At 33.6% G+C, this 144,179-nt stretch overlaps 6 protein-coding genes across 9 annotated transcripts; 3 read left to right on the top strand and 3 right to left on the bottom strand.

Annotated features, from left to right (window-relative positions):
• Nucleotides 1-20,610: 20,610 nt before the first annotated feature.
• On the bottom strand, nt 20,611-21,833 carry LOC135840928 (large ribosomal subunit protein eL39). Its single transcript, XM_065357688.1, has 3 exons — nt 21,672-21,833; nt 21,056-21,159; nt 20,611-20,765 (listed from the first exon to the last, which is right to left on the bottom strand). Exons 1-3 carry the CDS (start codon nt 21,672-21,674, stop codon nt 20,717-20,719), a joined length of 156 nt encoding a protein of 51 aa, XP_065213760.1. The 5' UTR covers nt 21,675-21,833; the 3' UTR covers nt 20,611-20,716.
• A 1,161-nt stretch (nt 21,834-22,994) lies between these two features.
• nac (GDP-fucose transporter nac) lies at nt 22,995-24,836 on the bottom strand. Its single transcript, XM_065357686.1, has one exon. The coding sequence runs from the start codon at nt 24,624-24,626 to the stop codon at nt 23,661-23,663; it is 966 nt and encodes a 321-aa protein (XP_065213758.1). The 5' UTR covers nt 24,627-24,836; the 3' UTR covers nt 22,995-23,660.
• Nucleotides 24,837-25,026: 190 nt separating this feature from the next.
• Nucleotides 25,027-28,498, top strand: LOC135840926 (optineurin-like). Its single transcript, XM_065357685.1, has 15 exons — nt 25,027-25,276; nt 25,350-25,535; nt 25,606-25,699; nt 25,777-25,907; nt 25,986-26,063; nt 26,140-26,232; nt 26,325-26,417; nt 26,511-26,696; nt 26,774-26,889; nt 26,975-27,106; nt 27,202-27,295; nt 27,381-27,554; nt 27,623-27,786; nt 28,011-28,038; nt 28,107-28,498. Exons 2-15 carry the CDS (start codon nt 25,392-25,394, stop codon nt 28,215-28,217), a joined length of 1,638 nt encoding a protein of 545 aa, XP_065213757.1. The 5' UTR covers nt 25,027-25,276; nt 25,350-25,391; the 3' UTR covers nt 28,218-28,498.
• Nucleotides 28,499-29,062: 564 nt separating this feature from the next.
• IntS4 (integrator complex subunit 4) lies at nt 29,063-33,304 on the top strand. Its single transcript, XM_065357684.1, has 17 exons — nt 29,063-29,248; nt 29,323-29,475; nt 29,557-29,685; nt 29,759-29,914; nt 29,982-30,155; nt 30,231-30,370; nt 30,455-30,647; nt 30,719-30,893; nt 30,960-31,165; nt 31,230-31,352; nt 31,426-31,561; nt 31,651-31,784; nt 31,850-32,175; nt 32,237-32,401; nt 32,482-32,641; nt 32,710-32,926; nt 32,999-33,304. The coding sequence occupies exons 1-17, from the start codon at nt 29,198-29,200 to the stop codon at nt 33,217-33,219; spliced, it is 2,859 nt and encodes a 952-aa protein (XP_065213756.1). The 5' UTR covers nt 29,063-29,197; the 3' UTR covers nt 33,220-33,304.
• A 600-nt stretch (nt 33,305-33,904) lies between these two features.
• Nucleotides 33,905-37,581, bottom strand: IKKepsilon (I-kappaB kinase epsilon). Its single transcript, XM_065357683.1, has 3 exons — nt 35,677-37,581; nt 35,326-35,601; nt 33,905-35,252 (listed from the first exon to the last, which is right to left on the bottom strand). Exons 1-3 carry the CDS (start codon nt 37,192-37,194, stop codon nt 34,818-34,820), a joined length of 2,229 nt encoding a protein of 742 aa, XP_065213755.1. The 5' UTR covers nt 37,195-37,581; the 3' UTR covers nt 33,905-34,817.
• A 3,724-nt stretch (nt 37,582-41,305) lies between these two features.
• mim (missing-in-metastasis) lies at nt 41,306-143,666 on the top strand. Of its 4 annotated transcripts, none has more exons than XM_065357681.1 (15): nt 41,306-42,044; nt 49,463-49,524; nt 54,279-54,352; nt 76,924-77,008; nt 93,406-93,497; nt 119,708-119,934; nt 120,041-120,148; nt 120,486-120,674; nt 128,798-128,917; nt 132,746-132,908; nt 137,238-137,411; nt 137,499-137,635; nt 137,716-137,842; nt 139,231-139,326; nt 141,862-143,666. In XM_065357681.1, exons 1-15 carry the CDS (start codon nt 41,973-41,975, stop codon nt 142,713-142,715), a joined length of 2,580 nt encoding a protein of 859 aa, XP_065213753.1. In that variant the 5' UTR covers nt 41,306-41,972; the 3' UTR covers nt 142,716-143,666. The 4 variants fall into 4 exon arrangements, with proteins under 4 accessions (XP_065213753.1, XP_065213750.1, XP_065213752.1 ...); XM_065357678.1 differs by having other exon boundaries at nt 137,079-137,411; XM_065357680.1 differs by lacking the exon at nt 128,798-128,917 and having other exon boundaries at nt 137,079-137,411.
• Nucleotides 143,667-144,179: the final 513 nt, after the last annotated feature.

Below are 144,179 nucleotides of genomic sequence, written 5' to 3'. Positions count from 1 at the left end.
GTTACATACAATTTTCTACAATAACTCGGTAAAAATCTATAATCTTCGTGATGTTAAGATACTTCGCCTTGAATTAAAATACCCACGCTGTACCCAGTTTTATTTTCTTCGTGCACTAAAAAAGTAGCTCGTTGAACGAAAAATTTAATCCAGCAAGTAAGAATATTTTTTCACCTTATAATTTGAATATTTAGCGAGCAAAGTTGTGTAATTTATTTAGGCCCGTTTACGACAACACGACGTATTTTAAATTTTTTAAACGACCCTCTGGAGAACAATTATACGCGCTATTGTATTTTGCAAAGTTGAATAAAATACAACCACGCCGAGAGAAAACAACTGGTCGTTAAATTTGGGCAGAATTATATTCTACTCGAACGCAATGAGGTATTAATTTAAAAGCAGAGAAAGATTTTCTCGCTCCGCAATAAAGGTAAGGGGTGGAGGGGGTTTGAATACTTGAAATGATTTCGATACGATATGGGATGACGAATAAGTAATGCGTTATTAACACAAAATTAGAAAATCAAAAACGTATTGGAAACACATTTTGGCTAACTAAAAAATACTGAAGATTTATGTGAATACATCATGCACGATAAATTTATTAAAAATATCAACACTGCCCTCCATTTCATGAAATTTTTTCATCGTTCTCGGTCAAAATGATGAAAATTATTTCAACTGATCAGAAAATGTACATTTTTCACACCTAACAAGATATTTTTGAAAAATTCAAAATTTGACCCACCCCCTCAGCTAGGGATTTCTTCTGAGTTACGGGCCAAACGGATACCAAACATGAATTCAACATCTTTAAAACCCCCAATACACTCCTGTTTTCAGAATTTCGTCGCACTAAAAATATCGATGGACCACTAAGGGTTCATTATCATTGACTTGTAAACTAGGCAAATAAAAAACCTCATAAAAATATTAGTCTGATAATACTGCGTTTAAAAAAATTACACAAATTAACATAAAAAGCTACAGCAGCATCGTCGTAACACCAATTGGCAATCACCAACATATTAAACGCCTCGTCTACATTCGCAAATTCAAAAACCTCTCCGCGTATCAACTTATATTACGACTAAGGATTTGACAAAAGAAAAATGATACAGCATAGCCGAGAGATAAAAGGCAAAAGAAATAAAAGAGGCGCAGGATGAAAACGAATTAATCATATTACAAATTGACAAAACGATCGAGCATTGTAAGTATATTTCGCGTATTTACCATCGAGCTGCCTCTCTGGCGCGAAAAAAACACGTCACATTGCGACACAATATCCCATTATTAAAGGGCATATCACGTAATTGAATTGTAGCCGGCTTATAGACTCTTCCGGCCGCGTCGTGTCCTAGTATAGCACAGCAGATTCTGTACTCTTTCCACAAACCCCATAAAATGATGACGACGATGATGATGATGAAGGGGAAGAAAATTATATCCATTATTGTTATTTACTAACGATGAGCTTAAGAGGAACGTGATATTATCCTGAATAACGGCCCGTACACCGCGACAATGAAAAACGCAGTCGAGGAAAATCCGAATAAAAATCGAAAAAAAATGCGGAGTCATGCAAATGAAACAAGTGTTGCAACGAAGAATAGGCGCGGCGGCGCGGCGAAGTGGTGGGGAAAACTCGACTAGAGGTGAGTAGTTCGGTTTCACCGCACAGCTGCGAGATTTAGATACTGCCGAGTGGTTGATAGTCAAACCCACTGAAAAATGTGGCGAACAAGTTGCCTATTGAAAAGAAATCGAAGGGGCAAATGGCTGTTGAAAAAAAAACACAATTATTCCCTGAAAATTGATAACCAAGAGTTCGAGAACTGTGTAAAATGAAACCCTTCTATTAAATAATTTTTGTCATTCTAACTGCGCCAATATTTCATTCTAGGCTCTTGGAAAAAAAAAATAAAAATTTGTTAACTTCGATATTCAATTTCAACCGTTTAAAGAGTACCTAATTTTTCAACACATCGCTCGTCATCATTCGAACAGTGATATTTTCGCCTCACTAGATGGGTGGTACTGGTAGTTTACACGACAGGCTTTTTCATAAAAGCCTTTCCGAATGTCGCGAATAATTTAATTTTCGCCAATCTATAATCGATACAATAGCGAAATAGACGACTGAAAGGGAGGCAGAGAGAGAGAGACAGAAAGGCAAAGTGCTCTTTTTTTAAACTGTTCATTTCGACACTTATGCATAAATATAATGTAATCAAATAGCTAAAGAGGTTAAACTACATTGCAGTAGAAAAAAAAAGGGAGGAGGAAGTATCGCGATGGGGTAGGTCACTTTTATTCAAACGACCCTAATCTTAAATTTTACGCGTTTTATCGTCACCCTTTCATTTTATTTTTCCTATAATGTTTCGCCAGTATGATTTCTTTCTGTGTGTAAGCGCGAGTGATCTTTTTTTTCTTTTTATATGCGTAAAGTTTTGACAGAATTGGTGAAAAACGAAACTACCATGATTTGATTAGGGTGACTAGAAAAAAAAAAAAGTTTGCTATGTATTATGACAACATTAACGTTTCACTTTGACATTTTTATAAAAGAATCTGTTTCTTCTTTTTCACTTTTTTCTCCCTCCTGCGTTGTAAAATGAAACAATTAGTTGGTTTCAGTATATAAAGTAAGCATGTGTAGTACATTTAGGGTGATGTTGTAAAACAAAAGCTAATACACGACGGGTTTTTCGCATCTTCGTACGAAATTACCAAGTAGACGACGACGACCTAATACTACATAACCGAGCTAAGAAAAACTCGTAGGGTAAATCATCTTGGGAATTGGGTTGATTAGTTACCAATGCGCGATGCTGTGATAAAGTGTTGTAAAAAGCCGAAAAACATAAGCATTGGTTAATTCTGCCAGGAAACTAAAGACGGCGTAACCTTTTCTGAAAATTGGATAATTAATTTAACGGTTGAATAGAGCGACTGCCGAGTACCGAGGGTAAAATATGTCTCATTAGGCGTGATTAAGGGTAGAAAAAAAGAGCAAAGAGGGGGGAGGAGTCGTACGATGATATTTTAAAACATTGATCAGGTACAAACGATACCAAAGGGAGCCAGCTTGCCTCTGTCCATCTTATCTAGAGACTTCAAAAAATAAGGCTATTGACGTAAAGCGGGTTGCATATCGGTTTGCCTGAACATTATCAATTTGGTGGGCATTCTTATCAGCGAGTATCAAAATTTCATATTTCGAGCAATTTTCACACAAGGTGTTTTCGAGATTTACTTATAGCTTTTATTCAGTTTTTTCTTCAATTGTAAACACAGTTAAACCCTGTGATGAAAAAAGATCCGCTCTTTGTCGAGGTTCAAAGACGTTTTGTTAATTTCTTTAAACCTCGACGAAGAGAGGATCTTTTTCCATTACAGGGTTTCACTCTGTTTACAATTGAAGAAACGACTGAATAAAAGCTATAAATTTAAAAAACATCTTGTGAAAATTGTTCAAAATACATATGACATTTCGATACTCACTGATAAGAATGCTCACTAAATTGATTAAAGTTCAGGCAAACTGATATGCAACCCGCTTTACGTCAATAGCCTTATAGAAAATAAAAATCAACTTGATGAAATGACAATAAATCATCGAATTGATTTCGATTTAGCATCATTCAAAGAATGAATAAACACTGAAGCAATTTCTTCGGCGCCTCGATTTGAATCTGTTTCCGACCTCATATAAAATTTCGGCTCTTTCATTTTGTACGTGTATTGCGTATTCCTCATTCGAGAGGTAGTTTGGTTGTATTTGTAATTATTCTTTTATTATGTTTAATTGTGTACAATACATTCGTCTACACATGTGTTCGCGTATCATTGATTCCGTATATGTGATATATTGGTCCTGAGCCGGGGTAAGTGTATTATCGTCTGGTAATTAGCTTATGCAAGTACTATTAAAGAGTACGTTCTCCTATATATTAACATTGGCGCTCAACGTCAATACTTTTTGTTTTTTAACTGCTTATTGTCCATAGACAAAAGAACCGCGGAGCTCGCACGCTTGCTATTTTTTCTTTTTAGGTGGAATTATCCACACGTAAAAGTTAAAAAAGTGGCTTTTTATTTGTATTAGCAATAAGTAGGCGCTTTATTTTGCATTTTCGCGTAGGTAAAATTTACTACGTGAAAAATTAATTTTTATAAAATGTTGATGAACAAAAATCGAACTTCGTTATACCCTTTTCGAACAAACGAAGAAAACTCCTACTTCGTCCTAAAGTATTCAAAGCGATTGACTCGATTTAATATTCCACTCGTAGAAAACTCACGCGATTCTGCACCTACAGCTTCTGAACAACTTTAGATAGGAAGAGATAGAGGCAGAAAAAGCGCAAGAGGAAAAATACAACTATTGCGACGACGACGACGGTCGTAAATTATAACGATGTTAGTACGTGAACGATAAATAAGGCATTGAAAGGTTTTAAAAGCCAACGCTTAGGCGCTGAAAAAGCGGCAATTTGTTCCGCAACAAGGTCGTAACTGAAACGTAACGTATGCATCGTCGAATCAGCAACATACTACAGTTCCCTTCGCTACCTGCCACCCCTATCCGGTAGCAACTTTTATTTACGACTTAATTCCCGGACGTACGCGTTTAAAATATGTAGAGATAGAAATACGCGAAAAACGAAAAAACACAGGGGACGAAGAGTGGGGGGCACGCATTGAGTGCGTAATCCATACATACACTTTACTATAGATGTACAACTTTTAACATGGTTGCCGTTGGGGAAACTGTACCAAAAAATACGATCAAGAGTAGGTAGCAGGAGTGTAACTAGCATAACTACAGAGGAACGAGCTTTTAAAAAAGCCCTTGTCTCTGCATGTAGGTCTAGGTATATCTGTCGTAAAAAATGCATCCGTTCATAACATGACTTGATTTAATTTAATTCACGAAACATCATTGATATAAGATATCAAAAAACCTTCCTCCCTCGCCTTACTTACAAGGAAGGCTCTTCGAGTGCGGGGTGGCTGAAAAATATTTATTTGATTTATTAAGAAAATCTATATTATTTTATTATCATTTTTTTTTCGACTGATATTCATTTTTTCTTTATTATTTGAAAATAATTTTTGCATAACGTTTATTAACTCAATGTATTAGTTTGGAATTATTGAGCTCTTCAATTAGAATTCAATTTTTATTGCACCTATACTTAATTGACTTTTTCCGATTTAACAGAACTCTTCAAACCGAAGATCAAATTTGGTAACAATTCTATAGTAAGTACATACTTCGACAATTTATACATTTTCATTTTTTTTATAATTAGGAAATTCGTCACGTTTATTCGTCTCTCATTTCTGATAGGTTTCTTCCCTCCCACTCTTGAGTCACTATTCAAAATTCTCCCGAAGGTCCAATTTTTTGCCGCTGTAGCGATTCGCATGTATCGTCAAAGAATCAGCGCTTCTCTCGCAAATGGCAACTTGGAGAAACTGTTTCCCATAAGCTACAAATGACCCAAATGATTCATCTTTTCGGAGAAAGAATTGTGTTCGGACATTTGGAGCGTGTATACCTCCAAATACAAGCCATGAACAGCAATCTTTGGACAAGACGTTTATGGCTGTGATCAAACACAACTACGTTACTGCTACGTATGTATTAGACTACAGAGAAAAAAAAAAGTAACGTGTGGTTTAAATGTGCATATTGTAAGTACATACTAATTTTTTTCGCAATTTTATGCTGATCACGATGATGTATTCGTTTTTCAATTTATGTGATCACTGATCAGGTTCGCAAAGTATACGAGTATTATATTGTAGTATAGATTTCCGAGAAACAGAAATGCACCTAGGTGTGCTGAGAAGTCGGACAGCTCTTTTCTATAGTTCATTATGGAATACGTTTTGCTCTTTTTTATTCGAAAACATAGGAAAAAAGATTAAAATATTGGGCGCGGAAACCAGTAGAAATCACCAGGAAGAAAATCTGAGACGAGCAGCGAGAAAAGTGAAAGAAAACCACTGAAAGTACTCTCATACACCTACTACCACTAAAATTCAATCAATTTTTGGAAACTCATGTTATTTAGTATGATAACTTCACAGTTTTTGTCAACATTATATGACTTTTTTCACGATTTCATTCTATTTCGATATTTCATCTATTTTTCGTTATTTTGCACAGTTGTTTCCGTAACTGAGCATTTTTGCGATATTTTGCTAAATTCCTTACAGTGTTTCATCAATTTTCAGACAATTTGAACAATTTTTGTGCGATTTTAACAAATTTGCAAATATGTACCTAATTTTTGAAAAATTTTGCATCAATTTTCAGACAATTTGAACAATTTTTGTGCGATTTTAACAAATTTGCAAATATGTACCTAATTTTTGAAAAATTTTGCTCGATGATGCTACTTTCATCATCAACTTACGATATAATTTTCAGTAACTGGGAGGTCAATTTCGCGATGATTATTTAACCCGTAATTTCCATATTTTTGACAAATCATAATTCAATTTTGAGAATTCATCATCAACTTGCGATATAATTTTCAGTAACTGGGAGGTCAATTTCACGATGATAATTCAACCCGTAATTTCCATATTTTTGACAAATCATAATTCAATTTTGAGAATATTTGATCTCGTACATCAACTGCACGATAAAGCAATCAATAGGTCCGCTACGAAGTTTCAAGTTCCTCAACGTCGAATTAAATCTCAAAAATCCCGCAAAAAATTATCGTTACACAATCAAAACAAGCACCAGGAAATGACCGCGAAAATGACGAAAAAATTCAACACTTTACCCCCTTCTCCCCTCCACTAACCAACCCCTCGTATTACTCGACAGAAAACGCATTACATCGTGGACCACATACACTGGAATAATAATATCGTCTCTTCCATCATCGTACCCCCCCCCCCCACCAAAAGGAAACTAACAAACGAGCCAAGCCAGATGGGAAATACATTGTCTATACGAGAAAACAAATCGTTAAATCTGTAATCGAGTAATTTAGAGTAAAAGCCCGATTTCGTTCAAACGAATTCCGCAAGTGGAAATAGAGCACCGACAGGAAAAAAGAAATCTAGACTCGTTATTAGGGTGCAATAGATGGAACCATTTTCTACTCTTTATTTTCGCGTACGTTACTGCAGCGAAATGAAAAGGAAATATTTTTATAAAACTAGTTTAATTTATCAATATCGAGCTCATTTCACTTTCAGTACGAAATACATACACAGAGCACATGCATCATCACGTCAGTCACCGATGATCTTCCCAAAGATCAAGTCATCAAGTGATCCAAGGTGATTCATACGAGAGAGAGAGGGAAGAGAGCTGACGACGATTTTTCTCTTCAAATGATCGTTTATTTCTCACGAACGAAAAGCTATCCAGAATACTTCATTTATTTCACTAATCAATTCGCTGAAAGATTATTTCCAAAACTCGAAAAAGAAACATTCAAAGCGTATGAATGATTATTACGTCGAGTGGTAAATTTAAAAGGCAAGTTCATTACGAATTACATTACGATACACAAAGTACGTCAAAGTTGATGTCACACCGCTGTGCATGAATTTCGAGAATAATATACAAACGCCGAACATGTATAGTCAAAATCGTTTGTATAGTTTATCACGCTCGGTTGATAATACTTCGGTGGCGGGAACCGAAAACTTATTCAAATACGACGAGTACGTGTAATATATTGTGTACGTAAATGTATTATAATACACTCGCGTCTTGCCAAACGCCGACATGTAAGGAAAAGAGCAGACGAGAGAGAAAAAAAAGGCTGAAAGTGAAATGTTCCGGTTGCAGTTTGACTTCGATACGCCTCATTTATAACGCGCTATAGGTTTATGCATATTAGAAACGACTTAAAATTTTTACGTACGTATTAAATTGACGCGCCAAACATGTTACATAGTTACATATCGTACGTACTACAATTCCCCGATTTATTTTTAAATCGTTTTAAAAACCTACGAATATTAAGTGAAAACGTCGAGTCGAACGCGTTACCCTTTTGCATCTTTTCTATTTTCTGTCGCGATTTACTTTACCCCCGTCTCGACGTATTCGAAATAATTGCAAATCATTGGGGAAAAATTACACGATGTTTATTTTTATTGAATTTTTTTCGCCCGTATGCTCGATGTGTGGAATCGGCAATATTGCCATACACATGTCGACTGCTCTGCGGAAGAAGGGCCAAACTGCTTTTTTACACCCGTTTCTAAAACGGTAATCGCCATACACAGATTTTATAGTATTATAAATTAGGTTTTAAATTTTTCTCGCCTTCATTCACCATTCAGGTACAACATTACATGGAAAAATCACAGTTTGATTTAAAAATTTATTAACAAGGAATGTATTTGTAGTGAATGATGAAGATTGGCCCTTTGAGCTATATTATTTTTCAATTTTTACACAAATCAAAAGGGCCAATCTGTCAGTTTTATCGACATAAAGGCACGATTTCACCATTCTTGGGCAAGGAATATTTTCGAGAAAAGAGTCTTCTACTATTCCCAGCAACAGTTTTTTTTCTCTTGTCGTTTCTGATAATATGCCGCAATACGAACTCCTTCTTTTGTATTTCAACTTTCAAGAAGAGCCCAGTAATTTGAAAAAAGTTCATCGTGTTCTGGATCAGAAAATGAAGTTGCGCATTTCTTCGAACACTTTTCGTTGTAACCAGGTTTAATATTTCTTGCTGGAATAGTTATTCCCTTTTGAGTTTTCATAGGATTGACCCGAAGTTTTTTTCAATTTTCATGATACTCGTTTCACTTTTTTGCAGTCTTTTCTTCGGCCAGCAACACAATCGATTACCTTTATCCCCTCTTATGGGAGATTGCCCAATTTCTTAGTTTTTCTCGAATATCTAACTTTTGAATGGTTGATGCTACAGATTTGAATTAGAAACCAGCTTGTAGAGGAGAAAAAGTTGATCATTTTTCATTCTTCAAACACCCATGTGCCCAATCAAAATTTTGAGATATTTTAATTCAAATGTAAAAAAATTGTAACTTTGAAACTTTGAACTTTGATAACTCGAAAATTTGATCAAGCACATAGGTTTTTGAAACATGAAAAAAGATCTACTCTTTCTCCTCTACAACCTCGGTTTTTCCCCAAAGCTCTAGCGCTTTTCAATCAAAAGATGTGAAAGCTCTAAAGCTCAAATTGATTCATAATCATAACATTCTCTTCCGGTGGTGTGAGAGTATCATTACGATTAAATTCAACCGAAAAAAGAAAAACATGAAGCAGCAGTCTTATTATTCTAATAGATACAGTGTAATAATTTTATCCAAAACAGCAATAGCAACGTACCATCTGTATTATTAACAAGGGCATCTTGCGAATTACGAGGAGTTTTTAATTTCAATCTTTTGGAGAGCATTCCGCCTCTCACTCGTGGCATTTTAAATAATGATTTTCACACACAACAGGCAATTTTTTTCAACATTTTCAACATGAATCTCAACTGGGAAAGTTGAAAACTTTGTCTTCGACGATAATTACTGTAAAACAACAGCGGCAATGTATACCTACTTTTCAGAGAATCGTCTATAAAAGGTGTTGTTAAGACTTCAAAAATTGGTAACAGCGGTTGTGTTGACACTAAGGATGGCACAGAAAATCAAAAAACACGAAGCAAAGATAATTATTCTCGATTTGCCCTAGGAAACTACGTTATTCTGTTGGAAAAGCAATACAGTTTGGCTCTTTTTCTGCTCATAAAATCAGATTGGCCCTAAAAAACTTCACAGTTTGGCCCTTTTGACTTTCGTGAAATTTGCAAAATCAGTTTGGCCCTTGGGTGTAAAAAAGCAGTTTGGCCCTTCTTCCGCAGAGCAGTCGATGTAATGGGGAGAGAAAACGCGTTTTTGAATAAGAAATAAAGAGTTCCGATTATGTAGTGTACGTCGAGAGTTACATGACGAAATACGTAATATGTGGTGAAGTATAGCGGAGGTTTATTCATGTTTCATGTACCATTCTTTCATATAACTGCGTAAAAGCATAGCGGAGCAATATTTTTGAAAAAAATGCTTCGAAGGGGCGCAGTCTACCATTGAAATTGGAAGTTTACATAAATTAAGCCAACTAATTGCTGAATTTTAGGAGGGGTCAACGGACATGCAATTGAGGAAGTCATACGATACATATAAAACACCCTCTGAATAACTCGCAGCATGAAACCAGCAGAGTAGTGTGGATTCCAAAGGTTCAATCGAAGCAACCTGAGGAAAGCCAATTTATACCTACTGTGTACCTATTTTCACACCACCTATCTAAATCAGGGAATCAGTTATTAGGTGATCATAAATCTAGACCTATGTGACGTAATCACCAATGTACAAATACATGAAACTATTAAACTGTATAATAAATAAATAACAGATTGGTAAAATAAATGAAAAAGACTCACCCGACAGCAGCGATGTCACCTTGAAGATTCATCCGTCAGCACTTTGAAATAATTCATCGGCACACGCGATTGCGATTCACAACTTTGCAAACAAAATCGCGACGATTATTACATACGAGTACTTGGATGAAAAAAATTACCACGCGTGATTCACAGACGAAATTCGATTTCCACGCGGATTACGACCACAGTATTCACACTTGAATGCGCAAGATGAGCGAACGAAGACGCGAAGGTTGAAGATTCATCCGTCACTTTGAAATTCAATCATCGACACACGCGATTGCGATTCACAACTTTGCAGACAAAATCGCGACGATTATTTTATACTTGAGTGAAAAAAATTACCGCGCGTGATCCACAGACGAGATCGATAGTATAGGTGTTAGTGCAGAATTCATTTTTCTTTGGCAAAAATATCGTATAAGACTGTGTGATCAGAGGATTGGTGGTACAAACTTCAGATTTGGAACGAGTAAAAAAATGTAAAGATGAACAAGTTGCCAATTTTGTAGATTGAAGGGGCAAAATAAATTTTCAAAATCATCTACTTTGACTTTTTGGCCAAGTTAAAAATTGAAGGGGCTACAAATGATTTTCACTTTCAAAAAATCTTGATGAAAAAAATGAATGCGGAAATGAATACTAAGTACATACATGAAAAAATTGACAAATTTTGTTGTGATCATTTTTTTTACTCCAAAATTTAAAAAGTTTTCGAAGCTCAACAATTTTTGATTTGCTAAAATTTTTATCAAATTTAAAATTTTTGAGCTTTAAAAGCTTTTCAAAATTTTGAGTAAGAAAAAAAATTATCATTACAAAATTCAATCATTTTTTGACGTGTATGTATTCAGATCCCGCATTCATTTTTTTCATTGCAATTTTTCGAAATGGAAAATCATTTGTTGCCCCTTCATCAATTTGAAATTCAGGCATAAAGTCAAAATAGGTAATTTTGTTCATTTTTCAAAGTACTACCGACTCTCATGGTCAAAAATTGGATTTGGGCTTTTAAATTTTGAAAACGTATTTTGCCCCCTCAATTTTGAAGATAGACCAACACCTTCACATAATCTTTTTCCTCAAGTTGTACTCGTACCTGGCGGTATCCAAATCTGAAGTTTGCACCACCACTCTCCGGACACCCAGTATTATTACCCCTGAAGCGTTTTTCGAAATTTCGAGGCCAAGTTGAAAAAAAGTAGTGGAGTATTCCGAAAATACACTTCTTTTACTATTTTCAAAAAAATACAAAACTAATTGACAAGAAACGATTACATCTTGATCTAACAGTGAATCGTAACGATGCAATTACAATCCCCTTATAATGTATGTATGTGCATTCTTATCTGTTACGTTCAAATAGATGCCAAATTATCAGAAAGGCGAGAAGATCGAATCTTGGGACTGGACCAAGTATTAATTTTGCCACAGCCTAAAGGTTCTAACCCTCTCAAAATTTTTGAGAATACAGAGAATTGAATATGCGAATTAAGAACTTACATTGCATTGGACTTAGCGCATGGAATTTACAATTTTCCGAATTTAAGAGATCTTTGGAGCAAAGATACAGGTGTGGATATCTTCATAAATAATATGACACGAAGACGGTTTTTAGCAATTCGTAATGCGCTACATTTTACATCAAAGAAGAAATGTAAAGAAAGTAGCAATCGATGTCAACATGGTAGATGAAATTGACGAAACCGAGTGGAATTCCATCAAAGGAATGGAGGAGGTCAAGGAGACGGCGGAAGTCAAAAGAGTCGGAGACTATGATAATGCGATTGCGATCAAACTTTCGAATGATATTAAGGAGAGTCCAAATGTCGTACATGTGCTGAAACCCCCTTCAAGGGAATTAAATATTTGTCTTCGATTAATTTAAATTATAATTTAAGCGAAATACTTTTACGTGATATTTATAATACATTATGATAATTTTACGATCGGTTTTGTGTAAACGCTCACGTTAATATTCGGAAATTTTTCCTCAAAATTTCAGATTTGAAATTCAATAATTTGCGATGAAGAAGAACGACAAAATCATGATTCTGAATCGAAGCAAAGTGCCGATGACGATGACGGCGCGGCGATCCGCCAGTTAAAATCCAAAAAGCCAATGTAAAAAGTTCAGACTAGAGCCCAGATTAACCTTAAACGGAAACGAGCTCTAAGAACTGACAAAGCAGCAAACAATTAGGTGTGCACAATGAACACGAAAATTCATCACAAAATGAATGTCTAAAAACTAAGTACCCTAGTTACCTATACCTTTACCTACCTAACTACCTACATCAATACTGAAAAAAAAGCACTCACCAATATAGTAGAAGTCATCACCGGCACCGAAGTATCTTTTGTCTACATGCACGTGCGTAAAATTCCACACGAAATTCACATCTAATTGCTCGAGAATTCGCAAGACATTTTAAGCAATGATTTTTCCCAAAAATAACTTGACCAACTCGCGACAATGATCGAATAAAATGGAAAAAATTTCAGGAGAAAAATACCAGAGAAACCGATTAAAACATATCGTGCAATTCTCGACACGATCGCTTCTTGCAAACAACGGCGTATCAAGTTAGATAATGAATTGCAATATTGAAGCAAATGTCGAACGAAAAACCTACACAGTCCTCTAGGATCGTTCCTATCTTATCGCTTTGATCGACGATAAGAATTAAGGCACCAACACGATTCGCAGAAAACAAGTAATTGTGAAACTTGTTGAAAGTGGAACTAAACAAAAATGTCTGCCTCAAAAATACGACATACATAATTAGATACCTAGGTACACGAGATTTTTACATTTTTAGCTCAATCTTGAACATTTTCAGGTAAAATCAAAAAATGGTACGAACATTGGCATGAAAAGAAAAGATTTTCAGTTTGAGGGGGGAGGGGGGGTGTCTGTCGCCGCAAAATCCAAAAAGCCAAATTCGTACTTTTTTGTACTTCCAAAATGAAATTTCGTATAAAAAATCATGCCTTCAAGGTGAACTCAAGATTTTAAAATATGTACCTCAAATTTCCATTAGTATTGAAAATGGTTCAACTGGTACTCATTTTACCGCATTCGTCCGCAGCATGCGAACGCATGTTCAGTTTTCAGAACAATGTAAAAACTAAGAAACGCAGCCGCATGAACATAAAAACGCTCAGTGGAGTCCTTGGCAGTAAGTCGCTTTTGCACCGCACTGGCAAATCTTGTTACAATTTTCCGATTAACAATGATATGATAGCTTTTCATAACGAAAATATGTACGACCATATTGTTAAAAAAAAGGCCCTGAAGGTCCAAAAGGAAAAAAAATGATGGACTGTTCCGGTTTTCTATTGTGAATGTTGAATGAATTTTTGAATTTATTTCGGTTACACGTTACAACCTCTTTTTGTTTTTTAATCATAGGTATGTGTGTCGTTACGACTGTTACCAGACAAACCTTGTTTTAGTCTGTTTTGTTTTGTTTTCAAAATTTCAGAAACACCTATCTCAATTTATTTTTAAGTGTTAGCTTATTGGTAGTAGGTACAGGAGTGGGCATGGGCAAAAGTCGAAATTTTCAAGTTTTAAAAATGTTTATTTTTCATCAATAAATTGAAAACTAAGCAGAAAAAAATGAGTGACAATACGTCGATGGGAAATTTAATTCTCTACGATGTCCCTCGACGTAATTTTTTCGTAGAGTGCTTCCTTCCGCGTCCAGGAATGATTTTTGAGGATGCTAGCTGACTTTTACCCACCCTTGTACATTCCAATTAGAAACTTTTATATTTAGTTTCAGTCAATTTCTCAATTGTGATCTGTCACGAGAAAACCAACCTAGTGTCCAAAACGTAAATTTTACAGGAAGGGCATTTGAAGTTTTGAATCTATGTATCAGGCGATCTAAAATTTGTAGGTCCTTGAAACTTGCACCACTTTTGGCCCCCATCAGTGCCAACATAACCCGATATTTTTTTTTTCAGAATCATCACATTCAAGGTTGCCAAGTCCAATAATCGAAATTTCCCAAAATCGATTTTTTTGAATTTTTTGCCAAAAATGTTGCAAAAACCACTCGAGTATGAATTATTAATGAAGAATAAGTTATTATTATTAAATTTATCACGTTTCTTACCAAATTTGTTCAAGGTGAAAAGAGTTGATTTTTCCAGAGTGAACCTCATTCAAATTTCAAAAAAACGGCCTAAATCCTACAAATGTGAGCCGATATCCACAAAAATTTGTATGTTGACTCCCCCGGACATACATTTCAAGAAAATCAAAAAAAAAAATTTTTTTCATTTTTTTTGTAGTTGCTCAATTTTTTTGACCTTAAATTTAGGGTCAAAAGAATCGTTCGCGAACGTTTTTAGCACCGCAGGCAGATTCAGCACTCTGAGTACTACTAATATCCACCATAAAAAAAATATCGATTTTTTGGACACTAAGTTGGTTTTCTCGTGACAGATCACAATTGTTTTATTTTGATTTGTAATTTTAACTACTGCATTGCATGTTTTTTTTTCTCAAATTACAAATTTATTACATATTTGGTATCCTCTACCGGATTATTTGCTTTGGCTAGTTTTCTTTACAGCTTCACTAATTCACTTTTTAATTAATTACAAGAATTCGTGAATGTAATGTGCACGAATTTGAATGTATTGTATAGCATATGCATAAAAGCTTCTTTAAAAAAAATCTCGAGAGGTAATACTTTATATTATAATCCATTCGCTTTCAATTTTTCAAGCTTTAGAACTTGCAAAATAAATAAAATGAAGTATTCTTGAAATTTCTGTTTCAGTTCCTCATCGCCACCTAAGGGCCAAAGCAGAACTTGAAGAACAGGAGAAGACACAATTTCACAAAATATAAAAATCATACGTGTATCTAATAATAAAGACAACATCAATGATCAAACTAATGAAACATTGTTTTTTTTTCTTTCAATTGAGTTGCAGGGAAGGCGAAGGGACCTTAGGGTAAAATTTTTATTTTTTGTTTTTCCAGGTTTTCTGGTAGAAAATTTAATGCGGAACAACATTGCTTGATCAGTATTCAGTTTCGTTTTCGCCAAATATGGCTAAAAAAATTCGTCACGTGCCACTGCCTGAGAAGTTGAAATACATCCACGCTAAAAAATGCTCTGAAATGAAAAATGTTTCACTTATTTCAAAGAAAATTTTTCGAAGAATTCAAATTTGCCATCAGTTTTACGATAAAATTTGATGCGAGTGTATGAAAATGACTTCAAAGAAATTGAAAATAATTTTATTGCCAAAAATACGAAAGTAGAGCGTAAAGTGTATCCTGTGTTGAATTATGCAATAAAAAAAAAATTTGACATTTTTTCGTTTTTTGGTTGCACTGTAAAAAAATTTTCGCTCAAAGCAATATTTTTGCATTCTTTCAGTAAATTAATCATTCCTCATGGAGGGTTTTCGGGAAATTACCTAAAATTTCGATGTTTTATGCCCAAAAATCTGGTTTTGCCCCCCCCCCACCGGCCCCTTCCATAATAAATGGGCGTAGTGATAAAAGTGATTTTTTTTTCGAGAGAAAGTAGCGATATTTGTTTAGCAGCGCTTGGCAGCCCTGAATGCGATTCAAAAATCTAAATAAGAGTTAGATAATACGTGGTGAATATCAATGAAAATTGAAATTTTCATCTTGAAATCGTGTTTTTTCATTTACGTGTTTTGTTAAATTGCTCTCATACACTTTTTTTCAGCGGATAGACCACCCGGGATGGCCGGAACTAGAGTTCCAATAAGAATCGATAGCCTATCGATAGTCAAGTAAAAACGATAGAGCATCGATAGTTCAAAAATATCGATTTTCCATATCACTCATCACTATCCAGAAAACTTGAAAAAAAAAAAAATCAAGAAGCTACTCGTTTCTACCGCAAAGCTTTCGAAAGACAAATTCTACCGATTTTCATTCAATCTTTAAAAAGGGATCGAAAATTACCTTCGTACTTCAGAGATTCTGTATTTCTCAAAATGATAGAAAAATCCATTCAAAATCATAGCATTATTTCGAAACATGAATCTTTCAATAATGAAAAATTCTCGTGGAAAACACAAAATTCTTTCCAGAATGAAAAAATCAAACCTCCCAAATTGGGCAGAAATCCTCCCCGTCCCGAAAAGATCACAGAAAATCTCACTCAAGAGGAAGAAGTCGTAAAAAATCATACTACTTATAATATATATAAAATCTATCAAGCATTCAAAACTAAAAAAATGTCCCGAGCATACTCAAAAAATTCGTTGAAAACCCTATTCGGATCTTAAGAACAAAATCTGCTCAAAAAAAAAAATAAAAAAATCGACAAAAAATTGTACGAAGAGTTCTGATCAAAGATCTCAAAATGTAGAATAATTTCTCCTCCAACAAATTCATTGATAACGTGAAACCAATCACACATCTGCGTGACAGGTTGCCTAAACCACGTCTGAAGGCCCAGTTAACCAGCGTTTACTACTAGCAGTAGTTCCAAGAGTAAGTCGCCGAAAACAATGTCCAAGCCCTCCACCAAGTACCAACATTAACCCAGACTTGACTTACATATTACGTGAAGTATCTAATCGTATTACTAATAATATTTAATTTAATGTAAATAAACAACTCACCCGAGTGCAGCGATGTCAAGTTGATAATTTTCCCGATTGCGTAGTGGTTTGAAATCTTCCAACACACACGATTACCGATAGCACACTGAATACAAAATCGAGACGAAAACTATACTGAAAAAATTTACAACGCCGTTTTAAATCGCGACGAAAAAGACTGAAAGATACATTTACGACGCTACTTTAACAAACAAAAACACGAGATCGAATGTTGATACGCGACAATACTTTGAAAAAAAAAATTCGACACGATCGAAAACCGAAAAAGTGGACTAATTACTCGATGTTAACGATACAATGATCTACATTACTCGCACATGTATTATTTTGATGGGATTTGTCAAAATAATTTATCGATCATGATGAACATAATATGTAGTTGCATACTGCATTCCGAATGTGAATTGGCAAAAAAATTCGATTCAAGGTTTTTCCTATTTTCTTGTAGTTATTATTCAACTTCAGAATAATATTATGCTTTGATTTTGATTATTTTGATTTGATACACTATTTTGAACGGATTTTGAATGCATTATAAAAAATTTTTTTGGCGGTTTTTCAGTCTGGGAGATTTCTGTGCAATTTTTTCGGCATTTTCCAGTCAGGAATAGGTCATGAAAGCACCATTTGGGAAGGATTTTCGATAAACGTAAGTCGAATACTCAGAGTCAGTAGATAAATTGATTTTTCCACTTTTTTTTTACAACTCAGAAAGGATTTTTTATCGTAATGGGATTTTTCTTTCGATTTTTGGAATTTTTTACTATTGGCAGATGAGCCTTTTCTTTCCCATCATTGCTGGCTGGGTTATTTTCGATTCACATGTCGTAGAATATTGTTACATATGTTCAGACCATACTGAATCATTTTCGTAACGCCGGTCATCAACTTGAAGTTACATTAATTTTGCTATTAACCCTAAATGAACTTAGATGATTTATAAGGCAAAAAACCACCGTAATAATTGGACCACCTGAAGTTCGTATTCAATGAAACTGAAACCATTCGAAGGTAACTCAATGGCTAATGGAGTGAGCTCACCGGCGACGGAGTAGATACGAATACCTTCCCTTTTTCGTGTGTATATTTCATTGAATAACAGTATCGCGTACGATACCGGGGCCTCTTAGCATCATTAATTATAATTTCTCATTAAAACTGACGCCCACCTGACCGGGTTTGCGACGAACTTATACCTATGTCGCCACGATATAAAAACAGGTGTCCGTTATTTAGGTCCATTTATAAAAAATTAACTTCGTATTTAGGGGGTTACAAGCGTAATTTATTGTTTACTTCCGTACCCGATGCGAAAGAAACTATTCACCAGGTTTCCAGTAGTAGATAACGTAATGTATCGTATGTTTTTGACTGGAAATTATGTTTGGAAAACACTGTTTTCCTCTTTCAAGTATTTTCAAAGCAAGGATTGAAGTTGAAATGAAAAGAAAACTGAAGGGGTTGATCAGCATAATGTAAAAATTTCAGTGATACAGTCAAAATGCAATTTAAATTGATAAGAGTAGTATCCTCTAGAAATCTGTACTTATCATATTAACATCGCATTTTTTTTCCAATGATTGCTCACCTTGCGAGTCAATTTTCATCATTGATAATTTTATTCAAAAATGTGGACGTTAACATTTATTGAGACACTGACATAAAATTGACTAATAAATCAAGTCTGACATCCTCTCAAACGAGAATAAACTAAGATGAATACTCAAGAGTTTGCTTTAAAAAAAAAAAAAAAAATAGATTAGATTGATAGTAGGATAATTCCATATGCAAAGCAACTTTTACTTCTGTGTCTTCTGAATTTAATTACTCTGTTCATTCTGATAATGTGACTTTTTTCACTGCATGATTCATTTTTAAACCTCAAAATTAGTTACGATTTCTAAAGAAGCTCGGGTGGGGGGCTTCAGTTTATCACAATTTTACAAAAGACACACGTTTTTCAGATAAATTTTTCAAGATTAACTGAATTTGGGTTATTTTAGCGAATACTGAAGACTTGTTGTTTGCAATTAAGTATTACTACGGACACAATACATTCCCGAATAATTCTGTATTCTGTATCGATAGTTTGTTGTTATTCTCGATAATTCGACATCTTGTACCGTTTTTCACTACAAACTAGAATTATATTGTCATTTGGTTACGATATTTTTAGTAGTCGAATACTCGAAAAAAAATCGTCATTCGAATAGTCGAATAACAAATTATTCGGTAATGCGTTGCTAAAATCGATAAGGAAAAATCAAATTCATCAAGGTGTTAGTATAAAACTCCCCCACATGCACTACATACTTGACCCATCACCAGTTTATTAATCACAAAAGGTTTTCCATAAATAACTCAATTCGTGTACTGTTTGTTGATTCTTTCAAGTGCACCACAAAATATTTCAACATTGGTTGAGCAGTAGATTTTGGCCAATTTGATCCACGTGAGATTGTTGACCGAGTAGTTGAGCACATTTCCACGTTGTGTTGAATATGTAGTCTTCACAAAACGAACATTTTCCTATGATGACGCTGATGGAATTCTTCTCAGTTCAGAAACAGGAGGAATGACGTAGACGTAAAAGGATATCATTACCAAACGTAACTTCATCAAAACGAAGAAGCGTTGATATAAAATTCCATTAGATAAAAATTAGAACATATCGAGTCGTAAACTTGACCGACAAGTGTCGATTTATAAAGTTACCTAAAAAGCTACCCAATCTGGTATAAAATATTAATCCCAGTAGGATACACGTTATCAACTTGACGAAGTGTTCAGTTGATGGCTTTTCAATACGAGGGGAAAAGTTATTTGAAAAACTCATTCGAGTGGATGAGTATGGCGAACGATTTTGAATTTTTGATACACCTACGATTTCAAGATAAATTTAGTTGGGTATTTCATTATTCATGAGAACTAACTCGATTAAAAGATACATCGTTAACAAACTAGAGAAAACTGTTTCCAGAAAGTCGAAAATGAAAACATTGATTACATAGGAATTTTAGAGCTAACATTTTAGAATATCTCACGATAATGAATCTAGAGATACTTTCAAAACGGGAAACTCTTCAAAGGAATTGAATATAAATCAACGTAACACAGGTAAAGAAAATCTCAAAAAATAGTATAAAATTCAGAAATTCTCCGGAAGTTGTTCAGAAACTTACTCGAGATAATCGCGGTTGAATTGATCAAAATGGAATATTTGTGGAAAAATCGAACGAAAATATCTTCAAGACCGGAAAAATGTCAACGTATATTCAAATTTTATAAATATCAAAATCGTAAATAAAACCACGCTAACATAGAAAATCTCTAACGAATTGTACGAAACTTTCATCGAAATTTTAAAAAGAAACGAAATCAGTACTCGTACTGCAGATAAAGGGGCCGAAGAAAAATCTAAAGAAACTCAAAACGGAAAATTCATTAAACTAGAAATAATTCCCTCTCGAAGGAACCGAAATTCCTTCGTAGGATACAATTCGAAGAATATTTTCGAAATTTTATTAATAAATCTGACAACACGTCATTAACGTAATCTATAAAATAGGCTTACAAAAGTAGAAATATAACAAAACGATCAGTTCCAATTGCGATTACAATTTCAGTTTGGTTCTCCTCCAATGACGTCTTTTGGCATTATACCTGTCACAAAGATTCTCAATTTTAGCGAGCGGCTATACTTTTTCAATATTAATATAACGGTGTCAGTGGTTAAGCCCTCCTTTTACCAGTACGTGAGAAGCGAAATGTATGATGCAATGCAATATGCATGCTAATGAAATGAGTAATGAGCGGTTGCAAGACGAATTCAACAATCGTACGTAGCTTACGTATACGTAGTCGATTAGTTACATATGTTAAGATTGAGTTTAAAATTATAACAATAGAGCCACCACCGATACACAACACAAAACACAATGAAACATCTTTACCTTATGGTATTACCGGTACGCATTCTGATCCATTGTGGAATAGGTCGATTCTGTTTCAGCTTTTTGGCGAGTTTTTGCTTAATCTTGAAAGATTTATGCGATGACTGAAATAACACAAATGAATTAATTCGCCATCTTTACTGTTATTTTCAATTTATTACGACGTAATACCTTAGCAGCAGGCACAGACGTGCCGATATGACCGTATACTACAACGGTCATCGTTAAATCGTATTTGAGCTCTCAGAGCTTTAATTAGCGTTTTTCGTTATTGAAACGAGTCCCTGGGTCAACGAAGTTTCCATAATGTGGGAATTTATCACAAATACGTGGATTTCGAACTAATAATGTACTGTACCGTACCGAGCATATACCGACGCTACTGATCGAAATGTCAGAAACTGAGCGTAAAGTATTGCAAAATTGTATGCATACACTGCATAATACTATTTTACAGTGCATTTTCGATAATATTATTCGAAAACTGTAAAACACCGAACTCAACGAAAAGTACAGTGGGAATCGACGCCGGTGACAGTGAAAATATTCACTTATTCAGAGAACTATCATCTGAATCGTTTATGATGTAATTATAAGATAAATGGATAAAACTTACCATTGCGAGTGAATAGTGAAACTTAAATAATTAAATAACTATTATTTTTATAAAATAAACGAAATAATTCCAGAAAGAAAAGAGAACATTCATATTCAACAAACACACGAGAAAAAGAACAGAGGCGGACCGCGGTGCGGTAGAAGATGAGCACATGAATTGAAAATATTCATCGATGATTTGATTTCTTCGATGACTGGAAAATCGACGAATGCGCCATCTATATTACTGAAAATTCATGTAAAAAATCAGTAATAACCGTAAATTACCAGTTATTACGCGGTTTTTCTTTTTTTTGAACCGCGAAATTTTTTTAATTTTTTTTAATTTTTAAGACAGTGAAAAAAAAGACCGCGTTTTTTGGAAAGAGCATCCCTAATAGGCTAATTCCCTACAGTCCAGGGTTGCGGAACGATACCGATACCGAAAAACCAATACCGGCAAAACCGCCTAATTTTTGAAAAAAATTGAAAAAACCGAAAACCGATACCAATAAGTTGACAAATGAAAAACCGATTTAGAAAATACCAATATAATTTCAAAATCGGTACAAAATACCGAAAACCAATACCAAAATTATTTTAAAATCTGTATTTTGGTACTCATTTTTGCATATTTCTGCAAATGAAACAATTCCAACATCAAACAAAATGAGTTTATTCATTTCAATGATCGCTTTTCTTTGTTGATTTTCCTCTCATTTCATTCTCATTTCAACTTTTATACTACTACTCTCTCAATTTCTGAATTTCAAGCCAAAGTGTTCTGTAATTAGCTTGATTTTTGGGTGATAAAATACCAATACCAAAACCGAAAACCGAAATAAAATTCACAAAAATTGGAAAAACCGATACCGAAAACCGAAATTTTGAAGTAGAAATTGATGAAAACCGAAAAACCAATACTGTTTTAGCCACCACATTTGAAATACCAATACCACATACCGATACCATTTTGTTTTATTGTTCTGCAACCCTGCTACAGTCTACAACTAAAATTTTTGAGGTAAGTATTCATCTTTATTACTTACGTAAAAAACCAGTAACAAACAACATCCAAACTCCGTTTTTACTTTTTAAGCAGAATCTGCCAAAAAATCTACTGATCAGAATTATTGAACAAAGCCCTTGCTGAACATCATTATGCGCTTTCAAAAATTTTTTCGCCATTCCATTCTATTTCTAATTTTCTAATTTCTATGATTCTACGCTTTCTATTTCCTCCTCATTTTCAATTTATATATTTTTGTCTCTTCTTGTCCGATGTCGGCGGTGTCCATATGATATGATAATTTCTTTTTTTTAATTTTAGACATGAGTCAAATAATTCAACCAACTATATATTTTCGATAGAAGTTCTTTTATTCAAGTAAAAATTAAACACGATGAGTATGTAATTCTGAATGAACGAAATAAGGAAAAAACAAGTAAGTATTTAATCAATGTAGAAGACAGAAGTACACTTTCAATAATTCAAAATTCTCAACATGATGAAATTCTTTGAAAAGAAAACAGAACATTGAGTGGATCAACTAAGCAAAAAGAAAAACGTTAAAGTAAGAATCACAGTAGGCAAGTAAAATTGTTCAACATAACTCAAGGTAACGCAGAAATGCGTAAGTTACAATAAATTACTAATAAAAAAAAAAAAACATGTTCAACATATTTCAACTCTAAATTGAAATTTGAGGGGAAAAAAATAAAGATACAACAAACAAAGCAAATATTTTTTAAAAAACTTGAAAAAATAATAATGAATGCATTTATGCGTTCCATTATCCTGCGTGAAATTACAAATTACATCATAAGTAGAATAGAATGGTGGAAGGTAATTGCACAACTAGGAAAATTTTTCTTCGATTTCTGAAGACAAGACACTTCAAAAAAATTGTTCACGTAGGTACTCCAACATGAAGAAATGACACACAACCCATAATTTACTCATTTGTGCAATATTATCTTCTACAAATTCGTATTATAAGTATTCGTATTATTTAAATTGTTGAAACGAAGCTTTTCTATCCAATTCTTTTTGTTTTACTCTAGTATAACAAGCACTTCCCAGCAATACGATCCAATTAGATAACCACCACAGCCATGGTTTAGTTTCGGTATAATAATACGAAGCTATGATTGTTTGAACGCATGCTTTGGCAGTACCAGAAATGTTGTGGGTTAGAGGTGAAGTGACTTTGATTTGTAAAGTTGTAGCGTAACCTATACATAAACCGCAAAGCCCACTACTGAACATTAATGTCCAGAAGTAAAAACTAGTTATCTGCCTGTAATTATAAATGACTGGGATTTCATTACAAAATATAATCAAAGGTAAAAAAAGAAAGCAAGAATAAATATTATTATAGTAAGATAATAACCAAATCGTAGAATCAATACGTGGTAAAACTTCCTTAACTTTAATAGCATAATAAGCTACAGAAAGAGATCCTAGAATTCCATATATTGTCCCAAGAAGAGAGAATGTTCCTATAAAATGCTCTTGATCAACTCCTAACCAAAATCCGAAAACGATTAATAAACAACAGAAACAAGTTTTCATCGAAGTTGTTTCACCTAAGACTAAGTACGTCAACATTACATTGAAGACTGTAGTTAGAGATCTACCAATGTAATAAAATGATACGTCGACGTGTTTTAAGCATAAATTATTAAAGATGATCATACTAGCGAAGATTATTGATAGAGGGAAAACTGCTTTGATAATCTTGATGTCGAATGCCGATGACTCTAGTTTCTCTCTTCGGATAAGATTATAAGCGCCATAGTATAGAACTGAAACTAGACACTGGAACCATGTAATGAATAAAGGAGCATCGAACTGAACCATGTTGCTGCTGAGGAGTACTTTGTTCACGAACACTGTGGTGATTGAAACCACCCAGTAGAATGTGACAGCTCCGGCGATTTTCCATACTTGGCCAGAGAATTTCAGCTTCATCTTTTCAAAAGGAAACGTACCGGTGAAGTTTTTAGCAATGAATGTATATGAAACTACATTCTACGGCGCACGTTCAACATGACACGTAAGTTATTTCATAATTATTACTATTAATTAATTATTAATTGATTGAAAATAATCGCAAATTATGATCTGAAAACTCGGATAAGTCGGATTTCTTATCAACGTTTGAATTTTCTCCAGCAAAAAAAATAAATAAATAAACTCAAAAATTTTCAGAGAAATTTCGAAAAATGAATTACGACTTCAACACTTTATTGCGCACGTTTCATTCACCTTAAAGATGTTTTTGCAAATTTCAAAATTTCCTTATCAGTAAAATTTCACAGAATTTTGAATGAGTCACAAATTCAAAGTTACGGTGTTTCAAAAATATTTTCTTTGTACTCTTATCAATATATATAAATTTTGTCTAAAACTTTCACGGAAAATTCTATAATTGAAGTATTAAATATTATTTCCCTTTATTAGAGATAGTTTTTACTAAGAAACAGGATATGTTTCATTGCCTTGCATTGAGTGTTAGTCCTGTCATTGAGCTTTCAATATTTGGTTAACTTTCATCCTACTTACTTTCATAAATTTCCAACTTATTAGCCTGTAGTATATGCGAATAATTATAATTAAAGGTAAGCAGATAAAGTAATACATCGTTAGATATTTAGCTACTCTTTCATTTTTAATCATATTTTCATTTCGTAGGTGTGTACATCTGAATGCTTCTTACCTGTTATCCAGTCTGAGATGGAACCAGATGATAAATCTCAATCGTTAGAGAATAGTCCTTCATTCGTGATTATTCAGAAGATGACTGCCGATAATCAAAAACAAATCGAACTGAATGATAGTTTGCTTAAAAATACTTCATTCACCGCTTTAATGGAGAAAGTAAGTTGATTCAGGGTTCATCGTTCGGTATTTCGATCCCACCTTGACATGACTTTCTTTTTGATTGAAGTTCAACGCTGATAATATTACTAAAAACCACCCTTTGGCTGAAGATATTGAAAATACAGTTCAAGAATTGTTAAAAGAAAATGTGAAATTGAAAGGTAAATGTAACGTCTCTTGACATTTAACATTTCTTGAAGAGTATCGGCCTAAATCACTGAGATTTTTTTTCAAACAGAAACTCTTCTTCAAAATAATGTTGCTATGAAAGAACAATTTTCTACGCTGGAAAAATGGCATAATGAAGTTTTCGATCTTCAACGAACTCACAAGAAAAAATTTGAAGAAACGAAAGAGTTGATTTATAACGTGAGTATACCCTTTCATTTTTGTAATCATTAACTCTTCAGCATTGAGCTATAATGATACCTTATTTTCTGTCAACAGTTGAGAGCTGAAAATAAAGAATTGAAGAAACCTATTCAGGAATATTTGAGAAATCATGAAAATAAAGAAGTTGTCGATGTAAATTTTCTGAATATCATGATTTTTAAATATTTTTGAAACTATTTATTCGATGATTAATTATTTTCCATTTCAGTTGAAAATGGAAAGAGAAAATTTACGTCAACAATTACAAGAAAGTGAACAACATTGCATATCGTTAAAAACTCAATTGACCAACGTAGCACGAGTACGTTTAATTTCTATTGTTATTGCATTACGATAACATTGTTAATTATGCACGTATGTAAACTACTTTACCCTGTAAATTACAATTTACAGTTGCCTGCTGAAAATCAAATATTAAAGGAGAAGTTACAAATAACACAACAGAAATTATTGAAATTGGAGCAGCATTACAGCATGAATGCTAGGGTAAATAATAACGTATATTATCGAACCTAGATTCGTCTAAAATTTAACGCAAAGCTCTGAATCGCTTGCTCACTAATTGAAATTTTCTTTCAGTCTGAGAAGGAACAAGAGCTCATTCAAGTTATCGGAGATCTCACCAGACAACTAGAAAATTCGGAACGCTCTCGACGGAAACTGGTTTCTGATTTGGATCGCTTAAGTGCTCAAGAACAAAAATTACAAAGAATATTGCCATCTGGAGAATCAAAAAATATTACCGATTATTGTTACTGGAATGCGGTACGATGAAATTGTTTAGCCTAATAGAGAATTGGAGTTGATCGATGATTTCATTCTTTGCTGTTGATTTTCTACAGATATTTCCCACGGCTGTTATTTCTGCTCCTTTTGAAGCTCAGTTAGTTGAAAATATGAAACGTTTTGAAGAATTATTGAATAAATATGAAAACCTTTCGACGGACCTTGTAGACAAGTAAATAAATTGTTATCTGAGAAATCGGCAGAGCTTTATAAAACGTCTTCATTCGTTAATGTTATTTTGTAATTTTTTTTTCTAGCAAGGAGACGAGTTCGAGTTGGGTAAATTTAAATAAAAATGAGCACGATGCAAGTATTGATTCGCTTAAATTAGAAGTAGCCGAGCTTCGTAAATTATTGATGCAAGAGCAGAGACTCAACATTAGTCGAAAGTAAATTTCATTGTTATTTATGCATATTTTATTCATGGTTCGTGTTGTAATGTGCAATTATTTATGCTTTGTCTTTTTGCTATAATCTTTTTCAGAGAAATATTGGAAAATGCTCAATTAAAATTTAAACAGTTATATAAACAATGTATGGCTATTCTGAAAGAACATGACACCAAAATGAAAGCAATGGTAAGCACTAAACCGTAATGAATCTAATAGGTAGCGTCTATCAATCTGCATTTATCGTTTTCATATTATTATCTGACGATTTCAGGAAATTGAAATTGTTAAAAGTAAAGAAAAATTGAAAGATTTTGAAGTCTTGAAATACGCAGTTAATGATAAAGACAATAAGATTACTCAATTAGAAAATGAATGTGCCTTCCTCAAGAAAAAAATCGAAGAAGCTGAAAGAAAAAATGAAGATTTATATATATTACAGAGTCAGGTATAAAAGAAAATTTGTAGTCATTTTTTGCATGTCGAAGGACAATTTCAAATTGATATTGTTTGCAGATGAAAGTATACGAAGAAGATTTCCTTACTGAGAGAGAAGCTCGTGAAGCGTTGGCTAATGAAAAAGACATGCTGCAGCATAATATCAGTCGTTTGCAGCAAAAAAATAAAGAACTTTTAAGAGAGCTGAAAATATCGCAAGATGGAAAGGGGCACAAATCCAGGTATCTACCGAAATTATTTTCTTGCTGAATGATGACAAAGTTTTTCGAATGAATATCTAGGCCTGTTTAAAGCTTTTAAAAATTGAGGTGTAATAACTTGCTTTCGATCTTTTGAAAGGAAAAAGCAAACGTTCAAAGTATTTCATTTATTTTAATCTGCTTTACAGTTGTTGTAATACGTGATTCAATTATGATACCATTTCTTTTCTCTTTATTTTTTTCAGAAATAATAAAGACTTATGTGAAGAAACGGTGAGTATCTGTGTAATAGAAATCCATTTGATGGAAAATGTGTTTATTAATTTGTTATTTCATTTCAGCACCAAACAAAAAAGAAATTCGCCTGCTTCAATGAAACTTGTAGTGAATCGTTTCTTTCTGAAGAAGAATTACAAGAACATGTTTACTCGTGTTTGAACTTAAAAGACTGAAAATAATACCACTTTTTCGATAGTTAGCTTTTTAAAATTATGTGTTTTAACGATTGAATGTTATGATTTTGTATCTTTAATTCATGAAGCAATTTACTACAATTACCAATGAAAAACTATTACTATTCTTGAATCCGCGTATTTTTATTTTTTATTTTATCCTAATTTAAACGATTGACTCAAATTAAAGTATTTTAGTTAAAGTCTTTAATTGTGTTATTATTTGTAATTTTAATTAAGCTTATTAGACACTCGTTGTTTTTAAAAGTTGACATGTTTTGTTACTTTTATGAAAAATATATTCTTTCAACTTTTATCTGACTGTACTAATTTATTGCAAGGTTCCTTAAATGAAGATTGTTTTTTGCAAGATTGCTCTTTCTGCCTTTGAAGATAGACCTTTTCAATTTGACTTCGTATTCAGGATTTTGAGGATTTGAAGGTGACATGATTCTCAATTTGATGAATTTGGAAATCTACTTTTTCCATTTTAGGATTTTTCAAAGTGATATTCAATTTCTTGCGTTATATCTGAAGATCTAACCCACTCTGCTGAGCTCATTCCCTTAGAGGTTGGACGAATCTTTAGCTCAGTACATACTTTTGCTTGAAGTTTGAACCATTACATTGCATTACTCCCTCTCTCACATTTATTATCCTGAGATTTTACTTCACAATATACGCTTTGCAGTTGAGTTTCAATTGAGTCTTGACACTCTTGACTCTCAAGTCTCATCTCAGTAATAATTCAAGCTCAACGTTCAAAAATTAATCTATCTCATTTTTCGCTTCTGAAATTGGCAACACTAACATGCAACACTGCGTGTTTTTTATTTTTTTATCAATTTTGAGCTTACGCCGAATTGCGGTGTTTGTTTTTCAATTTTGTGAGTTTTCTTTTTCAAATTCTTAGAAAATTTGCGATGAAATGATGCAATAATAATTATCAATTGAAATTGTAACTTTTTATTCGACTCATAATGGCAGCATTACTGAAGAAACGTGCTTTGGCCGAGTACACTCAAGTTATTGTAAGTATCAGAATCTCAATTTGTTCGTCCCTCAACTTATATATCCTTCAAACCATTCAATTTTTCTCTTACAGGAAGAGCCACAAGTGAAGAAATACAAATGTGTATTGAAGCCTTCAAGCAGTAGCAGTACAGCTTTTGCGTTCATTTCATTATTGGAAACGAAAAATACGAGCCATGACGTACTCCAAGTTCTACTTCGAATGTCCGAAGCTCCTAATTTCCACGTATGTTGAGTAATTGAAATTTGAATACACAGTTAGTTTCCATTCTCTGCGGTTTTAAATTCGAATTTTCTTTCAAAACAGGAAGAAGAGGTTCCTGAAGCTATTAGAAAATTGAGCGATCACTTTCGCGATGAAAAAGATTCGGCCGTTCGAGTTATTATACTATCAATTTTCGCTGATATGGGATTACTTCGCGATATCAGTTCACAAGTGAGGAATAATCGGTTCGAAATACGCTGAATAAAGACATTTTTACAACATATGTACCGTATTTCGGTTTCAGATTATACAAAATATCATCGAAGAAACTCTGATTTTATTGAAACACGAAACATCTCATCAAGTATTGAGCCAAGGATTGTCAACATTATTGCGTTTAGCGAAGAAGCAACCGTATAATCACACGTTACATCTGAAATTAATACAGCAGGCGAAAGATGTAAACTCACTTCGATTGATCATAAAAAAATAATCTTGGATTTTAAATAATTGTAAATTTTTTGCAGCTTTTGACTGATACCAGTCCTTCGGTGAAATGCAGATGTTTCGATATATTCGGCGAATTGTTGCCTATCAATGTCTTACAAGATACCACATTACAAAATCAAATTTTAAAATTATTGGGAGATTATATTCATAATGAAGATGCTAGAACCAGAAGCCGTTCGTTTCAGAATATGGTCAGTTGATTACTCGCTTGTCATTTGGTTCATTTTCGAATCAAATTAATGAGATATTGTTATAATTTGTTTCAGTTGACGCTTCATAATAGAGGTTTGAAGTTAGACCCATCTATTTATTCTGAAGTTTGCGTAGCTTTGAAGGATGATTACGAAAATGTTCGAGTTGTGGCATTAAAGTTGATATGGACCCTTGGAGTTACTTACCCTGAGAAGTTCGTTTCATCTTCAAACTTACAATTATAACCTAAAACTAGTTCTGGACATAGTGTATAAATAATTTTTCACTTATGTTTCAGTATCGTGAAGTCATCGAATAGCGACGAAGAAATTCGTCTAATCGACGACGCTTTCGGTAACATTTCCAACTGCATTACTGACCTTTCGATGCGCGTTCGTACTGAAGCTGCACAGTTGCTAGGAACAATGACGCAAGTTAGCTTACCTGTTTTACTTCAAACGTTGGATAAACGATTGATGGCGGATATGAGAGTAAGACAAATCATCGAACGATTGAGTTTAGGTATAATGAAAACAAAATTGTAATATGCGCTTTTTTACAGAAAAAGAAATCGGCTCATGAACGAGCTATTGAAAGTGTCACCGGAGGTACTTGGGTAAGAGGAAAAGGCTATACTCAAGATAAAGCTAAAGAACAATTGGACGAAGACGAAGTTAATATTATGAAATCTGGTGCATTTGGCGCTTTCGTACATGGCTTAGAAGATGAATTTCTTGGTAAAGTAAATGAAACACATTTCTTCTCTGATTGAAGTATTTTATCGATGATAATTTGTTGAGCAGAAGTTCGAAGTGCATCGATTGATTCGATATGCTCATTAGCGGTACATCAGCCTAATTATGCAGTCGTAGCTTTGGACTTTTTAGTGGACATGTTCAATGACGATATCCAAGAAGTACGATTGAAAGCTATTGACAGTTTATGCAAAATGTCGAATCATATTGAATTTCGAGAAGACCAACTGGAAATAATTTTGGGTTTATTAGAGGCAAGTGTTTCAGTTCTTAGAAAATATGTTGAGTTTCGTGTAATTTTCATGTGTTCTGTTTTAGGATTCATCAATGGATGTTCGCGAAGGATTACAGAGAATTTTAGCGTCGTGTCATTTTGTGACCAAAGATTGTTTACAGATGTGCGTTAGTACTTTATTGGACAGTTTGAAGAAATATCCTCAAGTATGACGTTTAAAATATTTCTGATAATTTGTACTGTTCGAGTTTTTTCATATTTAATTTGTTCCTATCATAGGACCGTAAATCTATTTGGAACTGTTTTCATAAAATGGGATCGTTGCATGCCACTTTGGCTTTACCTTTGGTACCAGAACTGCTCGCTATTCATCCGTTCTTCGATACTCCAGAGCCAAATGTTGACGATCCAGCATGTAAGGAATATCTAATCTTCTCTTAAATTGCTAATCGTTTTAGTAAAATGATTGAAAAATTTTTAAAAATTATATGGGAAATATTTTAGATGTCAGTATTTTGCTGTTAATTTTCAACGCTGCTCAACACTGCAGCACTATTATTCAGTTATTGGAAGAAAAAACGATCAAACATTATAGCTACATTCGAGACACAATGCCCCACTTGGTTCCTTACTTGCCAGTGAGTATTAATTCTTTTATTTTTTCCCATGTCTTTTCATCAATAACACCAATTTTGCTTAACAGCTCAGCAGTACTTTAACTTCAGTGGAATTGAAGACGGTCCCAACAGCTACAGCCAAATTTCTCGAAACAATGCTGAAAAGAATAGAACACGCTGAAAATTCTCGAGTGTTGATTAGCCTACTCGAAGTAGCGGAGAAAGATTTACTACGACTATCAAAAATTGACACCGAAGTCGCTGGTACTGCTAGATTCAATTCTTTATACGTCAGCAGTCAGTTACTCTTCTCTAGAATCATCAAGAATAAGCTGTGGTGCACTCCTGTTCCGCTGGAACAACAAAAACTTGGAAAAAAAGCAATCGGCAAATGTCTAAAAAACGCCATCAAGTTAGTTAATTCGATTAAATTTCTGTTTGAATAGAATTTTAGTTAATTTATGATTCCGTAGGATGCAGCATTTATTCGTGGGATTAACTAAAAGCGATTTGGCTGCGGTCAAGCAGTTTAAACTGAAAGCATTGGCATTATTATTGGTATACATCGTGAAAGCTACCAATCAGTCTGCGAGAGCCTTATGTCACCAGTTTCTCTCTCAAGTCGATGAAATAAACAAGTATTTATTCTCTTTTAACAAATTTCTACGATGTATTTTAACGAATATTCAATTATTTTGATACGTAACGTTTTGAACAGATATTTAATCGAAGAAGACGTTACTCCCGAACCTTTTACAAACGCTGTGGTGAAAGAATTATCAATGTTGGAAGAAGCTAAACCCGGTTCAGTATCCAAAGTTTTGGTACCATATTTAGAAAATTCAAAACCCACGTCACCTCCTAAACTTAACATGAATGTAAGCTTTCTCAGAAATCCAACTCTAAAATTTTGACTTGTTTAATAAACGTTTGATTTTTATCGCAGATCAAAATGTGCAACGCTGTAATAAATTCCCCTGCTGGAGGACCTGACACTACGTATAAATTCACCGCTGGATTAGTCATGTCGATACCATTGGACGCTGAAATATCGCATTTACACTCCACCAAACCTTTACGTTTAAGGTTAAAGTATCCAGATCAACAAACCCATCTTATTGTACCCAGAGTTGATCATCTTAGACCAAATCAGTTCTATTCTGGTAATATTTCTTAACGATTCGGGTATTGTTTTTAAATTTCTTCGATATTAATTTGGTTTTATTTTACTTCAGATAAGAATCACATGTATAGATTGGTTACAACTGCTTTGATATCGCATCAAGTGTGGTCAGAAGCGTGTTTTGTCGAACTTAGCCTGGTTTTAGATTTAACTGATACAGAAGGAGGAGCATTTAATCATTCATTGCATCCTGTGAATCATTTGTGCGTTATCAATTTATGTAAACCTGTGCAATTGCACGTTCTACCCAAATCTGTTAAACGTGGAATTTAATATGTATGTATACGTGTAATGGGTATGCATAAGATGTAATATATTCTCAATTGTAAAAATTTTAGTATAAAATTTGAGATCAGAATTGCTCTATTTTCATTTTTTAAACCAGAATCAGTTCCCAGTGAAGTCATTTTTGGCAGTAGGTATTGTAAGCGATTTGAATTTGCCGGAGATGAGCTAACATTCGCTGGAGGCTCCAGATTAGCCTGAAAATGGGAGCAATCGATTTGGGCGTTGACTTCAAGAGGTGGACGAAGTTTTGTAAAATTTGTTTCAAAATTAACAATTTTGGAATTTTTCAAAATTTGAGATTCTTCAACTCGTTATCTTGGATTTGCAATTCAAGTTTTTTACGTTTTCTCGAGCAATTTGAAATTGCTGGAGAAAGTCCAACTTTTGCTACAGACTCCAGATTGGTCAGAAAATTATGGCAATGCATTCGGGAAGTAGGCTTTAGTTTATCTATCAAGTTTCAGATTTTTATATATCATGTTTACTCATTTTTGTAAAACATTAATAAACTATTCAGTTCAGTTATAACTGACGTCTTCAGCTGAAAATATTTTGTTTCTGTGGTCTGGGTGACATGTTTTTCAAGTGAGCCAAATTTTAGCTCGATCGGAGCTCACGGGTTGTAAAAAGATTCCCGTGTAAATCAAATACAAAAAAGCGAATTACAAAATAATAGGAAATAATATAAAATGTAATTTCATAAGATAGGTACATTTATAGCATCCTTAATGGTATTTGGAAATATAAAAATATCACAATACTAATTCCCCTTATTCACATACATAGCTGTATGTAACTAGGGAGTATATTTTAACAAACACTAGTCGTAAAAACTTGGACAATAACGATATCATACAACTCAACAATTCATGGTAGTTGAATTTTCCATTAGCTCAGCCAAACAAACATAACATACGTAAGTACTCTATCAGTGGAAATTTGATACGAAATTCTGAGAAATTGGAATACGACGAACAATATACCACAACTATAAGATAAATTTGTTCATAATTTTAAGATGAAAAAAAAAGCAATGAGATTCTTCGAAACATGAACTAGACTTGAATTACTTGCGAGTTTAAGAATACATATCTGTAACCAGATTTGAAAATGTGCTCTTATCTTGAAAACGAATATTGTAAATAAATAAACATAAGGAAAATTCAACCACAAATAAGAGCAAAAACTAAACAAGTCATACGACATTCGAATACATGCAATAAAGATAATGAATATTTTTCATAATACATATACGTACACGCAAAATCATCACTGATAATAAAACAATTATTTGAATAGAATCGAGAAAAAATACATAAAACTGTTTTGATATTTCATCAATGAAATATTAAATCAAAAAAACTAAGATAAACATTAATATAGAAAACACAAATTGAGATCACAGTTTTCAGTTACGAAAAATACAAGGTGATATAGATAAAATAAACCGTAAAGGAAAGGCAAATTTCAAAATGGAATATTTCGGCGAAGGGATAGACAGAATAGGAACAAGCTGGAAAATACACAAATGGAGTCAATAAATGAATATTGAATAGGTTTGTCAACAAGACTCATAACATCGATTATTTTTCTTTAACGATATCTTTCTCATCGTTCAATCCGTTGGCAAGGTTTTGAAGTTGGCTGACGAGTTTGCTATTCTCTCGTAACACTGTTTCCATTTCTTCTCCAGTTATTTTAATATCATTTAGAATCGTACGATGCTTTTTAGTTTCTTGCGCCTTTACTCTACCGCCGTGTTTTGAATTGGCTGAACAAATTATTCTCGAAATATTACTCAAACCTTCGTGAAAACTGATATCGTTCTTGTTGAGTTTTAACACAAAATCATCCAGACGGATTTCGTAACTATCGATATCCCTGTCTAAAATTTGAGCTTGAAGATAAACCGTTTGCGCCATTTTGTACCAATCTGCTAAACATTCTGCTAATTGTATCACCATTGGTTGAACTTCGGTTTCAAGTAGAGTTTTCACACGTTGACCGGTTTCTTTGATCTGAAAATTGAAATTAAATTTTCAACAATGTGTTCGAAAATGAAAGGAAAGATTTACTGACACGTATATGTACCTTGATTCTTTCCAATACATGGAACTGCTCATCGTTGTAAGTTAAGCTACGTGTTGCTCGATCTCTTAACAAATGCTGCCACGATTCACGTAACCGTTCCACCAAAGTCTGGGCTCTAGCTGGAGCTCGAGCTTGATGAGGACATGTCACCGATTTTGTTCCAATCTCCCATTCGTCTCGTAAGAGTGTTTTTTCCGTTACATAGCGATGATATAAATGTTGCACAGCCAGAGATACATCTTTCGTGAAATCTTTTTGCAAAATATCCAAATCACCCTGTAAACAAAGACCAGTAATTTAGCATTTCAATACCATACATCAAAATAATAAATTTACAATTGAAAAGCTTACCTTAGAATCGTTACTGGATATTGTATTTTTAACACCGATGAGACTGTGAACACTCTTTTGACCTCTTAGAACACAGTCAACCAATTTATCAACGTATTTGATCAAGTCTTTGGTATGAGTACATCGAGTCGTCAATCTACTAAGCTCTTTAGTGATCACTTTAGTCAATATGTAAACGCTATCATGGGTCAATTTACTACTCCGTGATAATTTCTCGATTCTTCTCCTACAAACGTGGCCCACACTGCAAGCGGTTTTCGCCAAACTCGCGTCATTTTCAACCGATACTAAATTCGGAAACGAAGGAAATTTAGGTATATCGCCTTCGCTTTGCAGAGTAACGTTGTTATTCTCTTTACTGAATAAAAACACCGGGTTATTGATATCGGTAATGGGATAATTTGTAGAACACATGGCACTGTTGAGCTCATCGATTAGATGAGATTCTTTTAATAGTAATATTTGACTATCACTTGGCACGTCCGTTTGTTCGTTGATTAATTTCTGTAATAAGTCGTATTTCTCGCTAGGATGAATATATATTCTGATACTTTGAACTTTGTTTATATAGAATACGTGGACGACCTTACGCAATAAAGTACTAGTTACTTCGGTGAAGAATTTATCGAAAGACCATATCTGCTGAGAATCGACTTCTAAAATTCCAGCTAGAATAGGAGTGATGAGTTTCTTCAGACCGGCGCTAAGCTGGCACGTTTTTGGTAACTCGCGACACCATTCGATCGGACCATTTTCAGAAGACTGACTGCCAGATATCACACCGGATGCCTTCTTGGTTGTAATGTAGTACATAGTTTCTTTATTCTTTCTACCGCCGTAAGGTCGAAATGGTAGATTGCCAGTTGCAACGTGGTACAAGGTAACTCCTATAGACCACAAATCAACCGTTGCACCGAACGTTTTTCCCACAGGTTTTCTCAAAACGGCTCTTTCGTACATATCTGGATGTAAGTATTCTTCGGTACCGTATAGCGACATGAATTGTTGATCTTCTTCTAACTCTCGCGCAGCTCCGAAATCCGTCAGCTTGTAAATGGTACGCCCATCGTCGCAAATGAATTTCATGATATTACCTGGCTTCAAATCTCTGTGTACTAAATTGTTATCCCTCAAGTGTTTCATGCCAGCGCTCAAGTGTTCTAACACTAGCAGAAATTCTTCTTCTTGTAGACCGTATGTGTTTTCTGGATCGTCCAAGATATTGAATAAGCTACCACCAGTGCAAAGCTCCATAACGATCACTTTACCTCTGCCTTCTTGTTCTTCTTCGATAGCTAATAATTTAACGATATTCTCATGCTTGACTTTCTTGAGTACTTCGAATTCTCTCATTTGCACATCGTGAGGTCTCATATGACTTAATTGATTGAATGTTTTCACGGCCACGGGTTCGCCATTGTTTTTATTAACACCTTGGAAAACCGCTCCGGTGGCTCCTTTACCCAAAACACTAGTCGTACACCAAACATAATTCGCTGAGCCACGTAAAAACGACATTACTAATTGAAAATACTACAAATTGAAACGAAAAATATGTAAAAAAAATTGGCAACGTAGTGTTTTTGTGTTGTAGCCACTTTCTCTGGTTTCTACAATTATTTGTTGACGAACTGTAACGAATTAGTTATGCTCAGTCACAAGAGGATCACATACACATCAGTATTCGCGATGACATTTTCAATAAAAGTTCGTCATTTTGACAACTGATCGCGAAAGACAAAAACGGATACTATTAATAAACATTAATCTCGAGATATTTCTAATCAATTTCATAACATAAACGCTTGAACAATTACTATTATTACTGCATTTTCCTTTTTTCCATCGCGATTACGAGGACGTATCAAATCAAATCAACACAAAAATAAACGTAATGAAACCGATTCTTATCTTTCTTTCTCTATGACAGATTAGGTGATGCTAAATTCACAAGGAACTGCTACGTAGGGCATTATAACAGGGGAATGGTGGACCGCCATATTTCTTCAAAAGGTATTTTTTATGACGATTTTTTATAACTCGAAAACTATGACATTTAGAAAAATTTTATAAGAGTCCTTTGTTGTAGAAAATGAAAAAATTTGACCAATTTTACAGAAATCTTGAAATTTCAAGCAGTAGAACTTGAGATATTTATAAAATGAAAAAAATTATGAAAAATAAAATTTTATTTTTATTTTTTGTTTTTACATTTTTGATTTTTTAGAAATGAAATGTCAAGATTTTTGAAAAATTTGTCATACTTTTTCATTTTTTACAAAAGAGGACTCTTGTAAAATTTTGTAAATGTCATAAATGAAACCAGGAACTGGAAAGATCTCTTCTCTATCGATTACGATTAGCGAGCGGGAGATGTAGCGGGTCATGGTCATCTCCCTAGAATAGAAACGTAAATAAGTAACTTTTCCCGATCCCAAAACCACTATTACCATTACATTTCAGAGATTGAATCTCAAAAACTGATTTAAGCCCACAGTGGTTCCCAAATTTGTGAAGATTGTGCACCTCGGGAGTAGAGTAATTTGTTTTGGCCTATAAATCTTTACAGAAAGGCTGGGTAAGACTAAAGAGGTGATTATGATCTTAAATAACCCATGCCTATATAGGACCCTTTTTGAACTCTTATCCAGCGATCTTTCACAATTCAGGGGCTCTCAAAGTTAAATTTGTCTGTTTCAAATTTCAATGTTTTCACATTCGTCTTGTCATCTTGTGATAAAACAAATCGTTTTTTTTTTAAAAAAAAACTATTATCACCTATCTATGCATTTATATTTGAATATTTGCCTCCATAAAAGCATCCCTGATGAAAACCAAGCTGTGGATTAAAAGATAGTGACTTTTTTTTATTTAATTGATTGTGGCACAATTTTTCAATCATTTCTCAGTTCCCCCTTTTTTTCAAAATCAATTGTCGATGAAAGACACCTAAGAATTTTATAAAGTTGATCAAAAATTAATTTAAAGTGTAAGAAGTGTTAACATTTAAGTAATTAGGGCCATTTTAAAAAAATAAGAAGGAGAAGCTACGAATTCAAAAATCAGCTGGAGGCTCCACGGCGGCTCAAACCTGCCTCCAGTCGGCTCAGGAATTCGAAAATAATATGAAAATCAAATTTATTGAATATGCATATCATTTTCGACCTTCCACCTCGACTGCATCAGATTTTGACATTATTCATGGATCATGAACCAAATTGAAAATTAATGTTTAAAATTGGCCAAAAATTTAAAAAAATAAATTAGGCGAATTGCTAATTGTAAAAAACTGAGGCACCCACATGCTTTTTTCAGGAGGAGAAGCGAACGACAGCTTTCAATTTGCTCAGGGGCGCGAAAATGCTAAATCCACATCATCGGGACGCAGAAATTGGTTATGGCTGCAGGAAATTTGATTGGCAAAAATCCAATGTTCCAGTCAAATGCGACTTCTTGAGTAAGATTTCAAATTTCATGATACGAATCATGGATTCAGGTACAAGTCCTATGACTGGGGCAGCAAGAACAATAATTATTCCGTAACCTATAAAATATACACCGCCTAATCACTATTTTCTGTCAGTTTAGACTTTAGAGCCTCCAGCAATAATCATGTTGTTTCTATACATATTTTTTCATCATCATCAATTCTCCCTGGTGATAGTTTGAAAGTTTGATCAAAATACCTACAAGGGAGTTCCCTTCCACATGATAATCTCCGATTTAAATGAAACTTGGACTGCTGGAAAGAGGACCTCAAAAACCCCTATCCCCCAATTTTCAGCTGCTGAAGTTGATTTTTCGATTTTTGGCGAGCGTTTGAAGTTTTTGTGTATTTTTTATTATTCTTTCTCATTGTTATGTGAAAAAATTCGTTTTCTGAGGTAATTCCAGATTTGGCCGACGGTGGTACTTATCGATTAGGTATCAAGCATATAGACTGTTTAGCCAAAATTTCGGCTGCTGAAGTTGATGTGGTGGGAAGAAAAAGGCCATTTTTCGAATTCACACATAACACGAGAAAAAACAGTACCTACCTCGGCCGGTTCCGGCCAACGATGGTTTGAGTCGATTTGATACTCGGCACAGACTGTTTGACCAAAATTTGAGTCCCTGAAGTTCATTAGATGAGCTTGATTTACTGGTTTTTCAAGCTTTTCAATGGCATTCATAATAAACCACCAGATGTACAAAAAATTTGATTTCTGATGATACGCCGACGGTAGTATTAGTCGATTAGGTATCAAGCATAGACCTTTCGGCCAAAATTTCTGCTGCTGAAATTCATGTGGTGTGGAGAAACGGCCATTTTTCGAATTTACAGAACAACTTTAACTTTGCCAAACTTCAAACACTCGTCACAAATCGAAAAATCATCTTCAGCAGCTGAAAATTGGGGGATGGGGTTTATTTGAGGTCCTCTTCCCACCAATCCAAGTTTCATTCAAATCGGAGATTATCATGTGGGAGGGTTCCCTCGCTAGCTAAAATTTCTCTTTTTTAATGTACTCACCGTCACCTGGAAAATTCACCATTCCAGAAAATTGAAAATTCTGTTCGAATATCTTAAAAATGAAATCAAAATTGATATGTATTTAAAATTATTGTAAAATGAATGGACTTTTAAGCAGATGACTTTTAAGCAGATCAAAACACTTGGGCCAAGGTGGAAATCAAATTTTAGCTTCACGCACAGGCCCATTCTCAAATTTCTAAAGTAGTTTGAAAATATACCGACAGCAGAGAAAAAATTTAATCTTACTGGGAAAGTGGGAAACGGGCTCTACAAATATTTGCAATAGCTGAAAATGGCACAATATCTAAATTTGAGAGACTGATATTGTTATTAGGTTTGGAATTATTTCAACTTCAAGAACAAATTCAACAATTCAATTAAAAAATTACTCCAATTGTCTAGGGCCTATCTCTATTTCTCTAATTCTGTACCTATTCCATACCTATTTTAATTTCAATTTCATCTGAAGAGTGAAGTACCACAATTCCTGATTTTCATTTTTAAAAAGTGGCTGGCTGGCTGCGCATCTGTGTAAGATTAGTAAATATTTTTGATTGATGTGTTTGCATTTGCAATACACTTTTCTTGCGTTGCTTTCATTTCAACTTTCAAGAATGTTTTTTCAAGTTTTGGCAGGGAATGCAGGGTATACCAAATTTTCTGGATATACCTACTCAGCAAATTTCTGGTGCTACACATTGCACATTGCACATTCACATTACGCATTATATTATAATATTATAGGCAGTCGGCCTGTCGGCGTCGCAGTCGCAGACTCGCCGCAGTCCTGCTGCTATAAATTCCAGTTGGAAAGCGCCCAGTACGTTTATTGGAGTCCATAGAGACTCATGATGAACGCAAATTCAAGATTTTTGATTTTCAAGAAAAAATAAGAAGAAAAAATTTTTAAAAAATGTTGACGAATCAGACGAATCACGAATCAGAAAAACACTTTGCTTGCGTATTACAGAATAGTGAATCTAGCGAACACCACAACGCTCAGAAAAAAAAAGTTCGTAGAAGTAAATAAGTAGGTGTACTTGTGTACTTCAAACTATTCAACAAAGTGAACAAACTCTTCTACTTCGAAACGCAGCGTAAATTCGAACAAATACAATACGACCTGAGAGCAGTAAACTTTCAGATGTGCGTAGAGGTGCACGTTTTTAGTATTTATCAATTTCATGTCTTGAATTATTAAATTATTGCTCCTTCTCGTTAAAATATGCTTTATTTATCGTCAAAATAATGAATTCGTTATACATCGATAATAGTTCAATTCGCGATATTTTAAATCTCAATGGCGCGTATCGTAATCGAAGTGATTTAAATATTCGGTTAGAGCAACGAGAGGACCTCGACTCGCCGACATTTGATTAGATTGTGTTTGTTGGTTCGCGGAAAACTTCATTTTTACCTTCTTATTTATAATTATCGTTTCGTTTTGAAGTTGTGCTTGTGTGCTGACCGGTTAATTAGATTTTCAATCACTTGATAAAAAAAAAAAGTATAAAGATAATTCGTATCGTAAACTGCGGGATGTTAATTCGAGTTTTCGGTTGCATGTTATTCGCTGTACAAAAGTTGTGCTTATCGTGTTAATTATTCGTCTTAGTTAAAGTCTGCTAATTTTTGTGCATTCTTTCTTTTACGCGAATTCATTTTTGTTCAAGTTTTTTGTTCATTATTGTGACAACACTCGATTTTAAAATCAACTTGAGCGTATGTGTTTACAAAGTTATCTTTCTGCTTGCAACGGAATTTCAGTATTGTAAACATAATGGAATCAAATGTGGAACGAGAGTGTACCATTTTGGGTGGCATTTTTCAACAGATTATTAATGATATGAAGGTAAACATGCCCGTTTATTCGTGTTCTATTCTTATTACTTACGTATATTAATGTATTATTCAATCAATAGCCAGGTACTAAACTCAAGTTTTGAGTAAACCACTTGAGCGTAAATAAATCCACCATCAACGAGTTCAGTTCAGCAAATATCGTACTTATACAGCAACAGCATGTGAAGTAAAGAGTCATAAAAAGCGTCGCAAATCGAGTCAAAAATTCGTACAGTAATTTCCGCCTTCAGAAGCACTGTCACGTGCTGGCCAACTGGTTTCGTTGCTCGTGGATTTTTTTTTTTTAGTTCAATTGGTAGAGAAAAAACTGGTTGTCTGAACTGACCATCGTTTACCTCAACGAGTCTACGACCGCGAAGCCCTCGTGGGTAAACGTACTTCCATGTAAATAGAAAACTTCTATGAATCTTGATGCAATTCTGTACCTATTGTTGGATAAAATCAATCGTTAGTGTTCTTTACGTAACGAAAATAATACATTTATCGAGAAATCAATTTTCCAAGAACATTGAAGTTTTATTTCAATAAGGATATCGTTTACGCGAGTATTGTACTCTGGTGTTGGTACTTACAATGAAGCGATGCTTTTTAAGCTTGTTTGGGTTGCGAATTATTGATTTACTCGGGCGTAGTAGTAAAAGTTGTACCGTGCATTTTGCAGGGTGGGTATGGGTAAGTTTAGTTGGTGGGCAAAATGCGTGGCTGTCGTCGAATTGATATGCTATTGTACACGTGGGCATAGGCAGTTTATTCTATTTCCCTCATATGCTCTCGTACAGTACCTACGATACACCGAGGTGTGCGTGATGTTTTCATACCTTCTTATTAATTCTATGGTCCGGCGAATGAACTATAAATTACACCAAGTCTGACCTCTTAATGCTTTTCGTATTAATTTACACCGTACGAGCTTTATTAGTTAGGTAGTTTTGTACCTTTCGTTTTTGTCCACCGACACATCTCCTTGTGTACTTGGACCATATGTATGTATTGTGGTCATTTCGTTTCTCAGCCAGGTGCTATACATTTTACTCGTATAGGCTCCGTGAAAGCGTTGAACCTCTTTAACACTCGTCACAATGTTGATATAGTCGAGTCGAGGTTATTAGACTTCCTTCTTTTATATATTAGACATCTTATTATCTCACTTTTTTTCTACGTTTCGGTAATGGAATGTACCACAGACATACTAATGGACATTTAACGCACGTCAAAGTCACCCGAGTTGAATGTAAAAGTATGATATACAAAGTCTGTGCAGAAGTTGAACATTTGAACTGAAGTCCAATTGTGCAATTTAAATGCATCGTTCACAGAGATGGAATCGATTATAATCGATGCTACATCGATGATTTTCTTCAAAATAATCGGAAATAATCGATTAATCGACGGCGATTAATCGGTCGATTAAATCGACGGCCAAACACAGCAAAACATGACGTCATGCGGAACGATCGGTACCTTGGCCCATTGCAACTTAACCATTGACCAATGAAAAAGCCTGAAATATTAGTACAATATAGGTAGCGCCAAGATTCGATTAATCGGCCGATTAATCGATGCTGTCCGATTATTTTAATCGGCCGATTATAATCGGCTATAATCGATTATAATCGGTAATCGTTCCATCTCTGATCGTTCAATTATCATTAAATTGATAAATTTTGTAAAACGCTCCCTTCTTCCCCTCTTTTCGACTATCACCTGTTCAAATAATGATCAATAACTGGGAACTGTTATCATTTTGTTGCGATTCTAAATCAATACTTCGATTGATTTCTATTAGGATTGGGCTATTTGACTATACTTACTGTTGATTCTAACTGAAAAGCAGTCTGTTATTTTTAGGAATATGACGACTGTAAAGTCCTAAACTTATTTCGTCATAAGATGAAGAAAAAAGTTTTCTAGTTTTCCACTCGACGGACACTGGACTGGACTGGACATTTTCTCTGGGAGAAAATTCAATTTTAGAAGTTTGAAATTTGGAAAAAGAACTCTTGTTGTACTTCTCGTAGATTTATGAGACGTCGAATTCATTTGCTTCTGGTTGGAAAAAAGAATGATCAAAGTGTATAGGGTAATACGAGTACATCTCTTTGAACATATATTATGCTCAGTTTTATTTCAACTTATTTAGTTTGTGTTTGCATACTGCATCCCACCTCCGTTTTACTCTCAGTCTATTAAGTAATTGAAATTAATGTTAATGTGAATCTTTCTTAATTTTTTATGCACAAAATATGACCCTGTAAATGAACTTCTAGTCGCCTCATTAGTATGTATTCATTCAAAATAATTTTTGAGAAATTTTTTAAAAATGTCCGAAGTTTTTTTTGACATTTAATCGTTAAAAGCATAAGAAAATGCATTAAAATTTCCATCTCTATAATAATTATATTGTAGTCAGTATCTTATTCAACAAAAGAAAATAGGGAAAAAAGTCAAATAAATATTGTCTAGAGGCAAAATATTGAGGAAATCGAAGCCTTCTTACCAATTTTTCTAGGGTAACTCACCGCTCCCATCCCCCTATTTCCGAATTTTTTTTCAGGTTTTAATATTTTTTGAGAAAGAGATATGATTTTGACCAAATTCAGTGGAAACATTCACTTCGAGTGAAAAGACGCTGAGAAAAATTATGTATATTTCCGGCCCCTAAAATGCCTTTTGAAGGGAATTCAAAACATTAAGAAAAATTGCCAAAAACTGGCCACATTTTTTCAATATCTTGAAATTGGCAATAATGATCCAAAAATGGCACCACTGCATTCGAAAATATTTCTCCAATTTCGGAAATACTAGTAGGTATCTACCTTATTCAAAACACGAACTTACCCTGAAATTGAAAATTTTCGAATTTTCAATCGCTCAGTTGGGCCCTAAAGGTGATCTGGGATTTAACTAGAGAGCCTCAAATATCAACTATTGGAACTGGGCCATTTTTCCTTCCTAAAACAGGTTGAGTAGGGACAAAATCATAAATGCTGGGAAATGCCCCCCCCCCCCAGTGTTTCGCGAAAGTTGGGAAAAGTTGGGAAATTGTGAGCAATTCAAGATAGTTGGAAAAATACAAAAATTCCGACAATATTTTAGGTTCAGAGTTTTTAAAAATTAAAATTTTCGTCAATCATCAAAGTTTATTTATCTGGGCAATCACTACATACAAACAATTTTCCCAACTAAAATTCACAAATTTTTTTCGAAAACTTTTGCTCTCGCTTTGCTCGGGCCAAATTGTTGTGACTTTTCACATCAAAATTACATCTGTTTTGCTTCTTGAAATTACAAATTTTGAAAATCTTTTGCCCTCGCTTCGGTCGGGCCAATTTGTTTTTTTTTTTCACGCTTGAAAATTTCAAGAAGCTATTGATAGAATTTTTAAAAAGTTGAGATCAGAAAAACCGAATTTGTAACATTAAATTTGATGTTGTTCTACTTTTTGAATTACGAATTTTCCAAAGCTTTTTACCCTCGCTTCACTCGAGCCAATTTGTTTTTTTTTCACGCTTGAAAATTTCAAGAAGCTATTGATAGAATTTTTAAAAAGTTGAGATCAGAAAAACCGAATTTGTAACATTAAATTTGATGTTGTTCTACTTTTTGAATTACGAATTTTCCAAAGCTTTTTACCCTCGCTTCACTCGAGCCAATTTGTTTCTTTTTTCACACTAAAAATTTCACTGAACCATTGATAAAATAAAAAAAAAGTTGAGATCAGAAAAAACAAAATCTTTCATTGAAATTGATGTTGTTCTACTTTGCAAACTACAATATTTTCAAAGCTTTTGCCCTCGCTTCACTCGGGCCAACTTTTGGTTCTCTTTTACAGGGTTACTTACAATTTTAAAAAATCGATGATCGAATTTGAAAAATGTTGAGATCAGAAAAACTAAATTCTTTCATTAAAAATTATGTTATTCTACTTTTCAAATCATAAATTTTCCAAAACTTTTGCCCTCGCTTCGCTCGGGCCATTCAAAATTCTGTTTTAAAATATTTCAAGAATATGTAAACTGAACAGAAAAATTCCTGAAATATTCATTATTCAAAGCATATAAAAAATTAAAATTTTTCACTTCTGAAATGTCGTGATACAATCCCCTCACCACTTGTAACTTAAATACCCTATTTTTTCACCCAACGTGGGAATTTTCAGTCAAATTAGTTAGGAATCTTGGAATTTTTGCCCCCCCCCCCAAGCAAAACCACTTCGCTACGTCCCTGCCTCCAAGGGCACTCCTGGACCTAAAAACTTTCTGAGTGACTTTCAACTCGAAAAGGTCTTCGCGAAATTAGATCAAAATTTTTCCTATAATTATGTTTTCTAAAACGTGTGTATGATAGAGAATTTTTTTTAAAAAAGCTTGTACTTTACGATCAAACCTATGTTTGTGAGATTTTTTTTACGAGAAACGTGCAAAAATTCAAAATTGTGAAACTGAGCATTTTTGAGGTAGGAGTTCAATATTAGACACCTCGAATTTTTGCTACGTTTTTTCGAGGTCATTTTGCAAGATTTTTTGGCCAAAGAGGTGAAACGATCCATTCAGTATTCACTTTTTTAAAACCATGATTAACTAATATTGCTCTTCAAAAAATCAATGAATTCTTCTCAGCTTCAAACGTAATTCATTAGAATAACGAAACATGATGAGTGAGAGAAGAAGGAGAAGGGGATGGGAAAACTCTGAATCCATCACTTTTTTTGTGCACTTAAAAACAAATACATGTTCACTTTCACTGTTGAAAAGTTCAGATTTTTTCCAATTTTTTCAGTTTAGAAAGTTTGTTTTCAAGAAGAACCGAAAAGCTCTTTAAAAGTTCTGCTCAAATTGATTGTTTTTTGATTTTTCTATCACATGCGAGTAAAATTGATTGTTAGAAAAACTGAAGGCTGGCAAAACAATTTTCTTTGGAATTTTTCATTTGAGCCTTACTACCCTGCGTAGTTGCCTTCCAAAATTCGTGCACCTGAAAATAGTCCCCCTTCTCCCTTACTTTCACTTCAACTATGTCAAATTTTGAATAAAATTGAAAATCAGTTCATCATAAACCTTTGATTTTGAAAAAATCTATTTGTCAAAATGTCGAGAAAAGTCGCGAAATTTAGACCAAAAGGAAAGTCGAAAGATTGGACTGAATGGAAAATTCTTCCATTTTTTTCTTTTTTAAAGTTCGGACTAATAAGCAAAGAGCATGTTTTTTTTCGTTTTGATGAGAATGACTTTATGTTTGAAAAAAAAAATCATTTTGAAAATGAAAGAAAAAATAAATTTTGTACCCATCAAAAAAATGAAAAAAGTTACATTTTCTTGCATTTTAGACTATTTTAATTATTTTATTTTGCTAGATGGTGAAGGATAAAAGTTGGCTGCTGAATTGCCCTTCGCTTCCCTTTTCTCTTACCCATATGTACAAAGTACATTTTGCAAGTCTGCGTTCCCGGTTTATTTCGAAGTTTTCCATCTGCAGCCTGAATCAATTACAATTAATGGAATAAAATACGAAATACCGAATCCTAACTCAGTTAGACTGTCATTGCTGTTGAAGTTTGAAGATATTAGAAGTGCTTCTTATCCCTTGTACAATATTGAATTTACGTTATGAGGTGATAAAAAGTGAAATATAGAAGGGAAATCTTCCTAGCGAGCAATTCATTTTAAAGATGGCTAAAATTCCGTTTATCAAGAGGAATTTATGAAATATGTTTCCTTATCGTATTTTACTCGCGATAAAGAATTGAAATACAGTAGACTCCCGATTATCCGCCCTAATTGGGGCTGAAGGTCTGGCGGATAACGAAAATGGCGGATAATCCAAAATAACGTTTTCAGGGAAATTCGTTTTGTTTGGGTGAAATTTTTTAAAAAACTTTCCAGCTAAAAAACGAAAAAAACATGATTTTTTGGAAAAAATTTGAGAAAATGAGCAGAAATGAGAAAAATTTGCATTGAAACAAGTAAAAAGATTAAAATATGCTGAAATATGCACTAAAAACAGCCAAAATATGCAAATATGTGTACATCCGCCCTCAGTAGGTCGGATAACCCGGAGGAAAGGGCGGATGAAATTGGGTCGGATAAGCCGAAGGGCGGATAATCGAATGGCGGATAATCGGGAGTCTACTGTATGCAAAAGGGCTGCAAAAAATGGATCGTAAATTATTCACTTGAAAGAAGATTCGTTTTCGTATTTTTTTCTGAGCCTTTTCAGTAGTTTTAATAGCTGAATTTACTATAGGTACGTACGCTTTTGTCCGAGCTTCCAAGTCTATACTGAAATCAGAAGTATATTGGGTTCGGTCCAGACAAAATCTTTTTTAGTTGAATTTTGGTCAAGTATTGAAAACGAGTAAAAAAATACTGACAAGACGGACTATTTTTAAAATTAAAAAATTTACAGGCAATAAAATAAAACTATCGACATTTTTTGGCTCATTTGAAAATTTGAGCATACGCGTATGGCTCCTTTGTGCTATTTTGCTGTGAAAATTTTATGTTTTTTTATTTTTGAAAATTCTTGACCCTTGCTTTTTTAATTTCGTCATTAGGCACGCATAAAACCCAGAATATGAGATATTCGAAGTAGAAAACGTTTATTTTGGATTTGAATTTTCAAAATATTTCGTCATTTCGCACGTTTTTCGTTAAAATCTAAAAATACAACCGTATAATATAAATTGTAGAGCTTGAGGCTCTATACCGCGAGAAAAATGTATTTTACAAGTTATATAACACGTTAGAATAATATTAAAAGCAACAACGCCTTCGAAAAGTCTGCAATAAACTAAATTGCGTCCGGGTGTGGAAAACCGAAGCGAAAAAATTGAAATATTTCCATTCGTTGGCAAAATTACAACCGACGTGTCTTAGCTAAAATGATACCCTATGGTTTTGGCTGTCACTCGGTACAAATTTCATTCTAACAAAAAAATAAATTATAACTTTATAGTTGAAAAGAAGGCGGTATTGTAGAGTAAGAGAATAAAAAGGCCACAATGCGGAAAAGTTTTTTATAATATTTGGTGTTTTTTTTTGTATTATTGTTATAGAATAAATCGGCGCACAGTTTTAAAAAATAACAACGAAGCTACAGAGTCTATGTATAATTTGAAATGTAAATCGATTATATATATGTACTTCATCCTTGAACTTTATAAGCGCGCTGATTTGAAAAGCTCTAGTTTGCGAAGGCATGTAACCGAAAAAGCGTTGAATTTTTAATGAATAGGAAAATTTTCATTCATTTTGAAATTTCGACATAACGAGTAAAGTACGACTATGTAGTATAGGCTATACATTGGTGAAATATTTAATACGAAAGCTTATAAGAGGATTTTATTTGTATAATATTCCAATTTCCAGTGTAGGTATTTTAATGGTATTTCGTTATTTTCTGTTTCAGAATGGTACCCCGTTATGGGAAGATTTAATATCGAAAGCTACCAAATTGCAAGCATGTCTCAGGTACGTTAAGAGCGTATTTTTCTGCTCATTTTTTATATGTTTACTTAGTTCACGAGGTGTTGTAGTTAATTGCCTAGTTAATGAACGATTACGACTAGGAAAGTCGAGCATGCAGCGAGACATGCTGCTCGTAATGTATAATCCACTAGGTAATTATCAATGACACGAATCAAACTGCGCATAATGGGTACTTTGTTTTCGGATCATAAGATAAGAGAATGGTGGAGAGAAAGGTAATTTGGGGCGGAAATTTTTATTTGTTTGGAAAATGCAGTCACGACAAACATCATAATTTCAATAAATTCTTCGCCAATATTCGTTTCGCGTTTTATCGATAAATTTATCATCGAACAGCGATATTATAGAATTCGATTAAAATTCGATAAATCCTTTTCATACTGGTAAATTTTCAAGGTCGTTATATCGAATCGTTTCTCGCTTTATCGAACTTGCTCGTTAATATAACGAATGCAATTTGTACATGTGTATTAATTGGTATAATAATTATTACGTTGTGGCTGTTGTCCGGTTAATATGGTCGTGATTTTCCTTCGACACGAATACTCATCTAGTGTACATTTTTAAATATTAGTTTTACGTGAAAGCAGTCCACTCTCCTCTATAACTAGCGAATGGCATAAATTCTACAAATTACGAGTATCAAGTTTTCGAAAGATTATGACAATATAACAACTCTATTAAATGATACGCCAACTCGTACAGAGTTGAAGTTGTCGAGCTGCGGTTTAATTGGTGGAACATTTGCAGTTAATTTTCTCCTCTGAAGCGACCTTCGTCGCAATAAAAAGATAATAAAAAATGCTTCTGCGCGAAAATTACAGCCTTTATTTTGTAATTTTTGTTTAATTCGAGGTGAAAACTCGACGTATACTAAAAGGAAATTAAACTCGAGAAATATAGCTCGAGCTAAAAACGTAATCACGAAGAAAACTTTTGACTGTTGTTGACTCGCCGTCGTTCGGAAAGCCGAATTTTCCTGCTTTTATCGAGTGTATGAAAGTGGTTGAAATTTTAAATTATTCAAATTCTGGAAGTAGGTCATCAACGTATTTTTGATGAATGTGGTGAAATGTGACTGAAAGTATCACAAGGTACTTATTTTGAAAAGAAAGACGATTTTGCATTTTTTTATTCAAGTTGTCGTAATCGAAAGAATTGGTGAATCGAGCTATTGTGAAATTTGGCGTTTTTATAGTTATTTTTAGGGTGTGATGTAGAAAAATCAAATAAGTATCGTACAATTTTTGAAGAGGAATTGCCCTAATCTTTTTCTTTATGAGACTGTTTTCTGAAAATTTTCATGTCGTTTTGCCTTTTTCTCGCCTTTGTTGTCATTGGCTTCTGATCTTTGCTATTGCTGTGTTGCCGTCGCTTATCACCCATATTTAACAATTTTTGGCAAATTCAGCATTTAGTTGCTAAAGTTGCAAACAAAAAACGCGCAACTCATCCAAAATTGAGAATTTCCCTCTGGTTTTTTCAAATTTTTTGCCATAACAGTTCAAGAAAATACTGAAAACATTTTCCAAATCACAAGTTTACTTTTGCCATCGCCTCGCTTGGGTCACTTGTCACTTTTTTCAACTTTTTGAAAAATGATTGTTCAAAATTGAGGAAGGAAAGAAATGAAAATTTTACAGTTCATTGCGTCGATTTTTGTAAATCAAAAAAGTAAGTCAAAAATTACAAAAATGTCTCGACTCTTGATTTCAATGAACTGTACGAACCTTGTTAGAGGTTGCGTGAATTTTTGTTGAGAATTCTCTTGTTCTTTTGAATCAAATGATGAAATTGGCGGTGAGGGGTGGGGAGAAAAGGGTGAATCTTGAAATCGAATGTATCTTCACGGGAAAAAATATCTAAAAAAAAACTTCCTATCAGAATACTGTAAAAATCTGGAGACCATTCGAAAACTTGTTTTTTTTGGGTGGAGGGGCTATGAATAGATTTGACGACATTGACACCGTACGAAATTTAATTTTGAGAGTACGAAAAAGCACTTTAGCTTTTTGGGTTTTAGACACTAGGGTGGTCCTTATTTTCGAAGTTGGGATTTTCCTTCCTCCCAACCTCCGAAAAGGTGACCTCTGATGAGAAAATAATTCACTATTTTTCATTTTTTTTTCCAAAAAACTCGAGCTGCAGCGAGCCCCTCAATTTTCAAAAATTTTATAAAATACAAATTCACTGTAAAATTTTTAAATTTCAAAATTTCAAATTCGGTTATCTCAAAAAAGTCTCTTTTGAGCAAAATAAACTCTCATGACGATAGCTGAAATTTAATATAAAATACGAATTTCAGCTATTCCAAAGGGACCGACTTGGTTTTCTAGGGATGGGGTTTTAATATCCTCATAAGAGTCCATTTTACTCAAAAGAGACTTTTTAAAAGTGTTGCAAGTTGAAATTTTTGAATTTTAAAAATTTTGCTTTGAAGTTGAATTTTTTCAAATTTTTGAGGATTGAGAGGCCCACCGCAGCCAGAGTTTTCAAAAATGGTAAAAATAAAAAATAGGGAATTATTTTCTCACCAGAGGTCACCACTTTGAAGGGTGGGAGCAGAAGAAATCGCGATTTTTTTTGTCATGTAAGTATTTAAGGACCACCCTAATAGACACGTCTTTACTTACAGAGTTTTCAATTTTCCAATTTTCCAAAAATTGCATCAACACTTTTGAACACTTTTATCGATTAGGGTCTTTATTACGATCCTCTGAGGGAAAAATGCCATTTCCGTTTTCCGTAATTTTCAACTTTGACTCTTCCTCCGCCTCAAGGACCGGATCTAAGTAAATCCCATATGAACCTCATCCCCTAATTTTGACTTTTTGGCCCATTAAAATAGGCTTCAGGTTGTGAAAATTCAGCAATCATCGAAAGATGAGGATGGAAGATATCAAACTTACATAAAATGTAACATGCAGAAAATCTTCTGATTTTGAGTTCAAAATGTCCAGAAACATCATAATTTTTGACCCTCCCCTTTTTTCCAGCGACAGAACTACCACAATAGCCATCATTGTTTAACAAAAAGGTCAATATTCAATAAGCACGAAAACTCCTTAAATCTGCTGAATTTTCGAAAAAAAAGATGAAATTATTGTTGAAAGAACTGACCAACTTCATGAACATATGGTTCTTTTTCAATGAAAGATGGTTTGATCTCATTCAACCTGGATATCTCACCCTCCATATCTAAATTTGCCAAAAGTTGATCGTTGTTTCTCAATAGACTGCTCCCTTTTATGGCAAATCCGGCTAATAAACTCGACATGCATCGCAGCAGGCTTGGGTGTGTAAGATCAATACTGAAAAAGATGTTTTGTAAGTTGAACCATTTTAAAACGTTACAAGTGAGGTGACTTACGTTAGCCCTCTGTTGAACGTTTCTAAGTTAAGGTTAAGAGTTTAGTAGTTAGAACTTTATATACGTGTAAGTTAGCGTATTACTCACTTTACTGGTGGTGGTAATTAATGATTGTTAGAGAATTACCATATATACTGTATACCAAGAGGGAGGTCTCGAACAGTTGCTTTCATTCGGGTGAATTAGAAATTAGGGTGATAATTGAAGTTTGAATCGAGTTTCAAGGGCAAAGCTGCAATTGGTTTTTTGTCGCGTACCATTGTTTCATCTTTTTGCTATACACGGTGCTTCTCGATGAAAAAAAAAACACAAACTAGGTTAGTTAAAAGATCGAGTAAAAGTGACTAGAACATCATTTTTTCATATTTCATCACGATACACCGGACAGATTAATTATTAACGTTGTAATTACAGGTATGATTTATGAGGAAAAAAATGCATTAAGAAAGGAGAAAAAAAAGCAAAATATATTGTATAAAATATCTGCCGGCGTTGGTGTTATTTTGCTCGTTATTTATGTCTCGTCCTATATATTTTCGTATATCTTACTCGTATTTTACGAGTATGCGGATAAACGATGGCGAGACAACGACCCACCGACTGACGCTTCATCGCGACATCGCAGCATCCTTTTATATAAATATGCAGTCGCAAAAGTAAATACGCAGTCGGTCGAACTGGTTTAATTCTTCGAACTTGAGCGCTTAAATATATACAAGTTTAATCGGAATCGGGAAGTATCGCATTTTGTATAGATTAAATACTCTCGCCGTATACTCTAAATAGTATGACCTCTTGCGGGAGAAAAAAAAAGACCGGACGACGGTGAAATTATAAACGCGAGTACTCTGTGAGATGTATGTGCGTATATACAAAATCTCTCGCTCTGAACTCAGATCCAGCAGGCAATCGGCGCGTATACGAGTATAAAATACAATGATAAAATGGAAGCGTAGGTAGAGCAGTTGAAATGGGATCAACGAGCTATTTGTAGCAATTAAATTGTGAAAAATTACTCTCTATTGGCGAGAAGTACGCCATGATTTTGGTTTATCTACGTACGTGCGTATCTTCTCCGGATGATGATTTTGGTCATCCGGTCGCGTCCAAACGAACAGATTAATTAATCCGTGGTCAATGGTCTTTCTTTTCAAAGGGTATTGTTGAAAATTGACTGACCCGGCTTGGGTGACGACGACGATGGATGACCGATAATGCATTATACTCTTACGTCTATACGTACCATAGCTTATAGGTATATTATCGATATAGTTGCGTGTTGTGTCGTGGCGTGGGTAACCTATAAATATTCGTGAAAAATATACAAGTTCATTTACAAATAGTAATATTTAACCATTTGTTACAGGGCAACTATCCAGGCGATTGCCGCTTTCTTGGATGCGTTCCAGAAGATCGCGGATGCGGCCACCAATACCAGAGGTAAGTTTTTAAACGTCTAAGGCTATGTAATCTACAACGGATGGGAAAGTGGTGTAGGTGGAAGTGTGCTTTTTGAATTGGAGTAAATTTTGTGGGTATGAGTCGGCCTTGATGTACGTTATTTATTGTCCAGCCGTGTGGATTTAATCGAGATTAAATAAAGGAGGTGGATCTCGTTGACGTGAATGGTGAGAAAAGGAATATTTTTTGACCGAAAGGGAAAATGTTGCAAGTTTTCTGTTGTGAAACCGTTTTAGAATTATGAAGGGTTGGATTTTTGGAGGTTTTACTACCCCTTACCCTTAGATACAAAGGTTCAATCTCAAATTAAACCTCACACTGTCGTACTTGGACCACTCAATTCATATGTAGACGACACCAATTTTTTTTTTTTTTTTTTTTAAAAAAGGGTTTATTTTGAATATTATTTACATCTTATAATTACTTATCCCTGCGGTGAGGGGGCGGGGCCTAAGCCCCGCCCCTTCCGCAGAGATAATACCAGTACAATCTTAAGTTTAAGGGGAGGGTGATGTATATTCTAATACTAAATGACAAACTTAATACTAAAATTTAGCTATAAAAACTATGTACAACTTAAACTAAGCCAAGATTAGGAGTGTTTCAATTTTGCTTAAAACTAGGAGGGGGAGGGGACGGTTCGGCCACCCAGTGGTCCTGGAGCCGAAGTGAGTGGGGGGCCCCAGTTTTGGTTGGGACTGCTGACCCCCCCCCAGCACCAGGCCAAAGGCCCGGAGCTCCTAGGCAGTATCCCAGAATCGCTCCCACCACTTCCTATTGACAGAGTTTTGTCCTACCTTCAAAATGAGAGTTTAGGAAGAGGACCAAGATTACTTCTAACACTTCTTCGATGCATTCAAGGGTCCAAATCGTTTTGGGGTTCCTCATTCATATGAAGACGCCTTCAATATCGATAGTCAGACTTCAAAATGGGGGATATACAAAATTTTGAAATCTCCCTGTCCCCTCCCCAGTACACCAGTACACCACTGCTTCCCCGTGCCAAAACCACTCGAAGTACACGCCTCTTTTTGAAGGATACTGTGATTTTCAGAAAGAGCATGGTGTGAATCCCCCAAAAACCAACGTTTCAGCTGCCCAAAATGATGTTTAAACTTTTGGCAAATTTTCAAAAATCTAAATAAAAATTGATTATTTTGTGGTGATTTGTTTTTTTAAAACTGAATTCAACAATTTTGGAACATTTTGGAGCCTCCAGCGTGATTTTCATTTTCTCCAGAAGGCGCAGAAATTGATTTGGGTAGCTAAAAATCTAGTAGCGGCCCACCTCATCTACCTGTTCAACAAGCTTAATTGCATTTGGGCCAATTTTCTGGTGGACACCGCGAATGTATTTTACCAACATTTTTAATCACTGGTATTTTTCACCAAGTAGGGTATGTGGACAAGCAACACATTCGAGGTGTACACTGGAGCAATTGAAAATCGTGCTGGAGGCTCCAGGATGGCCAGAAATGGTGAAATTCTGTTCGATGGAGATGATAAATATCAGTTTCAAGATAAATTTTTATGATTCTTACTGAATGTGTATATTATTATTTAGCAAAAAATGGTCTATTTTGAATTTTCAAAAATCGATTTGGCAAGCTGAAATATTTGATATAGGTTTTAGACTATGCACTTTGAATAAATTGCGACACTATTTGAATTAAAAGCAGGAATGCTTCAAAATTGTAAAAATTGTGACTAAAATTTCAAAAATCGCCACACAATTCTTCAAAATTTCATCAAAATGGGTCCGACTAGATAAAGTAATGTTTTTGATCTTATAATTTATTTTTCCCATATTCGACAATTGTCAAGTTCCAGATGATTTTATTTTTTCCGAAATGCCCCCCCCCCCCCGGAAACACAAGGGCCAACGTGCCAACTGTTGAAAACTCCGGCATATGTTCTGAATTTGAAATACATTTACAATATCTCTGGGTTATTCAACTGATGACTGAGTGGTTTTTTTGCTAATCGAATTGAAATTACATTGTTATTTGCATCATGCGAGTTATTCAGTTCGTAAACGAGTCGACGAGATGGAGGTAAAATTCGATTTCTTGGTATGAAACTTCATACTTACTCTTTTCGTGGTACCAACTTTCATTAACGGTTTTCAGAATCATTGCTTTTACCCTTTAATCATATATCGATAAAAAAAACTATGTTATGGTGTACTCCGAGATATTTCATGTCATTAATCATTATAAATAGCGTGTTGCTAATTTTTAAAACCACCTTGCACACTTCAAACCTTTGTTATTTGATTTCAACGTGAATAAAATGATGGTTATGTCTGAAAACATCGCAATCCTTCTCTTTCTTTAGACCATTCGACCTTTGGACACTTCACCAAAATTCGCGAAACAATAAGAAATCCTTATCTTATTCATTCAACCTGTAGAATAACAACCCTCGAAAATAACCCTATGCGTAATATGACTCATCACGAAGAAGACCAGTTCAAAGTTGACTTTTGTTGTTCTGAAAAAATAACGTAAACAACAAGCTACCCCTGGTGCTCATTTTCAATAACAAAATCTCCATATATAAAGACTGAAGATTTTTAAAAGTTGAACAGTATTAGTTTTCATCGCTTGTCGAGTACCTACTTCTTAATTTTGTGGTGTGCTTTTTGCCATTTTTACTTCATATTCGCGATTTTTGTGTTTTCACAACGTGTAATTTTTCGTATAATATTCGTTTAAAATTTCTCGCAATGGATAACCATTTCAATTCCATGAGTCAAATATGTCTAGATGTGCAACGTCAGATGGACGAACTCAACAAAATGAATTTACAACTGCAAGAACAAATAAAAACCGAAAGGGCTGATCATGAAGCTGCCATGCTACGAGTATCCAAAGAACATGAAGATGAAATCCATGAACTGGCCGAAAATAATAGAAACCTAACGTCGGAATATTTCAAATTGAAAAAACTTACCGATGAACAAAAGGCCGAAATCGACGATCTGAAACGTCAAAATCAAGAACTCGAAAGTGAATTAGATCGTTGCACCAAACTGAAATCCAAATATTTGCTACGTCTCAACGAAACAACCGAGAAACTCGATGAAGAACGAAGTCTTCGAATAACTGAAAAAAATGAGATCTTGGACGCGATGAAAATTTTACGTAAAGTCAGTAAGTTTGATGATGATTTAATTTCTTCTTTTCCTTTACCGATGAAGATTGAAAAAACAGAAGAAGTTGACATTGATGACGATTTCGGGGATTGTCCAACTCCTCAACAAATTGACTTAGAAGTAGAAAATTTTTTTAATACCTTAAAGTATACAGTTAATACGAGTAAATAGGTGCATACGATATGCATAGAAGAAGAAATTTTTAAACCAGTTGATGCTCGTTTAGAGTAAAAAGTGATGTTCGTATTAGTTATTTCTCAGTTTATACATTTTTGTCTTTTTATTATTTTTATGCTTTACTTTTTATCTTGATAATTTTCTATTTTTTAAAAAATCATTTTCTGTTACTGATATGAAATTTCTTGAATTTCATTTTTTTCATTTCTCTCTCCCCAACCGAGAAATGTTTTATTTGCTGTAGAAAAGTACGAATGAGTAAATTTAAATTGTGTAGATTAACTAATCGATTAATTTTATAAATTGTAATTAACTTGTACATAATTCGTTTTTATTTTCCTAAATAAATAATTGTGTTACGTTTCAACTCGAGTATCCTTTCAAATTTAATTTTCCTATCTAGGGCTGAAAAGTACTACTTTTCCAACCTCGCGAGAATCGCTCGGATGTAAAAATAAGTACTTTCCACCCTCGTTCAGGAAAAATTACTTCACTAAACTCGGAGAAAAAGTGATTTTGAACTCGTGTGAGTTGTTCCCCTCACTTCGTTCGGGTCACAAACCTCACCCTCGTCAAAAATCACTTTTTCGGCCCTCGTTGTGTAATATACTATTAAGTAATGCTGTGCGAGAAATTGGAATGTTGTGAGTTACTTCAGCTGAAAAGCAATGATGAAATACTACAAATCTGTTTAATTCTGAATGGATGGTAAAATCCCACCAACTGGTAAGTACTTTTTGTTATAAAAAATGTAGGAAATATCGTCCTAAGTAACATAGTTTACCGTCTAACTGACAGAAAAAACCATCTCCAGCAATCAAATTTGACTGAAAAAAATTTTTGTTGGCTCGCTAGTCGAATTGTATACACTTGCGTCCTCCTTCAGTTTTGAATTGAAATGAACGGTAAAATTACCTTAAAAGAGGCTTTGCGATCTGTTCAACTTGATGAATGCTTTAAAATCAAAAAACAGCAGCTCGTTTCATATAAGAAATAAATTTTCGCTCACGCGTTTTATCTATACTGAAAAGACCATATTATAGCATTTCAGAATCCCTCTACATCGAATTTTCCAACTTCGCTGGTGCAGGAGTCTCGTTTATCCCCTATTTACGTCCCTAGCTTATGATTTATTGACATTTCTAAAAATGAATTAGGAAAGGAAAAACTGAAATGAGGGCAGTACTGTGATGCTTCTCAACACCCTTAATCTTTTTCCTAATCAATCGTATTAATAATTTATCGGTACATTTTGTAATCATTTTTACCTAAAAAAAATGTCTTCTGATCATCCTCCTCTTTCCTCTGCTTCCTTCATTTTTCCTACTGATTCGAATAATAATCATTATTATGAATTCCTGCAATTTTTGTGTATTAGTTTACTTTAGTCATAATGTTAGATGATGAAAAATGTAATTTTGGAAATCGAAATCATCGCAAGAAAGTTCAAATTAGTCAATACTTGAAAAAAGGCTGAATTCAGTTTACTCTAGTCTATAAAATGTACGCGGAAATGTTTGAAAGTAGGTGAAGCAATTGCATCGCATGCGAAAGTAAAATCAAAGAGACGAGACTAAAGTTGATTTTAAAAATACAACGTTTCGTCGTGACTCTTGAAAATAATCATCTGACAAAGTAACCACAAATGATGGTTTTAGATATTTGCGTACGTTATTATACTCGTACTTACGATAAGCTTCACGCAAAATTACCCGCAGAGAAAGCTTCTAAACAATTATCTACTTACCCAACATCCCACGTATCTGCTCCGAATTAGTCAATTTTCCAATTTTTTCGTACTGACATATCAATAAAAGTATTAATGCACGATTCACGAAAAGTTAACATTATTAGGTATGTAGAAGAGGAATCAGGCGAAATTGCCCAGAGGTGAACGTTATGTTTTCCAAATTTCTGACGAACTTTCCTTTATTGTGCTGTTTTTAATGCCTCTATACCGCGAATTTTTATCAAAAATAGTTTTAGTAGAACTATGGAGCTTGAGGCTGCTGAAAGATATCTTTGATCTTATGCCATCTCGCGCGGAAACTTTCTCAAAACTTGGCGTAATTCGCGTTGAATTCTCTATTATATTGATTATTTTTTCTGAACGAAGACTTCGAAGAAAATTTCCGATATGGGTTTGCTCTCGAAATCCGCATCATATTCTCATATTGCAATCAAAATCCGATGTACATTTGACAATCGAACGAAATCACGAACCTTGCTGAAATTAAATTAAACTCTGTAGGAAACTTTACTCCCTCGCATTTCGTGCGAACTTTTTGAGCCCCTAGATTGAAATTCAAAGCGTACTTCGGTCCGATTGCTGGAATCGTGTAAAAAAAAAAGAATGGAATACCCTACGTAGTAATGAAATCGAAGTTGAGAAAAGTAAACGAATCAAATCGCTTTAGTCGAGTTTATTATACTTAATTAACGACATGAAAAATAAAAGCGTACCTAAATGGAAACGCATCGTGGAACGGAACTATTACGCCTATTTCGTCTCCATTGCGATGACAATTGCTCCCATCGTGACCTGTCGAGTTTAATATTACTTTACGTTTACGTGTATAGAGATGCTCTATACGCAAACCCACACGATGCGAAAATGCGAATGAAAAAAATAAGGAAAAAAATTCCACGCTATGTACGACTATGCCTTTAATGATCGAAAACGGGCAAAAAAAACAATGTAACATGTTACATGGTGGTTCGGTCTTCGGTCGGCTAGACAAATGAAATTCAGGTCTCGCTGGATAGTGGGTACTGGGTGCATGCTGCTAAATTAACGACAAATAACGTTAACACCGAGTACTGGCACTCGTCCATACAAATAGCATTTTTTCCCTTCTTATCAACACAACACGCGACTCTGTTATTTCACGCTATTAACGGTTAATCAACCGAATAATGAAACTCGTAAATATGTTTAAATATGTTTCGATGAAGAAAAAAATTACCTTTTTGGACGAGAATGTGATACATATTTTGACGTTAGTATGTTCGACATGCTTACCATAAACCCATATGTATGCACTTATAAACCCGGAAAAAAAATCTATACAACTTTTTCGATAATGTAAGTATGTATTTCCTGTCGACACGCTGCGCTGCTACAACGTCCTATCTTAGTTTTAATGCATCTCGAAGAGAAAAAAATCATCTAAGTGATGAAATTCGCAGGTTCATTCTTCATAGTTTATGTATCTCGATATTGATGGTATCTATCAAGATAATGAAAACTGTTCAGGGTCAGTGACATTAACAAGCTATAAGTCAAATGTAAATTATATGTACCTTATAAAAATCCAAGGGAAGAGGATTTCATCAAAAATCGAGGGGAAATTCCAATAAGAGATAGTTAGCATTATTTAGTTTATCAATATTTTTTTTCAAATCTTCTGTTGAATTTTACCAGTTTATTCGTCAGGTATTAAATTTAGTGGAATGCCAGTCGTAGAAGGTAGGTATGTGAATTTTTCAAGTTTTGTTGAAATTGGTCAAGGTGTTTTCGAGGTAATTGAGTTTAAGTGATTTTTATACGGATTTCCTTTGAAACAGTGGTTGTGACTGACTGTAACTATTGTGAAGATATGCAGGATGAAATAATGCGATTAATAAGTTCACATTTTGAATTGTTGTCTGTGAAGATCCACATTATTTTATGGTATTTGGGTCGTATTATTTTACTAAAATCTTCAATTTAAAGAAAATATGAGTGCTCTTTCCCCTCTGAAGGAAATAAAATTGTACTTCGTGGAAAAAATTATCAAAATGAGGCTTGACATGTATAAATTTTGATTCTTTTTGATTCGATGAAGTCGCCGAGTTTGAATTTTCACTGATTTTTGTGATTTAATGCGGTAATTTTTCAAGTAACTTTGAATTCACTAAAAATAACTTGCAACTTTTTCAAAATTTTGAAAGGGCTCGATTTGCGCAAACCTTGACTCTGATTTTTGAAGTTCAAAAAATTCCATTTGGCCTCGTTTTTTTGCTAAAAGTTGTCAAAAAACCAGCTGTATTTTGCTAAAATTTTTAAAATCTGCTTTTTGCAAAAAATTTCCGAAAAATGTCGTTTTTTACCAAAAAGTTGCGAAAAAGCATCACTATTTTGCCAAAAGCTGTCAAAAAAATTGCTTTAAAAATTTTTCGGTTTTTTTGCTAAAAATTTCTGAAAAGCTCATATCTTTTGCAAAAAGTGTTGAAGTCCCACATTCTGCTGAAAATTGCAATAAGTCCGGCTTTTGTCAAAAATTGCTAAGAATTGTCGCATTTTTGCAAAAAAATTCCAAAAATTATTCAAGAGGCTCGCCTTTGGCAAAAAGTTGCGGAAAAATTGCCTATAATTAGCAAAAGTTTTTGCTTTTTTTGATTGTCAAGCAGTTTTTATTCAGTTTTACATTCACTTTTTTGCTTAAAAGCTCTGTTTTTGTAAAAATTTTCGAAATCTCAGTTTCTGTCAAAAATTGCGAAAAGTGAGACATTTTGTCAAAATTGCTAACAATTATCGTCAGCAAACATGGCTAAATATCATGAGTAATGATGTGTCCACTCCATTATGTTCAGAAGTATCAATTTGGAAATTGACCAATCAATACCTATGCTATAAATGCACAACTTGTGTGCAGGCACCTTCGTTTTTCAACATTTTCAGCAAATTTTCAGCTTTGCTGAAAATTGAAAATGCTCGAATAAATCTTTGCCAAAAGTTGCCAAAAAAAAATTGCAGGGTGTCTAATGGTCATAAAAGTCATGAAAAGTCATGAATTTTGCTCGAAACACACTTGAAATTTTTTAAAATGAAAACTAAGAAATAAAAAAATAAAAAAGTAAAAAATTTGTTCAAAAATTTGAAAAAATTGAAATACCTACTTGCTTAAAATTCCCTCGCAGTTTCAAGTTACATATTTATGGGGGGGGGGGGGGGGTGTATTTTCATGCGGTAAAAATGTGAAAAATAAGCCATGGAAAAACCATAATTTTTTGTCTGGGAGTTTTGTTGGACACACTGAATTGTCTTCATTACTGAAAAGTTACGAAATATTGTCACTTTTTTGACGAAAATTGCCAAAAAGTATCACTTTCTTACCAATTATTTTCAAAAAGTCCTTCTGTTTAAATTGTGAAAGGTATCGACTCCATGGAGTTTCCTTGTTAGATTTTAACTGCGAGTGTTTTGTTTTGTAATTTTTTGTACATCAAATTTCACTGAAGTGTTTTTTATTTTTTGTTGGTTTTTTCTACATGAAAATGTTTTGCTCGCGTTTTGTAACTTTTTAAATTGGGTTTTGATTACTTTTTTGGTTACTAAAGGTGCTTTTTTTTTTTGAAGAAAATTGAGTCCAAGCCCATGTCAGGTCACTTTTTCATGTTTTAAAACTTTTTTCAAAATTTAAAATCAGTGGATATTATGAACTCATTGCTGTAGAGACCCGAAAAATGATGCATCGATCGCCATTTTAATTTTTTTTGTGAATACCATGGGTTAAACGGGGGAGGGGGGTTCAGAGATATCAAATTTTTTTAAAATTCGATATCCAAACTCAGCATTTTCTAATTATTAGGTAACAATCGGTGTATCGCTGAACATTTAAACGTTTTGAATTTTCATCATAGGCTCATTCTTCTTCCCCCCCCCCCGGAGGGTTGGGACTTGAATTATGCAGATTCTTTACTAGGCCATTGTAAGAAACTTCTGAAAAAAAATTGAGCGAATCAAAAAGGCTAGACTTTATTTTTTACTTGAATTAATCTGGAATATCTACATATAGGTGAACATCGACTCAAATGTACTTACTCCCACGAAAATTCATGATTGATTTATGGTGCGGAAATATTTTGATATCGACTCTTTATTTCTGAAAAACAAAGAAAATTGCCTTTTGAAGTTATCAACTTTTAACACTTCGATTGTATACCTAATACGTGTCATCTTTTGAAGTACTCGTATTTTCATTTCTTTGAGAACCAGCGTGATCTTAATCATTTACCGAGTCTGGCAATAAATCATGACTCGTGAGTATGTAAGAAAAACAGAAAATATGTCTCGAGAGTACGCAAACATACTCAAAAAGTTTTCTCTAGCGTGTAATTTTAGGCCTTTTTTTTTCAAAACACGAGGAAGTACTTATCTTTCTCAAACATGAGGAACTAAGGAAACGACGTCAAAGTCAAATTTTGCTAAAAATGCGTTAGCGAGTTTTATACGCGTGCTATTAATATTCCAGTGGATACGGTATTGTTATATCCTCCGGCAATAAAATTAAGAAAGGGCTTAGCTGTTCGCAGTGGTGCGATGTACATATGAGCGTGTAGATGCCAAAAGTCAAATAACACGTGCTTGTAGTGCATAGGCTGAGGCTCGGGTGTGTGTGTGGCGTTTAAAAATGCCATTTATTACTTTATACATTGAATAGAAGATGAAAAATTCTCCAAATTGACTGCTGCCGAGCACGAAAAGAGCGTGAAATTTCAAGTTTGACGAAATCAAATGACAGCATTCCGAGGAGCGAGGACATTTTGGAGTAGCGCAAGTGTGCATTTTAATACGAGTACGTACGTTTAATTGGACGTGTTTCGATCAGCAGGCGATATCAGCTTCTCGATAATTATCTATGTTGAAAAACAACGCTGATTAAAATTTTTCTCTTCGCAGGAATTTGAACGGTATCCAAAAGTTCATTAGAATGTTGATGGGAAGTACGTGCTCACGATTTTTCACTCACACATGTGCGTTTTATACGTACATTGTACTTGCATTTTTGTTGCGAGGTATTTTATTTGATTTTGTGCAAGATGTACATTTTTTTATGAAGGGTTATTGCTCGTTTAATTTGAATTTTACTGCATTTTCTAGTTTCGATGATACTACGTATTTGGGAGAAAAATGTGAAATATTTTGAAAAAAATTTTAAATTTAAAAATGAAAGTGATATGAAAAAATTTGACGATGAAAAATGTTAAAAAATTGTAGAATTTGAGATGACAAATAATTTTTTAATGAAAATTGAAATTAAGTTACTTGAAACCTACCTAAAGTGCGAAAACATCGTGACTTTTCTTCTTTTCTCCCCCCCCCCCGGGCACAATTGTATCTCTTAAGGTAGGTATGCCAATGTAAATGTACAAAATTGTGTTTTATTGAGTTGCATAGCTTGGCACGTGCATACAGCTCGGATCGAAAGTTCGCTTTTTGCGTCTTCAAACAGTCGTGTGACCCTATTGCGTTACATCGCCGTGTACTATCGTAAAGGGACGTGAACGTAAGAGGAAGAAAAACACAGACAATTGTCATTTGGCCTAATTATAAACGATTTCGCCGTTAAGAGTTGAAAATCAATTCGTCGTGTAACAGTCGTGTATCGTACTTTTTTTTATGTCACGAACGTGAGCCGTCGAAAAAACAAAAAGTTCTAACACACTATTACAATTGTACGGTTTCCAGACCGAGACATTACCTGGATTTTTATCGCCCAACTCCAACCACCCCAGGTGTCTGGTGCAGGTGTTTTCGTAAAGCGTTTCTGATGATGATCATTTTTCAGCAGTTCTCTTGAAAAAAAAGAAATCGGTGACGAATGTCGCAAATTGAAGGAACAGAACTGAATAGTTTTTAGGTTTCATTGATTGAGGAGGGGGGGGGTAGTGGGTTTGATTTATGGTCTCAATTTTTTTTTTAACGAGGATGGTATCACACTGGCTACCGGATGAAAAAAACTTTAGACTGGTATGAGAAAAGAAATCAAGAGTGTTCAAAAGCACTCCAGTATTATCAAAAATTTCAGCTGCTGCATTTTTCATTTTGAAAATTTTGGTCAATTTTTGGAAATTTAAATATTTGATCTGATTAAGGCAAAAAACTGAAATCTGGTTTATGCTTGTATTTTCTATATCTCTTCTTGAACTAATCATGATTCCGTTCAAGAAAATTTTCAAAAATGTTATTTAAAATGTTCTAATGAAATACAATTTCTCAAAACTCGAATTAATTCTGAATTCCAAGTGCTAATTTTGGATGCAGGGTGTCAAATGAACCGGAAAATCTCAAAAAGGTGCGAAATCCACGAGTTCGAATCGGAAAACTTACTCCAGATTGACTCAAAATCATCTCCATTTAATTTGAGAGTCTAAAAATAGACCTTAAAGTAAAAATTTCAGCTTTCTACATTTAATCAAATTTCAATATTTTTCATAGCCCTCTAAATTTGAACAATTTTTTTTCAAAATTCAAAAAATGAAATTCAGTGCCTGTTTATATCTTTAGATATTTAGATATTTTGGAAGAAATTTTTAACGGTATTACATCATCAGTAGCAATTTTAGAAAATTTGGTTTGAATTCCGGTTTAATGTAGGCAATTTTATTCAATATTTCATTTGATTGACAAATTTAAATTTACTCATTTTGACATTTTTATGACGAATATACCGATAGAGACCATTCAAATATTCAAATAGGATTCGAGATTATTTTCTATCGTACCAATAAAATGAAAGAGAAAAACTTGTGGAAAATTTATATACCTTCCTGGGAATATTTTCTTGAAGGGGATAAAGTCGTTAACGAACAAGGTAGACGATAGTACGGAAATTTCCCAATGGGAAAACAGAGCTGATGGCTGAATGAATGAAAGCAGGAACAGGGGCAAGGGCGATGTTGGCGACGGCAGCGTGGCGTTGACACAAATGTGAGAAAATCATCTTGACATTTGAACAGTTTTTTCGTATATACAGTAGCACTGTATGGAATGGAGAAACCTAATTACAGCAGCTTAGCTCTCAGGGTTGGCTAAAATAGCGTGTCGTGAAAATCGATTCTCGAAAGGAGGCAGAAACGAACGCGATGGTCGCATTTTAAGCGATTCGAATCGCTCGAATGAATCGTACTCGTTACGCGATTTGAATTGCATTTTTTTCTTTTTTTTTGTTTTGGTGCGTGTCTAGAGCTGCCAACTGTGTTAATGCGTTAATTGGCGAAGATATCGTAGCAATGCGAATTTTGTGGCGATGAGTTTGAGTGATTAAAGCGAATGAGAATGCTGATCAAGTTATCGATAGCGTATTAAAACGGATTAGTAAGACTAAATGCGAGGCTTCGGAGCAGGTTCCCAAAGTTGTTCAAAATCTTGGGGTTGAAATTGATAGTAATCATTCGGTGGCGTGAATAGAATTAATATTTCGATTGAAAAAAATAGGGTCAATTTTGAAAGTTGCGACGACTCGTGTGATCGATTTTTCGACATTGTAATCGCTTCAATGAGCAAATAAACGATTCGAATCGCAGTCGCGTCAAAAATCATTCTTTTTCGTCGTTAGCATTACAATTGAAATTTATTCAAATTGGCTTTATCGTCTCAAAACAACGATGTCTTTTGCTAAAAAAAAAGGTATTATAAAAATTTCATCTGATATTGAAAAATAAAGGCGTTGGTAATTTGAAAGTTTTGTCGAGCTTTTGTTATTAAGCTTAAACGAAATTTTCGTAAAACCTTTTCAGTACTTTTTTCCACCTGATATTGAAAAAAAGAAAAGAAAGAAGAAAGATTTCGCCCAAACTTTATGTAATAAACGCGAGATACGAAAAACTTTCAAGCGTTGTATCATATTTGACGCATTTTAAAAGCAGGTAAAATATTTATATAACCTCTTTTTTTCGAAGTACATAAGGCTAAATATCTGGTGAAATGATTAAATTTCATTTTAGATGCGCGTGAATGTTGAAAAACAATACGATAAACGTCAAACGATACTTTTTGTGTAACCCTGTAGTACCTACTGGCTCAACTTTATCTACTATGTACGCAAACAGTAGCTCGGCCTTTTACAAAATTCATACGAAATGCTATTTTTAGATTTCTTTTCTCTCGTTTTACTTATTCGTATATTCTCAACGTGATTGTAAAAAATATAAATCTCAACGTTTTCGCCTTTTCTTTCTTTTTTTTTTCGGTGCTCAGCTTTGGGGCATTAATTCGCGTATACGCAGATTGGAAAACATCCCGTTTGATATTTTGCAAACGATGTCGTATAGTTTTCTTTTTCGATGCGAGATTACACAAAAAGAAGAAGAAAAAAAAGGCGAAGATCGAAAAAGGAAGCTGTTGTTTCGCTTCACGCCGCTCTACGAGATGATGTACGAATTTACTAAAAGGAAAAGGAAAATGTAAAAAAGTGAATTTTTAAATTTTTTCATCCGGAATAAGCGACAAAATTCTGCGGCTTTGAGACGGAAACGGATGTAATTTTTTGGTAGATTTGCGATAGGTAACTTTTGTTCGTAAGTTTTCAACTAGTTATATTCGAGTAGTAGGTAATATAGGTGCACGTTACGCGGTATAATTTAGGTATAGCAGTCTTGATCTAACCGTTATATGTGTACTCGAATTTAAATGAGGTCAAAGGTGTATAGTTCGTGTGGGTAAACGTTTACATTTAATGTAAACACGGTCACATGGTAGCTCCGATGGTAATTATAAGCAAATGAATTGAATTATCATCATAGCTCGTTGTCGTACCTCGTTTTTGTTGTAGATTTTTCACCTCCTGTCGTGTATTTTGGTTTTTTCGTTGTTTTGTTTTGTTTTATTTCTAGATAATTGAGCAGAGGGTAGAGGAAGTGCTGGGGTAACCCCCGAGGTGATTATAGGCCGAAAGATGAGTTTATTTATAAAACTGATTTGAATAATTATGAGGTTACTTATTTTTTAAATTTCTCGTTCATCGGTTTAATTATTTTTTTAAATAATCCACTCGCCTTGAGCTAAACTGTCATCGTTTTTATCAGAGGAAAAATTACCTGTACTGTTAGGTTATCAAAATTTACGTAACCTGCGTGTTTTTTTCCTTGTTAAATATTTGACACCTTGTTCGAGAACCTCCAGGGCTGAGATTTTTTTGCCATCTGCGGTGTAGATTTTTGAGGAATAAAAAAGTAAACGGGTAATTAAATCAACATGCAGTCGATTTTTTTTAATCGTCTGTAGTGATGTGAAAAAAGTAGCTATTTTAACTTACTATACATATCAATGTGTAGAAGATTTAAGCTATGCAAAGCTGACGTCAAACTCTATACTCGTGTATAATTTGTAGGAACTGGGTGTGATCTGAAATTTTCAAGGTAGACAATTACAAAGTTTGCTTTGTATAATGTCTATTCATTTTTATACTCGATGCTATACGAATATAACAAGAGACAAGAGTCTGAAAAACGAACGAAGGTAAAAAAAAAATGAATTACTGATGTGAATACGTAACAACGTTAGAATTTTTTAAACGATGTGAAACTATGGACACGAATTATGCGAAAATCAATGGAAAAAATTTCGCAGAATGGAAAGTCCAGTATTGTAGAATAATGGTCCAATTTGCGAATTATTGTCGCTTGTCAAGTATAACTTCCTCAATTTGAAGTAATTCAGATTTATGGCGCTGAAATTAGAAGTTTAAAATAATTTGAAATAGTATCATTCGAGTTCATTGGATTTTTAAAATTTTCATTTTCGGATTTTCCTGATTTGTGTTCACGAGAAAAGAATTTCATAATTTTTGGTGAATTTTTGAAGATTATAGTCAAAAATGCAAAAAAAAATGAAATTTTATCGGATTAATCTAGAGAGCTGAAATTTGGTTTGTACCCTATTTCCCATTTTCCAAAACGATTGGAAATGGTCTCGAACCATTTTGAGCACTTCTGGAATCTCCAACAGATTTTTGAAATTTGGAATTTTCCATAAAATTTTGCCTTATGAAATGAATTCAAAAAATATGGCTGGAAGCTCCAGAACGGTTTGAAACCATTTTCAAGTGACGCATCAGGGTAAAATTTTGTGGAATCTTTGAATTTCAGATTCTGCTGGAAATTCCGGAACTGCTCAAAATGGTTTGAAACCGAATCACATCGATGGGTGGGGGGGAGGTCTAAATGGAGCATGTGCATAATTTCAGATTTTTAGGTCAGTTAAGTGGGATTTTTTCCTTTTTGGTCCAAATTTGATTCATAAAAAATTCACCAAAAATTGAAAAATGCTCCTTGGCTTCTGAAATGTTGGCTGATGATGTACTTACCTTTTTATTCTGTATTAATCAATAATTTTTCCAAGTGAAATATTTCTTACTGCCACAAATTTAAGTCTTGGTCTTATCCAAAAAATGAGTGAGCGCGAGTATTCAATTTTAGCACCTTTGAAAACTCAACAATTTAGGTACCTGCTTGCCCACATAATATTTCAATTTTTTGGTATTCTGACCATTGGCCGTGTTCCGGGGTGCGAGGCTCTAGGAGGGAGTGAAGGGTCGAAAAAACGAGTCGATATATTTGAATTTTGATGAAAACTGAGAGCTTTTTTGTTCCTGTGGGGTTGTTTTAATATGTTTGTTTACTTCTTTAAAATAGACACATTATCTGTTATTACTTATTAGTCATTCTAGAATTGATATCACCCCCAATAATCTCCTCAAATGCTCAACTTCCTTATTACTTCTTCCACTCCCTCCAAAAATGACCTGTCTTCTTCACTCGTCGAAATTGTACTCGCCTCGAAGAAAGGAAGGATATATCTGCAAACCTTGCTCGAAGCTAGACACATTGCGCAAATGGATCTTCAACTTCTCCGCCATTACGTGAGCCATACTATGTATAGTTTTCTCGAATCGTATCGGCTAACGAATAAATTATCTATACTGGACTACGGTAACTTCGCTGATCGCCGAGTCAAAGTTATTGTCACTCGAATATTAGAAGTGATACCCGTCCTTGATGTAATTACCTTTACGTATCGTGTAATTTCACTTCGTAATGAGTATCGGTACTGGCGGCTAGATAAAAGACGATAAAGAAAATGAGAATTTCTTTGTAAAGGCGAGCAAAAAAAATACCTGGTTCACGGTTGATTGGCGAACACTAGGGGAATAATACAGTTGAGATCCCCGCACGTCTTGGTTTTTGAATTAAACCTACGTCTACGTATAAGTCTTGTCTTTTTACGTACCTACGAATAAATGGAGTCGAAACCTAGTGAACCGTTGCTTTGGATTAAGTCTTGGCTGCTTTTTGATATATTTTGCTCGCGACGTGATAACGTTTCCGCGTATAGTTGAGATATATACAAACGAAGTGCTTTTTGTTTGCCAGCAAGAAGAATGGAAAAGGTGTGGATCTTTGGAGATACAGATGGGTTCGCGAATAGGCGCGGGTGTTTATTAAAATGCTGCAAAGATGGCTTCAGCGACACGACTGGTTAATGAATTTGTGTATACAATTCGGCGAGATTGTATAGTCGAGTCGAAAACAATAGAAAATTAATGGAATTTTCGTATCTGCGGGCATAAGACTTGCTTACGATGCAGTATACGTAGAATATGTTTAGGTGAAGGTATATGTACATTTTACTCGTACGTTCTGGAGGTTCTTTTTTTCACACTATGAGTATGAGAATTTGATTGATTGGAAATATGTACTTACACTTTCGAGTCGAATTGAATCGTTGGTCATGTCTATGCCCATTGGTTGTGTTTTCACTGTGTAAGTATAATAATAAGATCCAATTGTCCAGTCGTGGTTAAATACATCTACTCGAAATCATACTGATTTGGCAGTGAATAAGAGATTATATGGAGGGTCTTTTGTTGAAAGAATATCCCGAGGGAAAGCTGTTAGAGATGAATGTATTGTTCAAACTATTTTTTCTGTGCGATCGAATGATTCAAAATAATGCAGGTTTGGTTAAAATATTGTAGATAACTTCAGGGAAAAAATTTGGAAAAACCGATTTAAACTTCAAAGAAATATTTGGCTACGTAATCTTTTGAAAATGGGAATTCAAAAAAAAAAAATCACTCAAAATTGGCAAATTTATATCTAATAAAATTTTTTATCCGAGAAATTTTCATCCTGCTTTTTTTTCAAACGTTCGAATCACTTTGATTTTCTTGAATGAACTAAAAGGATATAAAAAAAAACGACTTCTAACGGTATTTCATATCAGTCGTAACGTTCTTTGATTTGCAAAAGTATACGGTATCCGAGCGTATGCTTTATCCAAGCTTGGGATTTGTACAACGTAAGAGTATAAAGAAACAGTCGAAGGCGGGGAGATTACTTAACCTACAATCGTTAATTAAACGAAGAATAATTTAGAATTTAATGAATATACATTAGAGCATTTGAAATAAGTATACGTGTACGTCGACGTTGTAATTATGTATTTTCATCGAATTCTCGCAGCAACGTATAGTAGACGTCATCGTTGAATAAAGACCATGGCAACGTGTATTTTTTTTTTTGTTAGATACTATGTTCTCTTTTTATGTACTTACTACTTACCTATACCTACGTTTACGAATACGCGAGATATTAAAAAGAAACACGAGCCAGTTAAATTATTCCCGTATGGCGAAATAAAAAATTACAATGTGCATACAAGGTGTCCCATCAAATGTCTTGCAATTCAAAATCCTAAATTTGGCAACTTTTCAAAAGTTTTGTTTAATAAATTGGGAAATTACAAAAAAAAATTGTATTGAAATTTTCGAAGACATTGGAGAAACGAAAAATTTACGTAAAAAGGATCCTAGAGGAACACTAACAAGTGTTTATCGTATCCAAAAAAAATGGATATTTGAACTAAGTGCTCTTGAAAACTTAACAAAAGACGTGTCACGTGTCATTTTCTTGGTATTTTGACCACGTTGAGGGCACCTTCGGGGAGAGGAGGGCAGCCCAAAAAAATGAACCTATATTTTTGAACCCAGAATCTTCAAGTTACTAACAATCAATATGCTACTCAAATTCTGTGTTGTTTTGTAGCATTCAACTTTTGTGCCTATTTTGAAATTTTGAGCTTTCAAAATATTTTTAATTGGTGATTTCAAATCTGTCATATTTTTTTTTCAAATTTCTTCAAATTGATTTTCTCCAAGATCCACTTGTTTTGAAGAATGAACCTGAACCCTAAAATTTTTCCAAATTGAAATCCCTCGCCCCTCCCCCTTCCTTGGAGGATTAGGATTGAAACGATCTTGGTGAATTTGAATAAAACTAATACACAGTAAAGAAAATTGAGTAAAATCGAAGAATCTGATATTTTGGTTCGAGTTAGAATGAGTCTTCTGTCTGTTCCTCTCTCTTCAAAAATGTTACCAATTAGACTCAACGACCTTATGCCATTCAAAGTCCATCGTACGAAGTATATTTTTGCTTCTCATTCAAGGCTTAATTCGCTCGAACGTGCAGACAAAATGAAAAAAATTTCAAATTTTAATCTTTCTTCGAGATGTTTTTTTTACATCAAACCCCTCAAAGTTGAATGGAAATTCGAAGAAAAAATTTTTTGCATTTTTATTCTGGAAAGAAAAAAAATATGAATTACTGCCCTCGTAGATTAAAAAAATTGACTTTTTTATTCGCCATCACTGGCCAAATTCAAAACACGCAAACGTTCGAAAGGACACCCTGTATAGAAAGAAGCCGCATTCGCTTCGTATACGCGGCATTAAGTACTTATAAATATTATAAGTGGAAAGCTTATAGAGCTTTTTTTCCATTCCTTCCTTCGAAGGATTTCTATGTATAGCGAGCTTTCACGTGCTTGTATTCGGTTCATAGCTTGAGATTTCAGAGAGCTTTATTCATTACGTATTGAAAAACGAAAGAAAAAAAACGCGAAGCTCGGTCTTTTTCATGGTTTGGTGGTTACTTTGTATAGTGCAAGTTCGACGTACGCAACAAAACAAAAACTTTTGCTGGCGTCGAGCCATAAAACACTAAGTGTGCAAATTGACTGGTAATTTTCAACGCTGCGCTCGTTTTTCCGCGTGTATCTGCTGCGAAGATTTATTATTACGATGGCGAAGAACGCGTATGCCAGCGATTATGATAATTCTTTCCATCGCATCGTCAAAGGACGCGCTTAATTAGGTGATTTGAATTTTTTTTTTCACCAATTTATCGCACTTGAATTGTGTGTTTTTGTTTGCATAACGGATCAGATTGAAAGATGCGCGGTTTCAAGGACGCCAGTGTTACTTTGTTATATGATACGAGATCGTGGATGGGTTTGTTTGATGACTTGATCGACTGATCGAGTATTTAGATAGTATGGTATATCATCTTCGTGTTGAGAGGATTTTTTTTTTTGGTAATAGATTAAAAGGTATGAGGAAGAAATGAATTGGTTTGAAATTTTCAATGATATTTCGTAGATATTTTTTTTTCGTACGTAATTTGAGAATTTTTCAAGTTACGAAAATCTTACGATATTTTTTGCGAATCACGAAAATAGATAATCTTTTCATTTGGTATACCTATATTTTACCAGCAACTGATTACATAGGTATCTGATTTTTTTATTATTTATTCGTGAACTCGGTTGTTATTTTAATATTAAACCTACGCGATGATTACACAATAAATCGTGCTATCTCGTTCATTTGTTTTATTAAATCGTTAGCATACACGTGCGAAGATGAAAAGAAAAAAAAATGAAGAAAGAGGATTGTACGTATTAATGCTACGTGCAGCGGTTTAATTACCTTTGCGCGTAGGTATTCGCAGAATACCTAGCAGTTAGCTGTATATTGTTGTCGTATCGAGCATAATGTTAGATAATTTCGCGATAAATTTAACGTACGTTGGTACTTTTTGTATTAAAGGAAGTTGAAGCCCTGTCACGAGATGTACACGATGAAACACAATCGCATGTTTGAGGGTATTAAGTTCTCTAACAATGTAGAGTTACCTTACCTATATACTTCTTGCATACGACGATGAAAACTGAAAACTCGAACGTGTGCTGAATCGCAGATAATAAATTTGATTTTGCTAATCCAAGTTAAACTTTCTTATTTTGTATCTATACTTGAACGAAGAAAGTTTTTAAATGTGGAAATATTACGTCGTCGTCGTCGTCGTAACGACTTCGGAAGAATTTGTTTTCGATTTAGACTATTCGCTGAGGTGGTGTATTTTGGATCTAGGAATGTTTTGAAGGTGAGGAATGAAAGGATGGTCGATTGGAGTTGACAGGAAGAACGGTGAATTACTCTTTAATGGAGTTTTAGAGTTTTGAAATCAGTTCTAAGTTGGATAATTCTTAGAGGGGATGGGCTTTTTTCAATATTTTTAGAAAATACCAAAAATGAATTCAAAGTTTCATACGGTTGAGTTGTGTTTATTAATTTTTTTCTTGTAAAATCAGAGCATCTGCCCCCCTCTCCAGTTGCTTCGACGACATGATACTGAGAACGAAATCGAGGCAAGTTGACGAATATTCAAAAAAGAGACATTTTTTAGGTGCCTGACACATGCTAATTGCTAGAAGTGCCCATTCCCATTTGAAAAATTTTTTCAACTACAATTTTTGAAATACACATAATTTTGAAAAAAGAAATCGTTCAATTAAGCCGAGCTCTCTCACTTTTGCTCGAAATATCTTAAAAACAAATCCTCTCCTCAAAAAATAAATCGTGCCTAACTACTATAAGCTTAAAGGTACGTAAATTTTAATTTCTGGAATTTTCTCCCTCTGTAAACCTCCTAGTTTTTCCAAAAATCAAATTGTTCATGATGAAAAATTGAAATTTTTTCTATTTTTTTTTTTCATAGACAAAAATCAATTTTTTGAGAAAAATAAAAAATGAAATTGTAGAGCATAAAATTAACCATTTTTGCAATATTTCGAGCAGAAATTGAGACGTCTCAACTTTATCAAACAATTTGTGGGCCACTTTGTTACAAAAATGGAAAGGAAATTTTCTCTCATTGTTTTGAGCCACGATGGTCAACTGTTTATGAAGGTCTCTTTCTTATTATAAAAAAAGTCATTCTGTTTTTCAGTTTTTTGATTAAAATTTCGTGAGAACCATGCTTATATTGTAATGATGAAGAGATACCTAACCTAAGTATTTGTAAAGCTACTGACTATGAGACCACAGTAGGTTTGCAAAATCATAAAATTTTTCAATTGATTTTCTATTTTATTTTTGTTCCTCCAATTTATCTATATACCTATTGCGAAAAAGATTGAATTCTATTTTTTTTCTTTCATTTTTTGAGATTGAGAACACTGCAATTCAAATCTGGTGAAGGTTTTATCGACAGTAATTCCTTAAAAACAAATCTTCATAATTAGAGATGAAATGCCTACCTATTTTTTTTCTATGTCGATAAATATACGTAGCACGTTTTACGGATGATTTGGTTTTGAACATAAATTGTTCTGTAATTAATCTAATTATTCTGTTTCCATCATACATTTGTTTTGATATTTTTATCTACATATCTGATATATTTGAACAAGAATCATGATACCAAAACACAACTCTTTTTGGTTTAAGTGCTCGTGAGTTCGTTAGTATGATTTCTTAATCAGTTCACTATCATTTCTTCCTTTTAACTCATCAAGCAACGGTGAGTAATTGTTTTAATGAATAGGGCCGTTATCAGTCCTAAAAATAGTCGTGGATTTCTGTTCAAAACTGTTATGAGAGTTGATCCAGTTTTATAAATATTGCTGCTGATTCACTTCACTTTAACAATTTTTTTCATTTATTCGATTCGTTGACATTTCATCTCAAATTAACGATTTTTTTCTGAAGTGACGAATAAAAAGATGATCAAAAGTTCTATCAACTTGTAATAGGATATTATAATTTGACAAATATTTGACCGAAAATGTACCCTTGTTCGAGTAATGACTCGTTGCGATAATTTTCCTCGAAAAAATCGATAATTTCTTCCAAGTTTTACGTCATCTATAGCGTAAAATGTAAGTAAAGTACCTTAAGTACACTCTGTGAAGAATGAAATATTCCCTCGACCTTTCAAGCTTTATTAATATCGCTTGTAAATCATATCAAATTTATTTTTAACAGCGAAATATTAAATTACTTTATTTTCCTGGGTGGTAAGTAAAGTATACTACGACTCGAACGCGGTTAAATGATAAAAGGCTTCGTTTTACCTATTCGTTCGTGAAGCTGCGGTGAATTTCTAGGCTATGTAGGAGTTTAACATTACACAGCAGCTGATTACGCGGTTAAACGGTGTCGCAGTATTTTTATCTTCGGTGGTTTTGAAAGTCGTTAAAAAATGTCTTTATTTTGCATGTGGTGTCTTCCTCCCCTTTGTGTATATTTATTCAGTCATCTTATATGATTTTTACATTTGCGTAAACTGCAGAAGTCTAAAATTTCAAATCATTTTCTGTTTGCAGGAGCGACAAAAGAAATAGGTACCGCTCTGACGAGGATTTGTTTACGTCATCGTGCGGTCGAAGCGAAAATGAAGACTTTCACTAGGTGAGTACCGAGTACCTATTTCACTGTATAAACATAGAAACACTATCGTACGATAGCTGTATAATTTAAATGAATAGGAAAATGGAATTTCCACGTCGTATTGTTCGGCTGTGTATATTTTTTTCAAGTGTGCCGCTCTACACCATCCATCGACGTGGTAATGATTCTGTGTCTGTAGCTGTGTACGTCTCTCTGTCTCTCCTCTTATACTCTACGTAATTCAGCCGAATACAACGATTTATAAACGTAGGGTTTTCGTTTATTATTATTACGTTACGTAAAAATGCACGGTACGATAAGAAGATGAAAAACGTATTTGGCGTTTATTGTGCTAAAATACACGATATGGAAAACGAGCCTGTTGTGTAATTCACAATATAATAACGAGCCTGTTTAATTTCACATTTATTACGCGTTATCGACTACAGTTTCGGGTTGAGTTTTTGTTCGAGCTATATGATTGTGCTTGTCGACCATTTATTCGTAGGCGAGAAGATGGATCAAGATTGATGAATTTCGCGAAATGATTTTCAAAGGTTATAAATGGTCTATATGTACTATACTCGCTCTTGGACCATGAAGTTTGAAGTATTGCGTATGCTGAATAGTGAATATTGTGTATAGGTATTTTACGAAGCTTCGAGCTCGTGGTTTCCAGTCGTTGTTTTGTAATCGTTTTGAAATAAATAATGTCGAATTAAACTTCATTAAGGTGTGGAGTTTTTAAAATGATATCTACGCCTGCTTGTTTATTGAATGAAATGTGTAATGAAAGTGCATGGAGGTAGTAAAGTGGCGGTGGTGATAAAGCTGTCATTATTACGAGCCCGTATAAGCATGCTGAAAAAAGTGTATGTACTGCTGCGTAAGTAAGAAATCATTCTTGTTTATCGTATTACGAGAGAAGTGGAGTGTGAAGGAAGCGGCAGAAAAGAATAGAAAAATATGAAGTGGTCGAAGGGATGTGAAAATGGTAAGCGAAGAAGGGGTGGAAAAAAAAGAAGTTTTGAAACTTGAAAGCAGTGAATAATAAATAGCAGAGCAAAACAAATTATATTATATTATGAACTTATGCAGATGACTTGAGGAAGAAAGTTGACAGGATAGCGAATAATGTGAATTGCATAAAAGAAATTAGAAGAATTTCCTATTTTTTTCCTAGGATTTATTTTAGGGTTTCTTTTTGAGTTTCAAAGAAGAGAGAAGGATAAAGAAACGCAACTTTTGAGGAGTCATCAAGCTGAGAAAAATAGTGATCATTGAAGGACCTTTTTTTTTGTGTCTCCATGACTAAAATAAAAAATCGTTTCAATGTGAGGGGAAGATTCCAATGGAGGGTGAATTGGCAAATTTTTGAGAATTCAAAATTGACCATTTTCAGCGATTTATCCTGTTCGAAAGATGTATCTATTTATTCAGTAGAAATGACAAAATTAACTCCTTGAAGTAATATCAACTCCTCGGAACCAAATCTCACCATTCCAGCCATTCTGGAGTCTCCAGCGCGATTTTCGATTTCTTCGGAATTTTTGAAATTTGTCAGAGGGCACAGGAAATAATTTGGGCTGCCAGAAATCGAGTTACTTTTTAAGTAAGTAATCAAGTTTGGTTGCTGAAGTTGGTTTTTTTGAAAAAAAAAAGTCTTTAAAAATTTGAACTATGCAAGTCTCAATTTCTGTTGAAAAATTGCAAAATTCAAAAACTGCTAAAAACGATCGTCTATTTAGCAGAAAATTACAAAAAAATTGATTCTCACCTTTTTTGCAAACAAAAAACTGCCCAAAAATCTCGCCCGTTTACAAAAAGTTGAGAAAAATCTAGTTTTTTTTTTTTTGACAAAAATACGTGTTATTGCGGAAAAGCATCACTTTTTTGCTAATATGTAATTATCAAAAATTCTTGCATTTCACCAAAAATTGGAAAAGATCCCAATTTTTTACCGGAATCGCAAAAAGATAGCAAGAAATTTGTTAAAATCTACAGTTTTCTGTCTAAAAATTCCTAAAAGTTTGACTTCTCCTCAAAAAAATGCCAAAAAGTTGGGAAATACGCGTAATCTCACTTTTTTACAATAGGTAGGTAGGTAACTTTAAAATTGTCAAAAAGTCCTGCTTTTTGCTAAAATTGCCAGAGTCCCGACTGAGTTTCATTTTTATATTTTAATTGGAACGTTTTGTTTTGTAATTTTGTTACATTTTTAATTGGAAAGTTTTTCATTTTTTTTTGTGATGTTTTTCTACATTAAGTAAAATGTTTTTCACACGTTTCATAAGTTTTTTGGGTGCTAAAGTTACTTTTTTTTTTAAATTCTGTACGAGTCTTGTGAATGTATATTTTTTTTTTCAATCAGCATCCTTCTTCATGAGAGAAAAAATTCAAAAAAATCATAAATCTTCTGTTCATAGGGAAATTTTTGATTTCGTGAATGGCACTATGTTCTCCAAAACCAACTGCTCGGATACAAATTCCAACATTTCAAGCCATTTTGGAGCCTTCAACCCTATAGTTTAAATTTCTCCAGATTCTTAGGATTTCTCCAGAAAGTTCGAAAATTGATTTGAGCAGCTAAAAATTTAGTTGTGACCTATTGTCGACTTGTTAAACGAAGTTTATGAACGTTCATGTCAATTTTCAGGAATTTTTTCACTTTGTGGAGAAATTCTAAAATTCTGAAGAAATCGAAAATCGCGTTTAAAATTTCAGAATTACTTTAAATAGTGAGACTTGAATTCGGAGGACTGGTTTTGTAAAAGATGCAGTCATTTGCGTAAACTTCAAGAATTTCTCCGCGAGCTGGAAATTTTTTGATTTTTTTTCGTCAATCAACTTGCTAAATGGGTGTAGAATGAGTTACAACTCGATTTCTAGTTCTCCAAATTCATTTCCACATTTTCTGGAGTATTCTGGAGAAGTCAAAAATCGCGCTGGAGGCTATAAAATGACCGGAAATGGTGAAATTCTGTTTGGGAAAATTTATATTAGTTTGAGGACCAACTTTCATCATTCTTACTGAATACCTAAATAGGTACATTTTTATGCGTAAAATTGTCAATTTTGAGTTTTCAAAAATTCTTCAAAAATCAAGAAATGAATTTGGGCCGATGAAATTTTGGTTATGGGAGGAGTTTAAAATCCTGCTCTTTCCGAAAATCGCAAAACAAATCCATGATATGCTCATTCTTCTTTAACTCGCTTCATTTCTTTCTCTTTAATTTCTGATTTCTTTTGACTGTATTGTTTACAAATCCAAATCCGTCTTCATCTTCTAGAAAAACTTGACCCATAAACGTGATTATATAGTTCATTTTATAAAGCTCGTATAGGTAATAAATTCGAGTATTGTCAAACATAAATCTATTTGCAAATCCAATTTTCTTAGAAATTGAGTATTATTGAGAAAACTTTACCATCGAGAAGATTAATTCGAAGTGCATCGTAAACAGTATTCTAAAAAATGAGGCCCGAATCGAGGTGTAACTTTAACTAAAAGCGCATCGAGGAGTTGAAATAAATTCGTATTTTGTACTCTATAGTGTAAATCTAGCTGGTGCGAGTTCATGCCAAAAGCCAAGACATATATCCTACACTACACTGAGCACGATATGTCTTCACTTGGAAAACATTTCATCGTATACTAATGATGTGGAAGAAGAAAAGGAGGTTTTCCCGCTTCTTATATCTGTATAATTTCATCATTTTAGTGACATGAGGATGCGGATTGCTGAGGAGGAGGAGGAGGAGGAGGAGAAGGAGATGAAGAAGAAAAAAGGAGAAAAATACTACTATAAAACTCGACTTGAGTTTAAGTGCAATGGAAAATATCACCCGAAGCGCACCGATATTGTGGCAGGGTGTGATATAAGAGTAAGGGGAGGTGAGGGAGAAATACGTTTGTCAAGCTGGAAAAGTCAAAACGATAAAAATCTTGAAGAAGAAGAATACTTAGCGACGATGGCTATGGCGAGTTAGGAGGCGGTTATTTTTAAGGATACTTGTGGAAATTGGAAAATTTACTCGGCAGCAGTTGTACTCGCGTATTGTGCGAGCGATTCGAAAAAGCAAATGGGCTGTTTAGTCGTAAAATTTAGAAAGCGTTGGGATGAGTCATAATCGCCAAGTTTACGACTCAGGACTCGGGTCTTTTTTCTCCGCTGGAGTAAGGCAGACTCTCCCGATGCATTTAGGCGATGGATATTTTAAATAGTTTTCGCGTACGCGGTACTGTGTGTGTTCTGCGACCCGGCACAAGACTATACATACAAGTACGAGTGCATGAGCAGACGGTAGCGGAGCTGCAATAAGGATAAATCTAGTGTAATAGCGAAAAGGGTAGAAAGTGGGTGAGGCTGCGATGTCCCTAAGCGCGTCGTATAATATTAACACATTTTACGAGTTTTTATCGGAACCGTACAGACGAGAGAAGCGGGTTTATTTGCGAAACCAAAACGATTGCTTACATTGGTTGTAACATCTGAGCTGCAGAGGTTCCTCTGTGGAGTGGCCAGACGTCCCGGAGTTATTTATGGCTTTTATCGAATCCCAAAGTATAATTAATTTCGAGTAATTCGCGCTAGATCACGGTTTATGGTTCAATGTATTTTTAAAAGGAAGCCAACTCACGATGAGATGTGAGTTTTTTTTTTTGGAAAAAATTATTAATTTATCAATCCGTGTAAGCACGTAGATTAATAGTGATTGGTGTGACGTATGACGAGGTTCGTGACTCGATTGCAGCATGCTTTTTTTCTCCTTTCGTATATAATTAGTCGTCTTCGATGGTTCGCTTTTTTTTCTAGTATTCGGATTAATTGATAGTTGAAGAAGAAAAAAAAAACGTCGTTTTACGTGTCAATGACGTTATTTTACGCGAGGTTAATAAATCCTCTTCGTAATGGGAAAATAAGTGATTTAAAGTTGCCATTTTTCCTTCTTAATGGCGTTTTCCGCAAGATGCGAGTATAGTAATATGAAAGAATGATTTTCTAAAATACTCGCTACGTGTTCATAAGCGGTCTTCAATTATTTTAGAGCCGTTTTGATTTGTTGTATGGTCATCGTTATCATAATTGGTGGATAGTTTTTATAGAATCGTGGCAACCAACACGATGTCAGAGGTTAAATGATGTTCGCAAAATTAAACGTTGTGCAACGTAATATCGTGTATGTGGTTCATTTGGTACAAGTAATATTGTAATTTCAAGTTGGAAGCACAACAACTGTATTTTTAATATTTATTTTATGCATTTTGCAGCATTTTTATTGATAAATTTACGAGCCAGTGGTCAATAGTTGCTTCATCTTACGTTATAATTGGCTGTGTAAATTAATGGTTCAAAAATCTGATCGATCAGAAGTACCTACGGTGGGTTGAAAGGTTGAGAAAAAGGAAAATAATTTCAAAATCCGTTTAATTGCGAAAGATTTTATCGTTCTTCTTCCTCTCCTTCCCCATTTGCTAATTTCTGAACCTCAAAAACCTATTGATATCCATGTTGTATTTTTTTGAAAATTTACAATTTTTACCTCCCCTTTAAAGCTTATTTCGTTACTGTTGATAAGCTTGTTTATTTTGATTTTTTTTTTAATTTTACTTAAGTAGAGCCCTTGTGCTTTCAGGAGCCTTGAAATTCCATTTTGAAAATTTATTTGTTGAAAAGATAGCCAGCGAAAGTATTCAGTATATTCCTAATCCTTTCAAATTTTTGTGATAACTTTCAACTTTCACAATCATCCTGAAGAGGAAAGCTTTCACCGTGAAAATTTGATTTCGAACTTGGAAATTTTAATTGTATCTCATTGTAAGAATTAATTGAAACGCCATTTCCAGCTTTACAGTTCCTCGATCCTTTTTTTTTCAATCTCGTTTCTACGTAATTTTCCACGTAAAACGAAATATTGAATTTACTTCATTTATTCGTACATTTCTATCATTTTCCATTTAAAAAGCAAAAAAAAAAAAGCATCATGGAAATAGAAGTAATTCTTGATTACTTCGAGTTCGTTGATCATAAATTTGAAAAATGTATCTTGGCGCGAAAAGTTAAAGCTCTGGACAAAATTCAAACTCTATAACGAGATGAAAAACTAATCTTTTTAAAATTGAAATAAATAAAAACAATCTTTTTCTTCGCTCACGCGAGACATTTCGCAATTATTTTCCTCTTTTTCCTTCTTATCTCTTTCTAGGAAAAAAAAAGTGGTAAAGTTGAAACTCGTCTAAAAACACATGTACCGATTATCTCCTCGTGTTTTTCAGAACTATTAATTTTACAACTTGATATGAAAATTTAGCCAGCGAAAAAAAACACCGAGGCACAAAAAAAGCTCGTATAAAATGTGAAAATATAAAGTTATCAGCGTAAAAATACTCTCGGGTGTGTGCGTCTCCGTTTGCTTGGCGAAAGAAGAAAAATATGTAAATTAGTAGGTACCTAAATAAAAACGATTTATTCTCGAATAAAAAAAAAATAAGGATCCTGATTTGCATAGGTTCTAGTTTATTATACCGATAACTTCATTCGCCTTTATGAAATTTCGCTGTAGAAAAAAGAAATTGATTACATTTTAGTAAATTTTGTCTCGCTTTTATCAACATTTTCATTAAGTCGACGAACATTTTAGTTTTTTTTTTGTCTTTTTTGATCAGATAATGAAGCTGTGAGAAAAAAAGTGGCTCGACTGCGAGTTAATACTTCATTGTACGATGAAGTTGAAGCTATAGGGAAATTAGTGCGGTCGCAGAGATAGGAACATTGATGATGATTTATTATGCTTCGTACTGGAACTTTGACGATGATGTGTCGAAGTACGTAAAAAGGGGTGGTGGATGTTGGTGTAACTGGGGACTGGGGACAATTTTTTTATTTAATTAACATATTAAGCGCTGCACTGGCTATGGCGCACGCGAAAGGAATAAAAATTACCAGAGGGAGAGCGAGAGACGTAGGATGGGTGGATTTTTTACGCCGCGGTGATGGGAATCGTACGCGATATCGTGAGAATTTGGCGGCTATGCACATACAGAAAGAAATTACATTGACTGAGGAAGCAACGTGGTTGGCGTTTGGAAATGCTGACACGTTTTATGTACAGTATGTCGCGAAAAGTTCACTGGTTTTTATAACTTTTGAGTGAAGAAGTGGAAAGATTAGTGTACGACTTGGTTCAAAAAATGAAGTTTTCGTCTACGTACGAGGTATCCCAAAAATTTTTATTTTTAAATTTCATTTTAATAAAATGCCATCAATTTTTGCCAATAATCATAAATCAACTAGTGAATTTAATCAATATTTTAAAGTTTTTAAGAATAAAAAAAACAAAATTGTGAAATATTTTTTCAAAAATGACGAAAATTTTGAAAAGAAATTTATTTATAGTTATTTGAAATTGTTTTTCTGGTATTTTAACAAATCCATAAGCAATATTCTCGAAATTTTGGCTGATTTTTCGACAATCTATGCATTATAATTAGGTATAGTTTTAAACATTTAGTAATTTTCAATTCCTTTGTGTCATTTCAACAAATTTTAACGATATTTCGTGCAATTTTGAAATTTTACTGGTATTTCATCAATTTTTCGTGATTTTTATGATGCTTCGTACAATTTTACTAAAAATTATTTCACTCCGATAAATTATTTTTCTCAATTTTGAACCATTTTTTGGTATTTCAAGCACTTTTTACGAAATTTTGTTCAAATTTGACGACCTTGAATCAACAACTTCCAGTCATTTTCATCTCTTTTTACTCGTATGGTATTTTAAAAAATTGTTGTTCGTATTTTTCAGTAAAATTTCGTCAATTTTTAGTAATTCTATTGTGATTTTGTAGTTCTTATGATACTTTCTGCAAGTTTTACAAAATTTCATTCCATTCTTTTCTTTTTCATTCAATATTTTATATGCAACTTTTGTAAAACTTATTTAGTTGTGTTTAGTAATTTTTGTGCTATTTCAGCCAATTTTTACGATATTGCTGAGTTTTTTTTCCTCAACTCAAATGTTTTATGTTGGGCAACCAATAATCGAAATTTTCATCTTTTTTTCGCTGACTTTACAAAAACACCTTTTCCAGGCATGAAACAAGGTCACTTAAAAAGTGACTTTGTCACTATTTCACTTGCAAGTCACTTTTTGTCACTATTTCGGCGAAAATGGCCAAAAGTCACTTTTTATAGATTTTGTCCTGTAAAACATTTTTTTACATTATATACTTAACTTGGATTTGGTCCATTTTTATTAGAAATACTGTTGAATATTTTATGACCAGTCTACATGATGAAAAGGTGGAACTTGTCTACTTCCCCTGAAAATGAAAAAAGATTAATATTATTACATTTTTTTTCTTCCCTATTTTAATCCTTGGATTTGGTCAATCTTCATCAGAAAAGCACTGCCTATGTCAGACTTTTAAAAACTTACCTATAGAAAAAGGACAAATTTCTGAATTTTGACGTTGAGAAACATTGAAGTGGACGTTTTGTAATAAAATTATGTCAAATTTTCACAGAAGACTTATTGACGTTCTGATATTTTGTAATAGAAGACTTGAAAACTTGGAAAAAATCGTCAAGAATCCCTATCAATGAGATTTCATTTTCAAGTTTAAAGCAAAAAAACATATCCATGACTTGAAACTATTTTTGCAGAGGAGACTTCACCTCCATTCCAAAAAAAAAAAATCAATTTTATGGATCTCTATCATCTATGTAGGTGGTGAGCATTGTAGAGGGGACTGAGAAAAGGTTTTTCTGGAAAAAAGAATCATCTAGAAGCATTCTGCGCACAGAGATGAAAAATGTTCACCTATAATTATGAGTACCTGTAGACATCAATTTTCATCTTTCTCGATACTCTTCAATTTTGGAGGTCTCATAAAAGAGGACCACTATCATTTGGAGGGCAAAAGGGTGCTTTTCTTGAAAAAGTAGTTAGGTATCTAAAAGTACTCTGTTCAGAAATGAAACATTATCAAAAACTTTGTATTGATATGGATTTTTCATTTTTTTTGTTGATTTTTGTCAACTTTGAGGGGCTTTATAGGTAACCAACATGATTTGGGAGACTGGGGGGAAGGTTTTTCTTGAAAAACTGAAAAAGTGCTTATTCAGAAAGATTCTACTCATAAATAAAAAATTGCAAAAAATTTCTACAGACATCAATTTTTAATATTTTTTTATTTTCCCCAAATTTGAGGGGATCCATGCAAGTGAGCATAAATCATTTGGGGGACCAACAATGGCTTTTTCTTGAAAAGAGGGTTATACATAGAACAATTCTAATGTGGAAATGAAATATTTTCATCAAATTTTCCATAACTTTGATTTATTATCATTTTTTGTGATTTTTTCAACTTTGAGGGACTCCTTACTAAAGAGCCAATAATGGTTTGAAGAGCCGTGGAGATTTTTTCTTGAAAATGGGATTATTTAGAAACATTGGTGAAGAAACAAAAAATTTTCATGAATAAAATTTTTTTTTGATTTTTTTCCCACTTAGGGGGCTACCGGTAGCACTTTTTTTTTTAGATAGGGGGGAAATAAAAAATAGGGAATTATTTTCTCACTTGAGGTCCTGTTTGGGGGGGGGGATCTGCAAAATTCGAACTTTTCAAAATAAGGTACACCCTCTCCCTCTAGTATACTTTGCTATGCTCTTGCAGGGGGGGGGTCCTAAAAAAATTCTCCGACGATTGCTACATAGTATATACTTTGCTCACATTTCTCAAAAATTAGGTCACTTTTTTCAAATTTTTGGTCACTTTTTTGCTATTTTTCAGTCACTAAAGTCACTAAAGAAAAAAAAATAGTGAGTTTCATGCCTGCTTTTCAATTTCTAATTGAAAAACTGGGAGGTCGAGGATTCAGGTTTAGTGCCACACCATTTGCTTTATCGTAGCTGCAGGAAAAACTGAGTGTGCCGACTGCCGATTGTTGGTATTTTGGAAGCATAAAATTGCAGGGTATCTAACAAGTAGTGAATGTAGTGAACAAGTAGTGAATTTAATCAAAAAGGCAGTGAAGAAATGAAAAAATTCAAACGCGCAACAAAAACCTTCAAATCATTGGGGGAAAAATAAATTTTCCGGTTCAACTTACCTAGTTGATTATTTTATTTGTGTGTGTGGGACTGTGGTGAGGGTCGAGTGAAGTCGAGAGCTTTCTGAAAATTTGGTTAAAAAAAGGTACCTAGGAGGTAGTGAAAAAGTAGGTATTGATTTTTTCAACAAAAAAAATGAAGTCAATTTTTTTTCCAAAACTGTCATAAAAGTCTTGTTTTTAGCCAAACATTGTGAGAAAGTCTCGTTTTTGTTAAAATTGACTTGTTGACAGAAATTCGCAAAAAATCTTGTAAATATTTCTTGCCTAAATTAGGCAAAAAATGCCATGTTCTATCAAAATTGGCAAAAAATTATTGTTTTTTGTCAAAATTCCTGAAAAAATGATTTTTTTAAAAAAATTGTCAGGAAGTCCCACATTGCCAAAATTGCACAAAAATTCCATTCTTGTTCTAATTCCAAAAATCACGTTTTTTTTTCGCCAGAATTCTCAAAAAAGTACCGATTGTTTTTTACCTAAATTGGCAACAAGTTGTACTTTGGGTTCCAAATGTCCAAAAGTAAGTATCGTTTTCTTTGCTAGAATTGTCAAAAAAGTACTGTTTTATGCCAAAGTATCGAAAGTACCTGAAAAGGTCTTTTTTTTTTGTCTGTCAACATTGTTAGTTAGAAAGTCCCATTTTTTGGCAAAATTGTCAACAACTCAAAAAGTCTTCATTTTTTCGAAAATGTCTTGGAAATTACTACTTTTTTTGCAGAAAATTATTGATTGTTTCCCTTAGCTGTCCAAAAATGGGGGGTCGAGTAGAGAGCTTTCTGAAGATTTGGTTGCAAAAAAGTACATAGTGATTTTTTTCAAAAAAAAATTCGTTAGATACCATGAATTGACAAAAAATGATGATCCGAGTTATTTGCTGCTGGCATAATTTTGAATTAATGGCATCCAGAGAAGAGAGGAAAAAATTCATTTCTAAAATTTGATCGAAAATTTACTCATCATCTCAATGAAGTTGAATGTTTTTCTTACGAATGAGGCATCCCAATTAAATTCGACACTCAGCTCACTGATACGCAGTAGAAATTGTTCCTACAACATTCAAATCGTCTTGTAATCTTGGCCCCTTTAAAAATTGAAATAAACTTTTCAAAGAAACTGTGTAGCTAGAGCTACCACTTGTAATGTACCCTACAGATGGCACAGAAACGCTAAATCGACCAAATTTATACATCACGACGATACACAGTCTATTGTTATGTATGAATCTCTAGAAACCGGTACACACACCCTTAAGAGCAAAGTAAGTATCAAAAGAAACCGAAAAAACTAAAAAGGGGATCGCTGCTTTGAATACGTATAGGTATAGCGCGAGTACATCGGACTGAAGGAATTCTGTAACGTATTCCATAATATTCTTATATTCTCGCATGACCTGCGAGCAACTTCCCTTATAGCTGGTTTTTGGCTCGGTTTTGAAATTTATACAATCGTTTCACGAAAACGTTAACGTGACACGAATTTCTGAAATATCAATTTCCCGCACGCTGCGTTTCTCTATCTCGTTCAATATGCCAGAAACATTTAAGTTTTGAATCCTAACTATGCTAAAGCTGCTTAATAGATCCAATTAAAAAGTATACCTCTTGTACGTAAATGGGGAACGCTATCGTGACTTCTTGACAAACTATATGCACTTGCGATAAAGCTGCACTTTAGCATTAGGTAAAGAGGTGCCTTTACACTAGTATGCCAAGTGCAAACATGTGTAAGGGAATATCCCGCTAATACGAGTATTTTTTTTTCTCGATATGGCACATAGACATGAGTCTTATTCATATTCAGCGTGACAGCAGAAGACGCGGACAAGGCGCGTGTGTTTGCGCATATTACCACAACCGCACAGTATATACGACCATACAAATCCACTCATTCTAAACGGTACTCATTTATCACGTGCGCGAATACTTAAAAACAAACGTGTTTTTTTTTTCATTCTACGAAATGCAATGCACTTATATAACTTCTTAAACGCATTTAAAGTTCGTCTGTCGTACGTACGATGTACATGTACTCGCGCTTATCACTAGTGCTTCTACGTACAATGAGAGGTACGTGCTCGCGAAAACATAACGCATATTTACAGCATCGAGCATCGTCGACGACATTTGTGTACGGTGCAATATATTGCCAGCAAAGGTAGGGTAATGGCACACGCCATTACACAGTTTTATCCAAGCTCGTCCTCATCGTAGTACGCTACACACATCCCTTACGTTAATAATAGCGCCAATCGATTGCCTTATACATACCTAGTGAAGGAATCTCCCAGCACCGCCGACAAACCCTTCCTTATTCCTTTCGTTTTGCTCATTCTGCAACAGCCTAGTACCGCCAGCTCTCCTTAGCTCCGGCTGTCCCGGTCGTGGCCACCGCCACCATCGGCATCGTGCCATCTACCGACCCACTGTCTTCCTTAACGCAGCGAAATTCACGCAATCCCTATCATAATATTCTTCCTTATTCTTCGTCGTGTGCATATTCTACAATACGTCTCGAAAGTTCTAAATGAAATGAACAATTTTAGGAACGTTGATGAGAATTAAAAATGAATGAATTGAGGTTCGCCTTAACCCAACAGGACCTCTGGACAGCGAATAAAAATGTTTTGTTAATGTAACGAGAAATACGAATTTTTCATGTAGAAAGGATACCTGCCTACCAGATACACGTCTGTTTAGATTTTGGATACAACTTGGTAAAAATTAACGAGGGAAAAAGGTATCCCAACGAACAGCATTTTTTTTGAACCGGTTCAAGTTTAATCGAAAGAGTATGCAGAAGTTACTCACCAGTCAAAATTTCAGGTGTCAAGGTCAAAAATGCATTTTTCAATTTTCTGTGAATTTTTAATCTTTGGGTCACGTGTAGGAAAGAATCAAAATTTTACCAAATTCACCAAAAACGCTAAAATTTGATATGTACCTTATTTTCAAGCCCCCGAATTGATTGAAAACGATTTCAAACTGTTTTGAGCAGTTCTGGAGCCTCCAGCAGATTTTTGAGATTTTAAATTTCACAGAGAATTTTACCCAATGAAATGGGAAGGCTAAAATTTACATTATACCCTAATATCAACATGCTGAGTCCATTGAAGGCGATGTCAAGCCGCTCTGGAGTTTCCAGCAGTTTCTTGGAAATTCCAGTTTTCGAAAAAATACTTTAAAATTCGGCCAATTCAACTTTAGTAGGTACGTACTACGTATGAAACGTGTTTTATATTTTTGTTAGAGACTTACTTGACCGATTACACTCCATTTAGGGTTTTTGCCAGTTCAAAAATGCACATTTCTCCAGCGATTTCATAATTGAAAATTTAAAAATTGGTATATAATTGGTAAAAAGTGTCACTAACAAGTATCAATAGCTTTTATGCGTTCTGGAGTGAGTTTGGACGGGTTTCAAGAATTTTCTTTATTAAATACCAAGTTAGAAACCGATCTTTTTATACAGCACCAGTGATAACTGCGACTTCTAACCATTCTCCGGCTGGTAAAAAAAAAACAATTTCTTACGTTTTTTTTACCCTTAAACAAAACTAGAAAACTTTTTTTCAAAGGCTCATCCTTGCGTGGGAGTTTTCCATGTGTTTTCTTACGCATTTATCATGTGCCCTTATTGCTACGTATATAAAAAGAATCTTCGGTTTGGGAAAGTTCTAGTTTACCGTCACTTTATCTAAGCATCATTTTTCTTCTTCTCATCATCATTCTTCACCATAGGAAAAAATATCGAGGGAGCTTTCAAAACTGAAGGCGAAAACAACGCTTTCGTTTGACCTTGATTTGTGTTTCATCAATTTTGGATTTAAATCCAGTCAACGTTATGAGAATAAAAATTTTCAGTTATGGTTGGATTTGGGTTAACCAATTTAGTGCGTTGTTTTCATATCATTTTAAACACATTCTACATTTTTTTTGCAAATGGTAAAAATTTGGCTTAATTTCATTATTTTTTGAGGAGGGAGGGAAAGGGAGAGAAAAGCACGACTTTGTTGCAATTTTGTTTCAAAATGCAGGACTTTTTTAAAGCAATTTTCGCAAAAAAAAAAAAACTAAAATTTTTCATTTTTGAGTAAATAAAGGGTAAGGCTTTTCGGGTTGATTTCAACAGGCAAGTGGAACTTTTTGCTTAATTTTAGTAAATAGCAGAAATTTTTTGTTAAGGAAAAAAAGACTCCAACAATTTTGAAAAAAAAATGGGACCTTTCACACCAATTTCCCCCCTCCCTCCCCCAAAAAATTGGAATTTTTGAAAAGAGATGAAGAGGACTTTTTTTTACTATTTTGAAGGGGAGAGTAGGACCTGTTGCAATTTTGACTTAATTTTCAATGTTTACAAGTCTTTTTTTCTGTATGCTTTTGAGTCATTTTTAACATATTTTCATAATGTTTCGTTCAAATTCAGCTACATTTTAATGAATTCTGCTAAACTTTTGTCAATTTTTGATATTTTTTTGACGATTTTAATACTTTTTTTCAGCGTTTAGTGTAATTTCAAACTCATGATAGCAAAATTTTTTTCAAATATTTATTTTAAAATTAATGTCATGTTTTGATGTTTGTTTCAAAAAAAAAGTTTTAATGTGTCAATTTTATTCAAATTTATTAAAAATAACACGATTACAAATCAGTTGAACCCTTCAACTAATGAACAAAAATCAGACTTCTGGAACCCACTGTACCTCTAGGAAAAGAAAGACTTTCAAAATTCTCGCATGTTTACATTAAAATGAGTTTTATTTTTGTTATCGATGATCGAGATGATGTCTTGGACGTATTAGTCGAATGTACATTTATATCTACCTAACCTACGTACAACAAAGTAATTGTAAAACAACTTTGATGACGGTCATAAAAATTTGAGAAAAAGGCAGTGCTCTCTTAATGGTCTCATGAAACATGGCGTTAATTTGATTAGATTATCGTCCCAGTCTATTTTAAATTTAACTCAGTACTCGAAGTTGATGTTCTCGTACTTTGTGGTGATTTTAATTAGCGAAGATGTATGTACTAGTACCTGCGTAGGATTCTAGGAATTGTGTGTTGGGTAATGAGGAAATTTAATGCAGTTTTTACGCCTTACGAGTGCGATTATCTTTTTTTCTGTTTCATTATAACGTGGCTATTAATATTTTTTACGCGATATGAGAATTTGATAAATGATTTTCGGTAGTAATTGGGTTTTTATTTTAGGGCATTATTTGTCTACAGCGAATTAGTTAAATAGAGTGGCCTAAGGTAGTCCCCGGAGTTTAGAATTTTTCGCAATGCAAATGAAATTACCATCAGAGAATCCCTAGAGAAAGGTTATTTCGTTCGTATATTTAATATTTAGTGCAGGTCAGCGAAGAAAAAGTGTCATACGCGGAAATAATAAAATAAAGTATTGATAAAACGTCGTCCGTAACACTGTACGAATTTACTTAATTTGAATACATACATACTCGTATATCGAAGATGGTAAATTTTATCGATATTTATTAAGACGCTTATGGTACCAATTGACCGAGTATCACGCGGATATATTTGCCAAATCATCTTCAAACCTCTACAACAACTGGTCCCATTTCACTAAATAGTAAATGGAGATTTTAAACGAGGTATAATTTGAAACTAGACACAATGAGTTCCTTGTTTACTTTTTTTTTCTTTCATTAAGTAGTACGTGAACTTGAGGGAAAAAAATCGTCGTCATCAATTCATGTCTGGAGGTGTTTCTCCGCAACCGTTGCAATTCGACGATTAATTAAAATGAGAAAAGAGCGTTCTCCGGTTTTATATTTCTTTGACGTAATTTTTATTAAGGAAGTAGAAAAGAAATATACCCGAGATGATCCCTATAAAGTTTGTAATCCAAAATAAGGACGTATTTTCAAAGAGCTCGTTTTGGTACCAAGATGAATTATCGAATTCCGCGTTTACCGATATTCGTATACTTTTTCACACGTGACTAAAACTGGTTTCTGATTCATTAGTTTACAGCTAATCTAATGGAGATTTCGATGCATATAATTAATATTTGCCAAGTTGACTAGTTTTTTCCTCTTATTCCAAAACAAATACCAATTTTTGTAAATAAAAAAATGCAGCCGTGTGACTGTTGCGGTCATGTGCTTACTCATTATTACTTTCCGAGTATTATTTTTGCTTACGATGAGACAAGACTGTTGACTCGTTTTGAGACACGCAAACAACGATCTTTCAGGATCTTGGTTTTTACGTGTTCGGCAAAAAAATTATATAGTTTAGGATTAATTTGGATCATTTTTTTTTCTTGTTACAGCGCAATTACCGAATGTTTAGTCGCTCCGTTACAAGAAAAATTAGAAGATTGGAAAAAGACTGTGGTTAACATTGATAAAGAACATGCCAAAGGTAAGGTTTATTTTTTCATTTGTTTTTCAATTATATTATAGCGTAATACTAATGAGATGTTTAGTTTGATGTTTGATCTAATTTGAGCCCTCTCGTACGTATAACAAAGCAGAAAATAAAATCACCAAGAACTGATCTAGAAATTCCATAAAACTTGCTAAAATATTTTTTGATGTCTTAATTGGATTCATAGGAACACAAGGGCTGACTCACGAAAAAAATAAATGTCGCAAGATTTTGATCAAATTCTGGGGATACCTTCATTTTGAGTTGAAAATCTCTCAGAAAAATGTTTAGCTTCTGAGATGCCCCTGAAGGGGAGATATGGGTTCTCAAATAAGGGGCATTTTCGAAAAAATCGTGGTTCTTTTCGCTTTAATCCCTACCCAACCTGTTTTGGAGGAAATTACTCAGTTCTAAAAGAGATTCTGCGTTGACCTAGGTCATTGCCATCAAAATCCAAGGTCACTTTCAGGGTTCTACTGAGCGTTAAAAATTTGCAAATCGTCTATTTTTGGGTAAATTCGTGTTTTGAAAATATTTTCTTTCCAAACATTTCGCATCAATTATGCCAAAACATCAAAAGATATCATTTTCTGAAACCGAGAAAATATTTTGGAATACAACTGTATCAATTTTTGGTCGTTATTTCCAATTTTCAAAAAAAAAAAAATGTCAAGATTGTTGGCTGTTTTTCTAGATTTTTTAAAAGTGGCATTAATGATCAAAAAATTGGCACCATTATGTTCAGAAGATAGTATTTGAGAGATCCTTGCGTCGACCTAGGTCATTCCCCTCAGAATCCAGGCCAGTTTTAGGGTTCTACCGAGCGGTTGAAAACCAACAATTCGTTTTATTTATCGAGTATGAATCAACCGAGTAGGTAGAGGTACGTACGTTAAGGTGAATTTCTTCTCAGAATTCGCAAAAAGAACGCCATTTCTGGCTTTTGCCCTGTTCGAATCGTCGAATCTATTTAATTTCGTGATACAAATACCTACCTCTGCGTGATAATTGATTGCAGCCTTTTATTATACGAGATACTATTGTCGGGGTAAAATTGAAAACAATCGAAAATTAAGATATAACTCATTTGAATGGCACGACGCGACTCCGCGTCAATGAATTAAAATAATGGCGCGTTGAAAATGATACACGTTCGATTATGAAAGTTACGTAACCGCGTCACGTATTTAATTTATAATAAATTTCATTGTACGCGAGTATAATTCGCGGAGAAATGAGAATGCGCTTCATTATACACGTCGAAATACGAACAAAATTCAGCGGGGGTGTTCCCAGTTGGCCAGTTATCCGGCTAAAAAAAAAGTGTAATTATTGTCAACGCATCCGATAACGTCTGGGTTCAGCGTGCAACCAGAGGTACATGACCCTCGGCTACTCTGCCCCCTGCTCTTGCTGCACGAACATCGAATTTGCCACTTTCTTGTCCTATGTGCTTGTTTGTACGTAGTAGACTTGCTTAGTTAACACGTACATATGTATTATGCGTGAGTGTGTGAGCACGTAGAGCAAAATGCATGTGAAATGAGCGCACATGGGGTACTGTAACGTAGACGTACCGTACGCGTTTAATATGGTACATGGAGTGCTGGATATATCGATTTTATCATTTAAATGCACGCCTGTATGGCTGTGTATTACATGTCTGTGTTTGGGTATCGCCATCGCAGACCGCCGTGCCGCAGACGCGCGCAATGATATGATGTTGAAAATGATAAAAATGTGTTCGCCTGTTACTTACCCGTATTGTTATTGCAATTGTGTTATCTTTGACGAATTTCATTTTGGCTTGGCTTGGTTACAAAAAGCAACAGAGAGAAATATGGAAACTAGTTTAGCTAAAAGGTTGTATGTCAAGGTCGATAAAGAAGAGTACTGAAGAGTGCAGATGTATACTATCAGATAAATCGGCGTTGCTATTTTAGTACGAATGACCCCAGATGTGGAGTATTCTTGACTTTTGAGAGCCAAACCATGTTTGCTATTCGTTAAAATTGGCTGAAATTTTCAACTTTAAAGATCACTTGGGAAATTATGAAAATTTAAGATAATTGGTAGTTTGGTACGCTACAAATGCCGGTTCTATAAATTTTAAAGATAGAGCGAGTGGTTGCTAAAATTGCTTGAAAGTTTATGAAACATCGAAAAATTTGGCTAAATATCTCAAAAATCTCTAATACAAAATTGCTGCAAGTTACATAAAAACGAATCCAATTACATATATCAAAATACAACGTAATTTTGCAAGAATTATTTAAAGTATCGGAATGTGACTGAAACTTATCATAAAACAAATGAAAAAATCGAAAAATTGAGCAAAATTTTGCAAAATTTGATGAAGTATTGAAAGAATGTAGAAAAATTCTTCAACAAATGTTTCAGCTGATAGAAAAAGTGTTGAAAAGAACATTATTGGCAACCTTGCAAAATTTACTTGAAATGGAATAAAATCTACTAAACCGGTATAATCACTAAAAATTGTCTACAAATTTGATAAAATTTCAGTTAAACAGGATGTCTACCAGGTCGCGAACAAAAATCACCAAAAAGTCGCTAGCTAGATGAATCATTATTCATTACGCATACAACGGTTTATCAAAATGCATGTCTATATAATATATTATTACTCAAACTTTCATTCTCTTCTACAGGGTGTCTATCAAAATTTGATATTCAAAAATCGCGACTTTTCGCGACCCTTTTTTCGCGACTTTTTTCTCAGTACCCCCTCATTTTTTAACAAAAAAAAAAATGGGTTTCCAATAAAGTCAACACTTTGTTTTAGGAAGTTTTTGGCCAACTATAAATGGAGTTTTCAATTTTTTTCATAGGTAAGTATTTCTGTAGTACTGAGTATTCGTACTTCAAACATTTTTTTATGTCACATGGGAACTATTGAAAGTTGGCCAAAAACTTCCTAAAACAAAGTGCTGACTTTATTGGAAACTCTTTTTTTTTTTTTTTTTTTTTTTTTTTTTTGTTAAAAAATGAGGAGGTACTGCTGAGAAAAAAGTGACGAAAAAAAAGTCGCATATCAAATTTTGATAGACACCCTGTAGAAGAGAATGAAAGTTTAAAAATTGAAAAAAAATATATTATAGACATGCATTTTGATAAACCGTTGTATGCGTAATGAACTATCTATGTAGCTGACGTTATTTTTCTAAAATATTTTTACGAGATTTCATTTACCTAATGTTGATGATTGATCTATTTTTCATAATTTTTCACAATTTGGTATTTTTATGAATTTTTTTGAAAATTTGTGTAATGTTTCATCGACTATTAAGTATTCTTTTTCGAGTTTCAACTGCTTTTATTAATAAATATTTCAGCCACTGATGTGTTAATTTTGGATCTTTCAATTTTCTAAAGCAGTGCTTTGAAAATTTGCATTTTTATTTTTCTCGTTTTTCACGATTTCGGTTTCTTTTTTTAAAACATGGATATGTTTTTAGCGCCGGTGGTCATTCCGAAATTTGCTTTAAGCTGATCCACGACACGCTGACTTTAAAACCTGAAAAAAAAATTTGGGCTTTCCGACATTATTAACAGAGTGTCCATACGTCTGGAAAACCTGAAAAAATCAGGAATTTCGGACGTCTGCAAAAGTCAAGGAATTTCGAGCAATTTTTCCTCAAAAGTCAGAGAATTTTTTGAAAGTGTTCATCTGTAATTTTTTAATTAGTTTTAGTAGTTTAATGTACATAATTACTACCTATTTATTTTGGAAAAAATTCCCCTCATGTCGCTCGAGTAATTTCTTCCTCGGAACCAAACGTATTAAAAAAACGTGCATTTTTTTAATGCAAAAGAGGGGTAATTTTAAAAATACGGAGTTCTTATTTTGAAAAAAGGTCTGGAAAAATGGAAAAAATTTCCTGAAAAACCTGGAAAAGTCAGGAAAAATCATTTCCAGAAATGAGTGGCGACTCTGATCAAGTACGTCAGAATTTTTAAAATTTGGAAGAAAATCGATCGACTTTTAGAGACGTATGACTTTTGAAAACTTGTAAAAAAAAAAAACATTGACTTTCTAACATTGTGTCAAATTTTCAAAACATTAGGAAAAACATTTTGTTGATTTTCCAATTTAATGTCTAATTTGGCGAAAAAATCAATGAAGTAGATACTAAAATTATACCTATTTAAAAATGACTTTCTAATATTTTATGAGTTTTTTCCAATTTGGAATTCTGAACATTGAGTTAACTTGAGCAAAAAACATATGCATGATGTAAAACTTTCCTTGGAGAGGAGACTACACATTTTCTTTGGCTTTTTGATTCTGGCCAACATTTTTACCAACTCTTTTCTGTCATTTTTGACTAAATTTTACCAACTAAAACAGATTTTTGTCAACTTTCGCCTTCTTTGAGCAGCTTTTGCCAATTTCGTCCAACGTTTTTCAAATTGGCCAATATTTTGGCTGACTTCGGCTGATTTTGCTTGTGGAATATTTCCCAGTTCAAAAAAAAGAAACCATCTTCGTAGAAAATGAAATGAAAAATAATTTTCCTCAATTTAACCAATTTTTGCATTCTTCTTCAACTATCTAAGTACATATGATGCAAAATTTAAACCTGGCAACAGTGGCAGATCGGCAGATGATTCCTGAGTCTTAAAATCGCGCGCATGTAAATGGAATTTTAAAAAAGCTCATCTCGCTGGGCAACCAAAGAACTGGTTTTGCAGCACCGAGAGAGGTAGCGAGATGAAGAGCGAATTTAACGGTGCTGTATGCAATAAGCTGGGTACGTTTACCTTGCTCCGCGACGCACCGCGCCGTCTTCGGCATCGTCCAAGAAAACAGAAAGAGGTAGCAATGAGATGATGTTAATGCACTGTCGACGAAAGATCCATCTCTTAACACCCACTAATTCGCCGTTCGGTTCGCTCAGTCCACCATCCACTCATCCACTGTAGCGAATTCCCACCTCGTTTATCGATACCGTATCGTAGATTACCGTTAATACATACGTATGTAAGATGACGAGCTGTTTGAAAATGAAACCAGTTTACAATCCGTTTTTTATTGACTCACTATATTCGAGATCGCGAGCGCGGATTTGCATTCAGAGAGTCGGACTATTAGCGCCAATGATTACGAGTAGATAGGTCAAAACATCCGCGTATATGTTTTATATTTAGCTGATTGCAGCTGTAAATTAACCCGTGTGGCGAGCTGGCGACGAGTAGGATGTTACTGGGAGGTTTTTCAGTCCTAATTGAACATATGGCCTGTGCAAAGGTTCTTACTAGTGTGGGTTGGTTTCCATTTTCAAGGTTGCAAATTTCACGAATATGGATCGGGCTTGAATTTATGGGGTGGTTCGGTTTGTTGTATGGTTTATGAATGAAGTTATGTAAGTAAGTAAGGTGCAGTAGTGGTCGTGGTCGGTCGGCATAGCATACTGGCAGCTTGATTTATAGGTACGATGACGTTCTTGGTTTAAAATACGTATTTGGAAGCGAAATTTGTTTAGGAGAGTGAATAGTCGTCGCATATGAGCATTTGTGGATGACAGTGTCATGTCATAAGCAGTCATTGTGGTGTGTGTGGTGTACTGTACTTGTATGTCGTCAGAATTCTTCTGCTTGTCATAAACACTTCTAATTGTACCTACTGATGGTGTCACGGGAATTTTGGATGTGTTTTGTAGGTTCGAAAGTACCACTCGAAGTATAAAGTAGTGTTAGGTGTTCATTAATGTTGAAATAAATTGGACCGAATGAATCTTCTTGTCTTGAGTATGAGTATACGAAGAGGGGGGGGGGGGTTGAATGGCCAGTTGTACACAAAAATATCGTCAGTTTTTTGTGAAATGGTGTAACTCTAGCCAGTTTCTATTCTTTTATTGGCGTTTTATTTGGTCAAATTGATTGATTTTTTTTCTGAAAAATGTTGACAATTTTTTGAGGAATGGTAGGTACTTAGTTTGAAAAAATGTTTAAAAATGAGATAAATAATCCAATATTTATTTATTTTATTTTTTTTGAAATTCTTTAAAAGTAAATTCATTCTTGCTTCTTGTTAATTTTGTAATGATTTGAACTTTTCACCTCCTCCTCCTCCTTCCACCTGACATCCAAGAATTTGAGAATCCTTTCCGAAGTCAATAAATCCTTCCTTAACAAATTTGCTAATACTCTTCGAATCGTGCAACACCGCAACAACAAGAGTTCCTTCGCGGTTAAATTTTGCGAATTAATTTAGCCATAAAATACACTACTCGTGGTAAATTTACAAACGCCAATGGCCTAAGGAGATTACTGCTGCTAGCAAAACGACAAACTAGAGACAGCGCGGCGCTTATTAATTCGAGGCTATTAGGCTTTGACGATGTGGAAAAAGAGGAAGAGGATTGCTCGAGCGATAATTCAATTTAAACTGATAACTTTTCGAAAAGTTTCAAATAACCGGAGCATTTAATTTGGAAGCCAAAGTTGACGTTTAATTTTATGCGTTTTGTTTTAGCAAGAGCTTAAAATATCTTGCAGTTGGTTAAATGATTACTTAGTTATAGTGTTGGATTTAGAATATCTACAGTGGTATTAAAGTAAAGATTATTGTACGACACTTTCTTCTTTAGCACTCTGCAGTTGGCATTATACCAAAGACGAATCAATTATTTTGATAAAGCCAGCCTCTAACCTGTAATTAGATGGAATTTCCAACTTGGTGAACCTTTTGGCTTTCACGGTGTGTGGATTTTTTTCCTGTTACCCTAAACTTACCAAAAGGTGAAAAAATAATATCGTGTGGAACATATGTCGATGTAGAAATGGGCCAGTTGAACATGTGGCGTTATATAGTTTTGTTATATGACTGTAAATGGTAGCCCTATACTATGGTGAATGCTATATTATGTACGAATGGAATCATTTTCTGAGTATTTTTTCTCAGCGAAAAAAAATGTGCATAGTGTAGAATTTTTGCCGAATTTCTATGGAACTCATGTTGCTATTCCCCCCCCCCTCACTGTTTTTCAATTCAGAAAACCCGCAAAATATTTTTTTGTTCATCATGTAATCTGATCTCTTTCCTCTCTTTTCGTTCAAAAATACAGTTCTTTTTGAATTTTACATCTGACAGAACCGTATAGTGTGTTTTTAAAAAGAAGGAAGTAAGAAATAAACTTTGAATTCTTTTCAAATTTTAAGGTTCATTTCCCCTCCTAAAAGAAGCCATGCACTTTTTTGAGTGACACATTAGACTCTCTTTCACAGGCTCATACAAATAACTCATAGTCTTGAAAAAGCTTCTAAAAGTATATTTCTTAAAAAATTTGTGCTTAATGCTGAATCTCATTTTTGAAATTTTAACGAATTTTTGAACTTCCAAAGACATAAAAAAATATAAAAAAGTAGCTCAATTGAAGTAAAAAGCCTCATCTCAGCGATGAAATCTTCTCCCCTGTCTCATTACTAGCTGAATCTTAGCGAGCCATCCCCCCCCTCGGGTCCCTGGCATATCGAACATTATATCGAGTTGAGTTCCATGATGTTGGAATTTAGAATGATGTATACTCGAATCTAAAAAAATCAAAATTCATTTCTCTTACGAGTAGTTCTAATTCATATTTTATATGTAGTATTTTTTGAGGAACTGGAAAAATTTGAAGATTCACGCCCATCAATTTAGGAGGTCCAAAATAGTATGTACATAAATAAGACTTTAGCTGTCTACATCAATAGGCATTTTTTTTCATGGAAAATTGTGTTTTGTATTTTCAAAAATTTACTGGAAGTTGAAAAATGAAATTCAGCACCCGAAATTTGACCAGATGGTATATTTTTAGATGACCTTTCGAATTTTTTTGGCACAGAAATTCTTGTTTGGCTCTAAAATAGCTGAAAATTGCTCAATTCTGTAGAGAAGTGAGGGAGTTGAAACTAAGTGTGTAAATTTTTTTAGCTTTCCATCTTGATTAGATAAAATTTTGAACTTTCTCATGTCCTATCTTTAAATTTTCGAAAAAAATGGTCTAAATTTGGAAAGTGAAATTCAATTTTTGGAAATGTTTACGCAATAATTTTTATTTTTTGGAGTCAATTTTACCCATTATCAATGCAAAGCTGGTGTTTTTAAAAATTAAAAAAATTAAAAAAAAAAGAAAGAAAAGTTCCAATGCTTCCAAAAAAGTGTTTATTTTTTATACCACACATAATTTCCTAGTTCACGAAGTAAAATTCCAACAAAAAAAAAACTCACCATAAAACCTTTCAACCCTTTAGCATTCACTCAAATCACGCACCCACATCCTAATCGTTAGACACAGTTTTATCGCGCATTCATCTGCTGCCTGCAAAACAACACGAAAAATCAACCATTTTGGAACGTGACAGAAATATATATAGAAAAAAAACCTAGAAAATTAAACAGACATATACTCGCACAATGCGAACCAATAAAATGGTAAAAAAGCAACAATAGAAAGAGAGAGAGAGAACTCGATACAGACAGAGAGAAGAAATACACGCACACGCGATTGTTCTTCGTTTAAAAATAGGTCATAACGAAAAATTTCGAACAGTTTCCTGATTGTTTATCTATGCTGACGAAAATTCGAGTTTATCGCAATCGCATAAATCGCCTCCACAATACTAGAAGAAAGTTTCTCAAAATTAGTGTTAATCTGGCTCAATATCAAAACGAAACCATTTATACGTTTATCACTTGCACCTCATCTAGTATCTTTACCTATTATTGAAAAAACAAAACCATTCTCACGTATAAAGGTTTTTCCTTGACAGTTTTTCTGACATTTTATGGTACAAAAAGGCTCGTCCACTATTAACCACGTAATAACGATTAGATAACATTTCAATAGCCTCGTACGTATTAACCCTTAGGCAACCTTGACCTTTAAAAAGTCTATTTCTTAAACGACTGCTGACAAACGGATGTACCGCATTTTCTGCTCTTATAAATCTTCTCTCCTGGGGCGCCCATGAAATTTAGCTCGACTTTCCGTTTCCATCTCACCTATAATAAAATTGACTTTACGATATGATATAGAGAACAAAAAAAAAAAAACTACACCGGTGTCTTCTTATAAGGTCAATTCCCCTTGTGTTCAGAGAATGAACTTATTTCTGTAAATTTATGGCTATTATGTATAGATAGATACTGTCGTCAGTCATGTGCATAATGAAAGACTGACACATGCATACGTGTGTGCAGTGTAGACTATGGAACAACCGCCGCCGCAACGGTAAAAATAATTCGAATTACCGATGATGACGCGTTATTTACAAAATACAAGATACATATCGTATCTGCGAACTCGGAGCAAAAAAAATACCTACTGGTAATTCTTCCACACTTTTCATTTTACTGTATTATATATATTTCGGACGCGGAACAGTAAGAAAAAAAAAAACTTTCTAGCGTAACGGCGAATCACATGGACGGATGAAACGCGTGACAGATTTGTCCAAAGATTTTCCCATTTAGTTTCGCGTAGCGTAGACTTCCTTTATTGTGGATTTTTATTTCTAGTTTTCTACCGTTATTTCTGTGTGTTCGGTTTAATTTTCAACTCGTGAAAAAATAATACATACGATAAACTTGTTTTGTACAATGTCGCGAATTTCGCTGCCGACAAGTGCCGATGAAATCGAAAATGTCGATAAAAAATTAAACGAGGTGAGCCTCAGCAACCCTGGCCTCAACCTTTAAATTGTTCTCGTCCTTTAAAACCTTTCAAAGGCGTAATAAAATTCAAATGCCATATAAATGCCGACACTACACCTACGAATTACGTGTAGATTTATAACTCGATACTTTTCATTTTATAAGGTGAATCAACGTCTCGATAAATTTTAGTAATTGATTTTGTCGTTTTCATGTCCTTTGCTGATTCGAAATTAGACTGCCTATGGAATGGCAATGAAGGAAAAAGGCTATAGGTACCATGCAATTTCTATGAAAGAAGCAATTTTATATGATCAATTTGAAATCTAGGCCATATAAAGAAAAAAATCGAGTCGACATGCCTTTTTTCTAGACATTTCCTTTCCCTTTTTGCAGCTGAGAGAACATTTTTTGCAAATAGTTCTCGTTGTATTCGCCATCTTCAGTTCATTTTCTAGCAATTTTTGAGTGGTGGAACCTTCATGAGGATTTAAAAGGTACTTTGGGTCTGAATTTTTTTCGAGGAGTTCCAGTATCCAAATTTTTACACTTTTTGCGATGATTTAGCTAAGAATTCCTTTTTTTGGCCTTGAAATCCATAATTTTTAATCAAGACTAAAAAAAATCAAATTTTAATATCGTAAGTTTTTGGCTATTTTACTCGATTTTTTGAAATTGGCAATAATGGCCTAAAAGTTGGCACCACTGCGTTCCAAAATATTTCTCCAGTTTCAGGAATGAAATCTTTCAATATAATTGACACATTGGTCAAACTACTCCTTAGTGCCATGATATGAAACTTTCGAGTTTAGAATGCAAGTTGAAAACTCAGTTTGGCCCTTTGTCCGCTAGGCCATCGAATTTGCAAAGAAAAAATTTTCAAAACCAGAAATTTATCCAAAAGTAAGCGACGATGTGCAAATTTTCAACTGGTGGGTCATTTTTCTCAAATCAGGTTGGTTAACGACAGGAGCTAAAAAACCACGACTGTTTCGAAAATGCCCCCTCTTTGAGAGTCCATTTCTCCCCTCCAGGGGCACCTCTGGAGCTAAAAAAAATTTCTGAGTAACGATCAATTCAAAAGATGGTCTCTGCTGAATTTGGTCGATAGTCGAAATCCGCCGACTTTTTTTTCGCGATCCACCCTAATGTACGTACGAGTATCTATGTACTTCAATTTTAATCATGTTTATGGGGATGGCGTGAAGGTCGCGAAGCAGACTCGAGTCGAGAAGCAAAGATGAATGGTTCGAAATTTTGAGAATTCTATTAATTTCCTCCATTTTCAAACGATTGTTAACCCGTTGACTTTTTCAGCTCTGAAACTGGATGGGAGGTTCGTTCCTTAAAAATTTTTATAAGCGACAAAAATTCGCTCAATTCAAAAATTTTTGATTTGTAAATTGAAAAAATGTTCTGATTTGGGATGTGAAGGCCAAAAGTCAACGTGGTGAAAACAATATGTTTGAAAATTAATGAATATAGAATATTGTAAATAATGGTTTTTTACATTTTGAGACGTAAACCCCCCCCCCCTCGTATTCAATTTACCTTGGGTCCTAAATGTCCCAATATATACTGTCTTCAGATTATCCTCTTTCAATTTTTCAATTAAAGAATTTGTGAAATCAGTCGAATTTTCTCTGTTACAAAAATTTTGGACCCATAACAAAATTGTAAAAATCATTGATATACTCATTTTCGAAACCCTCGTTCCTGGTATCCCAAACATAGGTAATTGTAGTACCCTTTTAATTTTTAATTTGAAAAAATTCTCGAAATGAAAGGTGTAGTTGCTCTATTGGATAATAAAATTCGAGCTTTTGAAATAAGAGCCATCCTGACCTGCTCCCCTCTTCTTGTTCCTCCACTAGGATCCGAACTTCAAAAACGTTCGGCCCAAGTAAGTGGATTAATTGATAAAATTTGTCACTGATTGCGTTTTCCACCTTTCCGATTATTTTGAGTGGAACTAGTTGATATTTCAGAATGTCTAACGGTCAAGAAAGTCATGAATAAATCATGAATTTTGCTCAAAATACACTTGAAATTTTTTTTTTTAAATCAAAAAATCAAAAATTTGTTAGAAAAATCAAAAAATTGAAATACCTACTTGCCTGCAAATTGAAAAAAATTTCCCCGCAATTTCAAGGTGTTTAATTTTTGGGAGGAGGGGTGTATTTTCTTACGGTAAAAATGTGAAAAATAGGTCATGACTGAGTTTTGTTAGACACCCTGTTCATATTTGAAATATTTAGAAAATTGGAATAATCAGTATTGAAAATCATAAGAAGGACACCCTATTCTGCCTTTAAAAAGTAGAAACTCCTGGAAAAATTCTGAATCAAATAGTTATTTTTTAAGAATTAAAAGGAATCTTTTCTCCCTTCTCTTTTTCTCCATCACTTGATTTGATCTGATCTATTGTTCTATCACACTTGTAATTTTCTTCGTACCTTTCCAAACGAACCTATCTTTAATGATGTTCCCTTTTCAGAAGAAATTTCAAATTCGATTGTTTTTCCTTCAAACAATAGCTATGCTTTCGGGCGAAAAGATGAACGTTTTATGCGGTTCTCTTCTAGCCAATTATCATCTTTGTGTCGGTATTTTTGTCCATTTATTAATTCACTTCTATCACAACGTACGTAGCTATATGTATGTAATGTACGTACATTGATTTTAAAACAAAGCAATGAAATGCACATACATACATATTCTACGACACTGGTACGTGTACGTATTCGTATATGATTTATGTGCATAATACCTCATAGATAGACACTAGATTGCATACGTACTGCTATACATAGTAGGTACAGTGTGCCTCAAAAGTCCTGATGTTTTCTATTAATTATTTTGAGCGGTTTATGATTGGAATAATGTTACGACTTCATTCTAGAAGTGTTTTTGAAGTGGTTTCAAAATTGTTCGACAGGCATACAGGGTGTCCTGAAATCGTAAAATGTGATTTTCATCGAGTCGAATTAAAGGGTACCTACTTTTTGCATTGAACGAAAAAATTGTTCGAATTGGAAGTAGTGTTATGTGTTTTTGAGACAGATTTTCAAATTTTGAATTTGTTGTGATATTGACTTGAGAGAAACAAATTGGTCTTTTTTGAGAATTCGAGTACAAAAATATGCAAATTGTGGTTGAATAAACCATTCTGGAATTTTAGGAATTGGTCCTATGGTTTTCCATGGTTGGAATTTTTTGTACTCGTACCTTCGACTCTTCAAAAGCCACCAGAACTATTTTTGGGTTTTTGAGACATACTGTACCTTGCATTGCACGTAACAGTGCATAGTACGAGACAAGGTAGAAGTACCGACGAAGACGATGAGGACGATTATACAATGTATAACGCCAACCCAAGCCCAACATGTTGAAATGGAACACGTGGAATTGAAATGCATGTTTGAAAACATTAGGCTCGACCTTTAGCAGCTGGACGAGGAGATAAGGAATGGCCGGCTGTAAAACATGTGGCACACGTTTACTTTTTTTTCACTCGTACGTGGAAGATTGATTTATATACGGGTCCCGAATACATATATTTAGTAATTTGGTACAGCAAGGGAATGGATGTTATATCGGTTCATTGGGTTGGTAAGGTACCTTGTGCTGTAGAAATCATCTAAATGTACTATATTCGATTAAAAAGATTTGTTTTGGGAAACGCTGCGACCACTGCGACGTTATCGAATGCAAAATGAAAGGAAAAATGGGAGAAATTGCGGTACGGTATCCTGGACAATTAAAAAATTCGTTCGATCGGAACACTGAAACATAAGGGGGCACTATCTGTGAGCTCGTATCAAACGTGCTCCACTGCTCGTACCTATAAAAGTTTATTACGTATAATAATTACTCCGGTGTACCTAGGCATAGGCTATTGAACAGTGTGTAGCATTGAAAATAACGAAATTATCTGGGGAAAGCGGCGAATATCTTTGAGAGACGTTTTAATCACGCCTACGAAGCGATGATTTTTCTATACGTTCGTCTCGTCTGGAAACTGTAACAAATTAGAAATACACTTAAATCAAGGTCTTCACTAGGCAAGCTATGTCGCAATACACCGTTCTCGTAACGTGTTGTTATTAATTGGTCACAAACGATTTGCAAAGTTTAATGATGATTGTAATGCTTTATCGATTTGACGAATCACCTTTCTTTTTACGTATCTTTCGCTTGGGGCGAGGGAGGTGGATCAATGTGGCCTTCCAGGTTATTGTTTTCAAAAAAAACTATCTCTTTGGAATCGTCCCGATGAAAATTTATAATGACGATTCTTATTCCGTTTAATATTTTTGTCTCGTTTCAAGAAACTGGCGAATAACTTTTTAATTTTTTCTCATTTAAATAATTTCCTGGTGTGATGAATATTGTAGGGATAAAACACCGGTCGAAGTTCACTCAGTATTTTCCTTCTTTTTGTTTTTTTTACCCTCGTAGAAAAAAAAACACGAAGAAACCTTTTAAAAAATACATATCCGAGTTTAAAAGCTCTAAATGGCATATTGAACTCGAAAGTTGTATTCTTTTTTTTTCTTGGTTTTGTAATGTAGTTTCCATTATTTGTCTGAAACTATACCTAACCTATGAAGTTGCGAAGCAGTTTAGCGAAATTTTCTTCGCCCTTGTTTTCACTTTTTTTCCCACTCGTCGTAGTCGTATTTCATCGCTTAAGATATTTTTCGCTTCTATTTTCCTGGAACGAGTTCGGTATTGAATTTTAATTAAGGCAGCTGAATCTTTCGCATATTTTACTCAAAGAGAAAACAGCTCGGTAAATACGCTTTGATTTAGGAAAAATACTTTACAGTTCGTTGACGATGTGAAAATTTAATAACTCTGGGTATTTTTCGATGTAAAGTTTGTGAAAAAAACTTGACAGGATCGATTTTTTTTCCTCACAAAACTTAAACGTGGAAAGTTTCTGGTGTGGGAATTATACGTTTAAGTATAAGTTGGTTTATTGGACGATGTATTACGTTGATAAACAATTTTTCATTATTGGTTTATGTTTGGGAGAAAATACGTAAATGAGATTCGCTGATTTGCTGTAGAATTAGGCGAAGGTCTCGGTTTTCTTCGGGGTTCTAAAATAATAAAAGAAACACTCGTGTTTGACCTTATACCTAATGGAGCGTGATATTCGATGATTTATTTTGGGAAATTATTATGATTTTTTGATTGGGATAATTGTCACGAATCGAAGTGACATTCGAGAGGAGAATTTTAATCGACGTGAAGTATTTCGAGATGAAGTCGATGGTTTTGTTTCGTTGCGAAAATGCCTATTTTTGTAAAGATTGAAGTAGCTGTAACTTGAATTTGTATATAGAGAATTAGAGATGGATAAATTCGATGAATTTTCTGCTTTTGGGAAATGATGGTTGGTTTTGAAAATGGCGTGTTGAGAAGTAGTTAATGACTTGAGGTAGCATTCCCTATTCTTATCCTATGCTGCTAGATTAAAGTCAACTGCTTAAGATGAGATTTGAAATATGGTTTTTAAAAAGAAGTTCAATTTCTTGGCATGATTTTCAATTCTTAGATAAAATATGAATACATATTTTTCTTATGAATTTTTTTGTAAAAATTTTAATTTCAATTCTAAACTCTATTTTATTGAGAAATACCAAGTTTTCTCAAAAGAAATCTACCGTCTTTGATCCTCAACCAATTTTTAATTTTTTTCTTTTTTTATTTCTAAACTTTTAGAATTTTTATTGGATATAGGTCACAGATTAAGTACGCTGCTGAAAACCCACATAAAAATGAAAAATTGAAAAAAAAATATAGCTCCTGCGTAAATCTAAATATAATTTCTTCAATCATCTGACTGACGAATGAACTTTCGTCAGAAGTAGAAAAATAAATGTACCTACTCGTAGGAAGGTATTTATAATTTAAATTGAAAAGTCGTTTCAAGAGAAAACTTTCGATTGAGTTTTAAAAGAAAATTATCTATTCGAAGCAGACCGTATTTTCTTTCAAGGTTAAATAATAATTTATTTCGTTATCTAAATTCATTTTGCACCGGATGGTCAAAAATACTAAAACGGATAAGCTTTCATTCTGATATGATTTTTGAAACGGTGTTAATTCCGGTCAAGTGGCGTTATTAGTAAACATATTACGTAAAATTCCTTCTCATTTTGAAAAAGATTGTCCAGCACGAGAATTGATAAAACTGTGAAACATCTGTCGTGAATGAATTTCCATGAAGTTGACTCACTTTGATTCTTTGAAAATGTTAAGAGTTTCCTTTCGTATTTTATTTTCAGAAAAAAGTTATCAGATGAAATCGATTCAATTTTAAGAATTCTACAGTAATATTGATAATTTCTTGTAAAGAAACTATTCGATGCAAATCTCTCCAATTTTTAGCGAAAATTGAATTTTTGAGAAGAAAGATGATGAATAAGTGAAACTTGGAACCCCTAAAGAGCATTGCTGGGTAAAATATGCGATTTGGCGTTATCATCAGATTTTAAAACTATTCAATAGAAGTTGTTCCTTATGGTCTAAAATCCCTGTGATAAAATTTTCTGATCGCCTCTAACCCCTTCAAATGGAGTGAAATTGCAATTTCAGTCAAAAATTTCCGACTTATCAGTTTTCAACCAATTTTTTTCAAACTTGCAGGTATGTTAGATACCACCAAGAGTCATTTATGGTAATTTTTTGGAATTTTTTCAAGCATATCTTGTAGACAAAACGAACATTTTTAGGTTTTAAACGACACTTTTACTAACTTCTTTCAGAGATGCAATTATGATAAAAATATCTTATTGAGTATCTCAGCTAAATATAGGTACTATTTTTTCAGAATTTTTCATATTGGTTGAAGACCTTCAAAAATGCAAAAAACTGATTTTTTCAAACTTTTCCCATATAAATTGACCAATTTTGGCTAAAAAAATTTCTCGCCAAGTAGGCTATGTCATAAAAGACGCCCAATTGCATCATCGATCCGAAGTTGGACCTCTGTAAATTTTCTCATGTTTTATAATTTTTACCAAAAAAAAATGATTCTCCCATTTTGGGAGCCCCTGAACTGGCTGAACCGCCTTTCGGATCACCTATCCGGCCACAAAACTCATCTGAGGGTAATTTTTCTCATTATAGGGGGGGTTTTCAACTTTGGTGTGAGTTCTCGGTATTTTTTCGGATAGAGAAAAATTAAGAAGCAGGAATATACGAAATTCTCACACGCGGTAACAACTTTTGAGGAGGAGTGGGAGCTAAAAAATTCCAACCTTGCAAAATGTGGCGAACCCTAATCTGGCCATGTGCCCTTTCAAGGTCAAGATTCTTCCTCGAAGTTAACTTCCGAATTTTCATGTTTTAGAGTTGAAAATGTCAACGAAATCAAAATTTACGTATAAATCGTCTGTATTTGAAGGATTCTGCTGTGTCGTCAGAAATTTATCTCGAGAAAACGTCTTTTTCCTCTAATTAATATTCCACGATCCTATTTAACGTAAAAATGACTCTTTGAAAAAGCGAATTCAGCTCATTGTCAACGAGTCATCGATTGGACAACGCAACGCTGTACGCATTTGGAAATTCGAGCTGAACGCAACACCGGCCAACCTTGTAATAATAGTCATCAAATACACCATCGGGAAAGCTTATCGCGAAAGTAAAAATAAACGAAGGAAAAAAACACGAAAATTAGGAGAAAAAACACAGCTCGTATAAGTTACATGAGGTACCATTGCGGATACCGTAGTTTGAAAAAAAAAAAAAAAAAAAAAAAAACTCCAATCCGTATAATTTATTTCATTATTATCAGTTTGCTCGGGTCGTATCGAGAAGTGTAATCGTGTTAGGTTAAATTTCGATTTTTTTTTAGCGCGTTAGGTATCTCATCGGTATACGTAAGCATTTGTGTAGTACGATGTGTATAACGATACCTGGGAGAGTTGGAAAATTCGCCATATTTCAGCCAATTATACAGGTACGCTAGATGGGAGGCGGAAAACTCGCCGAAAAATACTCGCAGTTGCTTTTATCGTAATTAAAACCTCTCTTGTAAGCGCTAATGGTCGGATATCACGAGAAATCCCATAGATACTCGGTCGAAATCATTGATACGACTTTTGAGCATCGTCCTCTCGTGTATTATAGGAGATAGGTAGCTTTTACTTTAGCGTAGTGTAGACAGAGACGCATACCTTCGCTGGAAATACGATTGTAAACAATCGTCTACATTGTTGTGCATTTAAATGACATTTGTATTTGTCAACGAACAGGTACATGATGAGGGTGGAGAGAAAAAAATACTCCATAGTCTTCCGACAGGTTTATCATACCCGCTATGGCCGGATTTATTTAAACACAATCAAACGTTTTTATGTAGTATGTGCTATGTACTAAAGCCCTGCTACTAGTACATAGTACACAAAAAACACGTTCGGATCGAACACAAAGAACCGGATATACGACGACGAAATAGGAAACGGTTCGTGTGCATCTGCGTTAGCTGGGCTTGACTTTATTTTTTGTTTTCGTTAACTAAAACAATCCATGCTTCGCGAACCATATGGATTGAAAAGGCGAGGGCGAGATGCCAGTCTGGGTGCATCTGATCTGATACAGCCTATAGTTAATCGAGTGATAAAAATAATGGATGGTTTTATTCGTAATTAGTAAATACCTGCAATTGCAGGAGTGCAGGGTAGGGTTGAAATTGTCGTAGTACAATTTTCTGACTGGCTTGCTGGTTAGAGGAGTCCATAATATCGAGCTGGTTTCTTGCTGGACGGGGATGATGAGAAAAAAAATGGCCGTTCGAAGTGTCGATATCGAGTCTTTTAACAGGTTTAAAATGCTGTCTCGATCCATGTAGAGATACCATATCGGTTGGCAGGTGTGACTGTGTGGTGTCTGTGGTGTGGTGTTCTGATGCAAAAGTCGAGCTAGGCTGGTTGTCCTCTCTCGTTTGTCTGTATTTCTATAGTCGTTGACATCGGTCTCCATGTACAGTTTCCATAAAAGGGGTTTCGAGCTAGTCGCAGCAATTATTCAATACCGGTGACCTGAGCACCCGAGTGGGTACTGAGAGTCTGTGCAGAACGAGAAAAAAATCATGTAATGTGGGTTGAGTGAATCGTACGTATGTACAATTACATACATGATTCGTAGACGTTTGTTTTTTCTTTCATTGATGGCGGAGAAGAAAAAAAGGTATATTTACATTTGTTAAATGACATCAACTCCGATCGAGTTGTAATTTAGGTTTTTGAAAAAAATATATCATTCACACCCCTAAACCAAATTTAAAGAAATAAAATTTCCATTTTCCTAAAATAGAATTGCGACAAATTTCGAATCAGTCCAGAGCCCCCTTCAAGAGTCGATTTTTTTAAGCATAGGTATCAACTTGGCCTTTGCTGTGGAACTTGATTCGAAATTGGACGAATTTAATTTTGAAGAGGATGGCCAACTTCAAAGAATAAAGGATAATCTTAAAGACTTTCCGTCAAAAATGGAATTTTTTAAAAAAAAATTTGTACAAGAATTTCAACTGTTTGCTTTTTTACTTGAAAAAATGCAAAAAAGGTCTCACGTTTTTATAAAAATTGCAAAAAAGTATCATTTTTTGCCAATGATTATCAAAAAGTTTTGCTTTCAAGTTTTGCTTTATCCCAAAAATTGACAAAAATTCTTGCTTTTTAGCAAAATTGCTGAAAAAATTCACCTTATTTTTAAAAAATTGCTCATAAGTCTCACTTTTTTGCCAGAAATTTGCCGATAATTATTGAAAAATGCTCATTTTTTTTTACCAAAAACTTGCAAAAAGTCTCGCTTTTTGGAGAAAATTGCAAAAGAGCATTTTCTCCAAAAATTACCCAACCGTCGTCTCCTTCTTTACCGGAAATTTCTAAACAATATATTTTTTTGTGTGTAATTTCCAAAAAGTCTTGCTTGTTTGTTGCTAAAATTGTCAGTATTGCATTTTCCCAAAAATTGTAAAAAATTCTCACTTTTTCAAAAATTGAAAAAATTGGCCTTTTGTTTGCAAAGAATTCCAAAAAGGTCTTTACTTTTTTTTCTAAAAATTACCCTTAAAAAATGCCATACCTACTTGAGTCTCACTTTTTTAGTTACAAATTAAAAGAAAGTCTCGTCGGTTTTCCACAAAAATTTCCAAAAGTATCATTTTTTGCCCAATTGTCTAAAAGTCCTGATTTTTGCTAATAAAATTTCAAAATTTTGTTTTGTTGGCAAAAATTGACAAATTTTCTCGCTGTCTAAGAAAACTGCAGTGTTGCTTTTTTAGCAGCAGTTGTCGAAAAATATCTAGAAGTTTCGTTTTTCCCCCATAAAGTTGCAAGCAAAAAACTTGTTTTTTGACAGAAACTGTGAGAAAATATTTTTTTTGCCAATAAAATATTCCCCAAAATTTGTTACTTTTTGCTGAAATTTTCAAGTTCTTACTTTTTGAAAAATTCTCGCTTTTTATAAAAATAGCTGAAGCTTTTGATTTTTTCTCCAAAAGTACCTCAGAACTCTCGCTTAATTTTCAAAAAGTTCTGCTTTTCTCTAAAATTGTCAAAATAATCTTGCTTTTTGTCAAAAAATTGTCGAAAATGCTCGTTTTCTCAATTGACAAAAATTCTCGTTTTTTAAAAAAGTTGCTAAAAATAATTGTCGTTCTTTGCAAAAAAATACCAAATTTTTCATTTTTTTACAAAAATTGTCCAAAAATCTTTCTTTTTTGCCAGAAACTGACAGAAAGCCTTTTCTTTTGCAAAAGTTGTCATTCTCGTTTTTTTTTGGGTGTCAAAAATTGTTTTTTTTTGCCAGAAATTGCAAAAAAATTTGCTTGGTTCTAAAAAATTGGCAGAGTCTTGTCTTTTTTATAAAAAAATGCAAAATAGTTCAACTTCTTGTACTACTTACTTATGTATTGTTTTGTAACTTTTTTGGTTCCTAAAGCTACTTTTTTTGGTAGTTCGGTCCCTCCATTCAAATCAACGTGCATTTTATTCATTTACACAGAGAAGGGAAATATAGTAAGCAGAACATGAATTATTAAAATTTAATAAGTAATCGATTTCGAATTCATCTTCAGGTTTTGTCCAAAACACCAAAAGGATTAATTTCCTCTTTTGGACGATCTAAAACACGCAGTGAACGTCATTAACGCTATGCCTGTTCCCTTTGAGCCCACGATGACCACCACAAAGCTACTTTTGCATACACAAGTGTGGGGAATACTCGGCATATTAAAATCCCACGTACCACGTATAAATGCACCAGGTCGGCTATCTCATAAATAAACCACACAAACCGCATCATCCTTCGTATAATGAATTCCCCCGATAAACTTTCTTTTTAATTTCTTTTCGGCTGGTCGCAGAAAAATTACCCTCATAAACGCGACGACGACGAGGACGAGAGATGCGCTACATACGAGTATTTTGAAGGTGAAACCAAACCATTAATTAATGGGGAAAATGCTCGTGCATCTCGTTTAAACGCCGGAACTGCACCAGACTTTGATTGCGGAAAAAGTCATGTCACTCGATTTTGTCGTTGGTTGGTTTATTCGTTCGTTCGTTCGCTCGTTCGCTGTTCATCGAGCACCAAAAATCTCTTATTCCCAATTGATAAATGACGTAAATTGATGCATACCGGAAACACGCCCGATTCGGCTTGAAACGGACGCCGGTGAAAATCTTTTCATTATTTCTAGAGCGAAATTAAAAATAAAAAAATATAGCGGTCACATTGGGCCCATCAGGGGTTAACGAACCCTTTTCTCCTTATTATATCGCGTAGTGATACATTTATACAAGTAGGTACACGATGGAAAAAAATAACACGAGGAAAAGCTCGACCTAGTGTAGGGTTATTTACATCGGCTAAACAACTTTTCTCGAGCTTCTTTTTTCCTAATGATACTTAAAGTTGCTGGTATATAAGGGACACAATATATACGTACATTATACGTAAATGCGCTACATACTATTACATCTACATCTACATACTGTAGCCTACGCAACATTGTACAAGTAATTCGATACTTCAGCCAAGTATATGTAGATGTACCAGCAAGTTTATATCACCACGTGACGACGTTTATTATTATAAAATTCAAATTCGCCTTGTTTTTTTTTCAACACGCGTACATCGTCGTACACTTACTCGTGAATTTTCCTACGTGCGTTGCAAAACCGCCTATGTACGTATTTACCGACAAAAGAAAACTTTGTCACTCGAAGACCGTATAGCATACGTATACTACGTCGACTCAAAAAGGGTTCTTGTTCTTTGTGATAGAAATCTTTTACGTAGTACGTTAATTAATATCACCAACGTGACCCGTACAATCAACAATAGGATTTTAATTCATAATCAAAAAGGATGTCGAGTGTATTATTTGGAGAGAGAAACGGAGGAAAGAAAAACCTCTAGCATAAGTCGCTCATTCGCGTAACACGGTGTTTCCTTATTAAATGGTACTTACTTAGTGACTAGTGCTATTTAGTAAATCACACGCGAGTAACATTCGCACTCGACTACCATTCATACCATCACGTATTGTTTTCCGTCGACGAGTCGACAATAATGTATTAATGAATTGAAAAATTCCGCTGAGAAATACTTACGTAGTTCCCTTCTGATGCAATTCAGTCGAAAGGAAACTTGAAATAAAAACAGACAGAAAATTTACCACGAGTGGCTATATTTTCGATATCGTTTGTGAATTTACTCAAATTTGGAAAATTCTTTCAAAAATGCAAGGATAGGTACTCTTGTTCATAAGAAATCCTCTCACAATTGCCGGTAGATCCATTGAAAATTAGATATTTTTTCGGAATGTGAATATGTAGAAAATCTAATCTATATGGTATCGAAAAAATGGCCTTGAAATTTCATTAAAATTATTTCAAAATCGAGAAATCTTTCAGAAATTGTTGGAAAATCTATTGAAAAACTGCTCAAGAAATCAATTCAGAATCGGAGTCATTAAAGAGGGGAGGGCATGGGCAGCAGTCGACTCCATATAGGAGATTCGTTCTAGGATCAGGGTGACACAAGTCTTCAGGGTGTTCAACATTCCTTCCGACCCAGAAGCTTAGGAAAAGTTCGTTTTTTTGCCCGAAGGTCCTTCTTTTTTCGAATTTTCAAATGATTCTGTCATTAAATCAAAATCAAGCGAAAAATGAAAACTCAATTTTTCAGAATTTTTTATTTTTTCAAACGTCAAAATAATTAAATATAATAGCAAAAAATTAAATATTTTGTTAATGAAAACCAATTGATTATTTTCATTGTTTGATGTATTTTCTTGGATTATTTTTTCGTTTCTTTCAGAAATTATAAAATTTTTGAAGCTTTTTTCTTGGCAATTTTGTGAAAATATATTGTAGGGGTGGGAAGGGGGGTAATCAGTTTATTTTTCATTTTGAAAATGTCCTTCCAAGGTCCTTCTTTTTAGCTTTAAGATTTCCTGGTCTCTTCTGGACCCCTCCCCTCCTTCTCCACCATTCTGCATACCTAAAATTCATCGTGGGAGGAGATGAGAAATTTAGACCAAAATTGTACAAACGGATTCGAAAGAGTAATTTTAAAATCAAAAATAATTGATCCAAAATCAAAAGAAATTGAGAATTGATTAAAAGGCAAAATTTTATTTCAAATCATTAAAACTTCCATTCCGAATTCTTATTCAACTGGCTACACTGCCTCTTATTCCAAAAATTGCAAACAATTTTTTTTTGTGAAAATTGCCAAAAAGTCTCGCTTTTTTGCCAAAAAGTTGAGAAAAGTCTCATTTTTTCGGCAAAAATTTCGAAACAATATCATTTTTTTGTCAACTTATATAATTACCAGAGTCCTGCTTTTTGTTAAAATTGTTTAGTCTTGATAATTGCCAAAATTTCTGAGAAGTTCGTTTTTTCCCTCAAAAATTACCCAAAAGTCTCGTCTTAAGTAACATTCTTTCAATAAAAATTGCGAAAAAGTATGATTTTTTGCCGATAGTTTCTTGATTTTTGCCAGCCAAGTGTGAAAGTTTTACTTTTTGACAAAAAAGCTCGCTTTTTAGCAAAATTCCGAAAAAAGCCTCTTTATTTTTTAAGAAGAATAATTACCTACCTAAAATTCGATTTTTGCCAGGAATGTTCTACAACTACGTATCATTTTTTAGAAACTTCAACAAAATTAAAAGTATTAATCGTCGATCTCAAGCAAAAATTACTAGACTTTTAATTGGTCACACCAGATTAACTCATAATTATATTTTGAAAAAAATTAATCCCCCTTTATGTTGTAATAATTGTGACATAATTTTTGATAACAACCACTTGATTGTTTGCCCCTTTTTAAACCTTCAAAATCTAAAAGATGATTTAAACAAATAATTCATTGATGATTAAATTAAATTTAAATAATTTTATTAAATTAATAAAAAATGATAAATTACTCCATCTAGTTTAATTTTTCAAAAAATAGTATAAGTGCTTTTAAAACCAAAATATTATTGTGTTGTAAGCACTTTAAAAATAAATGTCTATGTCTATTTTTTTGCCAATAATTCTCACAAGGTTCTGCTTTTTTCTGAAATTTTCAGTGTTGCTGTTTATAAAAAATTCTAGGGTTTTCAAAAATTGACAAAAATTTTTGCTTTTGGCCTAAAAAGATCGTTTTTTGCAAAAAAAAAATTGAAAAAAATTGTCCAACCCAAAAATTGTTTTTTTTTTTGCCCGAGATATTGATAAAAGCTAACTTTGTTTCCAAAAACGACCAAAAAGTTGCAAAATACACCAATTTTTTAAAAGTACCTAGTTACAATAAAATGCTCTGCGCACGTTTTGTCACTTTTTTGGTTACTTTTTCAAATTTTGTTTTGCTAAATTTTGCCAGGTATTTTTTTTTTTTTTTTTGGAAAAAACTGAGTACCAGCTATGTAAAAGCCATTTTTTTCAACTGTTAATTTATTATTAGGTTCAAATCAAAAAGCTAAAATGAGGAGAATCATCTTGAAAATCTTCCAAAAATCACACAAGTAGGTAATCTTGAAAAAATTAAAAGTCAAGAATCAATTAAAATAATTTAAACGTCATTGTTCTAAAATCTAGAAATAGATCCATTCTGAAAGTCGTTCAAGATTGCAAAAAAATGGATCAAAAATTGAAAAAACCTCCCAAATTTTCAACAAAAAAAAAACGTAATCAGAATCGAAAAAAAATTGCTTACTGTTGTTGCAGAAATTTGATCTCGAATTTCGAATGTTTTCGTTCATTTTATTTCTTAAAAATCTCTTAATTTTTGTCAAGTCCAATCCAAAATAATAAAGTTGCAGCAAACTTTTTCTCCGAATTTTCGATCAATTTCTCGAAATTTTTTTGAAAAATGATATATTAATCGTCTCGAGTAAATCGTAAGTTTTTTCACAATTGTTTGAGAATAAGGTCAAACACTCGAGATTTTTGTTTTTACCAATAAATCGTGCACTGCGGACGAATTCACGCCCGGAGACAGCTTCTTCCTTCCTGGCGTTGGCAGTAAATCATACACACATTTGGTGTATGTAGGTATATTTCTGCGACAGCGCGACGAATGTTATTGTCATCGCGCGATGTCTCGTGGTATATGTATGTTAATGTTGATCCATTACAACGATTAAAATCTACTTTAATCGTGGAGCGGAGACGCGTTTTTCGGCTCGCAGATTTATAGGTTGTGCCGGTTTAATACGCGGCAAGCGAATTTGTTATTACTTTCTTTACGAAATTTCCATTTAATTCGGACGCGACGGAAATTTCCTTCTCGTAGCGTCTTCTGGTTGTACAGATCGCTTTAGCTAATTCATTATACCATTCAACATAGCAACAGCATCCAACAACGGTGGAAATGAAATGGAAAGCTTGAAATATTATATTTTATCGCCGAGTTGAGTCGAGTCGACTGACGTATCGTTAATGTGATTAAATTTGATAGAGGAGCGCACAGCGTGCGTATATGTATATAAATAAAGTACCTAGCTGTTTGAGATAACGAGACGAGTAACAATTGGCCTATTTGTCCTACTCACTGTTGCCTGGATTAAATTTTGGAAACCTGTAGCTTTTGCGAATTTCAAAAAATGAAGTTGGGGGGGTCAACCAGTCGCGAGATATGGACCCTTTAAATTGAACATTGCCTAAGAAATCGCGTGAATTCGTGAAAAATAACGAGTCCTGGCTCTTCAACCCCTCAGAGGGTTGGGACGGAAGTGCTGTAATTTTCAGCCGGATGTCGAGTAACTATAATGCATTTAGGAATTGCCAATTGAGAATTGTTCCGGAATCGGTGCCCTATTCGTTAAATAATTTCCTCTAATAAAAATACCAAGATGGAAGAAAATTTCACCTGTGAATCCGTTGAAAACACTAAATTGGAAAAAAATGAGGAAAAACATTTTGATAGGGTTTCTGCTTGTAGATACAATACGTTTGACATTTTCCAGCGATTTCATATTCTCTTAGATATATATTTTTTAATAATTTTTTTCTCTTATTTTCTGTTACAGACTACAAAAAAGCCAGATCCGAATTGAAAAAACGCTCAACGGATACGTTACGGTTACAAAAGAAAGCTCGTAAAAGCGGAAGAGCGGACGATTTACAAAAGGCATTATTGGAAGTTTCGGAGAAAAAATCAGTACTCGAAGAAACGGAGAAAAAAGCAGTACGCGAAGCTTTAATAGAAGAAAGAAGTCGATATTGTTTATTTGTTACCTTTCTGAAACCAGTCGTCGTGAGTATTGAAACAAAATACCCGTACTATGTAGACCTATGTACCTGTTGGTGGTAATTGGAGAAAAACAAGTAAACACGGGCATTTTTCCTCCGTCTGTACACAGGATGAAGAGATCTCAATGTTATCAGAATTATCGCACCTTGAGGAAGCTATGGATCAGCTGGAGAAACATACGAGTGACCCATATTCATTACCACCTGCTTCGGAACAGGTATAACACGATCGGTATTTACTTAGAGGAGTGTTAGTCATTAAATCAACATCGATGATATGAAAATGATAGCTAATGGTTCTCACGATATAAGAGTATAAGGTGTTTTCGCCATGTTTGTTTTCGTGAGTTGGTTCTCACATACGACTGGTTTGATAACACTTAACTGTGTACATCGAGTAAGATATGCGAAAAGATTAAGAGCTCGAAACATGGAAAATATCGGACGGGATTTTTTTTTTTTTTGCAATGCGAACGAAAATACTTCTCAAATAGAGAGAGAAAGAGAGAAGATCGAAGAAGAAAAAAATGTTCAAAGATGTAAATTTTTTTGCAGGTTTTAACCGATTTAAAATGCACCGATGCATCGTGGACGTTCCAAAGTCCACCTCCAAGTAGTCCTAGTTCTATTGGTTCTCGTAAATCTAGCATGTGCAGTATAAGCTCGCTAAATAGCTCGTCTAGCGGAAGCAGTAAATCTCATCATTCGCCCAATCACATGTACTGGAATCGATCATCATCTCAAGTAAGTGTTATTGACTTTTTAATCCATATTTCGAGCTCAGACTACTCGATAAGGTGAGTATTTGCACGACTCGTGATAGTTCGATTGGCTTTTATGTACGCAATTTATTTTTACGTATTTTTTTTTTTTCAAGTCGTTCAAAAGCTGAAGTAGGTATCATCTATTTGGTTATTTTGATGTTTGCGTTGAGATTGTGAGAATGTAGGTAGAAGAAGGTATATACTGAGTATTTATACGAATCACGAATCGATTTGAAAATTTTATCTGGTTTATATTTTGATATCGTAGAGTTGGTGATATTGAGTCATTTTGGCTGGTACTTGAGAAATGACGTTAATTTTTTTCCAAACGTGATCACATCGCTGAAATATGAAGGTTATATTGGGGAGAAGATAGGGTGTTCTGACAGGTTATAGGTAATTGATTTTTCGAGTATTTAATTTAATATGTTTCATGTGGGGATTTTTAAACTCTTGAAAGAGTCGTGAGAATGTAGTTTTGCAATTTTACTTCGTACGGTGAATTTATTTGTGAAAGTACAATGTACATATTTTGTAACGATAAATTATTGTTCACTCGCACTTTATCAAAAAATGTATTTTAGTGGTAGGATGTCGGGAGATAACTTTTGATGATAATTGATATCAGGATTTCAATTTCCTTTGCTTACGTAATAGGTACCTACCATATCTAGTATGTCTATCAGTTGGGATTTTTCCAACTGTGGAAGTTACAGTTCGAGCAGGATGTTTTTTTGAAATAGCCCAATAAACTCTTATTAATACAATTCATTATCAAGATGCCAAGATGAATAATAAATGCCCTTCAGAGATTACACATAGTTTTAGTTTTCTTTCGTGATCTGAAAAATAAAGAAAAAGATTTGAGATTTTTTTTTTTTTTGGTTGGTACGTTCATTTTGCAAACACTTCCACTTTCAAAAAATATAAACATCAGAGTGAATCGGCTCGCTCAAAAAAACAGTCGATGGATTTTGACAAATTCAAAGAGGGGAAATTTTCGAAAAAATCGAGGACCTGTTTTGGGAAAAATGGTCATAGTCTCAAATGGAAGTATAAATCATTCTCAAAATTAGGGAAATACTTTTTTTTGGTCGGTATGTACTCCTACATTTTAAACATGTCCACTTCCAAAAAATATAAACATTCATATCATTATCTTGATGTAAAAAAAAAAAAAAAAAAAAAAAATAGAAAATAAATATTCGAAAATTTTTTGTGACGCTTAGAGCTAACAAGTTGTTCAACAGGTTCTTATGGTCAGAAAGAGTACTTCTTTTTGCTTCAGAACTCCTTTTTCAAAAAGTCAAGAAAAGACCTTTTAATCCATAACATTTTTCCCCCGAATAATTTTCAAATTGTGATTTTTAATCATTCTAGATTTTTCATTTTTTGAACTCTAAAAATAGCAAAAGTTGAAGTGATGATTTTTTGAGCGCGGTATTTTTTTGGCAGAGGGGATAATATCAGCCCATTTTTCAATTTGAAAGTGTGTTCGTAAAAGCTTCCTCACTCTTTCTAAAGTCCTTATTTTTGAAATTGAGATTTTGTTAGACACCCTATGATTGAATTAAATCTTTTTCTTTGCGCAATTTTTGAATTTTGCAGAATTTCTGTTATTTCTGATGAATAACGTTTTTTTAATGTACATATAAAAAAAATAAGTTTCTGAATATTTCAAGGATTTTAGAGAAAGAAGGATGGAAGGACGATTATTCCCGGCCGGCCGGCCCCAGTTTTCTGTTGAGTTCTAGAAGTGAAACCTGGCATAAATGATGGCGTGCACCGTTTGAACTTATTTGAAAATTTTTAATCCATATATTTTTTTCTCTCTCGAATGAACAATTATTGATTGAGAAAATTTCTTAGTCAGAAAGTTCAACGCTTGTACAATGAGTGCATGAAGATTTATAAAATTAAAATTGGTAGTAGTTAGTTTCGTTCTAAAAGTTATAAATAATCTCATAATTTTTTCACGAATTGATTTTTGTAGGGGAGAGAGGGGGAGTGTTGAGCCATGAAATCGTGTAAATTCTCGATGGCTCTGTACTTGATACGAGTTGGCATGTCCAAAAATTGAAAAATCATCGCTTTTAAGGTAGGTAGTTTTTTCATTTTCTGCTCTAATTCCACTTTTTTTTTATAAACTTTTAGTCATTTTCAAATTAGGATGTCTCAAGGAATTTTTGAGCAATGTCAATTTCATGATGATTCAAAAACTGTTCAATTTCACCAAAGCTTTATGAATTCCTTATAGTGATTTTATCGTTTTTTATAGTACTTTGGGGAATTCTCGTGAAAATTTTCATTCCATTTTGATATCATAATATTTGATCAATTTTACGTAATTTACAACATTAAAAAATTTTTTTTGATCAAATTTTACAATTTTTCATAAATTTTTATTCATTTCTACTTAAATGTTTTCATGATGTTTAAAACAAATTTTTTGCGGAATTTCGTGATTTTTTTGTAGTTTTCAATGGTTTTGTGCTGATTTAGCAGTTTTTTTTTTGCGAACTTAGCTTAAATTTTGCCTCGTTATATCAACTTTTGGTCATTTACAATTGGTTTTATGACATTTTCAACATGTTTTTTTAGCAATTTTTGGTAGATGGTACTCTAGATTTGTCTTATGTAGTTTATAAAAGGACTCATCTTTTTCTCCTAAAATTACATTTCATCTTTCTAAAATTTCCAATCTGATCTCGTTATTTTAAGCTGACTATAGACGATCTGGAGAATAGTCTGGAAGAAGAGAGGGTGGTAAAAAAATGAAAAATCTTCAAGTTAGTTTTTTGAAAAAATATGATTACGAGATATTGTCTGAAGAATTCAAGTATGTAGTTCCCAAATCACTTTGTTAAGATTCAAATAATTATTTGAGAAATTTCCGAACTTCATTTTAAATATGTTTTCCCTCGTGTAGTGAAACCCACCATCCAGAAATTCTTGGATTTTGTATACCTTAATTTCGTAATTAATTCAATCTCTCGATACGAAAATTTCATCCCATATTTTTGCTGAAATTGTTGAAAATGTTTTACGTGTCCATCATACTCAAGCTCCTATGTGTTGGAAAATTTATTAAATTCCTTCCATATTCCGCACTCGTCGCGTCGTTAGCTTTCCACAATTTAATATGTAGCTACCTAAGCGAGGAATAATTTTCTGAACTTAATTCAAATTTTCTACCGAAGACCGTCGAAAGTTTCGGGTTGATAAACGTTGCTAAAACGAAACGAGTAGATCAACTCCCAACTCGAGCTAAAATAACTCATATTTTACATTCGGTAACCGGTATTCTTGTAACGAAATATTACTTACGGTTAGACCATGCATCGCAATAAAATTCGCGAGATGAAGGTAATTTGAAAATGCGATTAAATTGATTAAAAGGTGAAAAATTTACGCTCACGACGACGGTGGAATACTTACACGTGGTTTGTTTTACAATTCGAGTTCATTTTACGTAGAATTTTTTTGACGAGTATATTCGAACTCTCGATGTAGTGCTGTGTAATTCGGTGCGGGGCAACTGTTTGATATTTACGTTGTAAACATCGTTTAGTCGACGTTTTTAAACATTCCTAAGGGTAAGGTTTTTTTTTCGGCCTGGAAAAACGTACGTAAATACGAACGTGTGTGGCTGAATTTAATTCGTGGTACGTAACGTTAACAAAGCTGGATAAATTTTGACGTTTATTTGTAAGCTTTTTTCGGCGTATTCAGCCTTGTTAGAATTTCGTGCGCGATTCCGCAGCTCTCGGATTTTAATAAATGAAATTTCGCCTGTTAGTTATATTCGAAAAAGAACAACTCGTCTCGTTAGCGACGACGTCTGCAAAAGTGATATACGCGTGTATGATTTGACAGCAAAAACGTATCTGGAAAAATTAGCCGAGCAAGAGGTAGATATCGTTTGCTGGCAGAAAATAAAAACGACGAATCACGCCGTCAATGTTGGCAAATTTACGATAGAGATTACTCTCGTAGTTTAGCGGATTTTATATTATAAAACAGCATCTGTAGTACGCTGTGTTTTTTGGGTGAAATGAGAAGGAAAACTGTTCGAATGTACGTTGAATTGTCGAAGATTTTTCGCCCTACTAAATATTTATGTCGAGCGAGAGAAAAGCTAAACTTTCGTTTCTGCAAAAGACGCTTTTAACGATTTCAAACGAGCTTAAATCAGCGCGAAATTGTTTAAGGGATGAGGGTTCGAGGAGAAGGGAAGTCATTAGGAAAATGATCTTGTACCGAGGATGCCAATAAGACGACGTGGTCTCGTTTAAACGAAGATATATACAACGAGGTTAATTATAATTTATAATTACAAAATAGACGAGAAAACGTGGTGCTTTTTTAGCTCTATTTTTTCTTCATTGTGCTTATTTATAAGTTACAGTCGCCTGTAAAAAGTTTCTATTAACTAGGTAATGGTGATTGAGTACCTGTTGAATTATGAAAAATGAATTCGTGTAAACTCTAAAGAAACACATAGCCGAGTTAAGGATTAATTAATAACGTATACATTCCGGTTAGCTCCACAAATCAGATAAAAGACATGCAAACGTTGTATGTATTACACATGCATATTTTATTAGAGCTGTTCTAAATCTTATATACTCGTATTTCTCTATTTACCGTGTTCTTCTATGATAATTTACACTCGTGTAACTTGCTTCTTAGTCGAGAAATAAGTAGTATTTTTAGTATAATTTTTTTCTCCTCGTTTCATTCCAAAGCCTTTGATGAGGTGCTGATTTTCTTTTCCATCCGGTTGAGTGAAAAATTCTTAATGATTGAGGGTCAAATTGCTGGTAGAAATTTTAATTCGAATTTAAAATCAGATTTTAGGTGGGATATGTATTTGAGCGCTTAGGTGTTATATTGTTTCAACAAAAATCTAAAAAAAAAAAAAAAAAAAGAACAGCAAATAGTCAACAATACTGATAATGGTGTTACACGAGTACGATAAAAATTCGATATTTTTGCACATTATTTGTAGATTGAGATAAGAAGTTTCTTTGATGTTGGAAAATAATACATTAACAGCGGAAGGCAGATTGTTTAATTACTGTGGAATGACAAAATTTTAGAAGAATTTTTAAAATTTCAAAAGTTCTCTCTCAGTTTTCAAAAATTACCTTTCACGTCTCCCTCTCTGACTGAAATGGGAAATTTTTAAATTGTTTTTCTGCTCAAAATTTTATCAGTTTAGGAGCTATATACTTGTTTTTGTATGTTTATAATAGAAATATATTTGATAACTATGCAATTAGTTTTAATGGTCGAGTAGCGTTTTGATAAATTTCAACAAACATTTTGTTGTGCATAATAATAACAGCTTAAATGTGTACCTCGTTTAAAAAACACGCTTTTACTCGTGGGTACTTTTAAAATTATTTTTATAAAATATAAATTAGCGATAAAATTGAAAAAAGTGTACATTTTGATTTTTTTTCAAAAGAGAAGGTAAAAACCAGCTCTAAAAAAAAATCGAAAATCTCATTGTCTCTTTTTGAAAGGATTGTATACAAATTCAAAATGGTAGAATTTAAATTTTTCTGAGAAATAATAGGAGTAAAGTCTCCTCTTCGAAGAAAGAATTTAATAATGGATATGTTTTTTGGTCAAGTTGACGTAATGCTCGATCAAACATAACATAATCATCCGGACCAAATCTCCTGCCTGATGCTGAGCAAGCCTGAGCTTTATGCTGAGATCGTACGCAGCCTAAAGCCCGACTTCGATCAGATGTGTCTGTACGAACGCAAGTCATTTAACCAAAATTTGATCCGATTCCGGTGTTGTCTGATATGGTCTAATCAGACCATTCAAACCAGGTTTTCAGCCTATTGACTGTCTGTCTGGCTTCCCAAGGTCATCTGTCTGCCTGCCTGACCTCTTAGGATCATTGACTCGTTTGTCTGGCTTCTCAAGGTCATTTGTGTTCCTGCCCAGCTTGTTAAAGTTATTAATCCGTCTATTCAGATCCCGCAAGGTCACCTATCTGACCTTCTAAGGTCATTGACCCACCTGTCTGGTCTCTCAAGGTTGTTTACGTGTCTGGTTGGCTTCCCAAGGTCACCTGCATGTCCTCCCAAGGTCATTGACCCTTCTGTCCGTCTTCTCAAAGTCGTCTTATTGCGTATCATTTTTTTTTTGCCTACAGTAGATACAATTGCCGAAAAGTCTTGCTTTTTGTCAAAAATTGACGAAAATTCTCGCTTTTTAGCGAAATTGTGAAGTCTTGATTTTTCAGCTGAAGTTGCTAAAAATTACCTTGAAGTTTTTAAAAAAAATTCTTTTTGCTTAAATTGCCAAATCCTTGCTTTTTGACGAAAATTCTCGCTTTTTAGCAAAATTACTGAAGGTTCTCACTTTTTTCCAACAAATTATTCAGAAATCGCCTAAAAGTAGGGCCTATCACTTTTTTGTCAATAATTTTCCCAAAGCCCCGTTTTTTGTTAAAATTGTCAAAATCTTAATTTTTGCTAAAATTTGCCAACAATTCTCGTTTTTTCATATTTTTTTTTTAGCAAATAAAATTGTGCCATTTTAGCAAAAAATTCCATCAAGTTTTACTTTTTTCTAATATTTACCCGGAAGTCTCGCTTTTTTGCCAGAAATTGTCAAAAAAGTTTCGTTTTTTTCTCGAAAAGTTGAAAAATAGTTCAAATTTTTATTTTAATTTGTAATGTTTTATTTTTTTAGTGATTTTTCTATACATTATAATTTTTTGGTGTTATTTTGTCTTTTTTTTGGTAGCCTTAATCGCTTTGTTATAAAAGTAGATAAGTCTCGAACTCTCTTCATAAAACACCTACGTAAATTTTATATAAATACGATAAGTAGAGATATAGCAGAAATGTTTCCTTCATTTAGTTTATCTCCAGAAGATAGGTATAATGACATTGGGAAAATTTAATTGTAGCCTTTCTTTGTGGGTTTAGGTGGAATTTCAAAGGAAACTGGGTGGTACACGTGTAAGGGTTTGGATAATCTATACGTGGGTGTGCTGAATTACAGCCACCCCTTTCTGTCATCACATTTCTATAGGAAAAATATTACAAGCTAAAGAAATCTACGCCAACGTGGATTTTTTATTTTTTTTTTGGCTAAAAGGTAGAGAATTTTTTCATTTGGTTAAATTCATTGTTTGAGATATCGTGATTCGTATAAATGCTTGGAAAAAAATACATACAGGATGTCCCATTTGTCCTGGTCTGTCCGGTTGCTTTTATTTCCGAATGAATGGAGATAAAGAAATAGTTTCGAATGGTTTTGAGGTTCTTTTTTTTTTCTTAAAAAAAACAGTGTTTTTTTATGCAGGTAGGTATTTGTGATTTTTTGGCTTTTGTACAGGGTGTCTTGAAAATCATGAACTTTGATTTTTCTAGAGAAATTTTCAATATGAAAAGAGCACGTTGATTGGAGTACTTTTGAAAAAATCATTCAGTTTTCATGGTTTTGAGACTGGTTTTTTGATTTATTTTTGAATACGTTTCTATATTTTTAGGACACCCTGTAAGTTGACCCAAAAAATTTCGAATCGTGAAATATGTACTCCAAATCATTCAAATCATTTCAACATCTCCAATCTCCATCCATTCGAATATACGTTTAAAGGGCACCGTTCAGGGCTAATGGGACTTACTGTATAGTATATCTACAATATGGTTTCGTATATCCTCAGATAAGATGTAGGTAATAGGTATGCAGTGTAAAATTTAACGTAATACGATTCCTAAATGGTAGATAAACCTTGAACGCTTGATTAGAGTTGACTTGATTCACCAAAACAAAGAGAGATACTCAGAAAAAAAATGACCAGGTGTGTCTGTGTGAATGAGTAGTGAGAGAAAAAGAGGAGAAAAAATTAATAGTATCTTGAAATATGACGCACGTTTACACTTATGTTTTATTTTACGCTTACACAGCATATTATACTCGTATCTATCTACCTATCTTTCTACGTACCTTACCTACACATTAGTATACCTTTATTATTATACCTCTTACTTAAAATTGGCTTATCGAAGTAAGAATGTACTCGTAGTTGCATTGTAGCTGATGTTTGAATTATTTTATCATTAGCGTTATCATCCCCCGCAATTGAATGGAACACATCGCTTATGTAGCGTTTCTTCACAAGATTCCGGTTTCACATCACAAGATACATTATGTATTAGGAATTCAACGGCGTCGTTTTTTCAGGTAAGTGCGAGTCGAGTATTGAACGCAATTGACAAGAAGGGGGAGACGTTCGTATATCTAATAGGGAGATTAGATAATTCGCAATATACGATGCGATGGTTTAGTTTGCTTACCAATACAGCTTATATGTTGAGAGAATCTCGAAAAGGTTATTCACCTCGGTGCAGATTTCATCCCGCCCTTCCGGGTTTTTGCGTGCCAGGGGTAGGTGTTGAAAATTAGGCCGAATTCAAGTACCTGGAACGAGAGAATATGTATGTACATAATATTAAATGGAGCGATGATAAGAACCGGGGTATAAAAGAAATAAAAATTTTAGGTACGTTACGAGGCCACGAAGATAATTGAAAAAGTTTTTGGAGGATAGAAAGGAGCTGTGAATCAAAAGAAACGAACTACGAAGTTGGATTATTTGATAAGTAGGCTCTCGAGAAAACAATATTTCGTAATTACGGTTCTTCACTCGAAGAAGAGCATTTTATAAACCGAGACAAGATGCGTTAAAAATGTAACAAGGTGCGCTGTGTGATTGTATAGCCTGTTGTGGGAAGTAGCAATGACAGATGCCTTATAGTCTGTGCAATTCATGAAAGATTAAGTAAAGGAGAGAATTTATAGGTGATTTTAATTGGAATGTAGGTAGCTGAATATCGTGAATTGTGTGATGTAGAAAACAAAACGTATAGTGATGGATATGGCCGAAGGATCGATTTTTTTTTCAGAGTAGGTAAAAGATACAAGTACGTAGAAGCGTAAGTTTGAAAGTTTTCGTCATTGTTAAACTCTTAATGAAGACACGATACTTTCGAGTGAACGAGTTATACGTACGAGAGATGAAAGTTTAACGTGTTTTATGACTTTGAGAACATAGTGTAAGAAAACAAGCCTATTTTGTGTCGACTCGAGAGTGACCTTTTAAAAAGTGTGCAGAAATAAATCGAAATGTACAGTGTTACCCTAAAGTCTTGTGCGGTGGAAATATGGAGCAATTTTTGAATGAGAAAAAAGATTACGAGGGTAATTCTTTTTCAAGGAGTTGTGTCTTTAAGGATAAGATCTTCGTGTGTTGGTGCCAAAAATGACAGGGTGTTTCAAAAATTACCAGATGCGAGTTCTTTATTGATGAAGGATAAGAAATCGTGTTGCATTTTGATTTACTGCCTGAATAGTTCAATTTAGAAGGCTCTGGTGAATTATTCCTTGTCGTCAAGAAAAATGAAAAAATCCTGAGAATTAAAGTTTTTATACATATTAAAAATCTGAAAAATTCAAAAATGTCACTCCAAAATAATTAATGAAATTAAAAATAAAAAATTTTAATTTTACAAGTTGAAAAAATCCTTTTCAACATTTTTAGATTTTTTTTCCTCGTTTCATTCAAACTTTTTTCGAAAATATTTTTTGAAATTAAAGGTTTTTGAAGTTCAATCATATTTTTTTTATTAAACATCAATACCTCAAACTTTTGTGAAAATTCTTTCAAAAATGGCCTTGATGTTGGTAATTTTAGATTTTTTCAAAAATGAGAAAAATGTGTATTTAAAAAAAAAACTGTGGTAAGTAAATTGTTTTCAAATATTTTTTGTGTAAAAATATTCATTAAGACCATAATCCTTGCAAAATACAATTTTTTTTCAAAATTTTTCTTTGAAATTTTGAAACAAAAACGAAAAACGAATTATTTTCTAAAGAAACAGTTTTCGATTGAAATGTCTTACTTAAAAACATTGTCTGATGAATTTTTTCGAAAATTTCGATTAGTATTGAGATGATTTTTTATGTAAAGTTGATAATTTTTTCAAAGATTTTGAAAATAACGAAAATCTTCCGAATAAATACAAATTTTTGTAAAAATTGTAGGAAAATTTTAAATTTTAAAAGCACATGAAGAGGGGGGTGAAAATCTGAAAAATTCCTTCAAAAATGGAGAGGGTATTTTTTAGAGAAAGGATGGAGGGGTAAAATTTGAGAAATACACTTCAATTCAAAAAACGATTTTTTGAGAGGGAAAAGATTTGTAGGTAAAGACACTGTTCTGGAGGTTCTTCTGATAATTTGAAAGAAATCCAGCTGTTTGATGTGGAGATTCTGCCGAACACCCAGAACTGTGTTCCAGGAAAAGTAATGGCTGAGTTTGTGGGTCAAATATTAATAATGTTTTAATGTTGTTTGGGGACAAATTTGACCTCTCAATCAAAAATCGATCAATCGAACCTAAAAAATTGATTTATTTGCGATTACTGATTTCATATTATGGTCGATCATATTCGAAATGAAAAATGAATTGTGGCCTCTAAAATGGATTTCCTGATCAAAACTCGATTAATCAAACTCCAAAAATCGAGTCGTGACCGATTATTTGTATTTATTCAAGTTTTTTTATCTCAAATTTGATTATCTGAGAAGTAAAAATCAATCGATTTTTTTTTGTTTTTTTGAAATTTTCGAAAAGAAGTGTCTGACGATCACTATTAATTTTAAAAAATATTCATTTTAGAAAAAAAGTAGTTAATAAAATTTGCAGAGCTCTGAAAATCATTTTTTTTCTGCTGGGATTTGAAAAAGTTGCGAAAAGTGTAACTTCTTCGCCAGTACTCTCTTTAAAAATAGCTCCTGTTTGGTAAAATTGTCAAATTTTTACGTGTTGAAAAAATTCTTGATTTTTTGCAAAATTTCTCAAGATTTCATTTTTGTTTTAAATTATTCAAAATTTCAAAATCACTGCTTTTTTTCTAGAAATTTCAAAAAGGTATCACTTTTTTGCCAATAATTCCCAAAAAGTTTTACTTTTTGATGATTGAAATTATCAGTTTTGCTTTTCGCTAAAAATTGTAAAAAATGCCCACTGTTTAACAAGATTACTAAAAAAATTTAAAATTAAAAACCAAAAAAGTTTTTTTGGCTATTTTTTTCCTACATTAAAATATAAAATATTTTGCTCACGTTTTGTCACTTTCTTGGTTGCTTTTTCGAGCTTTTTTGGTAACCAAAGTTCTGGGGGGGGGGGGGGAATTGAGTAGGACTTGCGAGCCCTGGTTTTGATTTTAAATTATGCCAGCTTTCATAACCGATATCCCCTTTTTTGAAAATTGTGCATTTAATTGCCAAATAACTTTTTATTGAAACACTTTTTCATAGGCAGGTATTTCTATTTCAAATGGAATCCTCAAAAATTGATATTCGATGTCTTTACTTTATCCAGGGCGAAATCAGAGTATGTCCTTCCCGCTCGAATATTTCACAAATGTGATTTTTGGAATACCCTGTCAACCCTGTGTGAAGACCCGAAATAGTACATATTTGGCGCCAGGGCCGCCAGCTTAAAAGAACTTGTCATAACGCATCTTTTCTTTTTCAAAAGTCAATTCTACATATCCATACTTTTTGAGTCACACTGTATTTTATATAGAACGTGTTAGCTTCGTGTGCAGCGACGAAAGGATGAATTTCTTTTTCTTTTCTATACATAGTACATATATTGTAATACGCCACACACCCCGAAGTTTTTCGCACGAGTGCGAAGAAAAACTAGGGTTTTTTGTGAAAGACTGCAAGGAGATGGTTTTTTACGTGATACGAGATATTCGAGGAGCTTAAAAAGGGAAAGAGAGAATCAACTCGAAGGATGTGGTTTAAGCGGATACGATTGTCGAATTGTGTTTACTTTAATGAAGAAAGGTGGTTTGGGGTTTGCGCTGTGGTGATGTCGGTGGTTGGTGGTAACTTGGCACACAGTCACACATTCGTATACCACCATATAAAATATAGTATAGATGATGATTGATTGCGTTATCTAACGAGTATTTGTTTTCTGCTTGCTTTTTGCAGCAACAAGTATCCGATATGATGGAAGAAAATATCGGATCTAGTACAGAATCGGCGACTAGTTTAGCAGCACCGACGGCAACATGGCCCAATTTACAAGATACGTTGCAATTTGAAAAAGCAGCCTCGGCTATACTCAACGATAGACCTCATACGATTTCATCAGGTAAATTGAGACGTGGTGTTGATCGATTTACGAGTACATGTGATTAGATTGTACTCGATGATTTTTTTATTCGTGTTTTGGATACGATGGTTTGCTTTGTTGGTGGGATCGAATGAGAAATAATGACGATCGGTTTGACGATGATGAATATTTTTACAATAGGTATCGGTGTAACTCATGTGTCATAAAAAACTGGTACCTAATTGGGTATCTTGGTGAATAAATGAGACTCTAAACGATGTACAAATATTTCACACTTCACCAGATGTAATTTCAGGAGACGTTGAATTGCATTTTTTGATTTTGGAAAATGTTTGAAAATTCAAATTTGATCTTATTTGCTCAGAAAAAAGTCAAAATTTATCCAAATTGAGCTAGAGAAAGTTGAATTTGCGTTTGTGTTGTATTTTCGATTTTTCAAATCGATTGGTCGCGGTTTCGAACCATTATACGTAAAGGGTCTGGTTTTTCTTCGATCAATTCTTTGTATTGATTTTTTTTTTGTGGTTCAAATCCAAATTTCAATGGTATTTTTTGAGAACGAGAAAATTCAAAATTCTAATGGAAGCTTCAAAACTACTCAAAACCATCGAAGATCAATTTGAAACAAGGTATATAAACCTGATTTCAGCTTATACTTCGATTTGATTAAATTTTGACTTTGTCAGGGAAATGGATAAAATTTGAGTTTTCAAAAAATTACCAAAAAAAAATAAAATTCAGCGCCTGAAATTTTGCCTGGTGATGAATTTTAGGATTCGCATTCTATTTTTCTGTCCGGTCTGAAAATTTTCCAATACGAACTTCGCATTGCTTGGATTGGTTTATTTCTCTTGTTACAAATTCTAAAACACAAATAGCGTATCTTTACCATATTTGCCTAACTTGATGAATTTCCAAAAAATTAATGAATCGCAATTTTTAAGTTACCTTCTTCGATCCTTTTGATTTTTTATTATTGATACTTAAAAATAATTTTTACTACAAATTTATACGTATTTTTGTTAATTTTATCGCGATTACAAAGATCGAAAAGAAGAAATATGCGGATATTATACGATACTTTCACCATTTTGATGTGCCATACCTAGTACATCATTGTACTAATACATAATATCCGCCGCGAGGTTATAAAATTCAGACATAAACGACGAAAAAGCTATCCCTATATCCGCGATGTGAAATACACAATGAAAAATACGACATAACAACGTTATGGAAAACTCGTAAAATAAAAATCTCTATTACTAAAGATGTAATAGCTTGTTTAATGTAACTCGACACAACTGGACTGTGTAAAAAAAATTGATATGTATTATGTACATAATTTTTACTCGCGTATTAGCGAGATAAAAGTTCATAATATCGCTTCGGGATTGAAATGAGCGCAAAAATAGAAATACATACAAACGAGCGGTAATTTAATTAAACTGGATTCTGGTTTCGTATAATACGCAAGAATAACGAAGAGAGTGTAATTTGTAATATTGTTATGTTGAAAGTACTCCGTAGAGATTTCGCAGATTTTGGGTTTGGTATATTGGGAGTCGTCCGTGATACAAAGTAAAGTAATATCAGCTTTATTTTATTTTGCACGGATATATTATCTATCTAGTTGTTTCTCTGTTTGAATGTGGAATTTTGTTTTCATTTTTCATAAATCATTTTTGTAAGTGTAGGGTGTTTGGTGAATGTGAGAGGACGTTCCCAGTGTACAAGATTTTGTAGATGCAAAAATGGCTGAAAACCACTGATCGTGAATAAAATATTGGATAAATGTGTTGCCTAATTTTAATTAAGGAGCAGATTATCGTTGAAGAAAAAAAAAACTAATTTCGAGCAAGTTTTGAACTATGAGATATCTAAAACTTTGAAATGTAAATTTTCTTATGATTCATTTTTTTTCCTCCAATAATTATTTAAAAATACTGCAGAATCGCGAGAAAACATATTCGCTGATCAAAAAGTAATTGTGAATACGAAGAATTTTTAAAATTTATTCTACTTGAACAAATTATTGCAAAAAATTGAATTTTGGAAAGATTTTCAAAAAAGTGATACCTAGCAAAAAATTGCAATCGACAAATTACATTATTCGACGAAATGAAAAATTTTTCATGTATTAACAGGGTGTCTAACGGTCATGAAGGTCATGAAAAAGTCATGAATTTTGTTCAAAACCCACTTGAAATTTTTTGTAATAGCCCATAAAATGAAAAAAAAATAAAAAATTTGTTCAAGAAATCAGAAAAATGAAAAAACAGAAATAGTTACCTACTTGAGTACAAATTTTAAAAAATTTCCTCGCAGTTTCAAGTTAATTTTTTGGAGGGAGGGGAAGAAGGGTAATTTCATGCGGTAAAAAATAATGTGATAAATATGTAGGTCATGAAAAAGTCATGATTTTTTGTCTGGGAGTTTAGTTAGACACATTGATTAATTTTGCAATAATTCAATTAATTGCACCGTCAAAAGTTTGGAAAATTTTTGCAGAAATTTGGAAAAAACAAAAAAGTTGACAATAAATAGGTAACCAAAACAATTTAAGAAAATTTTAAATTGATTTTTCGAAAAACTGAAAATATTGAAAAATACATAGAACGTTTGTTTTGAATCAAATTTCAAAGTTTTTAAAGGCCTGAAAAATTAAAAATTGAAATTTTTTTCTGATGAAAAAAATAAACAAACTTCATAAATTAAACTACAAAAATATTTTGAAAAACGACCCAAAACTTCTCAAATATTAAAAAAAAAAAGAAACCCATTTTTCTAAGAATAATAATTAAAATTACCTTATTATTTTCATGTTATAAAATTGACGTGTTTGAATTTGTTTATAAAAATGGCTTAAAATTCGCTTATTTTTTTTGGTAATTTTCTGAAAAAACGATAAATTTGGAACAGGTTTTGCACAAAAGAAAAACCATCGTATAGAAATTAGTATGAAAAATTAACAAATAATTATGATTCACCATCCTCCCCTCCTTTAAAAAAAATATTTTCAACACTTTATTAAAAAAAAAAAAAAAGTGAAAAATTACCCCTTATGAAAAGTTTAAATTTTTAATGATATGTTGGCATTTTGGTAATTCGTTAAAATGACAGAAAATCTGGAATATTTCTGGGTATAAAAATAAATTGACAGGAGCCCAAACATTCAAATTTTTCAAAACAGATACATAATATTTTAAAAAATAATGAAAAAATCTTCCAAAGATTGAAAATGTGAAAAAAAGTGTATCTAACAATATAATTATTTGATAAAATATTGAAAAAATGAGCAATTTTTCAAAAAAAAAAAAAATGAAAATAAAATATAATAAAATGTGAAAGATAGTTTTTCAAGCATTTGATTGCCTATGTAATTCGATAAAATACACGAGTATTAAATAATTATTTAATGTTGAAAAAATTAATTTAAAAACATTTTTAAAAATAGTAACAAAAATGCAGACATCATAGCGTGGTTACTTTTTTCGACCCAAGTTACTTTTTTAATAAGAAATCGACCAAAATTTTAAAAAAATAAAGAAATCGACCAAAATTTTAAAAAAATAAATCAAACTCATAATTCAATCATATTTAAAAAAAAAAAAATCAAAACGTACTTATTGACACAAGAAATCGACCAAAATTTTTGTAAAATTAATCTAACTCATAATTGAGTGTCATATTGAGAAAAAAAGTTCAGAAAGTACTCATCAACATTTATACTCGTTTTTTAAAAAAAAAATTTAAATCATAAACCTGAGAAACATATTTATGATTCAAAACTTACCTCTTTTCAAGGCGCACTTTGTTCCAGTTTTTCAGTGGCGATTTGTCCATTGAAATTCAGAAATAAATAACACACTTATTTAACATTTCTGCAGTGGTTCTCAATCTAAACCAAAATCAAAATCTTGTATCTGGATTGGTATCCGTTATCCAAACACTCTGTATTATCAATCTCACTGATCCATATTTCGTACAATATCATCATCTTATTCATCATCAGTAGAATACTATCGACGCTTTTGTGATGTTTTTTTCTCCTTTTTATTCGTTTAGACCGATTTATGTATTGTTTTACTTTTTTATTATTTTTTTCTTTCTATGGAAAAACCGAAACAACAATATAACAATATTACAAGAGATGTAATTCGTTTGTGTATTTTGACTATTTTTTAGCGTACGAAAAAGGCCATCAAAGGCCAGCGTTGAGCGTATATACATTCCAAATGCCGGATAGTTGTCATTCACAGCCTTGTAGCCCTTCTGGAGTATCTAGTTGTGGCGATACAACTCCGGTTGTTTCTCCACAAGCAGTTTATGCTACTGCTGTTTCAGACTGTTCGTCGACGACAGCTATGGCTGCTACAGGTGTCGCATCCAGTACGCCTATATACGCAAGGCCTCCGTTACCTCAGCGTGGCTCATCTCTAGAAAGACCCTCGGTGCCGGGTAAATTATCTAATGCGAATTGCGATGGCAATGCGCGCGATTATCATTACAGAAATTCGGGTACATAATTTTAAGCGTAAATTCGACTAGAGTAGAGAGTTGAATTTTTTCATGATTTTTTTCAACGATTGCGATGATTTATTGTAGGTGATCGAATTACTCAACCGACCTATGTAAATATGTACGAATTAGCTACGATGGCCGCTTCAAAAGCCCAAGAACATTTCCCTCCGCCTCCGCCAGAAGACTGTGTACCTAATGAGAATAGTTTCCATAATGAAAAAGTAACCTAAATTGAATTCTAACGAGGTCACTACGGTAGATTTTGTCGATTTTTGTATTTTATAATTTTTTTTTTCTGCAGCATGAAAATGTAGAAAAAGAGAGCAGCGCTAGTGAAAGTTCTCTAGAGTCATCGAGTGGATATGGTAGTCAGTCCGGTATGTCAGGTGCAACGCCGACCCCTGAATTTGATAACGGACATCACGAAGGTTAATATTTTTTGTGGTTTTGTTTTTTTTTCTTTTGTTTGTTGGTATTATTTGCAAATTATTGATAAAGTAGGTAGTATAGGTAGAAAAGAGCGAAGTATTTTCGAATAAAAGTATAGTTATTCGGTTTCATACGTTAGAGTATCGCATTTCGATGCGGTAATCAGATGTCTACGGTCTGGCTTTTATTTCAACTTTCACGTTTACGAAATTCAGATCATGTTATACAGGGTGTCTCATCATGTGACATGAATTTGTTTTAAAGTACTTTGGATTCAAAATTTTTGCATTAATACCTACTTGGAAAAAAAACTTCTTGTGTCTATCACGAAATTAAAAAAGGATCAAAGACCAGTATTTCAAATCATCTTTAAAATTTTTTGGAGTTTTTGAGTATTATTTTCAAATCAAAGTCAAAGAAATTTTACAGAATGGAAAAAAACTAATTCAACATTTCACATTGCTTTTATTTAATGAAAAGATGTGTCGATATCTGGTTGCAAAAAAATTAAGAAGTACCTTAGACAAATCTTATGAGACACCTTGTGTGCACATTTCATTTCAAAATTTCTTATTCTTTCTGTTATTTTTGATGAATAATCCAGGTATTTTTTTTTCGTTTCGTTCGTAGAATACTTTTAGTACTTACATGATGCACAATTTTTCTTCATCGTCGTTAGATTGAAATCATAAATCTGAGTTTAAAATGTGCTTATTTACATACTTTTTTTATTGTTAATAAGTGTACAGCATGAGTTGAGTACTGAGTATTTATACTTTTTTTTTGGTAGTTTCCTTCATTCGAATAAGTGTTTTAGATTTGATTACCTACCAAATATGTACGAGTAGAAGTAGGCATTTTTTCTTTGTAGAGAATATTTTTTTATTAGTAGATTTGATGTCACCGATTCTATTTAATATTTGAATGAATTATTTATTCGGAATTTTTTTGGGGAGAGTTCACGAATGATCGATTTATGGTGAAAAAAATATTATAATGAACTGGTGGGTCTCTTGAACTGAATGGAGTTCATGAAAAATTGAATCTATATTCTGTAATTATTTTTTCTCTTGAAATTCCATATGGTTTCTTATCCTCACATTTTATCATGAAAATGACTTTTTGACTGAAAACCATATTCATGGCTTTTTGACACCCCCTCCTCCAATTCAGAATTTATTTCCAAATTGTATTCGTTGAACAAATTCAAAAAAATTGCGGTGAATTAAAATTTTAAATCGATTGGAATAGACGTTTTTTGAAACTCGAACGCACTTTTACACTATGATTTTAGTTTTAATTCTAACGACGACGTGGAAAAAAATTCTATTTTATGATTTCTTATTATTTCGTATATATTATTTGTATGCTTTTCAATATTATTTAGATTTGTATGGCACAAAAAATTCGACTAGTTCGTTCATAAACGAGGCTGCACTTTTTAGCTTAGAACCTAGATCAAGACTTTCGACTGCTTCAACAGGTATATAATTGTTATTTATGTTGTTGTTTTGTTTTATTATTATGAAAACGTAGGAAAAATACGAATGATTCAATTTTTTTCGTAGGTACCTAAGTATTGTTTTTTTTTGCTTTATTTGTTGTTCAATGTGTTCTATCCCAAGTTGAAATCCCTCTGCCAAATGATAGAACCAACCTATGTATGATAAGCTTATTTTGTATGCAGATTTGTTTCCAAATCTCCAAATTAAGGGCACTAATTTGCTTTATTCAATTACTGATAAATTTCATTTAATTTTGTAGATGTAGAGCTCGTGAACTTCGGTTACTTTGAGTAAAGAAGTAAACGAAGTAACTTTTGGTCATCTTTTTAAAATTAATTCTGGCAAAAAATGCTACAATTTTGTCAAATTTGCCAAAAAGTCTTGTTTCTTGCCAAAAATGTCTTCTTTTTAGGAAGAAATTCTCACCTTTTTTATCCAAAAACTGCTCAAAAATCTCGTTTGCTTACAAAAAGTTCTGATAGAGTCTCGCTTTTCCATCAAAAATCTCCAAAAGGGATTGCTTTTCGCCAAAAATGAGAAAAATTCTCGTTTTTTTTACCAGAAGTACTATAATGTTTCATTGTTTACTCGAAATTGCGAAAAATTTCATTTTTTTTTGTTCAAAAATTTTGCAACTTTGCCCAAACTTACTGTCGTGTTCTGACATAAGTGGCGAAGCCTCGCCATTTATCACAGTTACCTGCTAGTCTCGTTTTCTTCTTAATTTCCTCCAAGAAATTGAACAAAGTTTTTCCAAAAAATCTCGCTTTTTATTTCGTCTTTTTTTCTACATTAAATTTAATGGAAAAGTTTTTCATGATTGAATTTTTTGGTTTGGTTACCTTACGGTTACTTTAACAAATGTTTTTGGTTACTGAAGTTCGTTTTTTTTTTTTTTTTTTTTTTGGAAAAAATTAAGTTCGAGTTGTTCAAATTATATAACCGTAATATGAATTGACATCTGAAAAATTGTTAAAAGTTTTGTTAAATCAAGCAAAAAAATGAAAAAATATGAAGATTTAAAAAAAATTGTGGCTTAAAAACCTCATTTAAAACAACACCAAACATACGTGAAACTACTCAGATTCTTCCATGTTTTAAGGATTTTTTTTCTAAGAGTTTTTTTATCAACATTTTTCAATGTATTTGTATTTTTCAAAAAGTTATTTGTCGATGAGAAAAAATACTTTCAGTTTTGTAAATTTTCTAAAAAAATATGAAAATTAATTTTTTGACGAAGAATATTATCTTACTTACTTTTTCCCATTTATTTGTCATTTCCCTAACAAAGGTCAGAGACACGTAAGAAATATTATTTTAATTTTTTTTTTTTTTTTGAAATTTTGTTTATTTATTTCAAAAATTGTTTCAAGAAGGAAATACTTACATGTTTCCTGATGGCTTTACTTTAAGATGCTTCAATTTTTAACATTTCGATAGAATATTAAAAAATTGCCATTTCGAGGGAAGACAGAGTTTTTTGAAATTTTTGAGCAGGGTATTTCTTTAGATTTCTGTTTTAAAATTGAAATAATACCTCAATTATTTGATTCTGACCGTTACCTTGTTACTTTGTAATAATTACATAGATCATTTTTCTGTTTATCCAAACATTATTTGGTTTCTTTTTTTTCTGTTTTTTTTTTTTTTTTTTTTTTTTTTTCAATTGAACTAAGTATCCATGTTGAGCAATATCCTTATGAAAAAATTTTATAATCAAACTTCAGTCACACAACGCAGCAAAAAAAAAAAAAAGCGTAGCTTATTTCAATTTTACAAAATGATGAACAAAAAAATTGGGAGGTATCAGCTTAAAAGTTCTGTTTTTTTTACTAACTTTGAACATCAATAACTTCTGAATTTCAGTCCTCCTAAGCAAAAGGTTGTCATTACGAAATTTGTTTGTTTTTAGTGCTATCCATTCAATAGATCGTTTTGTAAAATTGCGATGTTTGTTTCTCAACTTTTAGCCCCTTCAATTTGCGAGATGAGCAATGAAAAAATGGCAAAAATCGTAAAACTGGAAAAAATGGCTCAAATGAAATTTTCAGTTTTTTTCTTCATTGGTCAGGCCAAGTTTGAATTTTCCAAGTTCGACAATTTTTTTTAAATTGGACAATTTCTATTTTTTTTTTTTTTTTTTTTTTGACAAAAAATATAGATACATACTTATTTAAATACGTAAAATATTAGAAACTTTTCTGAATTCTGATTTCTTAATTTTGGAAAAACTGTCCAAGGGAAAATAATTGGACGTAATCAGGTCATCTGAACAGAGAACAGATCAAATCTGATTAAACCTGGTCAAATCAGTTTCATTTTCAGACCTTGTCAGTTCAAATCAAATCCTCTCATTGGATCTGATCAAACTTTTAATCTGACTATATATCTTAGAAGAATGTTTTTGAAAAATTTAAAACCGAACAAAACCTTCGCCCTCCCGAATTTCAGATACCTTTAAATATTTTGTTTATTTTGGTTTATAATTGTTGTTTTTTTTGCCCAATTTCCAGGATACTGTACCATAAAAAGCGGCACATTATCGCGGCGTGGTTCGGTGCAAACGCCCAAACCTCCTCCACCAGTCCGTCGCACCTCTTCGATATTGAACACTTCTCGTCCAAATATATCCCGCAACAGTAACAACGGAAGCATGGAGAATCTTCCACCACCGCCGGCATTCTTACTAGAGAACACTTCGAATATACAGACTTGCGAGCCTGATAAGAAAAACGTAGCCAACAGTATCGCAGCGGAATTACAAAAACGAAATATCACCATGTCGACATTCACCGATCAATTGAAATCAGCGACTGCCCAGCGTATCTACGCGACGCCGATGGATCACCATAGACGTTCGATTACCACGATATACGCGGCCAGCACCAATGTGAATATGAATACCATGTCGACTTGTATGTCGCCGAAAATCGGTTCGACGAGCGATCTGTCGGCTGACAAATCGGATAAGCAGATCGAGATCGAAAAACATAGCGGTATCAGCGTCGCCGAGACGGTACGCACGTTAACGGAGATGAATCATCAACCAGCTAGTCCGGTCTCCGTAAGACGCACGTCCAGCATACGTTCGACGAGCGCCGATCGAAGGCCCGAGTCTAATTTGATCGCTGCGCTAAGTGCGCGTATCACTCCGACTCTGAGTCCGCGAAATTCGCGTAAACATTATCAAGAACCTGCTAAAATGATGACCGTTCCTAGGGCGAACCGAGTCAGACAATGGATCGCATCGAGGACCGTACCAGATCCTACGCTGTGCCGAGCCTCTTTAATGGATCAAATTAAAAAAGGCGCTCATCTCAGGCCTACCGGAATGATCAACGATCGATCAGCCCCCAAGACTAATTAACACGCTGACATAGAGGTGCTTATCTGCTCAGTGTTCATATCCCCATGACGGTGAAATGCTCAATGGCAATGTTTCTACATACATACGAGAAGAAAATCACGTCGATTTTTTCCAGCGCAATTACTATCTACGAGTTCCAATTACATACTAGATATTCTAAGTCGAGATTCCCAGTCGTATTTTTATTTTTCTTGTTTCCTCGTGTATTCTTAACGCTTCGTATGTATTTGATTTGTTTCTTCTTTATGTTCGTTTGTCTTTTAAGATTCTCGTTATATTTCTTTTTTTCCATTCGTAGACATCTTTTTTCTTTTCCTCTTTGTCATCCTTTTGGTGTTCTATTGGCTCATTCGGTGCTGAATTTTAAATCGAATGGGTTCTGTTTGTTTTGTTTTTTTTTCTCTCTCTAAATTAACGTGGTTAAATTGCTATTTATGTTCACGTAAACACGAACAACTTATATTATTATTTCACGATATAAAATTTATTCTAAGATACTGACCCCCTACTTGTTTACTCGAAGCCAAATTATAGCGACTAAATTATTATTTTTTTTTTACATCGGATTATCGTGAATAATTAGTACATATTATTTCGAACGAGTGTTTTTTGTTGTTTTTTTGCCGATCTTTTGTACGTGTGGATTTCAATATGAATTATTGTAATGCAAAGTAGCTCGTGCTCGTGTATTTTCCTTTACAATGTGTTTCTGGTTTTTATGTAGAATTTGATTTTTAAATTTTTTTCTTTGTTTTTTTTTCCTTTGAATAAGTCATTGTAAAAATTTTATTCGATATTATTTAATTTTTTTCCCGCGTTTTGTAACGATTAAGGAGTAACTCGTTCGTAACTAAAATTATTTTATTTTCTTAATGTTAAATGTTTATGTAAATCATTGTTATCGATAATATTATAATCACTTGCATAAATTAAATTTTTTCTAAACTGTTATTGCGTTGAGATGTTGGTTTTGAATTTTTGAAAATTTTCATGAAACGTGAAAGATATTTAGCAGTTGTATATGGAAAATTAAGATCGAAATGAGAATCATCTATATTCATCGTTTCATTATTTCGATTCGTAATATTTCAAAAGTCATTGATTTTAATCAATCAAATTAGGAGAATGAAGCAAAACAATGATCTGAAAATTTGTTGAAGTATAATTGACTGAAAATTGACGAAACAAAAAAAAATTGAGCAAAAATGTTCAGTTATGGCAAAAAAAAATGTGGAAAATTACAAAAATTGATCAAATATCGAAATGAGAAATGAAATTGTGAAAAAATTAAATGAAGCATAATAAAAACCGTAGAATTATCCTACTATTTAATTGAAAGTTATTAAAAATTTGGTGGAAATTCTGTAATGGTCGATCATGGACTTGACAATTGTAAAAAATCAGAGGTGATGAAATTTTTAAATTATTTTTTCCATAATCAGCTCGGAAAATTCTATTAAAATC

The sequence above is a fragment of the Planococcus citri genome, chromosome 3 (assembly GCF_950023065.1).
Source record: "Planococcus citri chromosome 3, ihPlaCitr1.1, whole genome shotgun sequence".
Taxonomy (NCBI): domain Eukaryota; kingdom Metazoa; phylum Arthropoda; class Insecta; order Hemiptera; family Pseudococcidae; genus Planococcus; species Planococcus citri.
This window is presented reverse-complemented; position numbering and strand designations above follow the sequence as displayed.

Coding starts and splice junctions, on each gene's coding strand:
- mim (XM_065357678.1), top strand. CDS start 41,973: ATGGAATCAAATGTGGAACGAGAGTGTACCATTTTGGGTGGCATTTTT. Junction 77,009..93,405: donor AAAATGAAGACTTTCACTAG/GTGAGTACCGAG, acceptor TTCTTGTTACAG/CGCAATTACCGAATGTTTAG. Junction 119,935..120,040: donor CCTTTCTGAAACCAGTCGTC/GTGAGTATTGAA, acceptor GTCTGTACACAG/GATGAAGAGATCTCAATGTT.
- LOC135840928 (XM_065357688.1), bottom strand. Junction 20,766..21,055: donor CGTACCGGTAATACCATAAG/GTAAAGATGTTT, acceptor TCTTTGTGACAG/GTATAATGCCAAAAGACGTC.
- IntS4 (XM_065357684.1), top strand. CDS start 29,198: ATGGCAGCATTACTGAAGAAACGTGCTTTGGCCGAGTACACTCAAGTT. Junction 31,166..31,229: donor TAATTTTGGGTTTATTAGAG/GCAAGTGTTTCA, acceptor GTTCTGTTTTAG/GATTCATCAATGGATGTTCG. Junction 32,176..32,236: donor TGTCTAAAAAACGCCATCAA/GTTAGTTAATTC, acceptor ATGATTCCGTAG/GATGCAGCATTTATTCGTGG.
- nac (XM_065357686.1), bottom strand. CDS start 24,626: ATGAAGCTGAAATTCTCTGGCCAAGTATGGAAAATCGCCGGAGCTGTC.
- LOC135840926 (XM_065357685.1), top strand. CDS start 25,392: ATGGAACCAGATGATAAATCTCAATCGTTAGAGAATAGTCCTTCATTC. Junction 26,233..26,324: donor AATTGACCAACGTAGCACGA/GTACGTTTAATT, acceptor TACAATTTACAG/TTGCCTGCTGAAAATCAAAT. Junction 27,296..27,380: donor ACACCAAAATGAAAGCAATG/GTAAGCACTAAA, acceptor TGACGATTTCAG/GAAATTGAAATTGTTAAAAG.
- IKKepsilon (XM_065357683.1), bottom strand. CDS start 37,194: ATGTCGTTTTTACGTGGCTCAGCGAATTATGTTTGGTGTACGACTAGT. Junction 35,602..35,676: donor TATCCAGTAACGATTCTAAG/GTAAGCTTTTCA, acceptor CTTTGTTTACAG/GGTGATTTGGATATTTTGCA. Junction 35,253..35,325: donor ATGTATTGGAAAGAATCAAG/GTACATATACGT, acceptor TTCAATTTTCAG/ATCAAAGAAACCGGTCAACG.